A 144,179-nucleotide genomic window follows, 5' to 3' on the forward strand; every position below is an offset into this window, starting at 1 on the left:
TTAGGAAAAGGAGAAATTTTTAAATACGATAGTAATTACCACTTAACTGCATAGCAAACACTGATCATCTTCAGGTCAGATTATATTTTTAACCCCAAAACTAATCAATGTTTGGATGAACTGGGAGTCGTCCTGCTGGGTGATACAAAGTCTGAGGGGGTGTACAGGAGAGACTCTTCAATCCCATCTTGTAAATGGGGGAGCATCACTTTCTTAAATTCCTTCCTCATAAACTCTGAATGAACGACCCTGTTTAAGGGGCGTACCTCTCCTCAGAGCATCCCCAACCAGCTATTCCCCTTCTCTGGAAGTAGTGGAGGCAAAATATAAGAAGTTGTAGCTTTGGTCTGAGGATCATGCTGCGGTGAGTCCAGTCCAGTTCTGATGAGGAAGAGAAGATTTCCTAATGACATCTTACAGAAGTTTAGAAAAGACCTGCGTAGATTGTGGACCTACAATTCCTTCGGAGAGCCCGATCAGCTGAACGTTGCAGCTTCTGCTTTTCTCTTCCAGGTCAGTTAGCTTAGCCTTTAGCTTCCTGTTATCAGTTTGAAGCTGAGTGCATAAAGTTTAGCCGCTGGTGAACAGGGTAAGCATTTTCTTCTAGTGACGACTGTTGTGGTGGCTAACAACAGTTGCTTTGACTCCGTCCAAGTTGTCTTAGGTTCTTGGAAAGACGTCTTGAGCTCAGCTAGCAGGGCTGATCTGTGGTCAGCTAGGAGTGCTATGATGAGGTGTTTGATAACATGGGTGTCAGCCTCGGACTTTTTACCTGGTTTAGCAGTTTTTAGTGGTCTATGTGTTAATGCATTTTTAAAAGTTTGGCAGCACTTGTTTTTTTTTCACACTGGTATCGGTTTTGTAGTATCGGCACACTTTTATGAATACGGGTATGTGTACACGCATGGTATCGGACCGATACCTGATACTGGTATCGATATAGGTGCATCCCTACTTGAAACTATATAATGAAAATATTGTCTAAAGCACTATCAGACTTTTAAATACATTTAAACCTGTTTGTTCTACTGAAATTTTGAAGAATATAAGTTCTTACAACTGGAGTAACGCTCTAAAGGACGTTTGAGTGCAAACAGTTGGTGTATATGCAGCCATTTAATATGTTACTGCCCTGTTTAGTTTATCAAAACTCCTTTTTGTTTAAACTGGTGCATAAATGTGAATAACTGGCAATATTATTGCAATGGGAACTACAAAATGTCCCAGCTTGTCAAATAAAGATAACAACAACAATAACAAAGGTGTGGTTAACACATTAGTTAAATAATTTGTATTATTTATAGCTGCTCTGCTTCAGTTATTAAAATGTTAAGTTTATTTTAACTTATTTTTATTAAAATTGTAAAAGTTTAAAATTTATATTTCTGTAAGAATCTTACACAGTTGTGTCAAGCTGTTTTTTTTTAGTGGTTTAAAATTTTTCTGATGCACTGGGGCAGGGATCACCAACTGTGGACCTCTTGAACCACAGTCCTGCGGGTGTTTACACGTTTACCTGCTGCAATACACTTGAGGGAAATTATTAAAGGGTCATTAAGAGTCCTGTTCAAATTTGTCAACAAGCTGTCATTTGGATCAGGTGTGTTGCAGCAGGGAAACGTCTAAAACCTGCAGGACAGTCGGTGATCCCTGCAGTGTGGCTTATTGTTCCTCCTCTCTAAATTCTGGAAAAAAAATGCCATGAACTACAATATTATTTTAAAAATGTATCTGTGGGTCTAGATGACTTTTTGTACACATTAAAAACGCTTTGAATGAATTTCCATGTTCATCTACAGGTTTTTACAGTAGGCAAGAATGGCCAGGCTCGACCATTTTTAGATTTTTAATCGTTATCTCGAGATAACAAGTAAATTTTCTTGTTATCTCGAGATAAGGGGGGCCATTTTCTTGTGAAAACGGGATAATGTATCTATTCGCTCGAGATAACAAGATGATTAAGGCACACTCAAAAGTAAGTGTTGATGTATTACACCTGATTTAATTCTTTAAAATAGACCCCATGACAGCTGGAGAGGGAAGCCATGGTGTATACAGTATGTGTAATTCTGTGAGTGATTGGTGGTAAAACTTCATCATCAGACACGTCGCAATTTCAGCCTTTGTCAGACTTGATAGAAGTAAAATCGAATGCATTAATCAGTGATGGATGTTCCTCGATCTGATGTCAGCTTGCATCTGTTGCTGGCTCAACTGTGAGGCATTACAGCACAGAGCACCCTGCAGTGGGATGCCCCTGGACCGACCAGCTGTGATGTTAGAAGAGAGGAAGATGGCTAAGCTGTCATACATGTTGAAGGACAGTGCCCCTCCTCATCGCCCTACATCCCTCCCAAACACCGTCAGCCCTGCAGAGCTCCTTTAGTGACAGACTGCTGCACCCAAAGCATGGAAACCAGCACTGCTCCCAGTAGACCTCAAACACACTCAATAAAAACCAATATAATTTATTAATGTCCAAAGACATGCATGTTGGGCTGATTTGAGTCTCTAAATTCTTGTTAAAGTGAGTGCAAGTCTGACTGAATGTTTGTCTCTCTGTGTTGGTTCTGTGATGGACTGGGAACAGCTCCAGCTCTCTTGCAACCCTGCGTTTGAATAATCTGTTATCTCGAGATAACAAAATTTGTATTCTCAAGATAACAAGATAAATGATCCCTTTATCACAAGAAAACTGTGTTAAAAAAGAAATGTTCTAAACTCAGTAAAAAAAAGAAATTGTCCAGAAGGAACAAAGTAATTGTCAGTTTAACCTAAAGATCAGTGCTGTTGCAAAATGCTAGTAGACAAAGTACAGATTTTTAATTCCTTGCATTTATTATGCAGTCTAAGCAGACCAGATGGCAGGCACTGCATGAGAAATAACTCGGTACAACTTAAAGTGACTTGTGACATGACTTGGACTTGCCATTCAATGACTTGAGACTTGACTTGGACTTGCTAAAAATTGCTTTTAACCATCTCTGGCAGCTTGACAATGTTTGAAACAGGTGGACATATTTATGTACATAAAGTGAGCACAAATGGACCCTTAGGAAAACATTATGGTTTGCATTAAAACAGACCCTGTAATAAGGTATCATATCAAAATATACTTGTCTGGTAACTAGCTGTTGAGTTCCACCCCCTCTGCTAAACACACCAAGAGTGTTGGACACAGGAACAACATCACCTGCTGAAATATATTACTTCTAAGTTAAACTGGGGAGCACATGGAAAATACAAATTAAAAATGTTGGCCAGAGGGGAGCAGTTGGCATAATAAAACAGTACATGTAATGAGGATTATGGACAGAGCTATAATTAGCTTCCTAGTATTCGTGTTGAAGTTTATGTAACGCCCACTTTATGTTCCTTCTTACACATGTACATGGTATGAAAGCTCACTTTATCACAGTCCCAAAGTGTCTTAGTTGGCCTCGAGATAAACTAAAATAGGCACATAAAGAAAATAATAAAATTTTAAAAACCCATTTTTTCTTTTTTATAAACCAATATTTTACCCATGATATTAAATAGAAATCATATATAATGTTGAAAGTGAGACATTTTACTATTTCATGGTAAATATTAGCTCATCTTGAATTTGATGGAAGCAACACATCTAAAAAAAAGAGAAAAAAAAAAAAGAAAAGTGAGGGTGGAGGCAACAAAAGTTTGCCATTCCATCCACAAATGCTGCTTAAAGTTTTATAATGCAAAGAATCCATATGTGACCATGACCCATAAACGGCATAGGGGCAAAAGTTAGTTTTAAATGGAGTAAAGACGAACGAAACCATCCGGCTTCTTATCAGAGATCAGCTCAAAAGCCCACATTTCTGATGGTGTGGGAGTGCATTAGTAATTATGGAATCTGAAACTTGTACATCTGGACAACATTCCTCTCCAAAAGGTCCAGCAACTGCTCTCCTCAGTTCCCAGATGTTTATGGGAACTAAGGAAAAGAAGAGGAATGCTACACAGTGGTAAGCATGACCTGACCAAAGTTTCTTGAGATGTGTTTCAACATTTGATAAGTTCTTTGTATTTGATTTTCAATAAAATGTTGGTTTATAAGATGTGTGAATTATAGCATTCTTCTTTCATTTACAACTTTTATGGAACTAGGGTTGTAGAGGACACAAATTATGCTTTTTTTTTTCTCTTGCTACGTCATGTATTTATATGGAGGTCTCTTTCTTCCTAACGTCCTTTTTTGATTTGTTTGCAGATTGAGTGAATTTGTCATCCTGGTCAGCTTGAAAATTTAGCTTTGTAATGTAGGATAAATACTAGGTAAATACTTGTAATGTAGGATAGTATATGATAAATTGCTGATATTTTCCTTTTATTGAGCCTTAACCAAGTAGTTTAGAAGCCCAAGAGAAACCAGGTATTTTTTAAAGCCTAAAGTCGTCCATAAAACTAAACTAAAGTTTAAGTGAATGCAATATTTGATCATTTCAGTGACACTTTGTTGGCTGTTGAAGACTTAACATCAACATCATCAAATGTCTGTGACAAACACAATTCAAGCCTTCCTCTTTCTCTCTAACTTCAGTAATTCACACATGGGTCCAGATCTAAATAACAGCAGCTATGTCCATGCCAACACAGCTTCCCAGCAAAATATGATGGTATTTCTGCTGATGGACACAATAAGCACGTATATTTATTATTTTTCTCCATTGCACCAATCATGACTGTCAAACTATTGTATTTCAGTGGGAAGTTTCATTTGTATGTCCAGCACATTTTGCATCTTTTACAGACAGGAAGTAATTTATCTGGTAAGGAAGAAAAGAGAAATTATAGGGTATGAGAGCCTCTGTTTTAATGCAAAGTCATGCATTTCTAACCAAATCCACATGATTTTCTTGTGTAACACTAGCTAATTACTTTGTAATACTTCCATGTCTATTTGATCTGCAAACCTTAGCAAATTGCAACTTAAATCAGAGGGAAAGACACTGTGACACTGTGGCACTCATTTCCAGCTTGGCACTTACATTAAAATGGCTGGAGATTGTATTCCATGATGCAGCTATTTTCATCTTCACAGGCATGGAATATATATATATATATATATATATATATATATATATATATATGTATATATATATAGTCATACATACCTATATGTTCTTGGATACAAATCAGTAGATAAAGATGTTTCACATGCACATGAAATTAAGTTTGAGAACACGCAACAGTGTGCCGAGTGTCCATTTAGTATGTGGATCCAAAACACAAGCAGTTTATATTTATCATAAAATGAGCAATATGCACCGGATCACTTGGATTTGACATTGGATCATTGTTGTGTTTTTGTCACACAAAAATGTTTTGAAAAGAAGAAATGCAAAGGAGGAATGTTGCCCCATGGATTGATAAAATTTGATTTACATTAAATAAACATGGACATAACTCTGGTGTAAGCAAGTTTTCAGTTATAATATAAACTTCATGACACGATCACAACATGCTAACACCACAGAATCACAGAATACTGCAAAGTGAGTAAAGAGCATGAGAGCATTTTACAAGTTGTTTGAAAGGCACAGGTGGAAAAAGCTGCCGGGAATCACAGATCATTTGAATGTGAACATATTCCCCAACCATCCACTAAGAGGAGGAGCCACCCATCCATTCTGCACATTCTCTCCTGAATTACTGGAAGTTGTGGTAATGAGCATGCACTGTATAATAGCAGCATGTTTGGGACTTATCACTGTCTCCATGGCAATTGTTGCAATGATGAAAAATTAGCTGTTTTAATAAACAAAATGACAAAGAATCTGGAGCCTTAACAGATGTCATAGTGTTGTGTATTAAAGTAATACAGTCATTACATCCGTAACGCAGTGGGGACATATTAAAGCAGGAGATTATTTTACATTGTGCACCTCACAGACAGAATAGAACAGAAGCGGTTTCTGAGTTAGCATTTGCAGTCTGTGGGATTAGACTTTAAGTCAGCAAAGTACTTCAGTAAACTCTGCAAATCATGAAATGTTTGTTTGCAAGGCTACCTGCCTGCACCATACAGCTCTTTCTCCCGAGGATGAGTCATCCACAGGATACATACGGTACGTTTGAGGTGGGCTTTGAATAAGCTCCTGGAGGAGTTGTAGAGGGGCAAAGAACACTGCTGAGCCATCACAGATGTACTGATTTTCTGTCACATTGTTTCACAACAGGAGACATTACCTGGTAAAGGAAACTGTAAATCTCACCCATCCCCCATGATTACCACTGCACAAGGTCCTGTCAACGGTTAGCTGTGCATTGATGAAGGGAGCCAGGTATTTGCTGCCACATCTGTTTCTTCACTTATATCTGCTTGCCCAGTCAAATGTTGGCAGTGATTTTATTACAAAGAATTGCTCACATGGTTAAAGACAAGAATGGCAAAAAAATAAAAGAAAAAATATATAAGTAAAAATGCAAAATGCAGATTTTAGTAGTAACATTTAACAAAGAATATATGGCATCTCTATTAGCTCTGAATGACATTGCCTGTTTTATAAAGTCCACAAACATCCAGCTTCAGTATTGGACACAGATCTTAAAAAAACACCAAACAAAGCAGTGCCATATGAACTACTGCGTAGACCATAAAACAGCATACAATAGTAAACAATGCCAACAGAAAACCCAAGACCATCACCTTTGCTCAAAGACCTGTTAAAAAACAAACTAGGAAATACACCAAGCCAGAATATGACTTAAACAAACATCCTGAACAATTTACAAATCACAGCATTCATACAAATGTCTAATCAATTCACGGTTTCACTAGTTGTTCATGAGGGCTTACCTTCTTTTCAAAATCACCAATCCAGTCGACAGTACAGCTATATTATTTTATATTTATATATCTAATCCTTTATGTCCCACAGTATGATCTACTGGACACAAGGGTTTGCACCATAAACAACAATCTTCATGGCCCTGTTTTACATGCCAAAGCAGGGTGGATCCCTCGTATTTCCATAAACTTCATTTAAATATTTGCATTAAGCACAGGACGACAGGCAGAAGCAACTCATTGGCACTTTTTCTCGTGAAGCTATTTCTTTGACATAAAAATCAAACTTGTCTTTTTGTCTCCCTTTTTTCAAACTGACTGTATCAGAGGAGAGTAAAAAAATAAATAAGTAAATACCAATGCTGCTCATTTTAGTAGAATTCCAAGCAGAAATGATAATATCCATTCTTCAGCATATTCACATTCTCATGAGACATGATAAGCCCAGTGCACACACATGTCAAGCACACCTTTAAGGTGTCATATATATATATATATATATACATATATAATTCCAGGCTAACAGAGGTAAAACAGAAGCCAACAAGCAACACTGTTAGTGGTAAAAGGACACAGAGTGCTAGTGATCAGCTCTCCACCAGTTGTTCCACTCTGACATATTGCTTTAAGATATCAGGTCATCTAATTAGACAGGGGATGAAAAGTTCACAGCTGTGACGTGCGACATTGTGCGAGTCAGGAACATTGTGAAAGACATCATATAGTATGTTTTTATTCGTAGAAGTCTGTGTCTGCACAAATATAGAGGCTTTTTGCTGTTACTGGATTTATCAAAACAAGAGCAATTTCATTTAAGTCAGCACTCAAGATTTTCTAAGAGCAGTTAGAATGAGGGACTACAATGAAGTGTATCAGTGTTTTAGGTGTAATGGTATCTGAGAGGTTAAATGTTGCACATGTTTCATTTACATGCACCCTCTTTGTTTTGAGCTGCCTTGTCTGCTGTCTGTCTTTTTATTTTCTCATCCTTGACTCTGTATGCTCAGTGAAGGTTAGTAACCTGTAATGAGGAGCAAAAATCTAAAGGAATACATTTTAAATTATCTTGCAATTGCACCAGTGATGTGGAAATGAAATAAGACAGTTACGTCGAGAAGTATAATGGCAATCAATCAACAAAGTGCTCTGTGTTGAGGAGGGGGGATGCCTATAAAGTCTCTGTGATCATTATAAAAATAGACTTAACAACTTTGTGACGCATTTGCACAAGAGTGTTTTTTTAACTAACAAATGACAACAGATAGCATGTAATGTCTCTCAGGGAGGCAAGATAAAACAATGGGTCCGACATGATCTGAGATTCTACCTGCAGTTGCTAAGCAACACCCACCTCCAACCTCTCAATCTGTCCCATTGGTCAGCAGGAAAAACGCACAAAGCGCCCCATTGGCTAAGAGAAAGTTAATAAACTTTAGCCAAGACCTGCCTCCCTGTGTGCGCACACACTCCCTCCCTCTCTCACACACACACAATGAAGAGATTCTTGTGAATGAGAGCATGAGAGGGTGTCAGTGCTTGCGCAGTACAGTGCTGATATATGCATTGAGCTCCTGAGCTAAAAATAAAGATCACACTGAACACTGTGCCACTGAAAGTTGCAAGACTGAATTCAAAGTGACAAGTCTAGTTCTCTCCAGACAGAGCAATGAGGTCCCACCCTCATAAAGGATCCAGGAGTTTGTTTTGTTACTTTTGTTTGTAGTATAGCATTCTAATAAAAGCTTGTTCCCAGCAATTCTCCTCATTTGATCAGGCTAAAAATGCAACCAGGAAAGGCCCGAAATATCTTTAAAATGCAAGTCAAAGGAAGTATTTAGAAACTGCTTGTCTTCTTTTTTAGTTTAAAGCACATCTACAGCTCATTTAGATGACCTCAAGTACCTTAAATGCTGGGATGTTCTTGTGCATGGTATTATGAAAAGTAACCAGGAGTGGACAATAATGACTTTTTCTTACGTATGAATATGTGGTTGATTGTTTCTGCATTCATTAAATCAATGTAAGAAAAAGCAGCAAAATTTCATTAAACTTAGAATATACTTTCAACTCATTTTTTTCAGGAGATGACTTTTATTTAAACCATTATAAACTATTAAATTAATTAAATCATTAAGGTTTAGCTAGTTCTGCCGTAAGTCTAGCTAGCTAATATTAATTTATAATGTAGTAGTCATAATATTTTGTGAGAATGGAACTTGTAAGGGTGTAAGATTAGTAAAGAATTAAATGAACAGTCCGTTTTTGAGATTGATTTGTTGTAAACCCGAGGATCTAGGCCACAAGCGGACAAAATATGGCCTGAAAGCGTCCCATGTACCATCTTTATTAGACCTGATGTCTTCAAATGAAAATACAAAACTAAATATATATTACATTATTTTTCTTTTATTCCATTGAATCTTGAGACAAATTGAGGATTTATTCATTTATTTTATCTTACAGTAACGAGTGATGTTTATGTTTTGGACTAAAATGGGCTTTGTTTATCCTCTATCAAACTGGTAAAATTGATGTAGTGGCAGAAACAAACTAAGGACAAATATCTATTTAAAAAAAAAAAAAAAAAAAAAAAAAAAAAAACTAAAAAGAAACTGACCTTCAGTGTTCGTTTCCCTTTTCTTTTTTATTCAAGAGCAGAGATCAAAACATTTTGTCACAAGTGGTGGCTCACAGGCAGTATATTTAATATGCCAAGAGTATTGCTGTGTTCACGGGGTGCAACATCAAATGGTGTTTTTCAACCATGCGCGCAATCTATGCTACAAAGTTGTCATCATTGGAAAAAAGAAGAAAAAGCCCTGTAACCTTTTTCCAACATAATTACCAGGCAAGATATTTTTTATCAAACCAGCAAAGAATCTTTAGCTACACACTGTCATACATGAACAACAGAGAATTTTCTGACTAGTTACCTTTTAAAGACTATAAGATAGAATAGCAGATTGTGCCGTATTTCAGGTTAATTCAGTGTATGATCTTTCAATTGTTTTGGCTAAATTAACTGGAAAATAAATAAATAAATAAAAATTTGGTCACCCCTTATCAAAGCTGACATAAAAGTAGTCCGAGTTAGGGCAATAAATAAATATGTGACAATCTCTGGTAGGGCTACTTAGTTCGGTCCTACGAGGGCTGCAGCCCTGCAGGGTTTTAAAGTTTCACTACTCCAACACAAATATATTAGGCAGGTGTCTTTATAGTGTTGCTGATGAATGTACAGTATAATAAATTAGCCATATTGCACCTTTGTTAGCTGTACCCATTCATTTTAGCTACTTACATCAGTAATTCAAAGCTTTGAGCAACATCTGTCATCTAGTTTAAAAGCTGAAGACAAAGCTAACGAAGCACAAAGCTAACCAAAGAAAAAGACACACGACAGAATCGTCAAACAGAAAATTATGCATGTAATAGTCACATGGTGTTAAGAAAGTGAATTAAAAAGAGGGTGACCTTGTAACAAATTGCATACATCCTTTTTTTCGTTCAGCCATGTGATTATGGCTGAAGGAAAAAAACACCCTGTCTCCATGACTTTTTTTGAAAGATAATTAAAACTTTAAATGATTTAACAGCCCTCTTTACAACTTTTAAAAACATTTGGTTGAAGGAAAGTTAGAAATAACCTTTCTGCACCGACTCTAATCCATTAACAGTGATGACATTTACTACTTTTTTCCTAAACAAGAAAATGAGAAAGTAACGTGCAAGTCACTCTGAGCTCGATTCGATGTTCTTCTGATTGTAGCTTTCACCTTCCCCAAGCTTGTCTGACGTTGTTCATTTCATGTTGGAACACCTTGTAACTCAAACTTTATTGAAAAACACATTCATACCAGCAGCACTGGCACACAAAGAAGACATGTTTTTAAAAAATGTATTTTAACAGCCAATGATTCTGTTACAAGCAACTTTATTATGGAAGATTTAATCTTGTAAACTGTACAAGAAATTAAAATAACAAACACAACACAAAAAACAATATTAAAATGAGCTCAGATTATAAAAGTTTAATTTCTATTAGCTGCCTTGAGAAACATGGTCACCTAAAATAGAAATGATATTCTAAAACCTGTTAAAAGTACATGTGTGTAAAAGATCAGATGTTTTGTGATATTAGTTTGTCCATTAATGTTACAAAATCCATCTTAAAAGCTAAACGAAAGGACTAAAATACAAAGTAAGACTGTAAACCAGAGGAATTATTTACACAGATAACCTATATCTATGCAGTGTTTACATAAAATCAAGTCCAACTTCCCTGCAGTGTGATTCTTAATTACAGAGCACAAGAAAATAAAAAAAAACTCAACACTGAGTGTCACTGAGGTTCTGCTGGAGAAATCTACACAACAGATTGCTTTATTTTCTAGTTCTTCAGAGAAAAAATGTTCTAAAAAGACAAATATGGACTGAAAAGAGTGCTGAGTAAATATGTTTATTAAAGCAAACCAGTCTTATGTGAATGCAGTGTTCCTTCACATCCGCTTGGCCACCTTTTTGAACTGCTGGGACGTTTTAAAGAAAATAGACTTGGATTTCTGAGGTTCGAGGAAGTTGAGGTTCCCTTCAGAAATGCTCCTCACAACTCTGCGGGGCTTGTTCTCAGACCCTGAGAAAAGACGACAAAGAATGTCAAGAACAGACAGAAACTCCTGTAATACTGAAAGCTCGAAATAATAATCCAAGCTAATCAGTGTAGTTATAGTGTAGATATAAAAGTGGTTTGCAGCTATTAAATGACAAGACAACAGTCATGATGGTTTTTTCCTAATAAATCTACCATCTGCACACATCATGACAGCCTGGCATGTCCCAGAGCAAGACTCTGTTTTGTCTTTAGTGTGTGGATGTCTTCTCTAGTGTTTCCCTGTTTTGATGCTTACCCCCAAAACAATGCACTCTGACTGGCTTTTGGGCCACTGAGGAGTCTTTCTTTATGCGCTTCGGTGCAGAGAAACCGTGCAGAGAAGAGAAACCCTCTTCTTTGATGCTTCTACAAGGAAGAATCGACATTAAAAACAAAGACAGTAACAACAAAGTATTAACACAATTTACAGGAACGCAAGAAAACAAGAAACGGGTGCATTACCTGTTAAATTTACGCTTTCCTTGTGCAGCAGACGTCATGTCCATGTAAGTTGGGTTGGCTCTTCGCACTTCTTGCAAAAGCGTTGTCTGTTGTCTAAAGAGCAAAGTTTAGTTTAGCAAAGTTTAGTGCTACTGCGACAGCTCGATTGTCTGGAGGTTACATGAAATTAGACGTATTTAGAAGTATAAATGATAAAAACTGATGTTGAAAATGTTTCTTTCATGAAGATATAAAAGTGGACCTACCTGAATTCAATTAAAAGCATCTTTTCATGTAGGTCTATATCATTTGTTTTAGATTTGACCTGTTTTGGCAAATACTGGTGTTATGCATATTTTACTGTTGCTCTAGTACTGAAAGTGACATGTGGCCGGAAAAGAAATGTATCAAGTGGATACCAACTCAAAAACTCTGAAGGTAAAAATACAACCTGGTGCTTTTCTCAAAATAAAAAAGCATCCAAAGTTTGAAAATATTCAAAAACGGTACTTACTACCTTACTACCTCGCTGAGAAATAGTTTCAGTGCTTTTTCTTGCGACTGTATCCCTGAGAGACTTCAGTACGACTCAGATCCACAACTAAAATGTGGCATTGCTTGGACCTTCAATTTTTGAAGAAAGGCAGCTTCTTAGAATATTTACAAATTCATTCTGAGGCAATTTGGTTCCGACACGTCATTGCTTGCGTGAATGCGTAACAATTTTGTTGTTGGTGAGGAAGTTCGGAACAAAATACACTGGTTCTAGCTGAAGACGTGAAGTTGCTTGTCAGCTCAGTGGACTCAAGCGTTTCATCCACTCTTCCAGACAGTAAACCTGCTGGTGAGAATACTTTCCTTTTATTCTAGCCTTAGAATAGTTTTGAATAAGGTTTGGAGGATTTTCCAATTTTGAGTACTTCAGTTGCAGAACAGACCAAGTACCTTCAAACATTCAGCAGGCTGCCAGAGGTATTAAGTTAAGGAAACATTTCATACAAGGAACAGGGTTATATATATATATATATATATATATATATATATATATATATATATATATATATATATATATATATATATATATATATATATAAATACAGATTTTTTCTAATGTTCAAAATGAATGAATAAATGTCTGCATTCACTAAGTAAATTTACATGAACTCAAACTGTTCTCTTTAATGTAGATGGCAAGTTTATATGATCAGCTGTTTATTCCTCTGGAGGGCCCTGATCATATCCAACATTAGCATGTATTGTGAACAGATCCAAGTACTTCAGTTCTCCCCTTTCATTAGAATGCACCTCCACTTACATCTCAAGAGACAACTTGTGACTAAATCTCCCATTCCTGCTTTATATGAAATTAACCGCATACATTATTTCCATTTGCAAAGACCAGATGTCAGTTTTGTTTAGCACTGGTCCAACTTTGAAAACCCATTTCCACCTGCACAAAAATGTAATGGCTACCTGACTAGACTGCAATGACTTGTTGCTGTTTGTTCAGAGGCTCGACAATTGATAAGTTCTTTTGATGTGGTGCAGAACACGCATTTTTCATGCAGCAACCAGATTCAGCCAACATGCAGCCTTGACAACCTCACTGTGGTCTGAGCAACTTTATCTCAGTACTTTCCTGGTGTATTCACATCTTTACTACGAGTTGTCATTTTGGGATCAAATCACCTAAAATTGACCAATCACTGACAGGTAGAAACAGGGCTGTTTAACTAGAAAAAGTAGAAGTTATAGGGCAATGTGTCACATGAGCTTTGGCATAGCACCTGAAGAAAAAACAGGCTATGTGTTACTGAATCAATGTTCGTTAATGACAGCTAATATAATCTTTTATGTTACCGACAAGAAGACGCGACTATAATCTCACCTTTTGGAAAGAATCTGTTTTCCCTCAGTGGTTGTGGGAAGATGCCGATGTTGACTGGGCACTGACACGTCTGTGGACTTTGATGCTTGACATGGACTGCCACAGCTTATTATGATGGTTGCATTATTTGCAGTTTGATCATCAGTGTCTATCACTTCAAAAGTCATGTTTGGATCCATGTTGCTGGAGGAACTTAGTGGCTGAGGCTTCACTGTTTTCTGATCAGGTTCTGGAGTACACTGGAGTGGAAGCATGCCCTCCTCAAACCCTTTCGACTTGGCAATGGTCTGCGGACTCTGTGGTGGAAGCGACGCAGACAAATTCCTCCTGATGGGCATTCGCGGAGGTTTATCTTGCGTCACATTTGGTTGCTTTCCTCTCTCTAGAAAAACTAAGCAAACAATAAAAAGTTAATGAAAATAAAACAAAGCAGCAACAAAGTCAATTACACTGAAACGGCACAATGATAAGCAACATTATTATTATCATATTTACTACATGCATTATCATTGTGGCTATTGAATACATAAGTATAGTATTGTTCCTATTACTGATGATGACATTATTATTGTAATTATTACTATTATTATTAATCCAGAGATCTCTTGATATTACATAAATATATTATAAAATAAATTAGGTAGTTAATGTTGTGTGACAAGGGGGTGGGATTGATAAAGCACCGGTTTCATCTCACTCCCTTTAGACTAAGAGTTTCTTTTTTATTTATTAGTATATTACTTTGGTTTTGTTTTCCTGTTTTTAATTTATCTTTATGTTCAAATAAAAACTTTCATTTCAATTCAATATGAGGATGTCTAGCCACAAAGGGAGCTGTGCATTTGACATGTCTAATTTTAATGATAAGGTCTGCATGAAAAAAAAAAGAAAAGTTTTCTGGTAACTGAACTTAAGATTTCTGTATTTGCGTCAGTCATTTTTTCACTGCTATGAAAATTGTGGGACTTGAGGTTAAACAATATTTTGGTTTGTTGGCTATGCCAGTACTCAAATACTCTTTAAAAATCCATTCACACCCATTTACAGATTATTGATTTTTTGACTGCTAAACGCCTGATGAATCTTGGCTTTGTATTTATTTATTTATTGCCCAAACCATTACATATGTCATTTTACCGAGCAATCTTTATGATTCAAAAGTGTAGCTGACTTCAAAATGATGGTGTTAACGGTGTTAATTGTTTCCTATTGAGATATGACAGAATCACAATGTTCCTTATCTCAAACCAAATATTGGAACAGTACAGATGAGAATGAAATCAGCCAGTAAACTGGAAGGGCAATTCCCCTGGACGTCATGCGCTGTGTCCTGAATTTACTTTCTATCTCACGGTGTATTTAGTGTTTGTTGGTTGAGATAGTGGGTCACATGATGTATTACTATGGTATTTGCTAACAGAATGTACATCAGTGACTCATTATTTCAAGTCACAGGCTCTTGTTATTGGACATTCAACACGGCCTTCAGCTGTTACGTGGTCTATAATGCACCAGAGACCTCTGTTTCTCCAGCAAGCTATTGGCCCACTTGAAGATGGCCCCATAAAGATTCTTCGTCGTAGAGTCAAGTGTCTCATAGGAAACTAATCCATCAGTAGGTTGAATCCACTGATATAACTAAAGCCTTCAGGTAAGAGAACTCAGTGGCAGACTGAATGCTGTTGAACTGTCACAATGGCCTCCAACACGGCATTATGCAATCCCTAAAGGATTAAACTTCTGGATTAGCAGACTGGGGTGTTGTTTTTTTATACAAACTTCTGATTCAAGAGCAATAATGCCCCATTATATGCACAGGCCTTGCATACTTAGCTATTGTATGCCACCCTATCTTCTGGGTTTTCTATTGGGGGTTATTTGGAATTACTAGATACTGGCCCCACTGCTACAGGGCTTTCAGGCCCTTTACAACCAGACTGAGAGCCGGGTTTCCACTAGCATCAGCCAGTAAGACTTGTTATCAGAGAATAATGGAGTCTGTCATGGGTATGTTTTGACACAGCTGTTGTTTATGACTTTTATGGACAAAATTTCTTGTACAAGCCAAGAATTTGAGTTCAGTGAGCTTTCTGTTGTATCTTTGCAGTGATACAGATGCGACACTGGGTTTGTTGAGCTGCAGAGTGAGCTAAGCCAGAAGATGCAGCTGTTGATTTACCGGTCAATCAATGTTTTATGTTCCCACCTACAGTCAAGACCTGTGGGTGGTGACTGACTGACTAGGACTGTAGACACTAACAAAGGAAATTAGCTTTTTTTAAAGCATGTCTGGGTCGTAAAACTGAGGAAAAAGAGGTCTGGTCAGTCCTGTGACATATACTCAAACATTCAATAGAAAATTGACAGATGGAAGACATACAAGTCCTCTTCATTTTAGAACATAATAATCTGCATTATTTACTGTATGAACCAGAACCGAATGGTCCCATATAGAAAGACACAGTAAGGTTGGGTCATCTCCACTAAATTGATTAATACTTTGTAACTGAATGTAGTGTTAAGAATTACTAAACCTACCAGCAGACCTGAGTATAGGTTGTCAGACATTACATCGGAAATGTGATGATGAAGAATAAGTCACTTAAATTTTTATTAAAGTCAGGCCACTGCAGCAAGTTGTTTTCCCCGCCCAACTATAGATCTTAAAACGTGACTAAATATGCAAGGAAACAGTAATCAAAATATTATACAAATCATACAGATGATGATCAACATTTATCTGTAACAAGTGCTCGGCCTGGCTTTAAAAGCACCATTTAAAAAAAGACGGTCATAGTGTAGAAATGAAAATAGACTTTTCCTTTAAACACTATTGTGAGATCCCTGGTGTTGGAGTTGCACAATTAAACATTATAGTTTCCTCCTTGCATGTATAAACATAAACTTTTAAGTATCAGAACAGAGCTGAAACATGCATTATTCACTTAACAAGTACTGCATTTTATAAATAGACCAGAAAGCAAGGCATTTTCAGCTAAGGGCCTTAAAACTAAGACAAACATGAGACTCAAACATGTAAGTTTGAAACCATATGCATTTCAAATCCACTTTGAAGAGGAATGTGTTTTAACTATATTAGCTAGTGGTAACTTTTGCAAGAAAGCACATTCATAACAGGACTGCAAATTAAAAAAACAATTAATGTGTGCATTTAGATTAATACTGAATATTAAATTTGATCTTAAGTACAATGAAAATCTCTGCCTTATTTTAAATTCAAACAAACTGGGTTTTCTTTTTGTCCATGGTTATTAAAAAAAAGCTACTGAAACTTGCACAGGTTGCAGAGCAGAGAGGTTAAATCAGAGTCTGCATCACATTAGGAGCATTATTACACTCATGGCATTTCCTGCAGAGGTGTGGTGGGGGTTAGGGAGGAGGCTAAAAAAGGAAAAAATGCCAGCACATAAAGGAAGTGAGAACATAAAATGCAAAGGTGAATGACTGATTTATACATTTCCCCAAATATCAAATGCAATATTTAGCAAATGTGAGTCAGGCTTAAGACATTGGTCTATATGGGGAAACAGTGATAAATAGCCCTTTCTGTAGCAGAGGAGTAGTCCTCGACAATAAATGATAGCAGAGTTCCTTCAATCTCATATTTTTGGCTAGTAGGGGGATTAATACATGCATGAGTTGCTATTTCTGGTGGCAGCTTCACTGAATTAGGGTCGCCTGGTTGCTGCTGCCTGTTTTTTATAGTGCGCCTTTTCTGGTTGGTGGAGCAGAGGAGTTTACGTCTGTTGACGTTTTTTCCTGCCCTGCTGTGGATCTGCATTTTCATGAATGAAGCTCAAGAGGGATTGGGAGGGTTAGATGCTAGACAGACAGAGAAAAAAACATGTGAGGGTAGGAGGGAAAGAAAGGTAGAATGGAGGAGAACGCACTGTTGGGGGGAAAAAAAGAGAGAGATCTAGGGAAGGAAAAGTATATAGGAGCATTTAGAAGTGGACCGTGCACTAGAAATATAAAATTAACACCTACCTTCCCCTGACTCTATCTGAGGTCATGGGCGAATGAAATGGATCATAGAACTATTAATCAAAGCATGTGAGGACATGTGATAATGAACACTAAAATGAAATGTTGTGATAATTCCTCCACTGTGATCACATCTGATTTAAAATACAGGCCACAAAGAGTTAATGTTCTTTCAAAACCACAACCCTGACTAAAACTGATGGAATTTCATTGGCTTTGCAGACTGCAGGGTGGAGCTATCTCTCATAACATGCTGCAGTGACTACCATTAAGAGCTGAGGAAGCAGAGAGGGACAGCCAAATATCACGAGGATAAGATCAGGGGACTTTTTCTGAATGCTAAATAAAAACAGCTAAAAACAGCAGTTAATGAAACAGCTGTTGTTTAATTTTCAGTTTGGAAAATCATTTTGCACAGCTGACAAAGCTGCAGATAAAACTGCATCTCCTGGGGTATGTGTGTGTGTGTGTGTGTGCATTTATGAAATGCATATAAGATTGGCAGCTCTACACTGAAGTTAAGATGTACATGGTGATTTTCAAGGATACAAGAGTGAGTCAGTGAGTGTATAACTGAGCAGTTTGCAGCTAGACAGTGATTATGTGACATGTCGACAAAAATAATTTAAAATTTTGAAGCCACTATTGAAATGCTTGTGTGTATGTTGAGCATGGTGTGTAAGTGAAATACTCCATAAGCTGCTCCTATCAGTATCAGGTACACTTGGACAAGAGAGATGAATGGATTTATTCATATAAATGGCATCAGAGCTGCCTTTTGATCCAAGTTTTTTTTTCTTCATGCTGCATGAAAGATTGCAGCTAACAGCTCTGCCAGGCCCAACAGAACCTTCGTCCAGTAGAGAGAAGAGTTTGGTGCTTTAGCCCAATTTCTGTCACAGCACCAGTTTCCCTGTTGTAAGAAATCCTGAGTTTGCACGTCTCTGTCGCCTCCCACTTTCTTAATATACGAGTACTAAAAAAGAGCAACAGTTTTACAGTGAATCTTGATTTTCCATCATTGTAGAATGCACTGCTTTCCCACTGCTAACAGAGCAGGGCTAGAACAGAAAATGGTACAGTATCACTTCCAAGGAATGAACTGCAAATATGTTGCAACAGTTAAAAGTACATTATCAAGCAGTTTAACTTTCTTTCAAGGATTTTAGACATGCTAAGGTGGATTTAATTCTATATTTGGTACTTACATGGTCTTTAATGCACATATTACCTATTTAGCACAAAGAGACTTTGCAAGCTGCACACACAATATTAAAAACCAAAGAAAAGAAAAAAAGAGTCCCTTATGTAGATTTTTTTAAGCAGATGGGCCTTTTTGACATCTAAAAACTCACAAAAACTTTAAATCCAAAATACTGCTTTGATTTACAGGTCTGATTCATAAAAATTAATGGAGGATTATTGTGACACTGCACAATGGATTTTAATTCAGGCCAACAACAGTAAACTCTACAACATTTCCAAAATTTTCAACAATTCTACTTATTTTCATGACTTTTCTTGACCTAGAAACGGATGTTCTTCTAAGCTCCTGACTTTCAGGTTTTTCCTGTTTGTAGGAATGTGTTTCCGGAAAACATTCTTTACTTCATTTCAATATCATGCACCCCTAGTTGTAATAGCTGCTTTAAGTATTTAAAAATCTGAGTTTAGGTAAGGTGCATATAACTATCATTCTTATTAGCTTGAAAAGTTTTGTTGTCAGAATTCCATAAGTGGAATAAAAAGTGTACAAATTTATGGTTTTCAAATACCACTTTTAATATAAATTACACTGAGTATCTGTCAGATGCTAGATGACAGTAAATAAAGACCATCATTTAGTTGTTTTTTCTTGTGCGTGTGTGCTAACCATAGTAAAACAATTAGGAGTATTTGCGTGTCTTGACACTTGTGATGCACAAGGATTATAAAGAAAGAAAAGATATAATAGAGGATAGAAAAAGGCAATATGACAACTGCTTTGAGTTGTCAAGTATAAAGATTGGTTAGGATAGACAACCCATACATAGGTTGGAGCTTTTAATGTCACAAAAACTTTGAAAACCTAATGATCCATGAGAGTTTTCTTATAACAAAAAGATGCAGTAAATAGTGTAGTAGTGGTGGCAGTGACAAACTTCCCTGTGTGTTTAAATTTATTTCTACTCAAGAAACTCTGGTCATCTGGCAGAAGTATTTTCTTCTCAACTTACATTTCCCACAATATGCTTCAATGAAATGTTAGACCATCTGCAGTAAATATCATTACAGCCAATTTGAATGGCCATATTTCACAAGTGCATTTGTGTTACATTTTCCCAAAGGTTCGCCTTGTACAGAGTTCACTCTATAAAACGCTTGTGAGTATTCACATCATTTCATTATTCAAGTTCTGGCCAGGAGAAAAAGAACTGCAGCAAAATTATAAATCAAATAGTATCACATGTCTGACTTTTATTCTGTATTTCACTACTCTGAATAACTTCTTTACAGCAAAGAAAAAAAAACCTCCACTCAGGCTTGCACACAATTTCAAATTTATATTATATAATCGATTTATAATTTGAAAGCTCTGTTTCAATAAAACATGGAACTGTCTATTAACATGTATTTGCTCAAGTGTGATGGAGTGAGGGAAAGGTGACAAGAGGAGCGTAAATAAGAGAAAGATTGAGAGGAAGGTGGAATTTAATAGGTGTGCATGGGATTCAGATTAATGACTACAGTATGTTAGCAAGACGCAGAGAGGAGTCTTTTTACCTTTAGGTGATGGAGCAGCATTGCACAGTGATGTTCTTTTAGTGTGTCTCTCTGCACCTGAGAATTGGAGAGTAAAGAGATTTGAAGAAGAACATATCACACTTATGACAGAAAACTTATGCAACTCTTAAGTGGTTTAATCTCATTAAAAATGTGGAGTTACTACTAAATGTTTGATAACTCTTTGTTATGTCTGACATAAACAGCTTTAAGTTTTCATTGTGGAGACTGTCCAGATGTTCATGTAAACAAACTTTAGTTATTTTTTTCCCTTAAAATAAAAGTGGGTGACTACAGTACAATGTCTAAACAAATAAATGCAAAAGTAACTGAGCAGAGATTTCAAACTGAAGGATGGAATTAATTTTCGAAACAGCTCAGTGTGTTTTGGTTTATACACAAACATCTTATCTCTTAAATGTTAAACTATGACCCACAACTGGTTTACATTAATATCCGTACTGATGTGTCATCAGATTCTTTGTTTTTACTGACAATTCATTTAATTAAAAGTCAACAAAAAACACTTTTAAATTAAATAAGCAAACAGCAGAGCAGAGGGACAGGTGCAGACTCTACATCCTGACAAACAACAGACACTATCATAGGAAGTGAGTACTGTTGGCCAGCTTCAGTTTATGCTCCACTGTGTGTCATGGCTTATATGTCACGAGGGTCTGGTGCTGCTTGGCCATGCAGAGATGACAGTTAAAAATGAAACATGCAGTCTCATGGCACCCACAAAACACACCAGACCTGGACTAATGTCAAATACACTGACTTTATTGAACTACCTCAGAGAACAAGTGACTTTAAGATTTAAAGCCGCCGTAAAACTTACATCCCATGTGTCACACATGAATATTTCATGTTTACCGGAATCATGATTTGAACAGTAGAGGTGGTCTTTGGAAGAACATTTGGTAACTCCTTTTTAAAATAAACTAAAATGAGTAAGAATTAGTGTTGAATTACAATGAAATAGATTCAAATTCATTAAGCTTTCAAGCAATATAATGAAAGATGACATGTTAACTCCACATACACACAAATTATATCACACACACATATATGTGTGATATAAGCTGTAATTTAAATAGATTTTTAGAAAGATTTCATGTTAAAAAGTTGTGGAGAGGTAGAAATCAGGGTTGGATTATATAAAAAAAAACATATAAGAAACTGAAAATCCACAGACCACCAATGAATGAAACCACAATAAAGCAATGGATAGAATATGGCATGGCAGCAAACCTAGAGAGCGGGGCTTATCTACCAAAACTTAAGACTGAGCAAGGACATTATTACAGTAACTACACTCTTACTTTTTGCGTAAATCCACCCACTGCCGAATTTGAAAAATGCCCGAAATTGCAAGGGTTGGGGTGAGAGGTTTGGAGTGATCAGGGAGTGGTCCAAAACCTACACCTTAACCACCCCAACACCACCATCCCCACAATGAAACACGGTGAAAGGAGCATCATGCTGTGAGGGGTGCTGTACATTGAAAGGCACTGGAAAATGGTCAGAACTGAGGGAATGATATTGCTAAATACAGGAAAACTCTTCCAAAAAACAGTATCTGTATGTTCACCTTCTATCAGGATAATGCTCCTAAACAGACCACTAAAGGCACACTTGAGTGATCTTTAGTAAACTTTTAAATGTGTTGGGATGGCCTAGTCCAGGAGTAGGCAGGTTTGGTACTAAATAGCTGCAGTCTTTTTATTTGTTCTAGTGATGAAATCCCCCCAAAATTAACTTGAATTAATGCGACGAATTTTTAAGCCACTGTACATGTTATTTTACATCAAAAGAAAAATACTGTGGGCCACAACATTTATTCTGTCTGAAAAAAAATCGAAAAATCAGAACAGATAACCTGATAAGTGACTGGAAACAACAGAAATTTCATCATGGACACTTTTTGAAATAAACCACCAAACTAAACATTAATGTAGAAAAAGGCGCAGCCCTTGAAGTAATTCCCCTGCCAACAGCGGTTTCCCTCAGCAGGAGAATGAGCCCTACCCACTGCAGTAACTGCTTAAAACAAGCACGAGGAAGATGACAAAGCCAAACAACATCACAGCACAACCACGAGGACCTGAAGGATCAGCTGTAAACATCTCAGAACCAGACACCACAGGACGTTTATGTGGGTTGAACATTTTGTGGCCATGTTTTCTTGTATTTCCTTTGTTCTCTAGCTAACTAAGATCTTTTCAGTGATGTTTTAGGAACTAAATTTTAATCAGTTGTCAGAAAACTCGACAAAATGTGTTAAAAATCAACTGTAAAACTTGCCCATCACATGGTAAACAGGCAGGAGAGTAAACAGAATGATAAGAGTATGATGACTTACTGCAGGGGCTACTCTGGTGGTATTGCAGATGTGAGAAAGACAGGATAGGTGCCAGCTCACTGCGGAGCCCAATGCTTCCCATCTCATTTGTCTCCTGAAAGCTCACACCAATCTTTTCACCTTTCATCTGCTGCCCTGCCCCTTCCTGGTCTGCCCAAACCACACCTCTCTCCCTTAACACAAGGTGCTCCAGCTCATGGTTTTCCAGCTCGTCTGCTGGAATGGTTAACCCAGCCCCTTGCAATGCAGAATAGTGTCGACTATGAGCTGGCAGCAAGATGTTCACCATTCTGAAATGAAATAAAAAACAATTATTGAGACATCATATTTCTCAGGAAAAACTGAGAAAAAGAGAAAAAGTGCTGTTTCTTTAGATGTTTAGTAATAGCTCAGTCAACTCACTTCTGCATGCGCTTGTTCTCCTGATCTTGCAGCGTAGTGAGCTCAACCATCTGTTTGATATGTTGTTTGAGGTCATTGACCTGCAGCTCCAGTCTGTGACAATATAGGTCCTTCTCTAACACCTAGGGAGGAAAAACAAAACAAAACCAAAGAAAAGAAAACAAAAGAGGGGTGTTATCAGAGAGCAGACACATCACAGCTTACTGAATGAACAATCTAAGGTCAAAACTTTGCGTACGGGGTCAGTATACGAGGGAGAGGATGCAAAGTTCAGTGTTCATCCATGTTTTATCAGAAAATAATGTCTGCAGGGTGAGGGAGGGGAGAGGGGAAAAAGGAACTCTGACGTAAAGAAACTACGAAACAACAGCACTGAGAACATTTGACTGCTGGGTGCGTCATAGTTCTGGGTCAGTTCCTGGAAGAAAGGATAAAGAAGAAAAAAAAACATGGACATGGTTTTAGGTAACTGGCTGCTGTGTGAGGGATGAGTAAAGGGTATTGATTTATTCTCTTCAGTGATCCACGAGTGAGCTGGAGAAATAAAATGAGCACGGTTCTAATTACTGAGAAAACAGATGGGAAGAAAACAAAGACTGTCACGACACCAATGCCTATCTTCCTAAAACAATAAGCAATGAGTTTTGGCTAAAGTGACCCACATTGTTAATTTCTTCTTGGAATCTTGTCATTTGTTCTCTTACACATTATCTTGACCGCATGGCAGGTATTTTATTTATTTATTTATTTTTTAAACTCAACAGCTGCCTCTACTGATCCAAATAATGACTTTGTTAATCTATTACCGCTGTCATAATAAAATGTTGGTGGATCTTTATATAAACCCGATTAGAATGTCCATTTATACTATTTCGTTGTTATCAAAATATATAAAAACAATATCATTTGACATAACCTCAAGACAGGGGTAATACTCAACCATGAAGCAATTCTGCATTTAGAAAAGCATAAGGACACAAAATCATGTGAAAAGTCTATAACAGAGCTCCTCAGCCTCAATAAATATGTCTGTTTCCCAGCACTAGTTATTATGAATGGGTTAATGAGTTCTACTTGCCGTTGAGGCCGGATCATTCGACTTTAGCAACTTAATCTCATTCTCGACACGATGAAGCAAACCATCATTTTCTAGGAACCGTGTCTCTGCCTCCTTCAAACGCTTGCTTATGTGTTGCTGCTGAGTGCGTAAGCTGGCAATCTTCCGCTCATGCTTACAAGTGGCCTGTAGAAAAAAACAACAAACAAAAGGTAACCTGAATGACATTATGACCAATCTGCTAAGTTTTAGCATTACAAAGCATTCTCTGTACACACAGACTAAATAATATATTTTTTTGAAAATAACAAAAAAAACAAAGAACCACCAAAAAACAGTTACCAGATTAATTAGTTTTAAATTAAAATGAAACTCAGAATTTATTTGTATACTTGAAATATATTTTACAATTAGGACTCGAAGCTAGAAACTGATCAGCTGTGACCCTCTTCTGAAGTGGTGTAAGAGGTGAAAAAACACTTCAGAGAAGAGAGGAGTAAAATGATGACTCAGCAGCTGTTTCTCTGTAGGAATGAGGGAATCTGAAAAGACCATGCAGTGTTAGCATCAAGTACCTTCTCTGTCTTCTGTTTGGCAGAGAGAAATTGGACCTGCAGGTTGTCCTCCTCACTGTAGCGCTGGCGCAGCTCATTCTCCTTCAGTTGCCTCTCAAGACCCAGCTGTTCTTGCCTGATTTGGGCACGGCTTGAAAAAATGTGCTGCAGAGCTTCTGACACCCTAGAGGGAAAAGAGAACTTGTTAATCACAAGCACTGCTTTGTGGTGAACTTTAGAAATATGAATTCCTTTACACCCTTGGCCCTGCACTGGAGTAAGCGGGGACAGAAAATGGATGGTTGGATGGAATAAATTCCTTTGCAAATAAATTATTTTAAAATTTTGCAAAGTAAGATCAAAGTATTTTAGTCTCAACTTTTCTTAAAGTTCATTTATTCTACTCTACCAATTTTTGACTATATAATATATTTAAGGGTGTTTTGGTCCACTATTATTACATGAATGGAGACAGATTATTAAAAAGACCTCTTAGTATAATGCAATGAAATAAAACATCATCATCACCACAGGGATTCAAGCCAAATGTGATTAGAGACTGCTGTGCCACATATAAGGGACAAATTTAATATTGCTATGCCACACGCACTTTACAAACTGCTTGAAAGAGTACTTAACACATCGTTAAACCATCATAAGATTTGTAATATTTTTCACCCCATCTGTATCAGCTGAAATATATTCATGCATCTAATACTACTAAGATGCAACTATACTATTCAAAAGCAAAAAAAAAGGCAGTATTAGGGTTAATGGTGCCAAAGTATTTAAGCTTTTACTGAAGCTGTTTTTAAGATACCTCTTCTTCTATTTATACTGAACACGAAAAGACATTCTCAGCTATATGCTATATATATGTATTCCTGGAATAGAATGGAGGTGACGCTCCGACTGGATGCAAGTGGCTGTCTAGTTGAGTAAAAGCAGCAGAAGAGTCAGGAGAGGTATGCAGGTAAATAAGGCTGGAGAGCTGTCGCTGAAATGTGACTGCACTCTTCAATGTAACTCCAGTGACGTAGAAGAAGTCGTGGCCTTGCTAGACTGTTCAATTTTTAATAGCGTGAGAAGCGTGCAAGCTCTATTCAGAGCCTCTCTCTGTGCGAGTTGTGAATTCCGATGCCAGTGAATGAAGTGTGTGGGAGTGAGGCTCATTCAGCTTTTCCTCGTCTCTCGCCCCCCAACTCAATACCAAGACAGATGCCACTGAAAGCCTTAAGTATAATTAAATGAGATTTATCTTATGATTTAAGGTAAATAAATGAATGTGTATTATTAAATATATATATAAAAAAAAACTAAAAAGGACGATGCTCCTGATTCAATTTTACTCTTGTTCCAAACACAAAACTATTAAATTTTATAACCTTGGTCCTTTCAAATTATTTTTTTAAAGAAAAAACTCCTTTAAAGTTCTTATAAAAATAACAATGATTTGTAAAACTGAAGCTATTTCTCATGCACACGCACAATATTACACTTTTCATTTCTAAGCAAAAATGTACTCATACAAACACATGAAATGCGTGTAAAATATGGAAAACTCTCCTTTAACTGATTTCCTTCACAAAAAAGAGAAAGAAACAAGAACATTTAGTGTAAACAAATAGTCTGTTAGTTAAGTAGAGAGAGACGTTGACAAATGCTTTTTGTAAGTTTTGTGTTAAATCAATGGGACTTGTTATACCCACTAGAGCAGCATGAGGTCATCAGCAAAGATGGACCATTTTCCCAGAAATAACAGCTTTCCTGGTAGTGTGAGTGCCAATTTTTAGCATTACACAACAGTAACACAAACAAGCTATAGAAATAAATGAATAAATAGAGAGGCTTGATAGACTGATGCAAGTTTTAAGACTGGCAAGGCTTTGGATCAACGCTGACAGTCTTCAGTGCTTTCTGGATAGGTCATAAGTGAGTATTTGTAGATGCACAAGCAAATTAACAACAGTTGAGAATTTTAACTAATGATGCCCACATTGATATTTTATTATTCAAATCATATAAACATTAGCATCATTTTCAATGTGAAAACACCTAAAAATGCATGCTAGGGCACACCTCATGTGGTGGTAAAATAAAATTCAACTTAAGCATTAAAGTTTATGGAAAGATTGAAGTTAAGTTATACAAAAACTTTTACACTTTGCATAGAAAACATTTAAAAAAAAACAAAGGCAATTAAAATATTTGGCTCTAGCAGGTGAAGGCGAATAATGGGTAATGCACTAACAACTGTATTGGTAAATGGTAAGATTTAACTTGAATGTTGCATCAGACAATCATGAACTCGTGGTACTAACAAAATGAATAAGGATATAAAAACGAAGGATCAGAAAGCCTTCACACTGTGCTTGGAGGCCTTAAAGGGACAAGGAGAGGGGCTTGAGACCTTGAGGGAAAAATTAAACTAATGCACTAGTGAACACTGAGGTCTTTTTCCCCTCCTTAGTCCATCATTTCCTTCTAGCTCAGTTTACAGTTATAAATACTAAAATAAAAATATTTGTCTCAATAATAAAATATGATTATCATCATCATCATGATCATCACCACCATCCAACACACTCACTATTATAAATCTGTAGATATGATTGTGGATCTTCTGTAAACCAGCTCGACTTATGCAGAATGCATCTTTACTATACAACAATTCCAGGCCACAGACTCCCTTCAGAATCAGTATCTTTTTGCCAATAGTAGGCTTTACAGGGAAGGTTTTATCACATATAAAGAAACGACTGACATGTTGCAAGTTACACTGGGAATCACACCACATGCTTACCTTTTGAACTCTGCTTGATTCTGGGAAGAGATTGGGTTGAAAGCCCCAGGCACCAAGTTCTTCACCTCAAATTCTTTAAGTTTCTGCTTTAACTGTAGAATCTTTAGAGAAAGTGCAAAGAAACATTACAATCAAAGTCAGAAATGAACCACAGATCTTGGTGAGTGTCCTAATACTCACACAAGAAAAAGAGAGAGAGAAAAAACGACATTTTCAAGATGGTTTCATTGAGTGTGGCTGTTTCATGTTACCTCTTGGCGTTGCCTCTCACATATCACAGCATACTGACCAATGTGACTATCCAGGCTTACAACATTACTCTTAAGCTGTTAGGCAAGAACAAAGAAAAATGTAATGGTTAAAGAGCAGTTTGTATATAAAACATTCAGAAGCCGATGCTGTTATTTTAAAATGAACAACTATAAAAATTACTTATAAGCTTTAGTACTAACCGAGGATTTTATCTCCTTTGCTCTGTTGGCATATTTAAGTGTGTTGTGGGTGTCATCATAGGACTTGGATGAGGGGCTAACATTGGCAATCATAACCGTCCTGCAGTTGCCCCCCAAGGAGTCTTTCAGGAGCCTCGTCAGCTTGCTGTCTCTGTATGGTATATGAGCCTTCTTACTCTGTAACAAATGAGAGTGCTTAGGATTAGCCTCAAAAATTTATGTTTGGGTTCTGTTATACACAGAAGAACAACTCAGGAAGCATGAGAAACTCTTGGGCTTTCATTGTGCTCACTTTGAAAATATATCAAATAAAAGTTTGAAAGGAACAAAAACACAAAATCCACTACTGCTGTCAAACAAGACATAAATAAAAAAAAAAGTTGTTGTGTTACTGCTATGGTATGCAAAGGAGTAATCACAAACGTGAGGTGTGCCCTAACATGCATTTTCCATCTGGTCCACAAAAGAAGCCTAGTCACATTACACTGTTTGGTAGGGACCTATAAGCCTAACAGAGAACAAAATTTAGTACAAGGGTGTGCATGTAAGAGTTGAAGTCTTTCTACAGCTGGTCTTTGAATGTAGCTCAGCCACTAATAATGCCAGCAGATAAACTACAGCTGCTTGGGTGAGTCACACTGTTACAGACACTGGGACTGCAGAAATTCACAATTAAAGGTAAGTTGGCAAACGAGTGAAAAAATGATCTCTTTTGGGGATCACAGCTGTGACTGCACTAAGGAAAACACCATGAGCATACAGATGGATTCAAAGATGAGCTCGTATCAGGTCAAGAGTTTTAGAATAACTGTGGCATAGGGCTGGGCGATATGGCCTAAAAATAAAATCTCCGATTTTTTTTATAACCAAATCCGATTTTAATAGTTTTTTCTTTTCTTTTACAAAACATAAATAAACTTATTAAAAACATTTGTTTATATAGACGAATGCCAGCAAAAATAAAGCATATAATGTCATAGCTTTTCCACCATATAAACGACTTCATATCTTACATAGAAGTATGCGACACAACTGCATCCGTGATCTCTTTCCATCTGGATCCTTATCATACAGGATCCACTGCAGAAATAATTCCCCTGATGAAGGTTGTCTCTTAACTAGAGTTTGCAGCATTTCTCACTACAGTTATACGCACAGCTAAATCCCAGGCATGAGTGAAGGGTCACTTCACTGAAATATATCAGACAAACACTGTTCTGGTGTGGAGGGAGGGCTAAGTCTGCTGCTAACTAACAATGGAAAACAATCCCGATTTTCATAAAAATAAATCTCCAGAAATGGAAAATTCGATTTCAGCCCTACTGTGGCATTTGGGAAAATTCTCTATTTTAACAAGAACAGGCTTTCAATATTATTCTAAATTAAATATCTATAAGAAATCAACCATATTTCTGTCATGGTTAAAGCTTAACTGGAAAATAAAAAAGTATAATTTCTAATGAGCTGGGTAAATGACACCTTGTAAGACCTCAGTAAGACAGTTATGTAAATCCCAGAGGACATTTATTTCCTTTTTTTCTGTTGCCGTAACACCACATGACTGAAACAAATGCCAACAGTGAACTAAAAAATTTTCTTTAATTAAATACAAATAAGAGCAATCAATGAGGTGAGTCAACATTACTACAAGAAACCTGACAATGTCTGAAATGTTAATGATGAAACAGCATTCTAAAGAAGAAAGAAAAACCCTTTGGTTTTTTTTTTATTAACCATGAAGTAACACAGTAACTCTGTTATTATCAAATCTCTCCAGATTTTGTTCAAGAGCCTGTTTTTTTTTTTTTTTAATTTTGAAGGCGTGAAACAAAAGCTTTCAGTGGAGGTAAGACAAGCTGGAGAGAAGGGGTGTGTAGTGTGTAGAGGAGCAGTTGCAGGTGGAAGAGCATCTGCAGCCACTTACTAAACACCATGTTTTATCTGAAGTAATGTGCAGAGGCCCTGAGAGACGGACATGGAATGTGTAACCATGCAATAATACAGTCCACCGACTGAAAAAATAAAAAAACAAAATAAATGAATAAATGAAACTGAAAATTACATGGAAGGTAAATCAATAGGGAGTATTAAAAAACAGTTAAAGTGGTATAAACATAAATGTCACATTTCACATGTTTCTTAATAGAAAAACAATCTTTCTACATTCTTTCTAAGTTTTCTTTTTTTTTTTTTTACCAATGTCAATGATGAACTCTCTGGCATCCAGAGAAAGCAGGAAGGCATTCTATCATTTGCCTACTAAAGTGAATTAAAAAAAAAGATTTATATATCACAGATTCCCATCATGGAGACCTCCAGTGAGTTTTCTATTCATCTAAGGAGCACAGAGCAGAGTAGTGATTAGGCCGTGGCCTCTGTGCAACGATATAGATCCGTCATATAATCTGTTACTATTATTGGTCTTTCAAATACAGACATTAGAGCTTGTGTCTTTATCATATTTTTAATGAAATGTAGCCATGCTTTAGATCGCCTCTTCCAGCAACAGACAGATGCACGTGTCTAACACTGTTTATTTGTATTTAGTGAGTTGACCAGGACCTGTCAACACCTATACTATAGCCCAGTGACGCACATTTCCGATACTTTGGGAAATTTGGAACCGACTCCTGAGTAGAAGCAGTTTTCGATTCCCATCCCTACTTTTCTGTGTGTGTTTGCAGCTGACAGCAAGGCGAACCCAGTAAGACGTAGCAGAGAGGCTACATGATGCTTCATCAAATGTTATATGCATAAGCTTGACCATCGCCCAAGACAAAAATCTTACAACAAAAATACTCTGTGTAGCCAAATATGAAAATGACACACTGAATAGCCCCAACAGAAGAAGACATTCTTCACACTCCCATGAATGGCATGTCAGCCTAGACACAAGAGGGGACATTCTTTCCTGAAAACAATGGTCACAAGTGGTCTGACATCAGTGGCGTGGAGGAAATTAATATCACCCCAACAATGCTGATGAAAGAAAACAATTTCAGCCCAAAAACATGAAGTAACCAATGGAAGATGGACTGCATTTTAACATGGCTGTGGTAGGTTTGCATAGGCCTGTCGCGATAAGCAATAAGTCAATTAATTGAACGATAAGAAAATAAGAGCACGATAAGTTTGCCGGCCGCGATAATTTTTATTAGTCCCCCCTTTACCATAAACTGTGTATGACAATAGGTTTCACTATGGCGTATTTCGACTCAACGCTCTGGTTTGTTGCGGAGTGATCTCTCTGGTGTCATACTTGACTGCAGCATGTTGCAGCACGAGCCGGTAAGCCGCATTTGTTTTGCAGGGCTGCCAACACGCAATGGCCGTGAGACTTGCGCATTTAAGTGGCTTCTCACGCTCTCGCGCTAAACCTCCGATTCTCATGCTGAAATATGTAAATAAGTCGAATGGAGAAATAATAGATGCAAGCACCTCCTCTTTTATCATTTCGCTGCTCCCCACATGTAAGCAGAACACACACATCTAGCTTACGACGTCAGTACAAAGCCCCCACTTCCTGGTCTACCGTAATAACCCCTGTAATCCGCAGGCACATTACGCAAATAGAGTCAGCCTATATACTAGTGTTGTGCGATGTGTCTAACTTTGTGTGTGCGATCCAGCAGCTCAGTGCGTGTGAGAGTGAGCGTGAGCGCAGAGGGAGGAGAAGAAGAGCTTATGAGGAACGAGAGTAGCAGAAGAAGAAAAGGTGTGAAGAGAAGAGACGGAGCGGTTAGGCAGAACAGTCAGGAAAAACAATAACGGTGCGTTATAATAAAGCCGTTTCTCAGCACAACCGCTGTTTCCTTTTTTTTATGGTGCTCCACGCCGTGAGCGGCGAGAGAAGAGAGTAATTGGGAGTTAACCCCGAAGCCAACTCCACTTCGGCCCTGGAGAGGACGGATCTCCCCCGTGTCCTCCGACTACTATCGGCGGATAAGAAGCGGGAATGGTTAACACTAGCGTATTTGACAAAATACACATTAAGAGCAATGCCGGCTAATCGAGAGGTTTGGGAGGATTCCCAGTGGGCTGCATTACTTTTGGGCCGGCGTCCCGGCTTATGTGAAAAAGGCGCTTTTATTTATTTAGTTTATTGATCTTTGAAAATGTGTACTTGCATTATTATTATTATATTAGTTGAGAATGGTCTCAAAATGACACATTAGCGCTTTGCGCAATATTATCGTTTATCGCGATAATTTCTGAGAAAATTTATCGTACAGCTAAATTTGTTATCGTGACAGGCCTAGGTTTGCACAGCATTTCCTAAATACATGCGGCCTGCTTGTGCCTTGTCTCTTGAGACTTGTGTGTAAAGTGAGAAGACTACTTGACAGGTTAATGTATGCAACTGGAATGAAATAATACCCAAATACTCAGCTGACTCACCCCTTCCCAGGTTCCAAGTTTAATACCAAGGCTTGAGTGGTTAACTTCATTTAACTACAACCTTAATAATCTTCAGAATTTCCTTAATTAAAAACAATTAGTGTTAGGCTTGAAACTTGGTAAAAGCATTTGTGTTTTTTTGTTGTAAATTTTTTTGGGGAAAAAAAAAGTAATAATAATAATAATAAAATAAAAATAAAAATATATTAAAATTAAAATTAATAAAAGACAATAAATAATTAAATAAAATCTAATACAATAATAAAGTGCTGCTGCAGCTTATTAAATTGCTTTCTCTTTACAAAAAGTAATCACCAAAACCAGCTGTTAGTGAGATATCCAATATGTTCAAATTAAACACTTTATAAAACTTAAAGTAAAAGAATACTTTCCTCTCATTTCTTTATTACCGAAAAAAACAAAACAACAGCAAAAGAAAAAATAACAACAACAAAAAAAGTTTTCTTGGAATGAAAGAGCAGACAGGCTGTGAAAGATTCTGGAAAATGGGAACAGTACTTGAAACACAGACTGACGCTATAATGTCAAAATGACATGGATACAGACAAGATTCACAACAGCATGAATTGATATTCATGCTGATAATCCAGGGCCTTAATTCCCTCATTTTGCATGACGGAGACATGGCTGGAAAACAATAACAGTGCAGTTTGTATGAGCAGTGCACCATGCCTCTTGCATTTTTATGAAGGTGTGGTCAAAGCTGTCAGGCTATAAGTGTCAATTACCTCAGTACATTTCAGTGCAGTTATTTCAATTAAAAGTATAGTCCTCTTTTTTACACCCTTTCTTTTAGAAAAAAACAGTCCTCTTTGGTGTGGTTTATTTAGTTATTTTTGTCACAATATTTATTATTTATAGTGTAGTGTGTTTGTAAAGTAAAAAAAAAAAAAAAAACAAAACAAAAAAACTCACCTTTGGGTCAGCAAGAGCATTGATCACATTTCCCAGGGCAAGGAGGGAGCGATTGATGTTAGCGCCTTCTCGCAGGCGTGCTCCTTTGGCGTTGGTGGCGCTAGCTCTCTCTGAGCCAGCAAGATCAATTAGGCTCATTTTCGCAACGCAGACATTAGGATTGAGGCTGGCAGTTCTGTCCTGCTGTCTCAAGTATATCTGAGGAACAAAATACAACATGCTCAGTTTAAGGAACAAAGTATGACAGATGACTGAAGAACACAAGATCCTTTAAATATTTATTGACATACAAGTAAGTGCCCACTTGGTACAGTCTATGCATAAACAATTTAGAAATCATGCTTCATCTTTTGTAAATTATTTGTTATACTAAAGGCTTATTATTCATTGAAGTTTCTGAAAAACTGGATTGTAATACCTGAAATACAGCATGTGATCTGGAAGAGGTGGCATTAACATCAGTAGGATGTTGAGTCCTGTTTCGATTTCCAGAATCCAAAGCCTCAAGAATGTGCTCTGCAGATTTGGGCTGCAAAATATATTTTTTTTAAATAAATAAATACATATTGAGTGTATATATATATATATATATATATATATATATATATATATATATATATATATATATATATATATACACATATATATATATAAATAAATAACACATATATAGAAACACTCTGCTTAGTATTTATCTTTAATATGTTTCGCAAGCAAGTTGCTACAAACCTGATGCAGTGTGAGGCCTTGAACAACCACTCCTTTAGAGCTGTCCTCTCTGACAGCAAGAGGACCAGCATTAGCCAACAAGTCTCTGATCTGTTCATTGTAAACCTGCAAACATTTAACAGATATAACCGTAAATGGCAGTAAAATAATCAAACATAAGTATAGATCAGTATTTCTCAAACCTGGTCCTAAGGAGCCACTGCCCTGCATGTTTTAGAGGTAACCCTACTTTAACATACCTGAAGGAAATAAATCGCTTAACAGGCTTGCTAAGAACTTAATGAAGAAGTTCATTAATCTGAGTCAGGTGTGCTGGAGTATCAACACATATATAAAACATGCAGGGTAGTGGGTCCTGAGGACCTGGGTTGAGAAACACTGGTATAGATTAAAGTCATGTAAGACATACAAGCAGTAAAATATTTTAGGCTGTTGAACCGAGCAGACAAAGTGCTCTTAGACATACGGTGAAAAAGATTGGGCAATAAATAAATGTTCTAAACCTATGGTCAAAGTATGAAAATCACTTTCACACAAAAATGAACATGCTCTGCATTCATACAGATATAGCTACACTAAAAAGCACCAAATGAAACGCATATATTCAGACATTCACCTCAAGATATGAGAACGCAACAGCAAACTCTTTCTCCTCCTTGACATCATCCATGCGTTTGAACAGCTCTTTCATGGTGCGATACATGACCCCTGGGTCATCCTGTGAGCCTAACATGGTGTGTGTCTTTCCTGCTCCAGTAGCACCATAAGCAAACACTGAAAAAAAAGGAGATAACTCTTTACAAATGAAAGGCTGTATAAATTACAACAATGCTTATCCTACTAAAACCTCTAAAAGACCACAAACAGAAGGTGAATAAAAACAAGGGATATGAGCAAATTATAGCTCATGAGCCCAAGAAAACAGCACTTATTAAGACGAGACAAGATCATCAGTGTCAAACGTTGCTTTTAGAAAAGAGTCCAAAGGTGGTCATAGCCTCCAGGTCTGAAAAATTATGCTCATGAAAAAGCGACTTAAAACAACATTCTTTCTAATTACTAGCAGGGTGTGAGCTCTAAAAGCTACCTAGAACAGAGCCAACAGTTGAGAACATTAACCTAGTAGGTTAATGTAAACCTACAGAATTTCCCAGCAGTCTGAGTGAACACTATATATTGGATTTCGACAGTGCCTCATATCTACATCGCACAGTTACACATATTGGGTGCAACTGACACAGTTCATGTTGTCACATGGTAAGTTCGAGAGCTGGGCATCACCACTAAATTGCTAAATCAATTTGATTAGATTTACAACAGCTTGATTTGATTCAAATAAATCTGATTCTGTATTGATTAATTTACATATATTTATGTAACACCAATTTTTCTTTAATATTGAAACAATCTCAGATACTATTTTTAAATAAAACATTGAGCTCGTTTACATGAGAATCAAAATATAATAATGTGATCTGAAAGGTCAGTGTTACTGGTCAGTGTTTCCCCCACTGGGACTTGTTGCTCATTGAGAAGAGTAAACAATATTTCCTTTTGCATCAGTCTCCAATAACACACACACACAAAGGCTAGATTTATATATATATATATATATATATGTACACACACACACACACACGTAGTGTAATTGGTGCACCAGGAAATCGTGCACTGAAAAACGCCCCACGTTGTTTACAATTTAAACTGCGATTAATTGCATTATTTGTTTTTAACTCATTACATTTTTTTGCAGTCAATCAGAATTAACATGTTAATGTCCCACTCCTACTTTTTTTTAATGTCCTTATGAAGACTGTTTTATTTAGTGGAGTCGCTCTTCATATTTTTATTGCTCAGATACCATGTTGACGTAACATAACTTAAAAAGGATATTGGATCTATTTTAAGCACGGCTTAGAAATGATTACAGTGATGATAGAATCAGCTTGTTCCAAATTGTTGAGCATATTTAAGATTTTAAAACCTTCACATAACAAAAGAAAAAAGTAAATTAGTATTCTGTATACATTAAAGCAGGATATCATGTAAACCTCACTTCTATTTAAAGCCTTAAACAAAATACTTTTAGAACTTAGTTACAACAACCAAGGTAATACAGTCTGACTCTGTATCATTGTTACTTACCACACCTCTGGATTTCAACAAATAAATTAAAATAAGAAATTTTGGTTATTACAAAAATGCAAATGTAAACTCGATGTTCTTTCTTAAGTTCATCTTTCAAATAATTACCGTATCAATGCTTGGTGAATGTTTACAATTTGATTGATGATACTGGATCGCTGATCGTTAAATTGATGTAGATTAATATATTGTTACACCCCTAGAGTTAACTGAACTGCAGACTGTGTTGCTAGATTAATGTTCTGTAGAGGAAAGTTGTGCTACAGTAACTCATAATATAATTGTATAATTTAGCTTTGGTTGTTGTTGACCAGCTGCAGCCAAGACTTGTTATAATCATGGTTGTGAGACATTAAAATAGAGAGCTGTAAAACTGACAGAAATATTTGTAGGTACTACACAGGATGTTTTCTGTGTTGTCTAGGCACTGTAGTGGAGCCACTCCCCACTGCCATTCCTCTCTGTGGTGTCTGCAGGCCATTTCCCTGAACTGGCAGAATAAGTTGACTGGACCTACACATTAGGAGTTCCAATAAATCATAAAGAATGCAAAGGTTTTTGCCAGGTAACTTAGAAGAAGTTCGAAGAAAACCCTGTCATGACCCTTTGGTGGCTCAGAATCTTATAAAATATTAAGAAAAACCAGGAAAAGTATGATGTGAGTCAGGCGTCCTGTTAACACAGTTATTCTGCTGATAATGTGAATTTATTCAAACCAATTTACTAATTCTATACGACTGGTAAATTGGTTTGAACAGATTCACATTATCATGTTAGATGGTGCCATCTTAGAGAAATAATAACTGTGTGTGTGTATCTATCTATCTATCTATGTATATATACACACACACATATATATATATATATATATAGTGATATATGTATCTATCTATCTATATGTACATATATATCTATACAGAGATATATGTTTATCTATCTATCTATCTATCTATCTATATATATATATATATATATATATATATATATATATATATATATATATATATATATATATATATATATATATATATATATATATATATATATATATCTCTATCTATCTATCTATCTATCTATATATATATATATATATATATATATATATAATCATGGCTGTAAAACAAATTGTTGGCGCAATGCTGATATATCATCCCCCCTTTTGATGATCTTGTAAATCTGTTAACAAACAGATGTTGCCAAACACGTATCATGCAGTACTTCCATCATGCCTGGTAGCTGAACTGTAATTTGTTACCTGTGCAGTTAAATCCATTCATCACACCATCCAACACTCCTTTAGTGGTGCTTTCAAAAATGTCAACTTGAGTCGAGTTCTCATTGAAGACATGGTCAAAAACAAATTTTAGGTCTTTGTTAGCCCTCTTGTTGATGTTTCTGTTTCTTGCTCTTTGTGAACCAAAACATGACATGTCCTCTTCCTTGGGGTCAAATATGAGCATGTGGCTATCGACGACCTGGACAACATTTCGACAGTTTTCCTGCTTCTCTCTGTCATTGGTTGGTCTCACCCGAATAACCACCTTTACATGGCTGCACACGTCATTTGCCATTGCGGTTCCTTTGCAGTGACCAAGGTGTTGCTGTTAAAAGAGGAAAAACAAAGGTTTAGAAAATTTTATATTTGTAAAATTCAAAGACCATTGTAACCACGATAATTAAAACCATACAATTAAATCTAAGGGGAAATTGGTACAGATAACTGTGACATTGAACCCCTTATTCCTCTGCTATGCTTTCACAGCACCATGTCTCCATTTATATGAGCTTAACTTATATTATTTGCCTTAACACATTATGATAAGTTGCAATAACTTCATGGATACAGTTGCAAAACCAAACAGCACTATTACTGTTTTGACAACATTTTCACATCAAGCCAAATGAAGAGGCAGTCCGATTGTCATCCCATTACTGCTTCAAGTTTTGACCATTTGACTATTATTACTATATTAACTGTTATCTCGGCCACCTCTTTGTCAAGCCACTAATATTCAAAGTCAAAACACCGTGTTAAAACCTTTTCTTCAAGCTAAATAAAAAGTCTGTATGAGTTAAGAATCATTCTTATTTGTATGTACAATGGGAAGTTGTCTTGTGGTCCACTAGTCATCTTCAATCAAGTATGAATGACTGATACCACTTACTAATTATTTGTTTGCCATGTCTGATCCCTAAAGAATTGCAATATTAAAATAGTTAAAGAGAAACAGTTTCTCTCCATTTAAAATTTACTGGTTGACAATGCAATCTAATAACATGGCTCAAACGCTGCCTTACAGACAACAGTAACAAAAAAAAAAGTTTACTGCTACTGAGCTACGTGCCGTGTAGCACGAATATTACACATAAACACACATTGCTTTTATGATAATTAAAAAAATGGAAGAAAAAAAAGCAACAGACGTTAACTTTGCTGGCTTGGCAAAGGCCTGCTAGCTAGCCAGCTAACTCCTGATTATTTTCAAACACTAAGTTAGCTTCGTTCTTCGTTGATGTCTTACCTTTTATCGCTAACGGTTATCTCTCATTTCTTTACAACGGTAACGCTATGTAGTACCACACAGGTTTTTTAATAGTATAAAAGAGTAAGTTGCTAGGGATGCACAACTAGCTGTAGCTAACACGACAAGCGCCAATATTTTTAAACACAAGCCTTCTTCCTGTGTGGCAGCAGATTGGATGTGAGACACAGGACGCTGGGCGGACCACAGTGACGCAGAAGGCACGTGAACGTTACAGAAGGTGGAGCTACTCTGTGATCTACTACGGTAAGCTCATACAGTGGACTTATTCGAAAGGGAAGACACGTTTGTTATACAGGATACGCACTTATTTTGGGTTAAACATTTTTAAATGACACACAAGAACTTTGCGTCTATTTTGTGTATCGGTTGCTCATGTGTGCAGCTAATATCTAGTGGCATCTAACATGGTAGCATAGCAACAATATCTACTTAATCGTTCCAATGTTCCAGGTGCACAATGACAAGCCACACTGATCTCTTCCGAGCACAGTGTGTACACGCACACGTAAGAAAGGGCACGATATGTTGCTAAACAAAAGTCAGCAAACAGTCTTTTTCATTATATATGCACGTCACGTTTGACACTTGTTAGCATTACCAAAACCCACGCATCCATCGATGAGTAAAAAACTAACCTGATTAAAAACAAAATCAGTTTCACTGTTATGTTGCTCTAAAATGCCAACATACACAGGGACTTGCGTTTAGGTGAAAATATCGTTTCTGTAGCCAAGTCCTTCCTACGTGCTGTTGAGAAATATGCTAATGTGACCTCCTTCCAACCTCTAGCTCGTGGTTAGCAGCCATCATTTAGTAGCTATGCTAACAGTTAGGGTGAGACAGGGAGTCACTAAATTTTTGTTGCCAATCATTAGTCTACCAACACTGTAATTGTCTCTTAATTTTTCATTCATCAGTTGTACCATAAACCTCCTAAGTTTTAGACCTCAAAGAGCAACAACAATTTATTGAAGATGAATAGAGAAACATGAAAAGAAAGTGGCTTCTATCTGTCCTAATCAAAACAATTGCTCAAGGCAGGCATACCATGTCCACATCAGAGGACAAGGCAGCAAAAAGACATTTAAGGTGAACTATGAAAAACAATGTAGGAGTATAACTTTTCAGTTAGTGTCATGCAGGTGATATCTAACAGGTGAATGGAGACAGTTGGGATGATTATTCTAGCATGGTTACTATTATATACTTGTACTTGCATGATTAATTGTGACAGTTTTGTTTCATGCATAACATTTATGCATATCAAACAACATTAAATAGATCAAAAATCACGTTCTGTTGCACTAAATGGGTTTGTGCAATAAATCGAACAATAATCATACATCACTCATTCCGGTATGTCTTTTACAATATTGGCCTTATTCTTTCGTTTTACATTGGAATTAAATGTTCCAATGTAAAAGATGCTGAACTCTTTTCTCCTGAAAATACAAAAATCTAAGATGCAAGCTGGTGCATTCTGTCCATCTGCGAATCTGTGTTGGCCTAAGAATACATGTTTCCAATAATCTTGTATTTAATAGCAAAGTTGCATTAAAAATAACACATTAGCCCTTTTATTGATGGAGCTTAACTTTCTAATTTTGTTCAATCTTTTGCCGCCTCTTACTCCTCTTGATTGCTATGAAAAAATTCTTTCTCTTAGTAAAATTACATAATTTTGGCCGTATTTTCTCCACAGATCATTACAAGGATCATGATTTTTCACTCTAACTCAGTGATAAGGAAAACAAACTTGGCTGTGTGGAGAGCATGGAGGACATTTACATTGAGCCTGCATTCCTCAGTTGGTGCATCGTCCAGTACAAGCTTCCCAGACAAATCTGAAGAACAGTCTGCTGTTTCAGCTGAAAAGTCCCCTCACATGCCTGTCATGGTTAAAGAGGTGCTCCATTATTTAGACATCCAGCCAGCTCAGGTATGTTTTCACCTTAGTTATCTGCAAGCCTTTGGTGTCCTTGAAGGTGTAAATGTGTGTCTAATGTAGATTTTCATGTTTCATTCTAAACAGAAAACAAGTTGACTGAAGACAGATTTATTTAATGAAAATATATATTTTTTGCATTGTATATATATATGAATATTTATCTAGTCTTTATCATGTAGAAATTTAAATAAATATTTGACATCCATTATGAACATAGAAATAGTTGTATATTTATGAATATAAATTGATTTTAAAAAAATCATGGCATAAATTTAGTGGTGTTTCATGACAGAAAGAAAGCATTTTATAATTCCTGTTTTGAGTACAACTTTGGCACACATCTACTTAGTATCTTGTACTTTGGCTTTATTATATGTATCATGTTACAAAAGCCATGACACTCAACAACACTGTAATCCAATTCTTAAAACAAAACAATAGGTGGGCAATAGGTGCTGTAATTACTTTTACCCTTGTGACTAAGAATTGGATTTACATACCTTTCTTTGAATGTTATGCTTTGTTATGGTAGCTGTATTACAGTCCACTGGTTCTGCATAAGTTGCACTATGTCATCTCAGCAGAGGCCTTCACTAAGAGGACAGTTCAACTCTGGTTATCATTAGGCAAACTGACTGAACTAACCTTAATAATGAAGATTTTGCTAAGCAATACTCCAAGCAGGGGGGTGTAATGTGTAGGAGTGACTGATGTAGCACATCACAAGATCCAAAACGTCTAATGATTAAAAATTTTGCAGAAAAAAAACCAAAACAAAACACAAAAAGCACAAATTTACTCTACCACTTTTTCCAATTTAGGGAAGCTGGAGCCTATCCCAGTGATTATCAGGTGAGAGGCAGGTACACCCTGGGCAGGTCGCCAGTCTATTGCAGGGCAGACAAGAGAGACAAACAACCATTCATGCTCGCCCTCACTGCTAGGAAGAATTTAGGGTGTCCAACTAACCTAAAGCTGGGTACACAGATAAAGATTATCGGGCTATTTTTCTCCCGATTTTGCCCCGTCCTGACCAAGGACAGCAAATGTCCGATTATCCCAAGCGTTTCCTATAAAATTATCATTTGGTCTGAGGTGTGTTAAGAGTGAATTCGTCCCAACAACTCTGGAACAGGTCATGGCTGACGGTCAGAAGTACTGAACATGTTCAATATTTACAACCAAATATCTTCACGTGTGTGTGGAAAGCCGACGACTCCTGAGTTGTGACTGTGTGGATTGTGACATGGAATGGAATCAGGGAGCGAACTGACTGGGAAACAAGGAAGGATATAAAGTTTGCGTTCACGCCGTCTCCAATCTGTTATTTTTTTCAGTTCTGAATTTTTCTGTTAACTGTAGTTTCAAGACCACTTTCATTACTTCATCATGTATGTCCTCAGCCATGCTGGGTGTTGTGTTTTCTGGATGTTGCCATGGTTCTTCTTCTTTGTTTTTCCAGTTGTTGATATGATTATTGGAGCACCACACACACAGTATGATCAAAACTGTTAAATGCCAGATTTTCTCTTCATGTGGGCGGACTCTTAACAGATAAAAAAATCTCATAAGATTTAAAAAATCCTTATGTGTGTACCAGACCTTATGTGCACTTTTTGAACTTTGGGAGGAAGCTGGAGAACCCGTAGAGAACGTGCAAACTCTGCACAGAAAGGCTGCTGTTTGAACCCCTCCCAGTTGATAATATGTTGATAAGATATTTTACTTAATTCCTCTTTTATAAGTTTGAGGCAAGCATCTCCTTCCAGAGGTGCAGACAGGTAGTCAAGACGTCTTGTCACGTGAACATTCACATAAGTTTCATGAAAGTGATAAAAAATTTAGAGGAGACAACCTATTCTTTTATTTCAGAACTTAGTAGTGTGTTAACTAACTAAAGCTAAAACACTTTTAGAGTTTCCAGAAGTAAAACAAACAAAGACTCGCAACAGTTGTTGTTGTTGGTGGCATTAAATGGGTTATTCTGCTATGGAGCAGGGTGTGTTTTAGCATGATTTACCATGGTAATACACCTCTGTGAGACATGAACCATCTTTATTACACTAAAAATCCAGAGCTGTACCTGAAATTACCTCAATAAGTCACTAATATGTCATGGTAGAGGCCTCAGATGAGCATTCAGATTTGTTGTTTTAAGCTATACTTACATTGTTCTTTGCAGACTTTATGTTTATTTCTTCTTATTCTTTCTTATTAGATTCAAATCTTTTGTAGACTTTAGATTTGAAATTTGATGGGGTTTTGTAAACTTTGGAAAACTGTCGGACATATTGATTTTGTTTTCACTTTGCAAGCAAAAATGATAGGCATATCTGGTGCTTTTGCTGATAGATCTACTCCATGCATCTAGTGTATATGGCAACTAATGAACCATTAAAATGGTGTGCAGACTCTGCTTACTCTGTGTAGTACTATTGGAGACCCACTCATGTTTTACTTAAGCATTGATGAAAATCTCTCATTAACTTTGTGTGGGAGCAGAGAGCGACAGGATATGCAGCATAACCTTAGTCAACCAATGTTGAACTGCAGAACTGGGCAATTTACTGGTTCATGGCACATTTAAATTAATTTAAGTGTCAAATGTGATCTCAAATACTCACTTAAGTAAAATAAATCTGTGTGTGGTTGTACTCACCTAATTCATTTAGTGCTTTTAAAAGAAGTAACTAACAGTTTCTGAAGGTTGTATATTGCTATATTTTTCAGTATGCCAAATATTCTTTCAGAAAAAGTGTTAATGTGAAATAATTCAAACAATGCAATGGTGTCATTTTATTGCTTTATTTAGCTATTACAACAATTCCCCTCAGCATGTTTCACCCACTGATGTATTGCCATACTAAAAAAAAACATGGATTTTGCTCTGTCTGAAGGCAAATCTGATGTATGACTAAACTCTGTCTCTAGATTTACTGTCCATGCTGATATTTGCAAGAGATTAAGTCATATTTTTGTTTTCAGGCATTGTTATCAAGTCTGCCTTGGTTGCTGTGGTAATGGCAAAGGCATGTAAACTCACACTGAGAGGTGTTTCTCATGTCCCTTGATTCTGTCTCTTTAATGTGTATCAGAACATTTTATAGCCAGCTATTGAAAACGATCCTATTAGTTCTGTTAATTTGTTTTTGATTCTGTATAAATGATGGTAGACGTTTTCAGAAATATTTAGCCAAATGTGCATTTCTTAAAACCTTACCCATCTTTTTTTGCAGGCTCAAGATAACTTTTAAGAATGACCTCTAAACAGATCACTTTTTACTTCACTGAAATGACTTTTGAAATAATGTTAACACATCACATAACAAGGCACTCATGAATTGGACAGGTTGCTTGGATCTTGGCTTTGACTTAATGTATGTACTACCAGGACAGATGGGCATGAGTCAAAAGCCTTCTGGTGTGGCAGGCAGCATAGGAGATAGGAGGAGAAGTGGTGCCCCCCCCACCCACCCACCCATATAATGCATGGTCAAGGCACGTGGGGGCCATGGGTCAACAACTTAGTCAGGAATTGTGCCACTGTAAGGCTGTTGGCAGGACACAGGGTGCTGCATCGCTCCTGCCTGAACTTTAGCACCTCTAAACTCCTCCGCTGCCCGCCCATTTGCCAACTGTCCCAAGACAGCTTGCCAATCAGATGCTATTAAAAACAATTTGATAGATTTTTTTTTTTTTTGTACAGTAAATGCTGCAGACCTCACTCAGTCTGACATTCTGTGTAAATGTATGGTCACACATTTAGATGTTCTATTTACTTATTTATTTATGTGAACACACAATGTTGCTGCTTCACTGGTTCTATAACTTCTGCAACATTGCAACCTCTTTAGGGCACTGACACCAAATATAGCTTTTACTTTAGTGCTCATTTCATAGTGACATTGACATTTTTTGTTACCCTCAGTGATGCAGTTAGAAATCTAGGTTCTGACATGAATCTGACAGAGCTGCCATTGAAGTTCTCACATTTGTGGTAGGTGGATAGCGACACCAAGAACAGATCTGTTGTTGTGTAGAGGATAACCTGGCCTTATTATTAGGCCAATGTCCAAACAGATTTTAATTTGATTTGAATATCATAAAGACAAGAAAACCAGTATTGTGTGGTTGTCTGTCAAGTAAGGAAGCCCAGGTGTGAATGCAATAGTTAAGCAGTTATGGGTGTCAGTGCAAATTCTGTGGTTAAACTAATGCGGGAAAATGAAGCCCTTTAGTGCCATGCTGCCTCCCACACAGGACGTCTGGCTGTATCTTTCTGTGCAGGTAACTATTTGTGTTTCTAGTCAGCATTAAATTTTCACAGTTGTACAAATTATCATTAATGTTGGTTTGATCTGAAATGATCATTTTTCAATTGTTCTCAAACCAGAAAAGATCTGTGAGTTGGTGAGGTGCTCAACACTTTGGTTCATGCTCAGATATCAGAACTGGATTTCATTGAAAATTAGTTGAAATGATTTGATTTTGCTGTTGTCTTTTCATCAGGTGTCACTGTTAGTTCAGAATATTTGCTTTTCTTCTGATAGATTGTATTTTAAACAACATTGATGCTAAATTTTGTATTAATGGGCGCTCAATAAATAAATAACTAAAAAGAAAGCACAAAAATATTATATGCAAAACTAATGGTATTCCCATCAGTCTATGCACTTACTTAGTAGACTCAACAGAGGGTACATACAGTATTAACATGTCATTGTGAGCTTTGCCAGCAATTACAGGTGATCATTTTTGATCACATTTGATCATGTGATCATTCTTTACCTTGTTCAGACATTTTACTTTCCTTGGTGCTCATTGTTTTGCTTAGTTTTTTTTTTCATGTTTCTTTTTTTTCTGTTGTTTTGTGCCTTTTTCTCATTTTAGCCTTTCTTGTGACAGCTACCTCACTCCATTGTTGTGGTTTAATAAGGTGATCTGGCAGATTTAGTTTGGCCCATATGAGAAAAAATAAATGAAAAGAAACATTATCTGGTCATCTGTTAAAGTTTTTTTTTTCTTTTTTTCTTTTTTGTTAAATGTTCCCTATTCTTAGAAAATAATTACAGGGTACAAAAAATATATGTAGATAAAAGATAAGTTTACTTCTTCTTCCTGTGATAAATACTTACTATACAAAATGGCAGAATAATAAAAACAAAGAAAAAAAAACTACACCCAACAGTGTAAAAGATACACACTTTGATTCTTTGGATCCTTTTAGAAAATGTGACTTTTGTCTTAATGGGCTCCCACAGGGTCTCCGCCCCCCCCCCCCCCCCCCCTCCCCTTTTTTTTTTGTCATGGTTTCTACTACCTGTGAAACACTGTTAAACATTAAGATGTGTGGATTTGTAAAGAGTTCTCCTACAGTTGCCTGGCTGCAGAAAATTGGTGATTGCACCCCTGTATTGTTTACCAAGTCATATAATAACAAAATTGTAGCTTAATTTGATTGAGCACGAGGCTAGCTTAGCATGTCTTGGAGTCATTAATTATAGTGGGAATGCAATGAGTTGTTAAATTGTGTCATAATCTTTTTTCGTTCTTGTTTCCCCCCCCCCCCATGCATGGTCTTCTCCGTCTGTTTTTTTTTCTTTTCCTATACATTTGTCTTTACAAAGCAAATGTCTAAGGCAAGTTATCTGTACAACCACAGGCCAGACATCCATGCAATTAAATATTTATTTCTGTTGTCTCCAGGGGATTTATTTATATGTACTACAGATCAATTAAATATTGAACAATGACGTTCTTTCTGCTGTGCTTCTTTTATGGTACCAAAATTAGAGTTGGTGTCCTGTTAGACCTATTATTGGCCATGTTGGCACATCCAGAGAGCTTAACAGTTACTTTGGTGAGCAGTGATGCAGTGTTATCACTTATCTAAAAGAATGAAAACTATTTTGTGATAGACGCTTGGCCAGTGACTCCTTATATTTATTAGGGGAAGCCAGTGACAGCTGGTGGGACTCACCTTGACATTATGCAAACAGGACCAGAGCTTAAATGTGAGACTCAGTTAATGAAAAAACAAAAAACAAAAAAACAAAACAAAACAAAAAAAACTTTGAACTTAATAAACAGAAAAAGTAGGATTTCTTTGTTCCCTTGCTTTCTTCCACTCATTCTAGTAAATGTCCTTATAAAAAAGGACACAGTGAGAAGTCCTTTGCTGGTGCAGGCTTGTAGTGAAGGAGACCTCTACAACAGATTAATGAGCCATCAGCTATGAGTCCAGGGAAAGAACCCTGTGCTGCTTCAGAAGGAGAAACATGCTGGCTTCTCTTACATTTCAGTCCCAACACACTCCCCCTTGTGGAATTAATGATACTGTAATGTATATTTACTATTTTAGATCAATATTTGAGCAGTTCAACATGAAACTTATTGTTTGCAAGTTACACATTATATCTAGTTATTGACCTTGCATAAAGACATATGTAGGTCTACTACATGTAGCTACGGTTGAGCACAAGGACAAAGCCTATAGCTGCTGTCTTGTTGCAAGGATTACAGCATGTGTGTGTATCCATGGTATAAAACTGGTTGTCACTGGTTGTTGTAGGGTTGTGATAAACTTGATAAACATACATTTTCAATATTAGTGGATTCTTATTGGCTTTATTAAGACATTTCTCAATCAAAAATCACTACTTCATAGTTAAGAGTTTTGATATACTTCTAGAAAATGCAATCTGACAATATTTCTGAATAATCTTATCTGTTTTTGTAATGTTGGTTGTGACAGTCATCCAGCTCACCATTCAACTTTGTAGTAATGGTTATATGACAGTTCAAAATGTGCTACACTGTTCAAAAATGACACCTGCTGTCCAAGACACCTGAAACCATTCATTGTCACCAGTAGTGTTGGGATGTCAGCATGTATCAGTAAATTTTGTTCAAGATAGCCTTATTGTCACTGTAAAAAGTATAGCGATATTTCGAGCAGTCCACAATGACAGATTTAATGAAAATGTGGTCCAAGCTAATAGTGTAGTCGGGTTTAGCCACTGTCCCAGACTGAATGATGCCACATTTCTAACAGGCTAATTTTATGACCTGATATGCTATATTTATATTATATGAGTAGTTTTAAGAGATAAACAGAAACAGAACCTTAATTCTGAAAATATAAATTAAGGCAACATCAGTAAATAGGAAAAAAAATTAAAGGAACTAAGTTATTTCTCTCATCTTTGGTAATTGTCAAAGCATTAGAAATATTAGAGCACCTTCATGTAGAAAATAGCTGATTTCTTCACTGAGCTTTTCTCAGCCAAGACTTAACAACTGATGACAGTAGAAATTTAGCTGAAAGGATGTAGCAAAACAGACTAGCTTTTTGAGAGCTGCATTTTAGATTTCTTCTACTATTTAGGTTATTTGTCTCTTTGTAATTTGCACTATAAAAATGCAAGTTTTAAAATTTTTGATGGAAAAGCAGCACAGGCTGCAAGTATAAGTGTAAGATATGAACGAGTGGGTGAGTGGTTATGTGTTTTAATATCAGTATAATTTTTGTGGAATTTGTAGCTTATGGAAGTTAGTTGTTAAGATGAAGGAATACATATGTGCATGGGAACATGGACATTTTGATAACTGTTGAAAGAATCACTTAGTTTGTCGGATTTGTTTCAAAAATCCAAATGATCCCAAACTGCTTAAATAATGTTGAGGTTCATGCTCTGGGGAAGATTTATAATTCTATGTGACCTGTTATTACTGATTTTTTTAGTCCAGTTTTTGGGTCATTTTGGTATAGCCTCAGCCTTTTCTCCCTGTTTCCCTCCCATGGAGAAATTTTCTTATGAAGATTTGGCCAACAATTGATCTTCTAGATCATGTGTCTTTTTCTGGATTTTGTTCCCAATCTCTTAAAGGGGTAGTGAAAAAATATGTTTTTTTTGAGCTGTAAACAAATTTGTTGCACGGTGGTGTGGTGTTTAGCACTGCAGCCTCACAGCAAGAAGGTCGCTGGTTCAAATCTCGGCTGGAGGGAGGTTCGAACCTTGAGGGCAGTGGCCTTTCTGTGTGGAGTTTGCATGTTCTCCCCGTGTATGCGTGGGTTCTCTCCGAGTACTCCGGCTTCCTCCCACTGTCCAAAGACATGTATGTTAGGTTAATTGATTACTCTAAATTCTCCCTAGGAGTGTGTGCGAGTGTGAATGGTTGTTTGTCCCCTATGTGTTGGCCCTGCGATAGACTGGTGACCTATCCATGGTGTACCCTGCCTCTCACCTGTTAATGCTGGGATAGGCTCCAGCTTACCCGTGACCCGTAATGGACCAAGCGGTACAGAGGATGAATGAAACAAAAAAAGAAAAACAAATTTGTATTTTTTTTAGTTTATTTTAAAAACTGGATTTTGTGTGTAAAAAATGGCTACCTCTACAGGGTAAAACCAGGTTATGTTTTTCGTGACATAAAGAGGTTATCTGCGTCACGAGAAAATTTTAAGCTCCTAAGATACAGATAGATGGGTTCTTGCCTTGAAGGCATAGAAAACTACGCCCACCAAAGCATATGAAAGGATGTGAGCTTATATGGTGTAGATTTGCTAGTTTCAGACTTCTTTTCTTTCACAGAATTTTTGATGAAATATTACTGCAATGGGACAGATTGGTGCTTTTGAGGGGTGTAAAAGTAACACCGGACTTTATTCTTCACCTGCTGATCCTCATCTAAGGAGAGACAGCAGCTCAAATCGTAGCAGCAGCAACTTACAGCGGCACTTCCTGCAGCTGCCACAACCTGCTGCGAGTCTCCACAGCTTCCCAGAGCTGCTGGAGCTGCTGACAGGGCAGTGCAACAGCGCCAATGGTTCAGACTGATACGGTTCAGGACCATCTTGTTCTTCTGTAGCTGAGGAGATTCAGAAGGGGAAAAGTCTTCCACCTCAAAGACTGCTCTGTGGCATAGGTGCTTTGTAAATCTCACTTTGCATCTTGCCAGTGAGTTGAGCTGCTGTCTGTCATTCAATCATTGCCCCCCCAATCCTCGCAGTTTCAGGCATTTTTCAAATTCAGCAGTGGGTGGAGTTACGAATAAAGTAGGGGTGTAGTTACACTTTAAGGACATCAGATTTGCCTGCTACTTTTTTTTTATTTTTTGGTCCAAACAAGTTTCCTCAAGTTTTTTTAAGCACACGCTGTTCACCATTATGATTTATACTAAATTTTCAGCTAGTAACTGTTTAGGACAAACCATTTTGGTGCAAAAATATTATGTCTGTCAAGGCATACAGCTACTGTATTCTAATTGAAAATGTTAATCTTGAATAGCAACATTTGACGCAACTGTTGGCCTAGCTTTATAATTTTGCAGCTTTACACAGCTGCTTGAACTTTTGACCTCACAACCAAGACTAGTTTAGTTGACACGTTAATGCTAATAAACACAAAGACACGTAATTCAGTGACTCGTGAATATCTGCATACTGCTGTATCGCATAACTTGCATCAAGTGCTGCCAAGAGCACCAATAGAGCACCGTGAGGGAGCCTTTTAACTAACCACACAGACTCTGGACTGTGGAGAAATTCTCCACAGTAGTTCTCAGAGCTTAAATAATAAGTGTAAAGATACATATTTTGATTAGCGATATTGTGTTTTGAACCACCAGGATACCATATACAGTATCAGTTATTTTCCGACAATATGAAGCATAAACCTATTACAATATACCTCGATTTTAAACTCTTCTTGTGGTTGCCTACCAGTTTCCCTCAACAGATGGCACAGTTGTGCCATTTAGTGGCATTTAACGGTTAAAACACATATTGACTTTTATATTAATAAACACAGTTAAATGGTTACCATCAGTTACACTGATCCGTTTGTTTAAACTGCAGTATGGATACACACTACTTAAACTTGGTGGGACTCCAACACAGTAGTTTGAAGAGTATATACTTTTATTCAACACTGTAAAATAATTAAAGTGAAACACAATCAGAAAATTTAAAACATTTATTATATCTGTATTGATATTTGTCGGGTTTTAACACTGGACATAAACACTTTTTAAGATTAAATTTCCTTTGTGTGACATCATGTGTTTACTGACATACTTCCCAACATCAGTAAGGTGAAGCGCTTTTGTGAATACAAGCAGAGGAGTAATATGATCTTGTCTCTTCAAATTAGTTAAAAGCCTGAAGTTGCTGTTTCAGCTGTGCAGTCTGTGGGTTAAGAGTAAATATCGAGTGCATGAAGCTGGTCAAAGCCTTTATTTGCTGTTTTTTGGATAATTTTCTGTGTCAAATTAAATTAGATTTGTTTTTCCAACTTTTGAATCTTGTGAATATACCTTAAGACTGTTGTAAAGTGTTATTTGGTACATTCAGTTTCTGGATGGTCAGGGTTGTACCAAAGAGTCTTTTAATTATAGAAAGTTCATGGTCTAAAAAGTGGGCTTCTATTTAAAAATTCAGTGACCTTTTTTTGCATATGATGATAATGACAATGATAATTATTATTATTATTATGATTAATTGGTTATTTCTTTTGCAAATTTGTCTGTTGTGCATAATGCACAGAAGAAAGTTGCTGTATAATCTGGAACAAGGAACTTTTCTCTGGAAAATTTTCCGCTACAACTTCTGGATCTTATCAGTGTTATTCTTTTCTATTTCTATTTCTATTTCTTTTTTTTCTTTTTTTTTTTTTTTCTTCTTTACACTCCTTTTTTGGGAGCACTGAGTAGTGAAAGAGGAGGCTGGTAAATAATTAATCCTTGTAATTAAACACTCCAGCCAGGGATGCTGGGGCTGATTGACGGCCAGATATTAGGCCCTTGTCTCATAAGGTTGCAAGTTTAGTCTGAGGTTATCAGTGGCCAGAAGAGTCTTTCTCCCTCCCTGCCTCATTACTTTCATGAGTAGAACATTTCATAGTGGAGCAGTGGGTGGGGGTGTGGTGTGAAGACAGTCTGGGACTTCATTAGCCAAATGGGGTGCCTCAGTCTACAGAGCACCAAATTGTTCTGCCTTGCTGGGCAGACAGCCCTTTTGTGGACGCTTTACCACACTGTCCTGTTAGAGTTGTATTGGGTCTTTGGTCTTACTCATTCCTCAACCCCCCCCTATAGATTAGCTCACCATTCCAGTTTTGCAACATTGTTCACAAGGCTGGGTTTGGTGTTTATAAAGTACATTGCTTAATAGAATCTAAATCTTCCCCTAAAAGTAAGCATATTCCCAAAGGTTGCACCTAATTAATGTTTAATTGAATTGCTCATAACAACATTGACTCTGTGTTAGTTGGTTGGTGGAAGAAAGAGAGAGAGAGCGCTGTGGGTGTTTGACAAAGGAAAATCTCTACAGCTGATGCTTACACGTAACACTTAAAAAACAGTGTATGGCACAGCGGTAAATTGGTGAAGAGAGTGCTGGTATAAAATCAATTCCAGAGAGTTATATTTACATATAGCTATGATCACAGTGATTTAGATTGTAAGACTGTATACTTACACACATCCAATGTTGCTTAAATTAGTTGAAAATAAACTCAAACCCATCCTTGATGTTGAATTGATACAATTACATCAGGCTTTATTGCAATATTTACATTTGTTCCCAGTGTGCGAGTGTGGGTATGCTAATCACATGCATGCCCTGTGGACAGCTGGATTGAGATGACTCATTCTTGCAACACATCTTCATTCGGTGAGTGTGTGTGAGGTCCAACAACATAATCAGTCATTTTAGTTGAAATATGGTCGGAATAATTATAACTATTACAAAGTCTAGCTATGATTACTGATTGATTTTTGCTTTTATTAAAGTCACAACTATTTTAATTTTATAAGACTGAAATTGTGCAAAAATAAATTATCAAGACACTTTGACTGTGCAATGCTGTAAAGTAAATGGGGTAATTCTACACTTTACTAGACACTCGATAGTTGGGGCAGAGGGGAAAACTATTGGCGTCAACTTACCAGGTGTTAAATCCCTTTAAATAGCTTTTTTGCCTAAAGTCTCGTGGCAGAATCAAATTGAAGGTAATTTACAACAGGTGCACTGCATGCTTTCTTAGTTATCTTGCTCAGCATGTGTTCCCTCATGTAAATGAACTCTTTTGAAATCTTGTTGCACCTTTTCTGATAAGTCAGTTGCAGTAAATTATGTGTAACCAACATTATCTGTATTTCCATGACATTCGTATGAGGTGCTGTTGTTCTCAGCTTGAGCACTCCCACTCCTTGCCTACTCCTTTTTCTGACTAATTTGGCAGGGAAGATCATGTCCGCTCAACGTTACACGACTCTGCTGACCTTAGCCAGCACCAGACGTTTCCTCACTCATTTCTCATTGTTCTTACACCATGTCATCCCCCACAGTTTAACCAGAGTGTTCTTGCTTTAAATTAATCTTGTATATCTATTCAGTACATCATGAGCACAATGGGTGGCAACATTTTCTCTCATCTCATGTATTCGAGGGAAGGCTGAGGACCACAAGTCCAAAAATTAGCCATATCCTCTTGTTAAGCATAATTCGTGAAAGGCCATTTGTGCTCAGGATCAATACATATCTACCTTTTGCTGACAGGTCCCTGAAGGAAATACTATTCACTGCAGCAGTATGTGATCCAGCAATATTATGCAGAGTGGGAAGCTTTACAAGCAAACCTTCATACCCCCCAGACATCCAAGAACTCCACAGGCTCACCATTGCTGTCAAAGAGCTAAAAGATTAATGTCTGAAATTAATGGCCTGGATTGAGCTAAAAGTCAAACATTAGATAATTTCTTCCCTCAAGCTTGGACAATGTTACTATATGGATTTTTAAATGGTATAAGTAAACATACTAAACAATAAAACCAAGACAGATCAGTTAAATCAGCAAATGAAAATGTTCACTTCCTAACTAATAATAGCCACAAAATAGCAAGAAGTGTTTTTAATCACCATGTTTATTAAACCCCCATGCCTACAAGTATGGATGTCACTTTTTACTTAGAGATTAAGGCATATTATTTCTCCTTTCCAAAGGAAAAAAAATGCTCATATACGGAAAATAGAAGAAATAGAAAATGTTTCTGGTTTACCTACAGTTTGTTTGGTAACTTTTTAGCTCAGTTACACAAAAATGTAAAGATTTTTGAGACATTTATAGAGTCAGTAATTCTGTTTAACAGCCATTATAGACACAAAACATTGGTTTACTGATGGTAGTAAAGTCAAAGAAAGGCCCAGGGCAGCTTTTATCGAAAACTGCTTATAGTTCTGCAACATGAAGCGCCCCTCCAAAGATTTTCTTCAAGACCACCCCTTCCCTCTAGCCAACTCCACTGCCCCCACTCCATTGCCTAGTTCCTTTCATTACATTGTCAGTCCAGTCTCAAACTACTGGAAGCATCATCCTAAATGCCTCTAGATGTCTTTTTCTTATTACCAAGCCTTCTACCACGTAGTCCTCATTTAGCTTGATTCTTCTTTGCACTCTCTAATGGACTTGGCCCTGTTCTTCTTTTGTCTTCTTTTAGTGCCATGAAATTCACCTTCAGGAGAGAAAGCCATCTGTCCCGATGCTTCTTTACATTTTGTGAATATAGTTAGACGATTCCGCCCCCTCTTTTCAGTTTGGCTCATGTTTTCTCTTAGGCTTTATACGGTTTCCATTGTTTCCTTGGCACACTGTATTGACAGTAGTGTCACACTTAATCTTTCAGAGCATGCACCAATGAACCAAGTAATCATTTTTTAATAAATCCAGGGCATCATTTTGACCTTATTTCTTGTTTCCTGTTAAAACAAACAAAAAAAAAAGTAGTCATTCCCGTCATAGTTTGTGGCTAACCAGTGGAAGTTAGTAGTCTCTATCCCATATTTTAATTATTGCAAATTTACAACATAGCAGAATAATGTCTTATCAAGGTTAAACAACCAGAATGAAAATAATTTGTTTCCATTTACATTTAGGATAGCCTTCTGTCAAACACAGCATTGGTAGTTCCTACACTGGGCTTACACTTACGTGCCACAGCCATAGGTAGTGTGAATTTACAGGTTAGCAAACTGTGAAAAATAGGATTGGCCACTTGCTGCAATAGTTCAGATGATTGGTTGTGTTTTTTTCCCCCCCACACTCAATCTTTATGTCTGGTTGAGTGATAGATCTTCACCTTTTTCACAGCAGTGTTAGTGATGCTAGTAGTAAATCTCTACTTACAATCAGTATGGTTTTCTTTAAAGGTACAATGTGTCAGAATTATTGACATCTAGTGGTAGAGATGGGCAAAGCAATGACTTCAAATGCCAAGCACATTTGTGAAGTGGCCAAAATTCTTCCAGACATAAAACTGTTTTGCGAGTAGATCGAGTGGCCACAGGTACAGTGATGACTGCACTACAGGTAGCTACTTCAGCATTTTGTACATGTGTCTTCTATTTACGTTTTTAAAGTGTTACTTGTCCCAAACAATACTGTAGCACCTATCAAACAAAGCCGATATTGCAGTTTTAAAGCTCAGAGGGTCCTTACTTAATACACAGAGTTGTTTGTATTTTTAGAGACATCATAGTAAAAATAGTGGCTTCAAAATGGCAGCTATCATGGCAAATAGATATAAATGGGTTATTATAAGATAATAAAAACATACAAATTATTTTAGTAAAGTAAACCAATAAAAACAAAGTTTTTATTGATATATTACATATTTCTGTCATTGACCTTTGAGTTTATTACATACTACAATTCTTTTACCCTCAAGGCATAAGATTAGATAGAAATAAATAAAGAAATAATGACCTTCATTCATTTGAAATGTTCTGAACACAGGTTTGGATATAATGTTTGTTTGTACACTAACCTACACAGATTTACATCAGACTCTAGAGCTTCTTCAATAAGTGGCTTCTTGTCAAAGTGCCACATATTATCTTATGTTGTTTCTGTTGAATCTTACACTGATTGTGTGACATATATAGTATAAAGTTATAGTAACTTTTGCCCCATTCATGCAGCAATAATCAATGATTCTCTGAATATTAGACATTCACTGGCGTGTAGTGTTACTTGGAAAATAACCGTTAATATGTATCATATAATATTTGTATTGCCCTTGACACATCAAAGCTAAGAATCCGGTTTTGCTATGTGGAAATATGATTTCTTCCTAAAGATTCTGTGTTGTAAATAATACATTTCTGTCTGTCATGACTGTTCCACAAAAGAAACTTATAATTACCAGAGTGTAATTATATACTACTTCAGCATCCTTACAAGAACTAGAACTTACACCCCCATTGTTTGTGGTTTATCTCAAGTTTATTTTTCTTATGTTGTGACCGCCAAGCTTGCTGCATATGTGCATCTTAATTTATTAGTAATTGCTTGTTGTAATTATACTACAAGCTTTCCCTTAGAAGTTTCTGCCATTCTTCTTGTCAGTGGAAAACTGCTACTTTGTTGTGTGAGTATCTTAAGTAGTTTTCCAAAACACAGGAGTAACTGTGTCTTGGGTCTTTTTGTCTCATTGTAATGTGAGATTATGTCTCAGGGTGATATGCACTCTGGAAAAGGTTTTCAATAAGGATTGCTTTATGTTTTTCTGCATCCATTTTTTCCCTTTTCTTCACTAGGCTCTCATCCCTTGCTGCTGGATAAAGGCCCACATAATGATGTCGCCACCACCATATTTGACTGATATTTCATTCACAATGAGAATTGTGGTTAAATTGCTAATTCTTTGTTTTGAATTGTGGCTGCTATATAGAAGAAAAAAACTCAGCAGATTGTCTTTTTGGGATGAATGGCTTCTGTCTAGCCATTCCTGATTGGGGTGCTGTATTGATGATTGTTCTTTTGTGATGTTCTCCCATCTCCACAAAGGAACTTTGGACTATTGGTGGTTTACAACTCGTTCTGTTCAAGAATGATGGATGATCTTGTTCTTTTGGACATTTGTAATGATGCAGAAATTTCCTTGTGTCCTTCCCTAGATTTGTACCTTGATACAATGCTGTCTCTTAGGCCTACAGACAATTACCTTAATCTCATGGCTGGGTTTTCTTCCTGACACATACCATTAACTGTGAAACCTTTTATAAACAAGTGTACACTTTACTATTTTTGTCCACTAAACACAGTTGAGTAAAAATGGACCCCAGTAAAGATGCCAAAGGAACTCGGTAGATGAGTTGTAATTGCCATTACAGAGGTTCTAAATATTGTTCATGAAGAAGATCTATTATTTTTTCTCTTATATCCAGATTAACCAAGCAGTCAGAAACTCATTTTTTGCCTTATTATTGTTGCATCATTGCAGAGAGAGAAGTGTGTGTAACTGTCTACATAGAAAAGAAAAGGAAGTCACTGTAAAAATATCTTTCTGCACTGTACCTTTTTATTTGATGCAACAAACTGACTTTCCTCTATCAGCAAAAAACAAAACAAACAAAAACAAAAATGAAGATAGTTCTTTAGTATCAAACTCTGTGTTCATTATTTTGCAATTAGTAAATTAGCAAGAAAAGCAACGTGTTCTCTAGAAGACTTAAGTGTTGCAACAGTAACTTATAACCCCTATTAGACTTAGAATCAGTAAAATATGCTGCCTGGCCAAAAAAGATGTCTCCACCTGGATTTAACTCCAGGCTCTTCGAACACTAGGCACCATGGTCTCTGGCTGGGGCCTTCCTCTGCTGTCTTCTGGGTGGGTCCAGGCTGGTCTTCATAGTGGGGTGGCTAGGGTTCGTGCTGTGGGATTTCTCCTGATTGCGCGGGTCTCTGGGCTGCCCTAGTATGCTTCTAGCCTCCGTAGAGATGTGGTCACATTTGCACAATCACGCTCATTCCTGATCACTCCTCATTCCTCATACTCTGCATGCTGACACAGTGACAGTTGTCCAGTGGATCTATACATTAAGAGCTACTTTTAGCTTGATTTAGGTTTTCTTTGTGTTTCTGGTACTTTGGTGTTTGTTGTGATACATATTTGTGTTTTTTTTTCTTTTTTTTCTTCTTCTTTTTCCCCACAGCTTTTCATCTTTTAGGTGCTCCTGATAAGTGTCAGCTTTGTTTACCTGTAAAAGCTATAGGAAATTCTCTGTTGTGTTTCCATACAGGTGCAGCAGGTTGTCAGGTGTTAGGTTAGATTGAAGGGTCGTTGCCTTCTGTCTGTTGTATCTTTGTCTCCTCTTTCTTTTCTCTACTCTTCCTTTTACTTCCGTTCACTATTCTCCTTTTTTTTCTGTCTCCACCTGGTCAGGTCCAGCTAGATTATGTAAATTCCATAATTCAGAATAAATAAGAATAAAAAATAAAAAGAATAAAAACAAAAAATAAGATTTCTTTTTAAAGAGGAGACTTACACCCATAAAGTTCCCCTTGACTAAACCAATTTGTCCAGCACAACACAGCAGCTAGACCATCAATCTGCTTTCTACGATGCTGGACAGGACAAATTAGAAAACAAAACAAACAAACAAAAAAGAAAAAAAACAAACAAAAAAAAACTGTCCAATGCATTATTAAAAACTGGAAGGATAGTGGGGAACCACTGTCTTTGAGGAAGAAATGTGGTCGGGGAAAACAAAAAATCCTGAGTGATGTTAATCGTTGATTACGTAAACGTTTGGTGAAATCAAATAGACGAAAAACAACAGTAGAGCTCAGAGCTATGTTTAATGGTAACAGTAAGACCATTTCCACCAGCACAATGCGAAGGGAAATCAAAGGATTGGGACTGAACAGCTGTGTAGCCATAAGAAAACCATTAATCAGAGAGGCTAACTGGAGAGAAATTCAACTTGTTAGGAAATATTAAGATTGGACTCTGGCGCAATGTAAGAAGGTCATGTGGTCTGATGAGTCCAGATTTTCAGCGTTCCAGAGTGATAGGAACATCAGGGTAGGAAGACAGATAGGTGAAGTGATGCAGCCATCATGCCTAGGGCCTACTGTGTAAGTCTATGGAGGCCGTGCTATGATCTGGGGTGCCTGCAGTGGGTCAGGTCTAGGTTCAGCAACAGTATGTGCCCAAATAATCAAGTCAGCTGACTACCTGAATATACTGAATGAGCAGGTTATTCCATCAGTGGATTTTTTTCTTCCCTGATGGTACGGGCATATTCCAAGATGACAATATCAGTATTCACTGTGTTCAAACTGTGAAAGAGTAGTTTAGATAGCATTAGACAAAATTTTCACACGTGGATTGGGCACCACAGAATCCAGACCTGAACCCCATCGAGAATCTTTGGGATGTGCAGGAGAAGGCTTCGCGCAGTGTTCGGCTTCTGACATCATCAATACAAGCTCTTTGTAAAAAAATAAAATGCAATACTGATTGAAATAAATCTTGTGATGTTGCAGAAGCTTATTGAAACAGTTCCATGGCGATTGTGTGCTGTAATCGAAGCTAAAGTCCCAAAAATAATTAGAGTATGACCTTTTTTTGTGGTTGTTTTTAGCCAGACAGTGTGAATAGAAATACTTTATTAATCCCTTCAGAGAGCCCTCAGGGAAATTTGAATAATTATATCCACGTGTGCAAAAAGTATAATCTTTTGCAAAAACATAGTACTCATATTTATGCACCAGATTACATGTGACAAGTGTGATTTCACTAGAGTAATCAAAGTAACGAGAAGGTGTTCAAGCAGCACAACTAACCTGTTTGACTCTGGGAAACATTAATTTAATTATCACAAACAATTATTTCTCACTGGTACAGAGGAAGGACTACAGTCTTTATACAGTCTTTAATGTTATACATATACTGAAGCTTGACAGCTGAGTGGAAGAATTTGTTTTGTGAATTAAATAGCTGTACTTCTTTGCATTTGTAGGTATTAAATTGACAGGCATGGGAAAAGAAACATGTTGAAAATAAATCCTAGTCTAGCTTGTACAAAAACACATAGACTAATATTTAAGACAATTAGAATACTTTGTCTATAAAGTAATATGCAAATCACTATCTTTATTGTTGTGTATCTACACATTAACTACTTGTTGCCATTTTCCATCAGTTTTATGCAAACAGCATTATTTTCATTGGAGAATACACAGCTCAGTAAATCTCCAACCTGCAAGAAAAAGAAAAAAACAGGCTGTTTGGCTGGAGGTGGGGTGGAGAGTGATGACTCATGCACGCAGTAGAGGTTCCTCCCTTTTTCACTTCTTTCATTGTCCAATCAGGTTTTGCACAGCTGTCACTCACTGTCTCCAAATCATATCTTTGCAATGCTTTACTTTAAGTTATAGGAAATGGTAAAGAGATTAATATTATATGGTGTCACAGATCGTTCCTCGTGACTTCCCCAGAATGCAGATCTTAATCCTCTGCCTTCAGGATGTTCATGCTGTGGATATAAACTTGATTAAAACACTTATAAAACATTTCCTAATACTCTGAAATACATTTGAGAGTTACTTCATTCCCTCTAAGCTGTGTTTGAAATTTAATTGAGAAACATCTAATACTTTATTGAAACAGTTTGTAGATTAACTCTTATTTATTTTTTTCTACTTAATTGTTTTCAGAGTATGTCTTAAAACAAAAACTGCCTATAAGACAGTAAAAAGGCTGATTGTTGCTTTGCATTGCCCACGTACAGTAAATATTGAGTTATTGACTCATATTTTCTGAGATGATACAAGTGTCTGCCATCCTCGTTTCTTGAGGGACCTCCTCAGCACTGTTGTGGTGTAAGAGGCAGTCTTAGGACTCTTTGAAGTAGGCGGATACTTGACATGGCCTTTATGATCCTTGTCCATGTAGAGGAGGACAGCGACTGGGGTTTTTTTCTCTTTACAGACAGATTTTTATTGAAAAACACAACGAATGTAATGACAGAACAAAGAGTGCTTTTCATAAATTATCTGAAAGTGCTTGAAAGACCTTTTCGATTTGTCTATAACTGTAAACGAAGCTTTGGAATTATTATTTGTGTTTTAGACTCGCAGCCTAAATACAAATTTATCTAAATGTTTTCTGAAGAAGAATTAGCAGATGTTTAGGTGTTCAGTTGCAGTGGTCATAGGCGCATGATAAATTCATGATTATAAATTCACGCCTTTAGGTAAATATCCCTTGTAGCCAGTTCACCTAACCTGTGGGACAGTGTTGAGTTTTTTCTAGCTGCTTCCACATCCTTGATGGTGCTAAGATCAGCACCTTGGACAGCGGTCAGGAAATATTTATACATAAAATATTAGAAATCATCCACCACACCTGAAAGCATAAGTGTCTGTTGATAACTCTGTTTTAAACTTTGTCAGTTTGTGCTTTAGTAAGAAAATGTTTTGACAGTTATTTTCAAAGCTCTTGAAATGACATTTAATTTGTTCTGAAGGTGCTATATACATGAAATTTGATTGATTGATCAGTAATCAAAGGGCCTCCTCAGGGCCTTAATGAAAAGGCATTTAAACAAAAAAAGGGATAATTTTCATAAAATATATCCATAAACTGTTTCAAATCAGCTCTGTCACCATAAGTTGTCTCTTAGTGATATAACCAGAGGTTTAATCTCCTAACTATTGATGTAATGTGTCACAATATTTTCACATACCTGACTTTTTCACCTTAACACACACACACACACACACACATACACACACACATTTGTTAAAGAATTACTTGCTGTCCATTAGATTTTTATCTACATCTTTTTTTTTGTTCCAGCAAGCTTCCATTTCTAATAGTTTTCATTCAATTGCCAAATCAGCTCGATAATCATAACATGCTTTTATGCACATGTGAAACATTAATGATTCTACAAAGTAAAGGAATGTGTTTGGTGAAGTAACAAAATGGCAATGTCCATGAATTTACTTAACCGTGTTGTACTCCCCATGTAGTAGGCAGAAATTATTAAGTTACGTATTTCACTTTGGGTTTTTATGTGTTTTTATTTGTTTATTGAATTATTTTAGAAGGCTCACATTAAAATGTTTTTGTTCATTGCCCACTAAAGATTAGCAATAGTTTGCTTCCACTTTTCTTAAGAACTGCTGCTTTACCTGATTTTCTAAACTGTGAAAGTAAAAGGTCTTGTTAACCCAGAGGCTGCCACTGTCCTGTGGGATGGTGATTCCTCTTGTAGATTTGCTGCTCAGTGTTGTTTTCCTCTTCCTCATCAGGCCCCCAGGTTCAGTCTTTCTTCACTCGTTTAATCTTGTGGTAATACTATTAGAGGTGTTCTAATGTTAAAAGTAAACTCAGTCTAGAACATCTCTCCAGTCCTTACCTTTGCATCTCTATCTTTATGTTGTAGTGCATTTTATTGTTTGTAATAATTGTTACTGTGTATTGCCTGATTTATGTCTAATGTGGAGGTCCTCACTTTTGTGAGTGGCAAGAAATCATTTTACTGTTGGATAGAAAGCTCTTTGCTGATGTTTATGTTGGTTAAAATATCTAGCTTTTGAATAGGTCAACGATTTGACTGATTTACTTGCTGCTCTGCAAACACAGTCAATACGCTTCTTTAAGTCGATGGCAATGTGAACTTTAAAAATTTTTCCTGGCTCGTAAAGTAAAGTGACATAAGAGAGAAACTAAAAACACTTAACTATGTTTATGTGTTTCATAACAACCCAGAATGGGTCTGAAATTTGCTTTATAAGGTGTGTGGACACACCATCACAAACTGACTAGCGAGCTTCCTGAAATTGTTTAAATAGTTTTCTAGTGTGTCGTCAGCCTTGTAGACTAGTAGGCTATATCGTGTCGCAGCCAATCCAAACAAGGAATGTCTACCAAAAACAAGATAAAACAAGAATGTTGAAGAAGGATTTGTGACTTTTTGAAGAAAGTTAGTGGAAAACGAACATTTAGAAAGCTGATAATATCCTTCTTAGGTTTTTCTTACAAAACCTTTATTTGGGGGATTACTTACTTCTTTGACTGACACTGAAAGCTGTAAAGCCACATTTCTGTAGCATGTACATGTGTGGATATGGCAGTGCAGCAAATGATATGCATCTAGTTTATATGTAGTGTTTAACAGTTTCTTATCTGCTCTCTTTATTCAGTCACATTTTCCTCAAGGAATGACACTCATTTAACAATTACTTTATTACAAATAACTGAAGTTAATTAAAAAATGTTGGAAACAAATTTGTATGATCATGCCTTTAAATATGGTGATGCAGTTTATTGCTTTTATTGAAAATACAAGACTCACAGGTAGACTGAGAAGCTGTTTGACACATTACAATAAAAATGGCCATCTTGACATCATACCTCAGATGTTTTTGTCTAAAGTTTTTATTCACTAAATGCATAAAGAATGCATTTTAAACTGTGACATATATGTTCCCTTCTAGTTTTTTTTTCCATTTGTACTAACAGAATGAAAAAGACCGGCCCATTTTCATGATTTGTTAGTGCCACAGATATGATTAGTACATTCCCAGTTTTAAAAATGACCCATAAACTTCAGTTGGGTGTTGTTGTTGCCAAATGAAGTAATGTTGTTTTTACACATGGAGACATGCCTTGTCTTGAACAGCTGAAAAACCTCTTTAGGTGCACTTATTTGAACTCGAGCCAAAAGAGTGCAAACAGTTCTAAATGGATGGGGAATGAAAGTATTTTGTTGTAACTCTGCAGCATTCCTTTGACAAAAGAGAGATTACTTTAGCATACAAAGAAGCATTAGGAAGGAGCCCCCCTGGCAAAATGATTTGTCAACATTTCTGCGCCCCTGTAACACTCATTCACCCACTAGCTCTTACTTACAGTATGTGTGGTACACTTTAATTTAGGTAAATGAGGCAGAAGGCTGCATGCGTCTGAGACGTGACTGATCACCATCAACACAATCTCTTGACAGGATAATTGTGGGAAGCTTTCATGCCTTTTGAGTTTGTCTGCTCTCACTGGCCATCTGTTTTGTGCACGTCCGCCTCCTACCTGCTATATTAGTGTACATAGCTATGACATTCATTTAAATAAATAAGAAAAGCGTTACTCCACCCATTTTTCAAGTAAAACTGAAATCAAAATGTTTGTGTGTGTACGTTGCAGAGAAAAAACTTTAATATGGTTGTTAAGGTATAATAAAAGAAAGTCATTTTACTGTAAACATAATCTTATATAGTTTGAGCATTGCAGCAGTTTCAAGTGTAAGATTTCTGTCCAGAGTCAAGAGCAACACTCTGAAGTCAGTAAAACCTCAACCATCCACATAATCCTGACATCCACATGTGTGTCATGCCATACTGTCATGCTGCAAACATGCTAAATTCTTTTCACACTTGTATCTCACCATGAACTTTGTGTGACAGAGAAAGAAATGCAAACCGGTTACCTCCACTCTTGCCATGGCAACGGACGCGGCAAGAAAAGCGATCCTTTACCTGTGTATCTGTCTCCCTAATGGTCTGTGCGTTAGTGTAACAAGATCTGTAAAAACTCCCCTCAATGACATTTTAGATCCCCCACTGTAACTGACCTGGGCTGGGGAGTCACAAGTAGGATTTAGGTGAGTACTCAGGCTTCTCTCAGGTTCCTGTTTCCCTTTTCCTAATGAATTCAACCATAAGAAAGCTTGAGATGAAGCTCTTGCTTTCCACATGGCCAGGGTATAATATACCACATCATGAGCTGTGTTGTATTTGCAAAATCTTCTTTGATGTAAAACTGATACTTTTTTCCACATCACATGTTTGTAAAATCACTCTAGAGATTTTTTTTTAAATTTAACAGATCAAATAAGAGTAGATAATCTATTTATCATTTCCCCTTGGGAGGAAAAGCTCTCATTAAGAATGCTGTGTGATGACTGCTTAAGTGTCCTGCATTGTAGCACCTTGCTGCCTCACTGTTGGACTGCACCACTCGGACCACTCCTAACTCTCCTGTTCCCTCTGCTGGGAAAGGCAGATATTGCACATGGAGATGGTCAAAAACACAAATTACTTTTATTTTTGGTGTCATCTCTGCATTTGACCACCCAGATCACTCACATTGTTTTCTGGCTTAATCAAATCCTGAAGCTTCCTCTACAGAGACGCGGCCAAGGTGAGGGCCTTGCAGACACCGCTATGTATGAAATATCAATGTAAATGACTCATTTCCATGTTTAGTGTCAGTCATCATTGCAAATGCCAAACCCCATTATCACCAAATCTTTTGAGGAGGTTGTTTTTGTCCATCTGGCTGCAGAAATAGCAGGAGAGTTTTCACAGCAGCATCCAGGGCTTTTGAAGAAGCTTGTTTTCCCTCAGGGTGAGGGAACAGGGCTTTCAATTTACCTTGTAAATAACCTTGTAAATATCTAGTTTTCAGTCTTGGTGGCATGTACTTAATTCTTACTTGAGGTTATTTGCGTTCAGTATGAGTAAAAGGTTGAACATAAGATTGAATCTCATAAAAATTAATCATGTTTGTGCTCAATGCAGCAGTGCTGAGAATAAACAGTCTTTATCTTTCCAGCTAACTACCCCTACACTTCAACACTGTGTCATTTGCAGCAGTGAAAGAGATAAGCCTAAACATGTTCTTTAGCCCATAGCTTCCTCAATATGTGACAAAAGATTGTTGTGACAAGTGCCACACACTCCAGCAGAGAACCAGTTTGTCTCCTAGTTGCGTGTGTCGACTGTTTTGATAAAATCCAGCCTACTTTACTGTTTGTGTTTCTGTTTTCATTTTCCTTTTTTTGTATTGAATAGCACAACAGGCAAGTTCATTATGCGTGTGACTCATCCCACTAGCCCACACCCCCTCCCCATCTGCTGCTGTGCGCTGGAAAGGAGAGGGAACCGCCATTGATCACTTCTTCCCTCACACATGCACACACACACCCCACCTTCAACGTCACCATCGATCGACATGTTTAATGTTTTTGTGGGAAATAGCTGGCATTTCCTTTTATTTCATTTTACGTCTATTCCCTACCATTTTCTGATATTATAATAAATACCAAGACAGACATGAAAAAAAATAAAGTGAAACCTAATTATTATTATTCAAACCATCTCAGGATGTTCATTCAATGATTTTACAAGTAAAATTTTTTTTTTTGCATTACTTGAAACAATATCCGTGCATATGTTCTGCATGTTATTCTTGGATACAGCAGCAAAGGTGCAGCAGACTGGTTGGCAGGCACTGTTCATTTTACCACTCACTCATTCTTCTGACTTTATTAATACACTGTTTAACAATTATATATATATAACAGTGCAACACTTAGGAGAATATTCTCAAGTAGATGTTTACACATTTTCAACAACAGCGTTCTCTGTTCTCTTTTAACAACAGAGGCATTTCTGAAACAGGCTTTGTTTTTATGTAACTTCTAGTAGAGAGAATCAACTTTATTTTAGTTTAAAAAAACTGAAACCTTTAGCAGAATAAGCATGGCGGATTAGTAATATTTTTAAGTGCTACACATTTATTGCTTTGGAAAAATATACAAGTAAAACATGTCTTTTACATGTATGAGATAGATAAATAAATACGTAAATAAATAAATAGTTTTCCATTCATAACAGCTCAAGGTAGCCTTACATTTCACATATAGTTTTACTACTCATGCATTTAACGTGTGTTATTCTTATCATTACCATAATTACATCATTATTATTCAATCTTAATGATAAATTTTCTATGAATAAATTGCCCCTGGTATGTTTTTCAGTAGCATGATACAAATACTGAAAGACTGTCTAGTTGGCAGTGCCAAGTTGGTTTTGATGATGAGACACAAACTATGACAGACTATCTGTCTGATGGTCTCTTATAAGTCTATGCAGTCTGGACCCTTGTTTGTGCATGGCACAACTACATATCTAGGGTTTATATATAGGACACTCATTTAGTCAGGAAATCTCATGGATTGGATCAATAAGAAGGTTAGTAGAGATAGAAAAGATTCCCATGGAAACAACTTGTGACTGTTCTCTACATCGAGGCAGCTGTGTGATGAGTAGGAGCTGCTTGTGTGATGATTAAGGTAATATGCATTAAGATAACAGCAATTTGATTAGTTTTGTTTCGGTTACATCAAATGCCTGTTTTATGACTGTGTGAAGTTCATACTTGTTTGGAGGCGTGTGACAAGTCAGATACATAAATGGATATCAAGGCCTAGTTTCAAACTGTAATTAAAACTTTGAGGTTGAGACGAATGTTTCAAAGAAGTTTTCTTGACACGTGTGAAGATCTGATTTATGTGAACTTTTTTACTGATAAAATCTTTGTCCTGCTGCGTGAAACTTAACAGCAGAAGAAAGGAATCAAAGTTCAAAAAAGTTGACTTAACAGTTCACTGATTAACATTAAACATGCATTAAACCTGTATTATTCCAAGTGCAGATGACTGAAGTATTGATTTTGAAACATTAATTTGTTAAATTCTGACACGTTTGACATTCTGATTTGAGACCTTTTGTAATTCATGTGTGTCGTAGTGCCTTTGGTTATTGAAGATAAATAATGGTTAAGGCATGCAGAAACACTGCAGGACTTGGAAATAAAGCAATGTCATCACTGACATTTGCTAGAACTTGAGCGAGATTATAACCAATTTAAGGAATGATTAAACAAACACTGACCCGGTCATGCTATCCGTATGGAAATTATTTTTTTTATACTGGAAATAAATTTGTTTCTGTCAGAGCTTTTAAAATGTAAAGGACAGGACTAAATAATGAGATAAAAATAACTTAAGGATTTTAAACCTAACTGTTGGGCTTTATACAAGATGTGTGTCTACTAAGAAGAACATTTCCATTATAATATATGGAGGTTTGCAGTCTTTTGACTTGTATTCATGCTTAAATAGTTACTGGATGCTCTTTTATATGATGGTTTAATAAAATATAATCTAGTCCTTATTAGATCTTAATATTAGGTAAATACAATCTCAGAAAAGAGGGCATATTACACTATGCAATTATTTACTGAACAAATGAAACCAAAATCAGAAGCAGGCACGAAAGACTTAGTACCTTCCATTTTATAAATAAACAACAGGTATCACCACTAAGTGGAAGTAATTGTTTTCTGTATGTCATCTTCCCATCACATTGTTTTGGAGGAATTTATGCTTATTGTTCTTCACAAATGCCCACATTTCTAAAATGCACAGCTGTTTTAAGGACCACCACAGCAGGAGGTCTGAACTTTGACTGGGTCATTGATTTGGCATTGATTCTCTTTTTTTCAGCCAGTCTGTTGAAGTTTTGCCACTGTTTGAGATAAGTTTCTCGTTGCATGACCTAATTTCAGCCAAGCTTTAGATATCAGACAGATAGCCTCACATTTGGACTCGTAAGTCTTAAGTCTTAGAAGACTTAATAGTTGACACAATGGCTGCAACGTCCAGGTCATGTGGCTCCAAGAAAAGCCTAAATCACTCCTTGATGACCGTACTTAAGTGTATGTAACAATGTGTTCCTGCTTATATATTGTGTTTGGTTTTTGCTCAGCATATTGCTTTACATTATGGTCAAACATTATTATTTTGGCCTCATCTGTACAAAAACAAAACAAAACAAAAAAAAAAAAACTTTTTCTGCAAGTGTTATAGTTTGTTTAAAAAAAACAAAATAAACAAACTTCATAGTAAACCAGAAGCACTAATAGAGTAAAGACCTCTGCCAAGCCATTGGTTCACTCACCTGAGAAAAACCCCAGGCCCAACAGCCCACCCAGAACTCTGTTTCGTTACTTTAGCATTTTTCCACCTCAAATAATTGATTAAAAATATAAATACTATTTTTTTATGCTAGCTGATAAGTGGCATATGCTTGCACCTGTCCACGGGAAGATAAGGATAGTTTTGCCTTTAAAACTCCACCTTGGAGGTAATAAATCTTACTTATTACGCTTGTTTTATTTATTTTTGCCATTTCTCTGAGCATTGTATGGTCTGACCTTGGGGTTAACTTGCTGGGACATCCACTCCTGTAAAGATCTGCAGCTGTCTTAAAGGATTATTCACAAGTTAAAAACATTTTACAGCAATGGACTTTAGATCATTTGGAAATAAAGCTAAAAAAAACTTACAAGATTGATGGACAGACACAATTGCTTCTCTAAGATCATTGCTGATGTCTTTTCCTCTCTGCACTGTGTTAACACACACCAATTGCTCCAGACCAGCAAACTGAAAAAAACATTTGTCTTTATATAAAATAATTTTCATACTTGCTCTTTATTAATTGATAATTGCTATTTGATTATTAACACCTGGCTACTGCTCATCCTCTTAATCCCTATGGAAGCTGTAAGGGTGTACTTAATTTTTCACACACTGTAATTTTTGACGTAGCGCAATATGTCACATGAGGTTGAATTGACCTAATCTGTAAAGTGATTTTAATTATGTCCTGATAAATTAGAATGACTGTTACTTCTTTTCACATGACTTATATTGTCATATGGGTTTTATATATTGCAATCAAATTTTTCAAGACCACGGTCAACCTTCCACATCAGTTCAAGCGGTATATATTCAGGATACTTGCCTTAAACTTACCTATTACATTAGCTTAACCTGAAATGAGAAAGGAAAATCAGTTAATGTCATGACAATGCACCAGTGAGTAAGAAAAACACTTAAATGATTAACATCGTGATGATGATGATGAATCGTGTATATGGAGTCCTGTTGTGAGAAGAATGTGTTATTTTCTTTCTTTCTCGCATGTAGGTGGTCCTGGACATGACATTTGGAGGTGGTGGTCATACCAAAGCAATACTGGATACTGTTCCTGAAGTCACGGTTCTGGCCCTAGACCGAGATCCTACAGCAATTTCTCTGGCCCAGCAGTTAGCCAGGGAACACTCGTAAGTGATTTATTGAAAAACACCAAGTAGACCAGAACAGAAGCTTTAGCTTGAAGCAACGTACTGTCTAGACAAATGTTTATACACTAACAAGAATAATGTTTCAGTGCTCATTTTTATGATTTCACATAATGTAATTTTATAGTCACAGTTGACAGCTTGACAATTTTGAACATTATTAGGTTTGTGGTCATTACTCCTTAAAACATACTATGGGTTTTATATACAGCAGTGCTGTGGCTCTCCCTCTATTTCTCACGTCTTCCCTGAGCCCGATCCAATACAGCTTGCCAAGATACAGCCCCTGAGTTTTGCTATCCAATCAAATCCATTCTTCCTTCTTAACTTAAAGCTTTTCTCCCCCCACGCAAAGCTGGTGGGCCCAGCATGTCATTTGTCAGAGTAAGGGCCCACGCCTGCTGTGTGAGGGAGATGCTGCCTCCCACGGAGGATCTATAAGTTATGGGGAGGGGGGTGTTAAAAGTGAAGAGAGAGAAAAAACTGAAAGCAAGAGAGTGAGGGAACAGGGAGACACGAGGACACAGTGCCAGGGTGAGAGGGAGTGTGTGTGCATGAGCAACGCGCGGGTGGATGAAAATGAGATGTTCCGAAGACCACGGCGTGGGAAGGAATCCTTTTACGTAGATTCTGGGGAAACCTCTCTCAAGGGAATCTGCCAGAGAAATGTGCCTGTGAGCAGGGAATGACAATTAAGAGAGAGAGAGAATGAGAACACTGTATTCTGTCAGCAGCAATATACCCCCGCTGTAAACTTCCACGCCTACTCGTGATGCAAGTTTAGAGAGGCTAGAGAAATCTAGCAATTAACCAATATTATTGGGAGCCTGAGTAAAAGACCCTGTCTGCCTACGCAGTGCATCCACACAACAGGGTTGGAGGATTTACTCACTCCTCTGTACTCCCGTATCTTGTTGAAAGTATACCCTCTGCAAACTGTTGAATGCTGGTATCAGTGTGAGCCCAGTTTTTCTGCACAAAGAGAGTAATTTAACGTCCAAACACTTTAAAAGCTTTAGCTTATAGAGGTAACTCCCCGAGTAATATTCACCCATGTCTTTAATGGGATTTGTCTCCTGCGTGTTGAGCCTTGCTGTTCTCTGCACCATTCTTCTTGTTGCTATGACTTCCCTGTATTTGAGGCTCTGCAGTAGCTGTGCGGTGGTTGATTTATACATGTTATAAAGATGGGAAAACACCAAACATTAAACAGGCTAATACTGGGTTTATGTCTATACATGGGGTTTCACACACTGATAGGATGTTATTAACTATTTCCATGCATAATGCACTTTGAAGGAGACCAATTTGTTATAGGTTACCAGTTCACAGTGGTGGTCCTGCTTGTGTTGCACTGTGTATGAATGCCATGCCCTGGTGAACACTGCAGTGTAAGTGTAACCGTCTTATATTTACAAAAGTATATTCTTACGGAGGAAGGTTTAGAGCCCAGTTTTCATCAAAAAAAATGAAATAGGATTGTCTTTTAGTCATTACACATAGACATAAAGGTTATTTAAGTTATTGTGAACATAATGAGGAAAAGGGAAATGTTTGTATTTATTAGAGCCATGAATTCTAGTAGAGGACCCATCCATCCACCCAGGAGACATGGAGTGGTGGGTGAGGGAAGAGATTTATGGTTTTATATAAGATGTTAAGTATATTAATTGAAAGGGATCAGAATAGTCCTGTTTAATTTTTTTAAAACAACTTCACATGTCCTACAAAAATAGTAATAACATGCATGTGATGCTATAGGAAAATAATCAAAACTTTATGAGTCTAATACAGTTTATTTGTGGTTTAACTGACTTTAATTACATCAGTAAGATCCAAAATTTAATTTAACCTCCACCCTGCCTTCCTCCCCCTTTGTTCTTCCAACACCATGTCCATATATCAGACTTTCTTTTGTTTTGTTTTGTTTTGTTTTGTTTTTTCTTTTCTTTTCTTTTCTTTTCTTTTCTTTTCTTTTCTTTTCTTTTCTTTTCTTTTCTTTTCTTTTCTTTTCTTTTCTTTTCTTTTCTTTTCTAGTCTTTCTCCAAAGCGACTTACATCTGGGAGTAAGAACAACACAAGCAAGAAATCAAACAGGAGGGGACATCATAATTAAGTGGTAGTCAGACTGCTGTGAGTATAGTTGGACACAGTTGCTGTCATGTAGTGCTAGAGGCAGTGCCCCCCCCCCCCCCCCCAAATAGTCCATTGTTTAATTACAAGGTCACGATTTATCACGATTTAATCACACAATATCATGTTGGGTGGAAGTGCACGCACCTTATTCAGAGCTGAGTTGTGCCAAAAAGATGGACAGATTTTTTTAACTCATTCTGACGAGTAGAAGAGTTAAGCTAAGTGTGGAAATGCTCCTCAAACAGTTGAGTCTTTAGCTTGCTCTTAAAGTCTTAAAAGTAACTTTCTTGGCAGCACACTGATGTGGGTCAGTCCACTTCACTAAACTCACCCAGGAATGACTGGTAGTCTAGAAAACTGTTTGGGCCAGATTCTGGATTTTTTTATTTTTTTTTGTATTTATTTATTTATCTTTTGTTTGTTTACTTTCCCCCCTTTTGCTTGTGCGCCCTTACACAGATTGTGCCTTGGTCACTTGTCCAGTCTACCCAAAGCAAAATCTATGGGTAGAGGAACAAAACAGCAGCACAGCTGTAAAGCGGCGCACACCCATCCGGTGGAAATTGTGTGTAACATCCGATTGCTTGCAAATAAGACCTTGATGTTGAGCAATCTGATTTATACTCATCACCTGGATTTTCTCCTGTTGACTTAGATCTGGCAAAAACCAGGCGACAACAACGCTTTCTTTAAGCTCCTCCCACATACCTGAGTACATCGCAAGCATCAGGTCGTTGTCTTGTCGTACTTTTTAACTCTGTTGACCTCAGGTTTGCCGAAGGGATCCATTCTAGGGCCTGTGCTGTTCTCATTGTACATGTTGCCTTTAGGACCAATTATTGAATGTCATAATCTCGTTTCATCTGTATGCAGATGACCTGCAAATCTATCTGTCACTCCCAATTCTTCACTTAGTTTAAACTCCATCGATGGCTGCTTGAAGGACAATGAACACTCAAAACTTCCTTCACCTAAATAATAACAAAACAGAATGAATTTTGTTTGATACCTTCAATAAGCTAGATACCGCTGTTCCCAATCTATGTTTTTCAGTGCCCCACTTCAATCAGGTGGTTAAAAATCTGGGAGTAAAACTAAACTGTCACTTGAAATTGGACAATCAGGTTGATGCTGTTGTGAAAACAAGTTTCTTTCTGCTTTCCTATTGTCCAAAGTAAAGCCATTCCTCAGCCGCAGTGATCTGGAAGGCCATCTATGCCTTTGTGAGCTCCAGACTTGACTACTGCAATGCTTTATATGTTAGAATCAATCAATCTTGCATCTCCAGTTTAGAGCTTGAACAAAATTCTGCTGCTTGTCTTCTAACCAGCACTCGGAAGCACAAACATTTCACTCCTGTTTGCTCTGCACTGGCTCCAGGTTAAGTTCAGGATACAGTATAAGTTGTTGCTGTTTGTTTTTAATTCACTGAATGGTTTTGCACCTCCTTACTTATCAGAACTGTTGAAAATCTTCCAGCCCACCAGAGCTTTAAGTTCTGCTGGTTAAAATCTGCTAGAGGTTCCTAAGTCCAGGTGCAAGCTTCCCCACGAGCAATGCACCTCAAGTGATCTGCCTCCGTTCAAGGCCAAATGTAAGACCTATTTACTTTTAAAAAGGCCGTTGTAAGGTTCTATAGAAATAAACTTTGATTGATTGATGGATTCATCCATCCATCCATCCATTTTCTGCCACTTATCCGGACTCCAGTTGCGGGGGCAGCTGCCTAAGCAGGGAAACCCAGACTTCCCTCTCATTCACCAGCTCATCCAGAGGGATCTCGAGGCGTTCCCAGGCCAGCCGAGTGTCCTGGGTCTTCCCTGGGGCCTCTTTCCAATGGGAAGTGCCTGAAACACCTCACCAGGGCGGTGTCTAGGAGGCATCCTAACCAGATGCCCGAGCCACCTCATCTGGCTCCTCTCGATGCAGAAGAGCAGCGACTCTACTCTGAGCTCCTCCCGGATCACTGAGCTTCCACCCTATCTCTAAGGAAGAGCCCGGCCACCCTGCGGAGAAAACTCATTTCGGCCGCTTGTATTCGCGATCTTGTTCTTTCGGTCACTACCCACAGATCGTGACCATAACTGAGGGTAGGAACGTAGATCAACTGGTAAATCGAGAGCTTTGCTCATCTCCTTCTTCACCACGACAGATCTATGCAAAGTCTGCATCACTGCAGATGCTGCACCTATCCGCCTGTCGATCTCCCGCTCCATTCTTCCCTCACTCGTGAACAAGACTCCAAGATCCGTGAACTCCTCCACTTGGGGCAGGACCCTATTGCAGACCCAGAGAGAGCACTCCACCTGTTTCTGGCTGAGGACCATGGTCTCGGACTTGGAGGTGCTGATTCTCATCCCAGCCGCTTCACACTCGGTTGCGAATCGCTCCAGTGAGAGCTAAAGATCACGGCCCGATGAAGCCAACAGAACCACATCATCCGCAAAGAGCAGAGACCCAATCCTGAGGCCACCGTACTGAAATTTTGGTAAAATAATGTCTCTCTTGTCTTTAGGACCAATAATTAAAACTTCAGTTTTGTCCTGGTTGAGCTGTAAGAAGTTCTCTGCCATCCATTACTTTATATCTGAAATACAGTTTAAAAGAGTGTTTTTTGACTGATGTGACTTTTAGTCCGGAAAACATGGTACGTACATTACACATACACACATTTTTACTCTCAGATAGATATTTTTTTACTTTTACATTCATAAATTTTCAGTTTCTCATGCTTACACTTTTCATATTGTGAGACAGGCGATTCCCGTGTTTTGTTTTTTGTTTTTTTTCATCATCCCTCAAAGTCATTACACTGTTGCCAGTTCTTAAGGAGCAGCGGACAGGTTCATTTGTCCGTAACACAACTCACAGTGGAAAATGAGATGAGAAAACTCTTCAGACCTATGGCCTCAGCCAGGGCCGGACTGGGACAAAAAGTTAGACTGGGAGACATTCACTCACTCAGGCCACCCCTACTCATATGCTGCACACATATGCATATGGGTAGGATTCCTGTTGAGCTAAACAACATAACCTTTATTTTTCTGTAAATTTTTTCTAAGCCAGATTACTTTAATAGATTTAATATAAAATGAAAAAGTTGACTCAACTTAAAAAGATAAGACACTGTCCAACCTTATCAAGGGTTCCCAAACTTTTTCAGCCCACCTGTAGAGCCATGTTTAGTTCAGCAGAACCCACCAAATATTTGTGTTTTGTTCATGTTTAACTGTTTAGGTTTAGGTTACTGTAAATCTACACATTCATTACTCATTCTTATAACAATTACTGGTCCTGCTGTTGCTCTGTAGCTGCTACCAGTTCCTCTTTACTACTAGTGGAGTGTCCTCCCTCTGAACCACCTGCATTATATACAGATTTGCAGCACACACACACACACACACACACACACACACACACACACACACACACACACACACACACACACGTATTCCATATGGATTTGTGAACATAAATTCAGACATCAAACAGCAATGATAAAAAGTTGCAATCATATAATTTATAATAAAACCAGATAAACACACTGATAAACTGATTAAATCAAAAGTTCCCTCATCAGCATTTAACCTGGACTAATGAAAAGTTTCTCACTCTCACAGCTGTGCAGCTACTTGTGTGTTGGACAGGGACAGATGTGGACAGTATATGTGGACAGGGACAGATGTGGACAGACTGTTAAGCCGCCAAAGTATTAAAATATATCGACCTGTCAGCTTAATACAACACAAATAATTAAACAATTGTTGTATTTTATCCAGATTACACCAGGAAACCCCAAATATGAGCTAGTGTTGATAAACGGTTTGCATATCCATGTGAAGTTCTGTGTTTGGGCTGATGTAGTTTAATAATAAAACAACTAACCAGTGCAACATTTGTAATAGAATGAAGTTTAGACAGGAGGTAGTAGCCTACCAGCTCATTATTACAGCTACGTAAAAAGGGCTCAGGCAGAATCTCAAATAGTGATCATCATGTTATCTGCAGATAAAAGTTTGCCACCAAATAACACGCTGTTTCCCCCTTGCATCTGTCATTTCTTAAACTGTTAACTCAAGTGACGTCGCGGATGACTGGACACCACTGCTGGTGGAGGATTTGAAAATATCGGAAATTTTCTGGCATTTCCCGCCTCCTCCTCAAGCACCTTCTTTTTTTAAGTTCTCTTTCTGCTCCCCTTTCCTCTTTTTTTCCGAGTCCATTAGTAGGTGACCAGCACCATGTTCCTCTGTGTCGCTGATGTTCCGCCTCCACGCACTCTCGTGTTGATTAGTTCTGTTGAAAATAAAACTTGACTACTGATATTTTTAATCAATCGCCAATTGGTGAAGGTGAAAACTGATGAACACAAATCATTTTATTGGTGGGTGGGTGCCAGTTGCTGCAGACCAATCAGTTGCACCAAAGTAGTTCACCACTTAAGATCCCAGGCCACCGGGAAAAGTCCCGCTGCTCCCAATGGCCAGTCCAGGCCTGGCCTCAGCAGGCCAGGTAGGTACATGAGATCGGACTGAGGAAAAGGCAATAAAATTTTTTTGAAACCTTAACAGGTGCGTTTACATTACCCCCCGAGTTTCGCAAAACCTAAATATCGCAATAAAAAACCGCTAATGGAAACACCTACATTTCGAAAAACCTCAAATATCCCTAAAATGTTTTTACGCTCTCATGAGGTGGTTTTTCAGACATGTTGATATAAAAGTATATCGCAAAAGTGTAATGGAAACAATTTTTCTGCATTTACACATCCCCGAATGTGATGTAAGGGGTCACATGACCAGTTCATGTCAAATAAAGATGCCGTGGTATGAGTAGACGCAGGAGATGGAAATCTTTTTCAAAACAATTTAAAAAAAACACACATAACCTTCATCCTGGATAGCAAATAACAGCGAAATGCAAGAGTTTTACAAAGATTTAGAAATCTCCTTCCTCCTCAAAGCGGAGTCTTGCGGGACAAGAGAACAAGAGGCAATTTAATAACTTGAAGCGTTAATGTTGTCATATTGAGTTTATCTACCAATGGTAAGAAAAGAATGCTGCTTTGCTCTCAAACGCTTTACTAACCAATCAGTGGCCCTTTAAAGATTAGATCAAAAAGGCTGGCAACTTGTTCATAATACTCTGGCAGGGAAAGAGTTAAGTTGGAAATAGAAAACTCATCTTAAATTGAATCAATTTAGCGTTTTATAGCAATTTAGCGTTTAAACTGACTTTCTATAACAGACCACCGAGCATTTCTTTAATAACCTATGTTAGTTTGGGTTTCCTCTGTTCTGTTATTACTTTCAATTTCTTTTTTTCTCTTTTCTTTTTCTCTCGCTGAGTTTTGTTCCTTGTTTCATCATCCTTTGTTGATGTTTTTTGTTTCAATTTATTGTAGATCAAATGTGCTCTGTGTACCATACTACATTAAAACTTCACTAAAATGTGAGCAGAATAAAATAAAAAGTCGGCCAGCTGTTTTTAGAGAAAAATCTTAAGCTAAAACTAAATGTTGAGGTCTGCATTGTTCAGAACAATACACAAACTGTCATTTTTTTTACTTAAAGTTGCTTTGTAATAACTTAAATCAGCCAAGATAAATATATATTTCCATATTTGGAAACTTACATCCTAATCCAACAAAATATTTAGAAATTAGCTTTTTTCAGTTAGGAAATTTTTTACATTTAGCTGGAATAGAGGCAGGAATGAAATACTTGCAGAAGCAGATGAAAAAGCCAGAAATGGGTTAACAGCCATTTAGTTACAAAAGCACAGTTTCCCTCAAGCCTTGATAATAATTAGATAAGCCACACGAGGGTCTTTCATGACCATCTTTAGGTCAAACAAGGTTGACCCAGAAGAAACATGTATTTTGAAAGACAAGCCTCTCTGTTTTTGTATCTCTCCTTTTTTCTTCACTGACTGTAGACATTTTCATCACTGGTCCCCTGCTGAAAGCAATCAATCAGCATCTTGTCTTAGGCTTCAGTGACGCAGGTAAAGGAACTGAACAGGTCAACACGAGGGAATATTTCAGGCTTGATTTGTGAAGAGGCAGCATCATGTTGAATGAGCATGAGCACCTCAAGCAAAGGTTATTCTGAGGATTCCTTGTATGTTCTCTGTGTTTAACAGTCATAAAAAATAACCACTGCAAAGAAATATTTAGTGTTTTTTTTTATTTTGTTAAGATGCTATTTTACATTGGTTTATTAGAAGCAGATTGAAAAGTAGAGATATCAAAATAATATTTTGATAAATTGAGTTTTTTTTTTCACTTACCAGTGAAACCAAAGTGTGATATTATATTATTAATTTCATCATTATAACACCTAGTTTCAGCTCAGTGTTTTGTGTTTTTGGCATCCTTTGACTGTGCATAGTTTAACAAGACAGGACAGATTTTCCTTTTCCAGCCATCCCTGTGTTTGGAGGATTGACATGAAAATATCTCGCCCTTAATTTGAATAAAAGCTGCTGTAACTGGAAAAAAGGCTAAAGAAAAGATGGAAGTAGGCACCATGAAGATAACCGTTGCTTTGTGGACAGTGAAGCCTCAAATTAAGCGTTTTTCTTTCTACATCTTTAAAATTTAGTCCTGCTTTTGCATCCCCTCCCTTGACATTTTTGCAAGACTAATTATTTATAAAATATACACAAATGTAAAATTTTATAGCAGTAAGAGAAAAAGATGAGCAGTAAGGGGAAAAGGACAGAAAAGGTATAAAATATGTTACACTGTTATGTAGGATAATACAGTCAGCAAATTGGTTGGTGACTGGTGGGGGTGTCTGGATTAGATTTAAAACGAGCGTTTATCAAAGGTTTAGTTTTTCCAGGCAAGGATGGGTCATAGCTCACCAATTTATTTCAAACTCTGTCAGGAGATCATCAATAAGTTGCCTTTACCTTACAATTACCTTTCTAATACAAGAATGCAGAGAATTTTCATCTGTTGATTTCTAAAGAGTACAATATTAGGTGCGTTTCCATTACCCCTAGAATTGCGCAAAAGCTAAATATTTCAATAAAAAAACGGTAATGGAAACACCTATCTTTTGAAAAACTCTCAAATATCGCTAAAAAGTTTTTACGCTCTCGTGAGGTGGTTTTTCAGACGTGTCGATATAAAAGTGTATCGCAAAAGTGTAATTGAAACACTTTTCTTGCATTTACGCTTCACCGGACGTGACGTAGCGGGTCACGTGACCAGTTCATTTCAAATAGAGAAGGCACAGTCTGAGTAGACGCAGGAGGAGACGGAAATCTTTTTACAAATAATTAAAGTAAAAAATTTAAGCGTCATCCTTGATAGCAAACAACGGCGAAATGCAAGAGTTTTACAAAGATGTAGAAATCTCTATCCTCCTCAAAGTGGAGTCCCATTAATAAAAATGGGATTTGTTCAAAGAGTAATCTTTAAAAAATAAACAAATGAAACCACCAAGACCGCAACCCACAGACTTTTATTCAAACCAACTTTTTCTTATTGCATGCAAATATGTTGCATTCAACTGGCCATTAAAAGATTTAGGTTAAAGACACTTTTGCTATGGCATTATTTTAAGAGAGGAGGTCATATCTATCTTATATAAAGAGTCAAGAGAACATGAGGGGAATTTAAAGTTGGCTTGATGGCTTACAAAGTGGAATATAACAGGAACCCTTAGATGACAGTTCATGATTGTTGAAAGGATAAAAAAAAATCCTAAAAGCCTAATGACGTTAATTATAAAATGTACAGATGCGTTAGGAAAGTGCAGTCTTGATAAACAGTAAAAAAAAAAAAAAACACACACACACACAAACATATATATATATATATATATATATATATATATATATATATATATATATATATATATCTTATTTTGAGATCTGTGACTTTTCTCATACTAATGCTACTATTATCAGTTTTAGCTTATAATCTTTTTTAATCATTCTGTGATTTAAAAGTTGTTTGTGCTACAACTAAAAACAACTCTGATCTCTTAAGCAATTATGAGCCCACACTTGAACCTCAGCACATGCACCACTGAAACTTGTCCACTTTAATAATAAAAGACCTTACATAAGGCATTTATATCTCCAACTGTGTGCTTAAGCCACATAAAGAAGTTAATAATTTAGAAATGTTATGTAACTGTTTTGCATATTTTTAAATCCTTCAATGGCTCACAAAACCTGGAAGAAGTTGCAGTGTGTCATGGAAGGTACGTTTGTCATCGACACGTAGGCGGACACGTACACTTAAAAATTTTCATTTCAAATGTTCATATGTTACTTCTTATAAATAACAATCCAGTACACTAGAATGCAGGTAATACCTCTTAGTCTGATAAAATAAGTAAAATTACTCTCCATAGGTGTCGTGTGTGATGTGACTGAAAAATAAATCATAAAATTTTCCACCCTTACAAATAAAAAGTTGAATTTCATCAGTCTATTCACTTCTTTAGGGCTCCAGACATAAGTTTTTGCATCGGTTGCACTGGTGGGCCTAACTTTTTAATATGGTGCACCAGCAAAAAAGAAAAAAAAAAAAAAATTCAGTTAGCTGCCTGCCTGCTATGAAAATAAAAAAATAAAGATGTGAATTAGTGCCTGACAGCTCTGGTTGGGTAAATCAAGAACAGCCCGGTTCTGTAGTGGTTAGCACTGTTCAGACCTTTTCATGTCCTCCCCATGCCTGCAAAGGTTTTCTGGGTTGCCCCTTATTTCCTTCACAGTCCAAAGACAAAACTTTTTTATTTATTTGGTGATCCTTAGATTATTAAGTGTTATAATTAATGTACAATACTAGGTTCACAGGTTACAAAATACATGGTTTGACATCAAAAGAAATCAACATGTTTTGGTGTACACGTTTTACTTTTCATGCAATTCTATTTCAGTCATGTCACATAAACATTGACAAATATAATTGTATTTATTTCTATCTCACAGTGTATAAACCATCACACTTCAAGGTTTGTAAGCAGATACCTCAAACAGAAAGTTTTTTTTTTTTTTTTTTTTTTTGTAGCAAAGTGTGACGCAGCTAGGATGATAGTTTGCACCTTCAAGTCTAAGGTCATGATCCTTTGTCGAAAAAGAGTGGACTGCCCACTCTGAGTTGCAAGTGTGTTGTTTCTCTGAGGGTTGTTTTTTTTTTTCACTCTCTGAAGTGAGGGAACGTAGTTAGGGAGACCGACAGGCAGTCTGCAACTACTGCTGTGATGCAGATGTTCCACTGATGTTCTCATAGTGAAAAGAGGTGAGCCAAAAGGCAAAGCCATCAATTTACCAGTCAGGCTCTGTTCTAACTCTCACCTTTGCTCATAAGTTGCAGGTATTTACTGAAAAAATAAGACTGGACATACAAACAACAAAAATAAGTTTCCTCCTACGCATGGCTAGGCTCACCCTTAGGGACAGGGTGAGGATCTCGGACATTAGAGAGGGGCTCTGATTAATCATCACTCCTCTGCATTGAAAGGAGCCAGTTAAGTTGGTTTGGGCAAGATGCATTCTGGATGTCTCCTAGGCACGGCCATGGGATAGACCCAAGGCACAATTAAGAGATTATTTCCCTCAACTGCTTTGCACCTCACTATCTCTTTTTCAAGAACTACAGGAATTGTCTATGGAAAAAGAGGTTAGAGGATCACTGCTCAAACTGTTGCTCTTATGATGGATGGATGGATGGACGGACGGACGGACGGACGGACGGACGGACGGACGGACGGACGGACGGACGGACGGGCGGGGGAGAACAGTGACAAAAAGAAGTTGTTACAGAGACCATAGATCCACTGGTCTTTGGAAGTCAAATCAGATTGCTGGCAAAAAAGAGACAGTCTCTAGGTTATAGCACCAAATTGTTTCATATGTATGTACTTGCTCTACACCCTTAAATGTCAGATTTCAGCCATTTATATTCAATAATTAAACATTACTAATGATGAACACAATTACTTTTTGGTTAATTTCAAATCCTAGATTGTAAGAAGTGGGATTTTTTTAAGCATTTCTTTTACACAAACAGATTATTACTCAGATCTAATTTATGTGTTTTGTAGTCACTCAGAGAAAATGAGGGAAAAAACTAACAAACAGCAAAAAAAAAAAAAACACACCTAAAATTAGCATACCCATAAGCTACCTTTGCAACACCAAACATCAGCTAAATTTAGCAATTGGCTTTGAGGAAACAGCAGAGTCATCATAAGTGCAGCTTTGCTTGACCTCTGGCTCTCAGAGTAAATACTCTCCAAGTTAGATCGTGGATAACTAAAATGTTTTAAATCCAAGAAAATCAAAAGAATGTCTAAAGTATCACTGAAAATAGTTTACAGTGCAGCAACAAAAAAGTAGAAAATGGATATGGTGGGTAGTGTGCTACTGAGGAGGCAGTAACAGCAAGGGATTGCATAGGTGATAGGGGAAAACAGCAAAGCTTACTATAGATCTTTCAACAAATTAATCACTGTGCAGGATAGTGAACAGCAGCAAAGCAAAGGAAGCCCCTGCCAGCGTGGGTGAGATGCTCCCTTGCCATTTTGTCTTCAGTGGGTTTTTAAATAAAAGACCTGCCAGTTTGTGTTCTTTTCTTCAGTGGCCCTAGTTAATCTTGACAGAGGTGGAGTCATCATAATGCACATAAAGAGTTCAAACTGTGTAAAAATGCACCCAGCTTTATTGTCCCAAAGGGAGAATTTGGCTTACGGACAGCAGTGGATAGAAAAAAATAGTCTGTCCGTGCAGTATCTTCATGTATAATAACAGCTATTCAGGTTACACCGTCACCTCTGTTGTTGACAATATACAACCATCAGGTTACAGCAAGTGACAGCTCAGTGCTGCTGGTCATACCTTGTGTTTTTCTTTTTCAAATTTAAGAGTTTAGGAGTACTTTTACAACACATTTTCATAATCTCCTATTAAAACAAAATACTTTTAAAAAATGTCTGTTTGTAGCCTTATAGTTTCATGCACTGATATATGTGCTAAGAGAAATGTGGGGTTACATTTCAAAGATCAGTTATATTTGTTACAACAGAAGGTGAGAGCATTTACAATACTGAATGTTGTTTCTGTTGAGCAGTGAGTGCTTATCATGGTCTCACTTACACAAAGCAGGCATACACTAAAATCAACAAGCCTTCTCCTCCAGATGGAGGTTCTTGTGTTGAGAACAGTGACTCAGTATATGTGCACAGGTTGCTAGCTGCCTCAAAGATGCATGAGACAACAGATCAAACAAGGCACAAGAAAGTGCACTGCATACATTTAAAGGGACAGTTCAACCCTAAAAGTGAATTTACATATTCACTTTTTCTGCTCCCTGTAGTGGTAATTATACACTGCCTGACCAAAAAATCAAAAAAATGCCACAGCAAATGCTGCCGCAATCAAAGCTAAAGGCAGTCTAACAAAATATTGGACTATTGAAATTCAAGTCATTCAAGTCCAATGAATAGCCTGAAATGGTACAAAGGTAAGTGGTGAACTGTCAGATTGAAAAAAAATCTACTAATCTGCTACTAATTCCTACAGGTGTTCCAGTTTTGTCTTTTTACTTACAACCCCATCTGTCTGCATGAATGCAGTGTTTGAACACACTGTTGTACCATATCTTCGTGAGCATCAGTTGAACAGTATTGTACTGCAGAAAGCAGTCTGTTGCTACAGAAATGGCAAGAAATTGGCAATTAACAATGGAGGAGAGCCAGACCATCATAACACTTAAAATTGTAGGACTTTCCTGCAGAGAAATTGCAAAGAAAGCCAAGGTGTCAGTGAGCACAGTTTCTTTCACCATCAAAAGGCTGTCAGAAACTGGGGCAAATTCTGACAAGAGGAGGTCTAGCAGACCTAAATCCACAGCTGAATCAGAGGACAAGTTTCTGAGAGTTAACAACTTGCGTGATAGGTGGCACACAGGACAACAGCTTAATAGTGGACATAGTAAGCAAGTCTCAGTTTCAACTGTGAAGAGAAGACTTCGAGCTGCAGGTTTGACAGGACGAGTTGCAGCGAGAAAGCCATTGCTAAGACGTCAGGATAAAACAAAAAGGCTTGCTTGGGCCTGGAAACAGTGCCATTGGACTACTGAAGACTAAAAGAAGGTATTATGGACTGATGAATCAAAATTTGAAATCTTCAGTTTATCACGCAGGATCTTTGTACGGCGTTGAGTAGGTGAAAGGATGGTTCCGCAGTGTGTGACATCAACTGTCAAACATGGAGGAGGAAGTGTTTTGCTGGATCCAGGGTCGGTGACTTGTACAGAGTGAGAGGCACCCTGAACCAAACAGCTACCACGGCAATCTGCAGCACCATGCAATACAGTCTGGTATGTGCCTATTTGGCCAGGGGTTCATCCTACAGCAAGATAATGACTCAAAACACAAGTTCAAGCTAAGCAGAACTACCTCAAGAAAAAAGAACAAGATGGTAAGCTTGAGAACAAGGAGTGGTCAGCACAGTCTCCAGACTCCAGACCCCATAGAGCTGGTTTGGGGTGAACTGGACAGAAGAGTGAAAGTAAAGCAATCTATAAGTGCCACACATTTGTGGGAACTTCTGCAACAGATATGGGAAAAACTTTCTGAAAAATATTTGATTTCTATCATAGAAAGACTGCCATGAGTGTGTTCAGCTGTTATATCTCCCAAAGGTGACTACTTTGATGAGTCAAAAATTTAAAATACATTTAGGTCTACAAATTGATTCCATGCTTCCATTCCAGCTAGAGAAATGATCATTTTTCTATAATATAAATTAATAAATAAATAAAACAAAGATCAAAACATGAAGAGATACACAAAGTTTTGAGACGTTGTATATTGCATGACTCGTTACTGTCAGAGATTTCAGGTTGACATTGTAATTTTCAGTTAGTTACATATAACGAAGCTTGATAGTCAGTCTGATTATGCTTTATGTCATTTTCAGTATAATTAAAATTGGACAGAAAATCTGTTAATTTAACTTAAATACCTAAGTTGCACAATTATGCATCCTTTCTTGCAGCAACAATCAGAGCTACGTGTGAGCAGAATTGACTAATAATTAGCAATGAATTAATAAACCATTCTGAATGAGTCATTTAAATGAGGGATTTTACACCCTAAAAGGGAAACTCCCATAAATGCATATGCAACATGCCCAGGTACAAATATTACTGTCAAATTAGCCCTACACCTCTTTAATGGATATTAACTTTAATCAAACACTGGAGCGGAGTTTCCGTATGTTGCAAAGCAATGTTAAATGTGGCCTTGCACTTTTGTAATAATAACAATAGCACAATAAATGACAAGAAAAAGCATAAACTTATAATGGTTGGTGATGACTAACTACTTCTCTACTGGTTGCTGGTTAACAGGTTGCTGCTATGTGTTAGTCAAAATGAGTAAAGTTAGTAATGCTAGACAACGCAGAAATATTTTATTGTTTTCAGTCTGCATATTGTTCACAGTTTTATGATTCATCTATGTAAAAAAGATAAAGAACATGGGCTATGGGGCTTTATTAAAGTACAATATATCAAACTATATGTTGGCAATTTAGAAAAGTAGATCAAGCTCTTAATAATAATTACCTTTGAGTAACTGTTATCAGAGTAGGGTTTCACACACATGAAGCCTTTAAACAGAATGGTAAACTTTAGCTTGAGATCTATGAAACATAAAAGCAACACAAATATATCCCCTTTATTTAATTTTAATTTATTTTATTTTATTTAGAATTATAATACTTCACCAGTAAATTATTTCATATCTGGAAATTTGCTGGGTGAAGACGTTTAGCTACTAATGCATTAATGCTGAGCCTTGTTTCTTTCTTCTGCCATCATATTTGTTTAAACAATGTTAAAAGGTCACATAAAAAATGCATGAACGTGGTGAGGATCTCACCACTTGTTAGAGAGGAAGTGAGTATATAGGGTCTTTCTCTGTTGAAGATGAGTGAGGATTTCAGTAGTGTATCTAAGACAGATGACTTCCAAAGCACAGAACAGAATACTTTATGGGTTCAATTTGAGGATGCTCACCGTTATGGATTGTGTTGGCCTCCCATCAAAACTGTCTTGATTTAAAATTAAAATGAAAATTGAAATAGATGTTTACAAAAACACTTCTATTTTTCTTTTCAAACCCAAAATCTTTTTTTTCTGCCATGCAAATCCTTTTCTACACATTCACAAACTAGAATTTCTTAGGCAGTTTCTTCTTTTACAGGAAGACAAAACTTGATTTACAAGTAAAATCTTTTAAATTATTTGCAAATATTCATTTACAGCTGCAGTCTTCATGGCTTTATATTCAGCCCATACTGAGAGTGGCGATCACTCAGAAGGAGCTGCAGCCATGGTGGCCTTGGCATTTTTACTCCTTTCTATTGTCATAGTGACACCTAAATGGACTAATTGGTTTATATAATAGATAAGATTAGTTAAACGAGAAAATGAGAAAATAAATCAATCTAACATGTGCTCACACACAATTATAGCATTCATGTAATTTTCTCTTTTTATACACTGCTCAAAAAATAAAGGGGACACCAAAATAACACATCCTAGATCTGAATGAATGAAATATTCTTATTAAACACTTTGGCCCTGATCTATTAACGCTTTGCGTGTACTAAAACAGGTGCAGACGGCTTTGCTCCGCTAAAATCGGCCCAAGCTTATCTATCAAAGCCGCAAACATGGAACTGCGTCAGTTATCCTGGCAAAACTGCGCCGCTCTCCACTTTGCGTTTCTGAAGCTACTGCATATGCATTATGGGCGTTCTGGCCAGAAAGTGCACATTAGTGGGAGGAGACTATGCAAATAAATCTGGTTTGCGCAGCAGTGGGATTCATGTAGCCCGCAAATAGTTTGCGGTGTTTATGTTTGCTCTAAAAATAGCGTTTCTGAAAAGCAGGTGCTAATTGGCACAACAGTATACGCGCAATGGCTGCAGTAATAATTTTAAGGAGGAGGCACAGACACCATGAAAGGCGACTAAGATAATGCATTTTTTTCTATTATATTAATATATTTAGAATGCCAGAGAAGAGGATTGTGGAGACGATCCAGCGTTGCAATATTAGAATTGCTGGATAAGTTTAAAGACTTTATCATGCCTGTCTTTTATTATTATTATTATTATTATTATTATTTCTTTATAGCTTTTAAACCTTTATTATTTCTTATTTGTTCCTTGCATGTTTTTATATGTACAATACCTTGGTTCCTAAAGGTTGTTGTTAGTGTGCCTTATAAATAAATTGAACTTGAATATGAAACTATATTGCAGCATTTCTGGTGACATTTAGATTTTTTTCCTCGACTTCCGCAATATTTTTATTTGTCTCCTTTATTTGTCTCAACTTCTATCGGATAAAAGTTCATTTTGCGTTTGCGGTTTCCTTGCTCTCCAGAACCTTACATGACAGAGCAAACAGCGCCGCTAAATCCTCATTTAAATACTGCTGTTTGCTCCGCAAATGATAACAGGAGCAGTCTTAATAGATCAGGCGCTAATCGTAGAAACATAACCAGAGCAAAACTGCGCAGCAAATGTTAAATAGCGCAGCAGTTTTGCCCTCGTCATAACTCAGCCCCCTTTGTTCTTTACATAGTTGAATGTGCTGACAACAAAATCACACAAAAATTATCAATAGAAATCAAATGTATTAACCATTGGAGGTCTTGATTTGGAGTCACACTCAAAATTAAAGTGGAAAAACACACTACAGGCTGATCCAACTTTGATGTAATGTCCTTAAAACAAGTCAAAATGAGGCTCAGTAGTGTGTGTGGCCTCCACGTGCCTGTATGACCTCCCTACAACGCCTGGGCATGCTCCTGAAGAGGTGGCAGATGGTCTTCTGAGGGATCTTTTCCCAGACCGGGACTAAAACATCCACCAACTCCTGGACAGTCTGTGGTTGGTGGATGGAGCGAGACATGATCTCTCAGATGTGCTCAATTGGATTCAGGTCTGGGGAACGGGCGGGGCAGTCCATAGCATCAATGCCTTCGTCTTGCAGGAACTGCTGACACACTCCAACCACATGAAGTTTAGCATTGTTTTGCATTAGGAGGAACCCAGGGTCAACTGCACCAGCATGGTCTTACAAGGGGTCTGAGGATCTCATCTTGGTACCTAATGGCAGTCAGGCTACTTCTGGCGAGCACATGGAGGGCTGTCCACGCCCCCCAAATAAATGCCACCCCACACCATTACTGACCCACTGCCAAACCGGTCATGCTGGAGGATGTTGCAGGCAGCAGAACGTTTTCCATGGCGTCTCCAGACTCTGTCATGTCTGTCACATGTGCTCAGTGTGAACCTGCTTTAATCTGTGAAGAGCACAGGGCGCCAGTGACGAAGTTGCCAATCTTGGTGTTCTCTGGCAAATGCCAAATGTCCTGCATGGTGTTAGGCTGTAAGCACAACCCCCACCTGAGGATGTCAGGCCCTCATACCACCCTCATGGAGTCTGTTTCTAAACGTTTGAGCAGACACGTGCACATTTGTGGCATGCTGGAGGTAATTTTGCAGTGCTCTGGCAGTGCTACACCTGTTCCTCCTTGCACAAAGGCGGAGGCAGCGGTCCTGCTGCTGGGTTGTTGCCCTCCTACGGCCTCCTCCACGTCTCCTGATATACTGGCCTGTCTCCTGGTAGTGCCTCCATGCTCTGGACACTACACTGACAGACACAGCAAACCTTCTTGCCACAGCTCACATTGATGTGCCATCCTGGATGAGCTGCACTACCTGAGCCACTTGTGTGGGCTGTAGACTCCGTCTCATGCTACCACTAGAGTGAAAGCACCACCAGCATTCAAAAGAGACCAAAACATCAGCCAGAAAGCATAGAAACTGAGAAGTGGTCTGTGGTCACCACCTGCATAACCACTCCTTAATTGGGGGTGTCTTGCTAATTGCCTATAATTTCCACCTGTTGTCTATTCCATTTGCACAACAGCATGTGAAATTGATTCACAGAAGTGTGATTGACTTGTAGTTACATTGTGTTGTTCAAGTGTCCCTATTATTTTTTTGAGCAGTGTAATTATTTTTATACAATGTTTCTCTCACCTCTTGAAGGGAATGTTGGTCGTGAGCTAATGACTGTATCATTGAAAACACTGACACCTAAATAATAAAGATTTTCCTGTCTATGTTTGATAGCAAAGAAACCAAATGCATTGGCAAACAAATGACTAAATCATTTTCTGTTTTTTTCTCCAAATCTTTTCTCCAGTGGTCGTGTGAAGCCATTGCTCGGCCGGTTCAGCGAGCTTGAAACCCTGCTGTCTAACATGAACAGTAAGCCAGGCAGCATTGATGCTGTCCTGTTGGATGCTGGCTGTTCCTCCATGCAGATGGATCAGGCAGAGAGAGGCTTCTCCCTCAGCAAGGATGGACCTTTGGATATGCGAATGGATGGAGAAAGGTATGAGATTTGCAGCTGTTCTCATGTTGGGAGCTACTGGATTATCAAAGCCACTGGCACCTTGAAATTATTTCAGTGCTCGCTGGTGCAGTAATATTAAGGTGAATCTAATAAAACAGGGTGTTGTCAAACACCGACATGGTTTGAGATTAGTCCCATAGAATATGCTTTTTTATTTAAAATTTGATTTTGAAATGATTAAGTGAAAAGAGGAAAATATGTTATAACATTATACTTTGCCTTGCACCATATGTTACCTGCATGACACTGTCTGAACCACCAATGATAAAAAAACATTTTGTAGTCAATGTTAAAAAAATTTCAATACAGTAGCTCCAATCATACAGCCACATATGGTTATCTACCAATATGCAGTATGATCTAACATGTTATTATCTTATGTGATCATAAAGGAGGGGTGTTGCCACTATGATGTCATCCACGGGTTATAAACCTTTTCCATAAGGATCACTTTTTTTCACTTGCTGTTTCATGGAAATTATGCATGATTGCAAAGACTTTTTAGGAGATTATAGTTGTTTTCACACATGCATTTCAGCTTTGAAAACATGTTATGGAGTGACTGTATGTGAAAATGCAAGTGTCCACAATGTTTTTAGCTGACTTTTTGCGAAGGTTGCCTAAATATTCTACTTTTTCACAACTGAAAACTTACAGAGCAAGACCATGTGAGAATTCTGCAGGTAAACCTCTGGAGTATTTACAGCAAGCTAGTATGGGTAGTGTGATGCTTTGCTTACCTGTATATGGCTTTCTATTTGCTCATTGATATAATAGCTATGTCATAATATATGTTGTGTTAATACATAGAAATAGTAACATGATTGTGGTAAGGTAAGGTGGGTCATACCCCACTGTCAACTTACATAACACTGTGATCCCTGCAGCATACTTGTTGCATCATATTCTGCTTCCTCTGGGCATTAGCCAGGCTCCATCTCAAAGTATTTCCAGCAGCAAAAATGTATTTCATGCCTTTAATTCCTTTCTGCATAACTAATGGGCAGACAGAGAATTGGAGACAAAATTCAGTTGCTTGATTCTGTTGCTTGTGTGCAAATGGCAAACTTAGATAAAAAGTTATGAGTTGAACATCAATCACAGCAGCTGGAGTCTTAACTCTGACTACTATTGTAAGACTTAATCATAATTATATTTTCTAAATGTATATAAACAATAAGGTTAACAAACCCAATAAGTCATTTATGTTACTTTAGAGGATTTTTTTTAATGTTTCTATTGTTAAAAAAGTTGATAAAAATAAATAATATATATGTGCATTGTTGCTGAAATGTAATTGTAATGCAAGCATGTTAAAGTTATAATTAATCAAACCTATATATATATATATAATATAATGCATTTTGATTATTTTCAAAAACATATCTGGCTTACTTTCCAGTGTCAGCATTCTCTGCAGAACAACCAGATAACACAACCTCATTATAAGCTGTTGCACAAGCTGCATTTTCTCCTTTCCTTGCCTCACAATCATTCTATTCAGAACTGTCAGCCATAAAGGTTTTCAGCTGTATCTCAGAGTTGTCAGGATTCGCCACTGTCAGCAAGGACATGACGTCAAGCGGCTTAATTGGGCTTCTCTTTGTGCGTAGGTACCCCGACATGCCCTGCGCTGCTGACGTTGTGAATACCTTAGATCAACAAGCTCTAACATCTATCCTCACAGCATATGGGGAAGAAAGACACGCCAGGAAAATAGCTTCAGCCATTGTGGAGGCACGCCGTGTCAGCCCCATCACCCGGACACAGCAGCTGGCCAGTGTGGTTGCAGGTAGCTACACACTTACACTGATTAATTCCCCACAGCATTCTGAAGGCTGTAAGAGAAACTAAAACACGAGTGGAGTTATTAAGGCTGTCTCCCGGTGAGACACAAGAGTCCTGGAAAATTACGCTGACTGTGATCTCAGTCATCATCCTCTCCTCTTCCTCAGCTTTAGGTGCTTTATTCCACACCTTCCTTTGAGAGATAAGATGAGGGAAAGACAGAGTTGAAGGTGGCTGGAACAGAATGTGGTTAATGCCTAGAAAACAGTATCTCACATGCAGTAGTCCATGTCTCCCTCCTTCTTTCTTTTCCTTTTTTTTTTGCTAGCAAATAAAGATGTACACCTGACACAAATGCAAACACCCACACATGCTCACACAAATGACATGTTCGTGCAGCAGGGGTTGGTTATTTGTCTTTACTGATTGTTTTTTTTTCTTTCTTTCATGTTTTTCCTTTTTTTTCCTAGCTGTATGACTCCAGATTTCAAATGCAAGATGTCGTTGCAACAGTTATTGAACAGAGCACTGTGTGCGTCAGTGTCACCCTGGGAGAACAGGTGTGAGTAAGAGCAGCTGTTTGATCTCCTTTGAAGAGCAATCTGAGTTAACACCAGTGTTTATTCAAAAGTCTTGATCTTGATTTAAGAAGGTTCCAGGGGGAGCTCTATGACCAACTGTCACAGTGACGCTTTCAGGAAATCATCACAGTCACAGGACAGATAATGAAGACTTACGTGTTGCATGCGTTATAGACCATGAAAGAAAGTTTTCATGGTCACACCTTTTCCTTAATTTATTTTTATTACAGTTTATATTTGTTAGGCATTGCTCATATGTCATACACCATATCTTTTTAAACTGCTTCATATTTCCAGAAAAAAAATTAAAAAGCAGCAGAAAAATAGTTGCATATTTCTTTCATTCATATCAACATTTCCTTTGAGTTTAATTAAATCATAAGTATAGTAAGGCAGTATAGTAAAGCATAAGTAAAGCAGTATACATAATTATTTATAAGCATGACCATGTGGATAAGCAGGGCTGGAAAATATATGTATTCGTGAGCCTGGTTTACATTGATGTTTTTCATTTGCTCTAGTTAAGGTCTTCAATGGCATCTGCTTGAGCAGAGAAAGTGGAATTATTTCAGTCCTGGTATTGATGGATCTTAGTGCTGGATTTGACACAGTCAACCATAACTTCTTACTAGACCGGCTGAAAAACTTGATAGACCTTTCTGGCACCGCGATTAATTGGTTTAAGTCCTGTCTAAAAGACAGGGACTACTTTGTGGATAGGTAACTAGAAATCTGAAATAACCTGTGGAGTTCCTCAAGGCTCCAGCCTGGGGCCACTGCTGTTCAACATCTACATGCTCTCGTTTGATCAAATTATGAAAAAAAAAAAATAAAATAAATATGTTACCACAGTTATGCTGATGTCATACAAATCTACATAACACTCTCACCAGGAGACTACAGTCCGATACAAACTCTGATCAACTGCATCGATCAAATTAAAGATTGGATGTGCCAGAACTTCCTTCAATTCAATGAAGATAAAACTGAAATAATAGTTTTTGGAGCCAAGGAAGAAAGATTAAAAGTCAGTACTCAGCTTCAAACAGCTACGTTCAAAACTAACAACCAAGCCAGAAATCTGGGAGTAGTCCTGGACTCAGACCTGAATTTTAGCAGTTATATTAAGACAGTTGTGAAGTCAGCCTATTATCACTTAAAGAACATGTCAAGGATTAAAGGACTAATGACTCAGCAGGATTTAGAAAAACTTGTCTATGCATTTATCTTTAGTAAACTGGACTAGAGTAATGCTGTCCTCACAGGTCTCCCTAAAAAAGTCCATCAGACTGCTGCAGTTAGTCCAGAACGCTGCTTCTCGAGTTCTCACTAAGACCAAGAAAGTGGATCATATTAATCCAGTCTACAGATCTTTACACTGGCTTCCGGTCTGTCAAAAAACTTGAAAATCCTGCTGTTAGTTTACAAAGCACTGAATGGTTTAGGGTCATCAGGATCAAGTCAATTTCTGTTCCCAGAGACAGAACTAAACATGGAGAGGTAGCGTTCTGTGATTATGCTCCTCACATGTGGAACAAAAGCCTAGAAAACTGCATGTCTGCTGAAACATTTTGTCTTCTTTCTTTTGACCTTTTTCTGTCTTTATTTTCCTTTACTTTTTTAAAAGTTTGTTTTTAATTTACTTTTTAATGCTTCTATAGCACACTGCAGCAATATATAGCACATTGAATTGTCTTGTATATGAAATGTGCTTTACAAATAAACTTGCCTAGCCCAAAGAGATGGGTGTAAAACAAGATGAATGGAAATTATACTAACTGACAAAACTTCCACTAATGCACAAATAAATTCATGCCTATATTAAAGAATATCTGATACAAATCGCTGGAAATTAAAAGAGCTTTCTCTATTGCTTCTTAAGTAACAGAGACATAACAATGTGACTAACCAGTTATTTCTGATCTCGGTTGGCAAACAATAAAATTTTGACCCTGACATTCTCAGAGATGAAAGTAAGTCCTGGAGAAGAGCTGTAGTTGGGTCTGGTTGGGTCAACATCTTCCTCTACTGAATTGGAATGAAAAAAAGCAGCATAGTCTATACCACCTCCCTCTTGTGACATTACATTTATATTTCTACCACAGGGATGACCTACTTCAGACCTTGAGAGTCACAGTCCTCCAGGTTTAAGATGTTTCTCTGCAGTTTCCCTGCTTCTCTAAAAGCGTGTTGTCAAGTTCTGCACAAGCCTCTAAATGACCTATTAATTTGAGTCAGGTGTATTGCAGGAGGGAAACCTCTAAAACCAGCCCTTGAGGTCTGGAGTTGGTGATCCCTGCTCTAGCATATAGAAACCCAGCTCTATACTTAGACCTGGTACGAGACCGGATGGAAATATAAATGTGAAAATGCAGTTAATATTAGGATGGACTATTAAAAAAAAAAAAAAAAAGTCAAAGATCTACAGGGCTCTGTATTTGATATAAACATACATCAATAAATCATGTAATATTGGATTCAAAGTGTGAAACACAGGAAAAATGACATAACAAGAAAACTAATCTTGTACCATTAATATACCAAATAATATACTGTACATACTTTAAAAACTAAAAGAGAAAATAGTGAGTTGTGCTGTTTTGATGTCTACTTTGTCAAATACAACACAGTTGCAAAGTCTTTGTTTTATTTAGCTTTTAAAATAACGGTTTAGATTTAAACAGTTTAGAAACTGTAAATCTAGATTTGATTTTACTTACAGAGCATAACCAGACATTTGTAGACTGAGAAGACAACCATTGTTAAGAGTAGTTGTTAAGATTACTGTAATGTTGATGACAGAATTTACACCAATGTGATGCATGATTGGCTTATGGTTTCATAGAGGTATGTAAAATGGTTTCTCATAGTTGATAGTACAGGGGGAAGCTTTGTTGTTCTCATAAACTGTCTTTGACTTTTTCAAAGCCTTTTTCCCAAATGGCCCACAGAGACACAAACCCAACAACTGAGAAGTTTTGATCTGGCTGTTTGTAGAATAATGTATTTGGTCATTTTAACCACCAACAGGGACAGTCTTTACATACTGTAGTGTATAGATAAAGGGCTTAAAATACAGAGATCTGAGTCTTTGCCAGTTTCACCGATTTAGTCAATTATGTAAATGCTTTCACTTAAATATTACCCTTTTACATTCACGCCACTTGGTCTTAGGACAGCTGAACGGTGCCAGCTGCTGGCACAAGGGCAGCCTCAGGCTAGGAGATACAGAATAATTTTTCACTGATATATATTGGACCAGTCAAAACACATTTCCCCTTCATATTGAAATATTATCTTAGTCCAAACTTAGAACTGGCACTGGAACTGTGTTGTAAAATGTATTTTTCTTTGAGAAGCATCAGTTTGATTTATGAACTCTTATATATTATGTACAATCAAATAGGGCTGGGCAATATATCGAGATTTTCAAATATATCAAGACTTTATCAGACGCAATATAGAAGGAAGGAATATTGTTTATATTGAGATAGCTTGTTTTGAGTTAAAAACATCTTTTCTTTTGCATTTTGCACAGCTGTATTTTTTGTTATGGTCATTGAAAATTATTTTTAATTTATTTTGTTTTAGGAGCATTTAATTTAATATAAAGGTACTTTAATTTAATTCAGCTGTTTTAATGCACATGTGTTGCTGATCCTTAATATAAGTATATTTAACACTGAAGGCTGTAAATTAGAACTGTCTTTTTGGTTACTTGACAAAAAAATATATATATCGAGATATATATCGTATATCGTAATTCAGGTAAAAAATATCGAGATATAAGATTTTGTTCATATCGCCCAGCCCTACAATCAAAACCTTTCTGTATCTTGTCATGAACTTCTCACATAAGAGAATGAAATAAATAAAGTTGCTGTACAGCATGTGTTGTAAGTGCTGACCAGTGTCCAGTAAAGGTTTATTATTATCACAGGACACATTTTGTTAGCTCACTAAGAATGGGTGCCACATATCGCCTTTATGTACACATCCTAATCTCCTCTTTTCTCTGTGGATCTGCCTGTAGGACCTTTGAAAGATGAATTAGAAAGAGGGAGCACATGGCTTGGTGAGACCAGAGCAGGGCTGGTCCTTGCTGTGCAGGCATTGTATTGATTGCAGTGTGAGTCACACCTTAGGCTATTTAGTGCAGGAGGAGAGAAATGCCACATCGCTCACTTCTCTATTTATTGCAGTTTCTCTTTGGTTCTCTGTAATTGTTCATTATTTGTTTGTGTTTGATGGTTATGAGTCAGTCAAGTTAAACTCTTCACAAACAATAAAAAACCTCCCAACTTGACACATACTGATTAGCTTTTATTTAAAGCCCTTAAATCCACATTCATCAGCATTTTTGTACTTGTTTTGGAAGGTTGTGCTGATGTCATAAGTATTCTCTGCATGTCTGTAAAGTCTAGTAATACTTTTCTATGTATCGTACACACATTTTGTAGTTAGGAGACAAACATTTTTACTCAGTTACTTATTTATTTATTTTTCTTCATTAACTAACTAACTAACTAACTAACTAACCTGTCCAGCATCGTAGTAATCAGAATGACTAGCAGCTGTGTTGTGCCGAACAAATTTGCTTTGCCATGGGGAACTTTATGGGTATAAGGCTTAAGTCTGATCTTTATTATTTCTGTATTTATTTTATTCTAATTTATTTATTTTGAATTATGGAATTTATGGAATTTTGCTGGATCTGACCGGAGGGAACAGAAAAAAAAGAAGAATAGTGAACAGAAGTAAAAAAGGAAAGTAGAAAAAAGAAAGAGGAGACCAAGATACAAAAGAATAAAGGCAGCGACCATTCAATTCAAACTAACACAGACAACCAACTGCTACACCCGAACAGAACACAAAAGGGAATTTCCTTTCACATGAAAACAAAGCTGAAAATCACCAGGAGCTCCTAAAATAAATATATAACCAGATCAACAACAAAAAATAAATAAAAAACAAACAAAAAAAAAAAAACATATATCACAACAACCAAAGTACCAGAAACACACAACAAACCTAAACAAAAGTAGCTCTTAGTGTATAAACCCACAGGAATGAGGAGTGATCAGAGATGAGTGTGATCATGCAAACGCGACCATGCCTCTATGGAGGCTAGAGGCAGACTAGGGCAGCCCAAAGACCCGGGCAATCAGCAATTCTGGACCAAGAACCCCAACCACCCCCCACTAAGAAGACCAGCCCCAGATGTACCTAGAGGGCGGTGGAGGAAGGCCCCAACCAGAGCCCCCCGCGGCCACTGGGCACAGGCCCGGCAGGCCAAGACCGGCAGCCGCTGACCCCGCCAGGCACTGGCCATCCAGGGCAGCTACAGTAAAGGGCCTAAGGCCCCAAGAACCCAGAAGTGCCCCCAAGGCAGAGGGTCTGTGCAATGCTGAGGAGAACCAGCCCTCCCAGACAACCACCCAGTCCAGCCGCACATCCTGGTAACCAGGACATCATCAATAACTTCTCCCTTCCTCCGAACACCCTACATGTATGTTTGAGAAGGCGGGAAAGGAGAGGGGTCCAGGAATGTAAGTCCACAGACAAGCTAACTTCCCACCAAAAGGTGAGCTGCTGGCGGCAGTAGGCACCCCTGTTCCCTGGGGAGGCCCTCAGGGCAGGACAGGCCAGGAGCAGCTGTTCCCCACGACCAGGACACACAGCAACCGCAGCTAATGACCCACCAGCAACCCCAGAAAGCACTCACCCACAACACAGACAACTATGGGCCATTCTCATTGACGTTACACTGTTTGTTTACACCCCCACGTTGGGTGGCAAAAAGCTAGCTGGGACCCCTCTTCCGCTATAGTGACTATTAACTGTTTCTCATCAGGGATGCTAGCGGGCTTAACACTTCCGAACCAGTTCAGCACTTATGTGGTCTGGTCAGGCAGGGATATTTCGAAAAAGACGTGTACTTGTTGGTGCTCAAAATCTGTATAATTTTCCAAATTCCTGGTTAAAACAAACAAACAAACAAACAAAAAAAACAAACTCCTAAACATCCAACTGACTGAGATATTGCTACCCGTTTTACCTTATCTTGACATTTACAACTACCTAGTCAATCGACAGTCACACTTCACAGGGGCATACAAGTCAGATTAGAGGCTTATAAATATTTCATGGCAGGATGGATATCAGACCTTCTACTTTGGAAAGTGCCCCAAACAAAGCATTTCCTCTTCATGTCAAAGCTGAGTAAGAAAACTGCAGATGCAGAAAACGTTAATGCGATTTAAAAATCAGGGATGTCCCAGTGATATATTTAATGTGAGTTAATAGGAGTTAATAATTACTAACAATTACAGTGAGAAAACATTGCAATTTAAAGATTGTTTTGTTTATTGAGACGACAAAGGAAAATACATTTCCAACTTTTTATTAACACCAAAAAAAGGTTGAATTTGTTGAATATCCAACCAATTTCACTGTGGTTGCATTTGCACTGTGAGAAACTTCAGAATGTTTGTTCATTTGTTGCTTCACATAAAACATGACTTTCATATTTGACTGACCTCACAATTATACATGAATAAAGTTTTTGTTTCCATTTCTTGTTGCATGAACATTAATGTTTGTTTTTACAGTTAAATAAATAAACAAGACCATTTTAAAAAAAAACTTTAATGTAGTTTGTACTCTTCTCTTTTTTGCTTGCTGCCGTCTTTCAAACTTTTCCAGATCATCCTCTTGCCGTCCTTTTTCAGGAGTGCAGACAAACACGAAGATTGACAGGACATAGGCTGGGGACACAATTTTGCACTTTTACTTTAGGAAGACAAAAGTAGCCTCAATTACATGTCGGTTAGCAACAGACTAGTGTGAAATGTCTGGTCCTGGGACACAATACTGCCAACCACTGCACTTTGCTGTGTTTTAGTAACGTATTATCTTTACTTTTTCATAAATAAACATATTCAAAATTAGAACAGCCCACCATAATTACACTTGGAAAGCGTACAAAATAAAATTTTGGATAAACATACATTGACAAAGTGCTCGCTACACAGCTGAGCTCTCTCTTGACAGTTTCCAGTTATCTTGTTTGACGGCAGCAAACAATTTAGCGCGTCGTTCAGGGTCAGCAGGCAGTCTGTAAAATGAAACCCCATCCTTGGGATGTTGATTGGACCATCCAAAGGCCCAGCACAGATGTACCACTATTATCGCCAACTTGCAAGTCATGTGATCAGTCACAAAAGCTGAGAATGGTGTATATCCTCACCCACTCCCACTCATCCTGACACACACACACACACACACACACACACACACACAAGCTATCATTTAATTTTTTTATGATAATGTGAGCATGGCGACTAATGATTTAAGATTAAGATTTAACTTTAATTCGACAGTGACACATGATTAGTGAAACATAAACCATAACAACACCAACTCCACCCTCCATCTGCTCCGTAAAGTCACTGATGGACATGACTCTCAGTGCAACTCTGAGATCACTCTGAGATCTCAGAAGCCCAAGTGCTCATTTGGCTGAGACGGTCCGAGACGAAGAACTACAGAAGCTCAGACAGTTTGACCTAGACTGGAGATTTGGGCCCTGCACAGAATCCATTTTTAATGCTGCTGCTCAGCTGAAAGGGTTTTAAAACTTATTAAAAGACTTGTTATCGAGGGAATCCTCGTCGGGAAGGGAGCGTGGGAAACCTGCTGTCAGCCAGCCCCAACTACTGTTAGCTAGCTCATAACAGCTAACATCAACCAAGACAATAATGGCATCACTAACCTCTCCACCCTCGTCTGGCTGCGTGGACTGTGTGCACATGGCTGGGAAAATATCCGAGCTGGAGAGGAGGATTTCCAATCTACACCAGATCTGGGAAGCCGAGGTCCTGTTGGACACCATTATCCTCGGAGCAGCGCAGCCGGACTCCCAGGAGACTGACGTCGCGGCTCCCTTCCAAACACCGAGCGTCGTCGGAGCCGCATCCCGTGGTGAGCCTGGGGACGTTGACCACCATCCGACAGCTGAGGTCCCTCCACCAGCAGCCACCGCGCATGGGTCCTGGCCACAACTTGGAGCCAGGCCCAGGATCCCAATGAGCTCCACACCGTCCCAGGAGGAACCCTGGTCTGTCGTCGGTCCTCGACGGGGGAGAGGGGGGCGTCGCTCCGGCGCACCTCCGCCCGACCACATACATCTTCAGAACAGGTTTGACCTCTTCAGCCTCGAGGAATTTCCTCCCTTGGGCGACGGAACCCGGCCCATTCGGTCCCCGCGCCGGGCGCTGCGGGCCTCCCCTCCCGCTGCACACGAGCGCCCCGCCGGTCGCAAGATTCGCCGCTCCATGCCTATCTTCACACCAGCTCCGCAGAAAACTTTCACCCGCCGTCCACTTCGCCAGTCTCCAGCACCTCCAACACCCCAGCTACTACATCCCTCCCAGGGACATCACCCAGACGCACTCATTGTAGGAACCTCCATCATCAGACATGTCCGTGTAAACAGGTGTAACACATTCTGCTACCCAGGTGCTCTCGTCAATGACATCTCACACTCCGCCCACGAACTTTCACAACAGAATCCATCAGTTTCCACCATCATCATCCATGCAGGCATCAACGATCTCAAACTACAGCAGTCAGAGACTCTAAAAATGGACTTCATCTCACTCATCCAAACCATCATACACTTAAAGAAACACTGCATCATCTCTGGTCCACTTCCATCACCCCGGTTTGGAGACGTCAAATTTAGCCGTGTACAACAACTCCACATCTGGCTTAAAGGTTACTGCACCACACACAATATTCCATTTGTAGACAATTTCACAACTTTTCACAATAGACCATATCTTTTCAAACGTGACGGCATTCATCCAAACCACACAGGTTCCAGACTCCTATCCACAAACATAAATCTGACTGTACATTCCCATAAACCATTCACAGATTGACAATATACCAACCCCACATCCCCACGCAAACCCTCACCTCCAGTAAAATCCATTCCAGCACTCATCACTAGCAGAAATCACCAGCACCCCCATCCACACACCAGGTCCACAATCAGACATCTCCGCCCCATCCATCCGGTTTCTACAAATAATCCAAACACTACACAAAAAAACCTACCTACAGTATTTAACATGGCACTTTTAAATGTCAGATCTCTTTTAAATAAGACTTTTATCATCAATGACTTGATTTTAGACAACAAGATAGACTGTCTCTTTTTAACTGAAACGTGGCTTGGCACCGACGCCCCGGCTATTCTCACTGAGGTATCTCCCCCAAATTTTAACTTTTTATTTTCTACCAGGGGAGGCAAAAGAGGCGGGGGCACAGCATCGATCGCTCACAACTCAATTTTAACAAAGACAATCCTTTTATATAGTTACTCTTCTTTTGAGCATCATGCATTTGTTTTTAGCAACCCGTCCATTTTATGTGTTACAGTTTATCGACCACCAAAGCCTCCATCCTGTTTTATTCAAGAATTCTCTGACTTTTTAACATTTATACACTCAAGTCATGACAAAATTTTAATAACTGGTGATTTTAATCTACATATTTTTAACAGCTCTGATCCTTATGGAAGAGAGTTTTTAAACCTTTTAGACAGCATGGATTTCAAACAACTCGTCACACAGCCGACTCATAACAGAGGACGCACCCTGGACTTGGTCATTACGTATGGCCTGTCCACGGGTGTGTCCTCTGTTGTTGACCTGGCTGTGTCTGACCACTACTGTGTGTTTTTTAACATCACCAGTTTTAGGCAGCGGGAGGCCCCAGTGAGAACTGTGAGGAAGCGATATATTACTTCTGAAGTGGCTGCAAATTTTATTAACATTTTACATCATACCTCTGCTCAGTTTTTACCTGCATCCAGTGATTTTATTGTTGATCATTTTAACTGCAAACTTAAATCCGCTATTGATGCTGCTGCTCCACTAAAAACAAAATCTATAAAAGGTAAACCCAAATCACCATGGATAAATGAGAGCATCAAAGAAATAAAAAGGAAATGCAGGAGAGCCGAACGAAAATGGAGAAAAACTAAATTAAACATCCACTTTGAGATTTTTCATGAACAACAGTACATCTATAATAATGCAGTAAAACAAGCAAGAACCCTCCATTTTTCAGACCTTATTGCACAAAATAAAAATAACCCCAGATTCCTTTTTAGAACAATAGATAATTTAATAAACACAGATTTTAATAAGTCCTCCATGCCAGCATCAGAGGCTGCATGTGAGGACTTTTCAGACCACTTCAGAGGTAAAATCAGTGCTATCAGATTGAATCTTTTATCTCAACAATATGTTGATTTTAACATATCTGAAGCATTTTTACCAGAGGAAACACTGGAGAGTTTTGTCCTGGTTGATGCAAAGATGCTTGGTCGGGTTTTCTCCCAGCTAAAGCCAACTACCTGCCTTTTAGACCCAATTCCCACATCTCTTTTAAAAAGGTTTTATGGTTTCTTTGAGCCTGAGCTTTTAAACATAGTAAATTACTCTCTTCAGACGGGTGTCTTCCCATCTGCCTATAAAACAGCGGTGGTGAGGCCCCTTCTGAAGAAGAGTAATTTAGACCCCAACATTCTTGATAACTACAGACCTGTATCCAACTTACCGTTTTTAAGTAAAATGATTGAAAAAGTTGTTTTTAGCCAATTAAATGAGTTTTTAAATGAACAAAGTATTTCAGAAAGATATCAATCTGGTTTTAGGATGAACCACAGTACTGAGACGGCCCTCTTAAAGATTGTTAATGACCTTAGGTGTAACTTAGATGCACAGAAACTTTCTGTTCTGGTGCTGCTGGATCTTAGTGCCGCCTTCGACACAGTGGATCACCAGATTTTAATACACAGACTCAGAAGTATGGTGGGCCTCTCAGGCACTGTTCTTAAATGGTTTTACTCCTATCTCACGGATCGTAAATTTTTCGTAAGTATGGATACATGCTCCTCAAGAATCCATGAAATGCAGTGTGGGGTTCCCCAAGGATCAATTTTAGGCCCAATACTTTTTAACCTGTACATGTTGCCACTTGGGGACGTGATCAGGAGACATGGCGTTGCTTTTCACAGCTATGCTGATGATACGCAGCTTTACATCGCTGTGTCTCCTGATGACCTAGAACCAGTTAACACCCTTTTAAACTGTATTTTAGATATCAAGTCATGGATGGCAGAGAACTTCTTACAGCTCAACCAGGACAAGACTGAGGTTTTAATTATCGGTCCTGAAGACAAGAGAGGGAGCATCTCATGCAAACTACAAGACTTTAAACTTTCTCAGTGTGTGAGAAATCTGGGTGTTCTTTTTGACTCTGAGCTGAACTTTACTCCACACATTAGAAATGTCACAAAGACAGGCTTTTATCATCTTAAAAACATCGCCAGAGTCCGCCCGTTTCTCTCTCTTGCCAGCACGGAGGTGCTGATGCATGCTTTTATTTTTAGTAAATTAGATTACTGTAATGCCCTGCTCTCTGGTCTTCCCAAAAAGAGTACTTCTAGCTTGCAGTTACTCCAGAACTCAGCGGCACGAGTTCTGACGAGGACCAGGGGGCGGGAACACATTACACCAGTTTTAAAATCGCTGCATTGGCTCCCCGTGCGTTTCAGGATTGATTTTAAGGTTCTCTTACTTGTTTATAAATGTCTTAATGGTCTTGGGCCTTCTTATTTATCTGACCTGCTTTTAGACTATAAACCCTCGCGGACCCTGAGGTCCTCTGGTACCGGCCTTTTGGTCATTCCTAAGGCGAGGACCAAAACACATGGCGAGGCCACGTTCCAATATTGTGGTCCTCGCCTGTGGAACGGCCTGCCAGAGGGCCTCAGGTCTGCAGAGACTGTAGATGCTTTTAAAAAGAGGCTCAAGACACATCTTTTTAGTTTAGCTTTTACTTGAACTTCTTAATCATTTAGTTATTTGACTAACAATATTATTAGTTTATTTATTCAGTTATTTTAATTAATCTATTTATCCATTTTGTCTATTTTTATCACTTATCATTTGTATCTTGGTCTTAAATTGACTTTTTAATATATATTAATTTTCTTTTATTGTTCTTATTACGTTGATTTATTTATGCTCTTTTAAGTATCTTATACTGTGTTTTATTTTCAGCTTTTATCTTTTTTATCTTTTATCCTCTAGCTCTGGTGTTCCCTCATGGGGATCCTCCACATCGTGGGCTGTCTCTCCGGCCTGCAGGGTTGTCGCTGCGGGGGTCGACCTGGACGGGATGGCTGACGGGCCCTGCATTGCAGTCCTGTGGCTGTGGTGGGGGCCCCCGCCTGCCCCGATCCTGGCGGCTCCTGTGGCGATGGCCTCTGTGGTTGCTGGTGGGGCGCTCATGGTGTGGATGGGTCCCCAAGGTATTGCTTCCTCACAGTGGTGTCAAGCCAATCGTCTTTTATCTTGTCTTTTAGATCTCTCTCTCAAACTTTGTTCTTAAACCGTTTCAGTTAAAGAGACAGGAACTAGAAGGAATAGTTTTAATTCTATGAAAGAAGAGTGGCATCATCTGTTTGTGTTGTGTGTTTGCGCGCTTGGGTGTGTGTGTGTGTGTGTGTGTGTGTGTGTGTGTGTGTGTGTGTGCGTGTGTGAATGTGTGTGATTCAAAATGTAAAGTAGATAGCATTTGTGTTATTCTACTCTTACATTTTTAATATATGTTTTTACATTGTAAAGCACTTTGTATTGCATGATAATGTATGAAAAGGGCTATACAAATAAAGTTTGAATTGAATTGAATTGAACTGCAGGTCTCTACACGCCTGATATTGGCTTGTATGATTTTCAATGAGTTAGTTTTATATCATGCTATTGTATATTATGCCTCATGATTTTTGGTCATTCAGAAAATAGTGTGTTGTATATGAGGCAGATGTCTTTATTTCACTCATAAAATATATTTTATGCAGGGAATGTTTAACACTTGATTTCTGGATCAAAAAATCACAAAATTCTTTATCAGATTTCGATATTGGGAGTTTAAAGGCAGGATCAAATGCTTGGACTATTTGTTTTCTTCCTAAATGACTTGTTGTTTTAGGGAGAAGGGATGGGGGTGTTCTTGATCTGCAGCAGTGTTTTAAAGGTGGTGTCTGTCAAAGTAATCATTCACACGAACGCCAGGACCCAAAATACCCCAGCAGAGTATTTCATTTATCTATGGATTTAATTAAATGCTCAAAGAAGAGTGCATTAATCAGAAATTATTATTTGTATTTATTTATTTATTCTTTTTCTTTTTTTTTTTGTGACACAATGTAATTTCAGTTATAAGGATAACACTATAATCACTTGCCTAATATTAAGTAATCAAATCAAATTTATTTCTAAAGCACTTTTCCTACCAAAGGCAACACAAAGTGCTTTACATGGTTAAAAACAATTTATGCATAAAAATCAACAAAAAAACCCACACATTCACTATTTTCTCTAATCACAGGCAGTCACAAGGACATCCACACACATGCACAAACAGAGCAGTTAACCCCCCATTCTACACAAACATGAACTCCCTAACTTCTGTCTCTTAGAATAAAATTATTAAAAGTAATAAATATAAGCAGGGCCACTTCATGCCACCAAGACATCTCTGACCAATCAGGCCATAAACAAAAATAAATTTAAAAAAAAAGGAAAACAGCTGCAGACCTGCCAACGCACTGGCAGTGCATTCTGGGACTTGTAGTATTATGGTGGTGCGTGCATTCTATCTGCGAGGCAGCTGAAATAGTGATTAGATATGATCATTCATGGGCCAGATGTGGCCCGCAACTTGAGTTTCACACATGTGGTTTAGAGGCTGGGTGAACTCTTCAGGCTTATCATTATGTTCTTTGAGTCCTCCTTTAAAAGTATGGGTAAGACCCACTTTTGTCCTACTGGTAAAGAGTGTTACTGTGGGGTAAAGCTGTTTCTGTATATGGTTAGGTGTATAGTCAATAGGATTGGTAGTGGCAAATCTCAAAGTAGCATGTGAATGCCATTTTCCCCCTTCCTTAAAATAAAAATAAAAAAATACAAACAGCAATGATTATTCTTTTTCAAAAAGGCTTTTACTGTAATCAACCCTTCTGGGAGTTGATGTGAATTTAAGGAAAAAAAGCTGTGAAACAAACTTGTAAAATGAGATGGCAGGTGCTGCCACTGTAAACAATAAACATATAAGACACAACAACTAACTTGAAACATACATCCATCCATCCATCCATCCATCCATCCATCCATCCATCCATCCATCCATTCAACATTCATTAGTACATTCTTGCTGTCTTTTCTTTTGTTCAAACTACACATTTTTGGCAAGGAACACAAGCCTTTCTACTGCATTTGGCTTCAGGCATGCCCTGTGGCATGTTACAATGCCCCCTCCCACTAAAAAACACTCTGTGATGGGGCACTAGTTGCAGAGACAGAGAGATATTTCTTGGCCAGTTTACTAGGTCTTGAAAGGTTTGGTTCGTGGTACTTCCACCACTGAAGTGGATCAGTATCTGGTTCTGCCTCAGGTGTCAACGGGTTGGTTGCCAGCTCTGTCTCGATTTTCACAGCGTCTGATTGTTGAGGAGATGGCACTGGCAAACTTTTTTTTAAAGAAAGCAGCCAAAGTCATGTTTCTTAGTCTGAGACACCTAATGCTTATTTATGCAAGATGTACTTGCATGACTTATAGTGGTACGTGTGCCATGTTAGTGAGCATGTGTATGTCTGTGAGTGTGCGTGGCTACATCAGTAAAATGTTGTATTCTGAAGAAATAATGTTATGACATATTCACCAATATGTTTAACATAGGTCATTATAACAATAAAACTGATGCATTTATGTTTTCATTATTATACAGAGAATGTTGTGAAGGACCCATGGATTGAACATGCCATTGGGGTTTGTCAAAAGGCTGTTGCTGCATTTTTTTAAAGTTGGAAAAAAAGAAGAGACATGAGGGAAGTAAAGGCTGAGCTTGGTCTACCCCCTCATCAACTAATCACCGAGTGGACATGGCGGAACACATCGCAAAAACAGCTCTCACTGAACTGATGTCTCTGCCTGCTGAAACAAGTGCACCCCGACAGCTTCCTGGTCCAGCTGTGCATGTGTACAGAGAAGAACAGGTGCCACCCAATAAGAAGTGTTCATGTGAATGTTCTCTGTTGGAAAATTGGTATGAACGCATATCAAATGAGAAATAAAATGAAGTTACATATGAAAACGTATATCAACAAAATAAGTATACTACACAGAGATTAGACTCTTATGTAAGGCGTTGTGTAGTTTATGTCCAAAGCACTGGAGATTTGGCCACCCGATGTCTTTCAGAGCATTGACAATGTTGGTGCTGCTGTCTGTTGTCATACAGACAAGTTGCTCTCATGTAAGGTTCAGGAGCTCAAAGCATCTTTTAACCCTTCGGCAATTGCCCCACTTTTGTGATCATGGGGAAAGTAGGCTGTATGCAGGCAGATGCTTCTTAGAGCCCAGTCATCGACAAAATGCGCTGTTAAACTCATATATGGCTCCATTGTTCGGATTAACCACAGATCTGTTGTGGCAGAATAAAAACGCACACCATCCAGCTCTCTTGCGATCCTTTTACATTTGCAGTTGTACAGGTGAGGCAAGGCAACTTCTGAAAAATACTTCCAGCTAGGTAGCACATACCTGGGGTCTGATGTTTTTAGCAGGTTAATAAAGCTGCGCTTTACCACTGTGTAGGCACCATGTCACTTTCCATTGGGCCCCTGTCTTTAATAGTGGACACAGTGTGAAAATGATTCCCCTACCGTTGATTGTCTCTTGGTGGGGTTTTGTAGGCTGTTGCTGTTTTGAGCAAGTCATAGACTACACGATTTCTCCCACTCTGCGGAGTGCCTTTGTTTCAGGTGTTGAAATAAATTTGTTGTGCTCTCGCCTTTGGTAACAACAGCCCTTAAAAAGATTTTGCAACATGCTGTTTTTTGCTCCATATCTGAAGTCACAAAACCAAACCTGTTCCAAATAACTGAGGAAATGGTGCCTTTTTTTGGGAAAAAGCTCTTCTTTGCTAGCTGCCATGTTTTTATACTATTATACTACACTAGATTGTTTCTGTGGGAAACTGATGGGAGTGCTCTGACAGCACTCTGAACGACGGAAGCCCAAGAGATGCGTTGGTGGAGGCAAAAAAACAAAACAAAACAAAAAAAAAAAACAAAACAAAAAAAAAACAGATTTTCAATAAAATAAATCGTCATAAACAGCAAATTTGAATTAATTGATTAAATCGATTAATCACCCAGCCCTATGTCATTGGTTGTAATGTTATGGCTGATCAAGACAAAAAGATATTATTTATTAATAGTTAAGGCAAAGCTACATGACAAAAGCCAACATTACTTGTTAGCCTAGCCCAGTAATGTGTTGCATTTTTAGTTTAATTTGCAGGATACTGAACCTGAATGTATGGATTTTTAAAGAGGATAAATTTCTGTCTGACCAGGTTGCTGATGTTAATGAATTTTAATTGTTAGCAGTTGGTACAAAAAGTAGCACCAGAAAAGTTGTAGCTATCATGGCTAGCTAGCTAACAACAGTGGTTCACAAAGTTGTTGATTGTATAGCAACATTTTGCTGTCATCACACAAATTTAACGTTCATTGCATCAATATTGAAGGTATTTTGCATTCCTTTCTGTTGCTAGGATTATTTCACCTATCAGTATCTGTATACAAAAAAAAAGGTGTAAACTAAACAATATTTCATAATAAAGGTTGCATATAAGGGTTGCAGTAGCATAATGTTAAGACAATGGCTACAGAAAAAGCAGCAGTAAAATGTTGGGTTGCAGGATTTGTTGCAAGATCTAATTTGTTTCAAAGGCAGAGTGAGCTGAGAAAGAGGGAGTAGTCTTTCTAGATAAAATGTTTACTTAAATACTCAGGTCAGAGATAAGAAAACACAGCCTAATTTTACTTGTTACAACAAATGCAATCCTTTTGATATTTAGCTTTTACAAGATTTACTCATGCCTATCATTTCTTGTTTCTAGGAGCGTTTCCTGCTGCTGTTGTCTATGCACGTAAAGACCGACTCCACAGACCTGCACATGTTGCCACTAAAACCTTCCAAGCTCTGCGCATCTTTGTGAATGATGAGCTGAACGAACTACACTCAGGCCTTCGTGCTGCTCAGACAGCACTGAAACCTGGAGGACGTCTCTGCGTGATCACATTTCACTCGTTAGAGGACCGACTTGTCAAGCGGTTCCTGCAGGGAGATAACATGTCCAATCTGGATCAGTACCACTTCAGCCCGAGGAAGCAAGGCAGCAGAAAGGAGAAGACGGTGGATGATAAAAGAGATGGCAAAAGTGTCCACTGGGTTCCTCTACGAAGAAAAGTGATCACTCCTGAAAAAAACAATGTAAGAGAGAATCCTAGAGGACGGTCTGCCAAACTCAGGGTGGCACTACGACAACAGGACAATATTAATTATGAGAGATGAGATATTTAGTCATTATCAAAACATTTTTACAATAAACCCAAAGCTGTGAGAACAATATTTCAGTGAAAACTGCCTCAGTAGAGACTCTGGATATGTTGTTGATGCAGTTGTTTGTTGCTACGAAACCAGAGAGGGTTGTTGCCCTTGGTGCTGAAAGTAGTGACCCCTAGTGGTTAATTAAAAGAAAGCCGCCTTTGTTACCTTGGAAACTCTGACGTTCAGTTCAATATAGCCTGCTAACTCATTAACTGTGCCGGTGGCATAAAATCAATGATCCAAAATTACTTTTGCTGCATAAAAGTTGTATTAACATGGTCATACATGCCATACCATTATACTGCCTCCACCATGTTTGACAGAAGAAGAGTAATATCAATCTTCTTTCCTTTTCTCATAACTGTTCTCATTCTATTGATTGGGTAAAAATTAATATTGGTTTCATGTGTCTGAAATAAAGTCTGCATCTTCCTGAATTTTTAAATGTACTCAACTCACACATTGAAAGTACCTTTTCTTCACCAAGGGATGATGGCACTAATCCACTTCCAGGCCTTTTGGTGTTGATGAAGTCACAAGTGCATTGATTTCTTTTTAATATGAAAAAAGTTATTCATGTTTTTTCCACTATGTCTTATTTCTACTTTTGGCCAAACAGTGACTTTTTTTTTCTTTCATCAGTGCCCATTTGGGCACATTAAGGTCCATTATTAACTGTCACATAATGGAGAAAAAAGGAGTTTGAGACCTGAGGTGTTGATAATGAGGAAACGGGCTGCTCTTCAGTCAGTCATCCCATTACTTTTGAGGACAATTTTAAAAATCCTAAAAGGTTAAAGCAATATTTTTAATTTCTACTTCAATCACACCTTAATCCGTTTATTTCAAAATATAGTATGGTGGAAACTGTAATAATATTTAAGACTTTATACATGTAATTATTGTATTTTAAAGCTTTGCCGCACAGCACAGTAAGTGGTTGCTGCTCAGTAGCTCAACATATAAAATTGGAAAAAAGAAAAAAAAATCCTTTTCTCATTGACGTCTGTATTTTCCCTGAACCTCCCTTGATGAGTAGCTCGAGTGCAACCTCTACTGCACCATATGAATCAGTAATGCCACTAAATACTGAATGACGCAAGTGTCAGAAGTGGTGCTGAATGAGCTGGGTGGTTGTTCTTGAGCATTCTCTCACCTTCAACTGTAAGCAGACGAGGTGTTTTGATCTTTACTATTTGACTTTGACTAATTGTAATTGCTCCATCAAGATTATTAACACTTTTTTTTTTGTTCTGTCTCAGTTTAGTGCTCTCTAAATATACCCTCTTCGTTACCTTGGAAACTAAGTGGAGCAAGTAACACTCAAGTGTATCTAAAATTATATGGTGTTTTAATCTAATCTGAAATGATGCCATATTGTGAGTTTGTGCGATTCTTCCTTTTGACATCAGTGGATGTCGAACTTCTGTTTGCTCCTAGAATTTGCCAGGATATTTGTTTTGTTTTTGTTTTTTTTTTTTTTTTTTGCTTGTCTTTTTTTTTGCTTGTCTTTTAGTGCCACAGACTCTTCACTGAATCACACTGTTTGCTGTGCACCAGGAGTTGAACATAGGCAGGAAAATGTTTCTCACGACTTCATCTCACACTGATGCCTGACACTGTCCACAACAAAACAGAATACAAAATAAAAATGAGAGGCAAAATGTGCACTTTTTAACGGTTTGCAAATGATTGGTATTTTCTTTGTCCTTTCAAAATAGTGTAGATTTATGGCTATATGTATGTGTTATAAGTTTTAGAATTTTCTGATCATTAACTGCATATTCATCGTTTGAGGGAACATCATACCACCTGTTCCCTTCGAGCAGCATTTGTGAGATCAGTCTGATGTCTTAAGCACAGATGTATTAGAAATATTTTGGACTAAAATGATCAAAACATACAAAAATTTCTGGTGTTGTGGAGTTTGACAGGAGTGAGTCTGAAGGACATCTGTGGCCAAACCCTTAAGCTCCACTTGAGGCTGGCAGCTCATGGCTGTACACAACTGAGGAATAGAAAAGAAATACTTACAATTCTGCTTTATTACTTTTTTTTCCCTTCTTTTTTTAAAAATGAGCATAAGAAGTACAAGGCCAAATCAGTGTAGTACTCTTTTACTCTTAATTATGGTCATTACTAAAACATTCAGAACCTTTCAGAACCTTTCAGTACTTTTGTTTTTACTCAGATGTGAATGGGCTTGTATTTTCCCTCAATATTTACAACCATGACTGATTAAAGGTCAGGGGCAACAACAATAGACTGGGAAATATTGTAATTCAATGACAATAACACACTTGTTGGCACATGTCAGAAGTCACGTGGTTGGTTTGTAACAAGGCAGAAAAATAAAATGAGTTGAAACAAAGTCTTTCATATGTGAAAATCAGCACTGGTTCACCATTATTCAGTTTAATATGTTTATTGTATATAACACTAATTCTGTTCTAAAGTCATTACAGAGCACCAAAATTTCAAGCTATATATATATATATATATATATATACATATTAATCACGATTAATTGCATTGCTACCCACAAAATGTCCTTTTCCTTTAAAAGAAGGCGTACTTCTATATGAAAAAAAAAATGCAGTAAAATTTGGTCTACAAACACTAAAACAGGGTCTGCAGCATCTGGAGCTGCAAGTGGTTCTCTGGACTTTAAAAAATGGCTCTTAATACATGGCTAAAACAGCTAAAGAACTAACTAATATTTTTAAATATAGATATAATAATAAATGCAGGTTTAAAGCAATTTTTCATTTTTTTTCATGGAATAATTTCGTTGAATTTCCACAACATGATGACACTAAAATTCCCAGTAGTATTACAACAAATTCTAAAGTGGATATTTATCAAAAATTAAAAGTTGTCTTTTTTTCAAAAGGTCTTGTGACGTTTTATTTAGCTGACTGAGGGAAAAATTACTCTTTGGATTGTAAAGGCTGCAGACTCCTGCATTAAACAAATAAACAGATTTAGCAGCAGTTTTCTCTTTTAACAGCATCAGTTACATATTTCTCAATATATATAAAATCAAATATTTCTGACAAAGAAAAAAAATTCACTAACTAAAAGGTATCTATCTCTGGGGCTGAGGTCGCTGAGGTGGTTAAAAAGCTCCTCGGTGGCAAGGCCCTGGGGGTGGATGAGGTCCGCCCAGAGTTCCTTAAGGCTCTGGATGCTGTAGGGCTGTCTTGGCTGGCACGCCTCTGCATCATCACGTGGACATCAGGGACAGTTCACCTGGACTGGCAGACTGGGGTGGTGGTCCCCCTCTTCAAAAAGGGGGGCCGGAGGGTGTGCTCCAACTACAGGGGGATCACACTCCTCAGCCTCCCCGGTAAGGTCTATTCAGGGTGCTGGAGAGGAGAGTCCATCGGATAGTCGAACCTTGGATTGAGGAGGAGCAGTGTGGTTTTCGTCCCGGTCGTGGAACAGTGGACCAGCTCTACACCCTCTTCAGGGTCTTAACGGGGGCATGGGAGTTTGCCCAATCAATCTACATGTGTTTTGTGGACTTGGAGAAGGCATTCGACCATGTCCCCAGGGGACTCCTATGGGGGGTACACCGGGAGTATGGCGTGCCGGACTTGCTTGATCGAGCTGTCCGGTCCCTGTGCAGCCGGTGATAGAGCTTGGTCTGCTTTGCCGGCAGTAAATCAGAATTGTTTCCAGTGTGGGTTGGACTCCGCCAAGGCTGCCCCTTGTCACTGATTCTGTTCATAACCTTTATGGACAGAATTTCTAGGCGCAGCCGAGGTGTTGAAGGGATCCGGTTCGGTGGCCTCAGGATTGGGTCTCTGCTCTTTGCAGATGATGCGGTTCTGTTGGCTTCATCGGGCCATGATCTTCAGCTCTCACTAGAGCGATTCGCAGCCGAGTGTGAAGCGGCTGGGATGAGAATCAGCACCTCCAAGTCTGAGACCATGGTCCTTAGCCTGAAAAGGGTGGAGTGCTCTCTCCGGGTCTGCAATAGGGTCCTGCCCCAAGAGGAGGAGTTCACATATCTCGAGGTCTTGTTCACGAGTGAGGGAAGGATGGAGCTAGAGATCAACAGGCTGATCGGTGCAGCGTCTGCAGTGATGCAGACTCTGCATCGGTCTGTCGTGGTGAAGAGGGAGCTGAGCAAAAAGGCAAAGTCCTCGATTTACCAGTCAATCTACGTTCCTACCCTCACCTATGGTCATGAGCTGTGGGTAGTGACCAAAAGAACACGATTGTGAATACAAGCAGACGAAATGAGTTTTCTCCGCAGGGTGGCCGGGCTCTCCCTTAGAGATTGGGTGAGAAGCTTGGTGATCCGGGAGGGGCTCAGAGTAGAGCCGCTGCTCCTCCCCATTGAGAGGAGCCAGATGAGGTGGCTCGGGCATCTGGTTAGGATGCCTCCTGGACCCCTCCCTGGTGAAGTGTTCTGGGCACGTCCCACCGGAAAGAGGTCAAAAAAAAAAAAAAAAAAAAAGTCAGCAGGATGAATTTAAAGCTGTGAAGCTGCTTCCTTCTAAGCACAGAAGGAACAATATCTGATAAATATCAGCCATCAGGTGACCAGACACAAAGCAGGATTAGAATCTCACAGTTTATAGATTGTGAGGAGAGTGGTTTGTTATCCAGATTTTTTGCCTATAAATTATCTAACTTTACAATCTTAGATTGACTCTATAGCTTAACCTCTTGCATCTGCACCCTCCTCTACTGAGAGTTAAGGGGTTAACATCCTGTTTTACAAGTGTAACATCAGGTCCATAATGAACATGTGTGGTATCCACAGAAAGTTCAGGATCTCATTAACAGCTCAGTAAAACCATTTCTGTGTCCACCAAACACAGTTAAGACAAGAAACAATTAAAAGACCATGTGTCCCACAACACACTTGCCAGTGACCACAGCTGAGCCAGAAGTGCCAAAAGTAGCCTGGATTTGGCCCAAATGTGTCTGCTATATGGGTGGGCTCAGGAACACTGTTGAAAAACATCGTCAAGGTATATAAAAAGATCCTAGCAGCAAGTGTGCAACTTCTTTTCATACCTTAATGGGATTCATGTACCTGTAACTTGTAAGACACATGAACAATTACTTTTTTTAACCTCTAGTCAACGTTACAGAAGCATGAAGGGATTCATGCACGAGCTCCCTCAAATTTTACAATACTTTTTACAAGACTACCTCAGGTTTTTGTTGATTAAGATAAAGTGGAAAACATTCTTGTGGTCTGTTTAATAAAAAAAATTTAAACCCAGCATCACACTGCTGTTAGAGCTTTTTTTTTAAAAAACATCTTACTGGAATTGGATTCAGAATTAACTTAAAAAAAATCTGCATTCTAATATTATCTACAAACTTTATGTACTTTAAAGAATAGAGTCAAAAATAACTGGGCTGGTTCCTTCTTGTTTAAAATATAAAGTAATAAAAGTTCTTATACTGCATTTAAGCTAAACTGTTTCTTTACACTTTGTTGTTAATTTTGTTACATAATCATTTAAATTGAATATTGAACAATCAATATGATACCTACAAAAATATACATTTAAAAACAGCCCATGTTTCAGATTATGAACAATACCTCAAAGATGGTATTGTGATATTATGTGTATTTTCTGACTCAATGTGTGTTTGATTTTTAACCATTATTTTTTATTGTTTGATGCAGAAGACAATAACTGTAGATAGAAACTTCACTGATTACCAGTTTCTGTTATCTATGACAGCAAATTCCTAATCACCATGGAAACAGTTAGGCTCAGATAACAGTATCTCTTGTAAGATGATGCTATTATTGTAGACTTGGATCAATCTATAAATTCACAACCTTGTACATAACTATTAGCAACTGTTGTTTAATCATAGCTGAACCAGACATGGAGAAGCAGCATTCAGCTTCTATGCTCCACATGTTTGGAACAAATTCCCAGAAAGCCTCAAAACAGATAAAACACTCAGTTTACCCACCTGTTCTCTGCTTAATTTGAAGAGTTTTTAATTAAAAAGTACAAATCTGCACTGTTTCTGTTAAGCTCACATTTTTAAACTTGATCATGTTTTAATACTTTTTCATTTAATGCTCTTTCTTTTTTCTTTCTCTTTTAAATTTTGCTTCTTATTTTCTGATGTTTCAATGTTTCTGTAAAGCACATTGAATCACCCAGTTGTTGAATTGAATCATCCATTTTTTTCATCAGCTTGTGCAGCATTTCTTGCTGGACAGTTAGATCCAGTTTCTCAGTCCTGGTCCTCAGGACCCAACACTGCCCTGCATGTTTTAGAGGTAACCCTACTTTAATACACATGAATTAAATTAATGGCTTGTTAACAGGCTTGCAAAGAACTTGATGAGGAAGTTCATTAATCTGAATCAGGTGTGTTAGAGTAGGGAAATGTCTAAAGCCAGTAACATCCTCTTGTTCTCGAGGCCACGAGAACTTGTGGCTTGTCCTTGATGCATCAGCTGAGCGGAATAAATTATTTCAGAGCTCTGAGAAGTATTGAGGGGAGGGGCACAGTGAGGATCCTCTTCTTGGATTTTTCAAGTGCCTTCAACACAATCCAGTCCCTGATGCTTCTGGACAAACTGAGGGAGATGCAGGTGGACCCCTGCTTGGTGTCCTGGATTGGTCACAGAGAGACCGCAGTACGTTAGGCTAAAGGACACCACATCTGACATTGTTATTAGCAGCACAGGAGCACCCCAGGGGACGGTGCTGGCCCCCCTCCTCTTCACACTCTCCCCTCAGACTTCTGTTACAACTCAGAGCTGTGTCACATCCAGAAGTTTGCAGGTGACACAGCCATCGTGGGGTGTATCAGGGATGATGGAGAGGACAAGTACAGGAATCTGGTCAGTGACTTTGTCACCTGGAGTCAGATGAACCATCTCCAGCTTAACACCTCAAAGACTAGGGAGCTGGTTATTGACTTTAGGAAGTCCAGCCCACAACCACGTCCAGTGACCATCAGGGATGACAAGGTGGAGATTGTAGACAACTACAGGTACCTTGGGTTGTGGCTGGATAACAAGCTGGACTGGACATACTGTACAGATCACCTGTACAAGGAGCCGCCTGTACTTCCTGCGAAGACTGGGATCTTTTAACATCTGCAGGAAACTCCTGTGGATGTTCTATCAGTCTGTGGTGGCTAGTACGCTTTTTTATGCTGTTGTCTGCTGGGGGGGTAACATGACAAAAAGGTGTGCTAACAGGCTGGAAAAACTCATCAGGCGGGCGGGCTCTGTGGAAGCTGGACTCCCTGGTGACAGTGGCAGAGAGGAGAACACTAAAAAAACTACTGGCTATTGTGAATGATGCCAGTCACCCTCTGCACACTGTCATCAGTGCACAGAGAAGCCTGACCAGTAACAGGCTGCTCCTCCCCAAGAGTAGGACCAACCGGCTCAGAAACTCCTTTGTCCCCAGAGCCATCAAACTGTACAACTCTGCATTAGGCAGGAGGGGGAGAAGGAGGGGGGAGAGGGAGGTGTGCAGTCCGCCTGATACAACACATGCACAATAACCCATACAAACAGTTGCAATAACTTATACGTGCAATAGTGAATTGGGAATCTGTACCACCTCTACTGTGTGCAATGCTTGTTTATATTGTTTTATTTAACTTATCTTATTGTTATTTATTGCATTCTGTTTGTGCTTTTCTTGCACCTTGTTGCCTCTATTTTGCTTTGTACCTGTATATATTGTGTCTTGTGCTTGTCCTGCTTTACTGTTGGGGTTGTATTGCTGCTGGTACCCAAATTTCCCTGAGGACTCTCCAAAGGGATTAATAAAGTATTTCTGTTCTATTCTATTCTATTCTATTCTATTCTATTCTATTCTATTGTGTTATTGGCCAGACAATAGAAGTGGACACGGTTAATGCAGGAAAGCATGAAGGGAAAACTGTCACTTTCACTGATGTGAGGTTGACTTCTTATGGAGTTTGTAACGTACTTAAGACATGCAGAACAGTGGGTTCTGAGAATCTGGATTGAGAAACACTGGCTCCAACAGCTCCAGAGTTACGCCCAGCACAGAACAAGCTTTCTTAATCAGTTTGTTCAGCTTTTCTTAATCTGAGCAGATGGCTGGTGGAAAGAAGCTTTACCGAAACAAAAAGAGGCATTGATCGTTCGGGGCAAATTGATAAAAAATAAATAAATAAATACAAATAAAAGTTAATAATAAACTTAATAAGAAAGCCATAATTTAGTATGCATTTCTTTTAGGTTGTAGTCTGCAAAGTCTAACAGTGTCTATTGGAGGTCAGTTAACATAGCTGGACCCCTGACGCTACTGCTGCCTAATCACCTTCAGATGTAAGTCGCTTTTGAGAAAGTGTCTACTAAATGACTGTAGAATAGAATAGAACATATAAGGACAATTAGTAGGATTGGAACATAACATTTTCTAAGTTTATCGACACCCCAACTATTTGTTTGTTTCACCCATGTGTTTAGAAGGGGTGTTCTTGCCGAACAAGCCATCGGATCTGAGCGAGTAATCCGGTTAATGCCCGGGCTGGTTTAAATGGAGTGAAAACTCCGCCCACGTGGCTCTCCCAGGTGACAAATGGTGCAGACCTACTCCAACAGGCAATAACTCCTTATTTACACATTACTGTTAACTATATTTATAATAGCACAATTAATAAACATAATTTATGTAATGCAACTTCTGTTGCAGCTTTTGTGTTGTGTTGTTGCTAATTGTGGAGTGTTGTGGCTTTTGTATTCATCCATCCATCCATTTTCTATACTGTTTAGTCCAATTCAGAGTTGTGGGGATGCTGGAGCATATCCCAGCAATTAGCAGGCAAGAGGCAGGATACACCTTGAACAGGTCGCCAGTCCACTGCAGGACCAACACAGAGAGACAAACAACCAATCATGCTCACACACACTCCCAGGGAGAATTTACAATGACCAATTAACCTAACACGCCTCCCACTTTCTTTGGACAGTGGGAGGAAGCCGGAGTACTGAGTAGTAACAGGGAGAACATGCAAATTCCACACAAAAAGGTCACTGTTTGCGACACAAGACAGTAATGCCGCTGTGGCATGGCATTACAACCAATCAGCGAGGGTGTCATTGACTGACCAATGAGCTGACAGCAGGCTAGACAGTGCAGTCTGCCTCCCCTTTCAATATGGAAGAACAGATAACTTTAGCTTTGTTGGATTTTCCCATACTTTACGATGCTTCACACATTGATCATCGAGATGTAGATAGCTACATAAAAACCTGTTAGCGCCAGGGTGAATTAGTCAGAAAGTAGGCCTTGGATTTATCTGGATCAGCCTTGAGGTCGTCCATCAAATGATGATATTCACCACGCTGTTTCCTTGTTTGTAAAATAGGATGAACCCAGGATTGTCTTTCTCTTTTGTACAAGAGAGTCAACTGCAAGATATATGTCAATTCGAGCAAAATCTTCTGACTCTTCATCCTTGATGCCTCGTCTGTCACGGACTGCACTGAAATATTGATTGATCGTTACAGACTCCAACTTGCCTTTTGGAATTTTGTAAGAGACGATTTTCACTAATTTATGACATTTTAAAACATTTATTTATGTTTTAATACATCAGACACAAAAGGACAACTGCAGCCAAAGACAGACAACAGTCTTTCTCTTTCTTTTTTTCTTTCTTTCTTTCTTTCTTTCTTTCTTTCTTTCTTTCTTTCTTTCTTTCTTTCTTTCTTTCTTTGACTTTCAAGTAAAATGAGTTTGCAGTGCTGCTGAAAATAATAAAATCTGATAGTGAATAAGAAGTCAGGAATAAAGAGCACCTGCTGGCTGCTTCTGTGGTATATTAAGTGATTTCATTACATTAAATCTAATGTTTTGATTGGGTGATTTGATATTGTTATTTCAACTGAGGAACCAATTTACAGACCAGATTCATAAATAAAACTTTAAATAGGGTTCTTATTAGGACCATTCCCAGAGATTTGATGCCCCCAAATCCTCATGAAGGGTTTCTCCTATGAGAAATAAAATATGAATACTTGTCTGTTTTTAGATGCATTTGAACAGCATAGATTGTAAAGTAAATTGTAAAGGCCTAGGTGCAAAGATAAGAAAGAAATATATGAATATTATAAAGACTATGTGATAAACAAATGTTTTAATAAAACATATAGTTAAAAAATAACTATTCTAGCTCATGCTGATGTATTAATCCAGTTTTTTTCCCCCTATATATTTCCCTATATATTTAGAATGGAAATGATAGATTTATAGAAAAAAATATGACCTTTGTTATAGTCAATAAGTGTAGGGGTCCACAGGCTTAAATAAGATAATGTACTGTATACATTGAATTAACTTCCCATATAAGGTGAGCTGGCTTTTTTCTAAAAATTATAAATCTCTATCTTTTCTTCAATTACCTGAAAAAATAAATGAAAATGAAAAATGGTTGTTAGTTCAGGATGTCATTCTGTTGATGCAAGCAAACACAAGTCAGCCCAGGCTAAGGGAGATTAAAGTTGATATGCCTTTCTACTTTATGATCTGTCTTTTTAATTAATAAGAATTATTGTATGTAATGCTTTGCCATTTAATGTGATTCTTTATGGAGTTTTGTTTAAAAAAAATTAAAACCATGATGATCTAATTCTGAATGTGAAAGCTGAGCAACAAAAAATAATTATTGAAACTTGTACAACTCATGCTTTATTAAAACAGGAGCATTGTACGAATCATTACGTGAAGAAAAAGGGCTTGACTGGGACTTATATGTGACTCCAGATGTACTTGTACCAAGTCTCTCAAAATCTCTCAAAAGCAAAATGCAGACTAATCTACAGTGCAGACTCATTATTGATGTGTCTTAGTAGGTGGGGACATTTAAAATATGAGAAAAGTGAAAAAGAAAACTAAAAAAGATAGAAAATGACATGAGACAAAGAAAATATGTAGAAAAATGACAATCACAAGGAGAAAAATGTCTTGTATGCTAAAGGATGAGGCTGTATGTATACACTAACTCTGGATATTTATTCTCCCCTGACTATAATTTTTTTTTTTTTTTTTGGTTCACCATTTCTGGCAGAGATAAGTGAGCCAGGCACTGTGACCATTATCTCTCAGTGTAATGGGAGAGACATGCGTCAGCTGGTGGCTCCCCCTCTGACAGACTGAAGAATGTAAGTTTCACAGCATTACAGAACAGAAAGCTCATTCTGTCCACATCTTAACTCCCTCCCTCCCACTCCCACTACCTGCCCATCTCTGCTTCTCCGTCTGCTATAAAAAGATGTCTCACTGCAAAACACAGAGATCAGAGCTATTTGAATCATTTTTGTGATTGACGCTAGCTCTGTGGGTCTCATGAGAAACAGATTCCACTGTAAAGAAGACAGTCACGTTGGATAATAGTGCTATATTGCAGCCAATGACAATACTGACTTTCAATTTGAAATTTAGTTTAAGAGATAAAAGTATGATATTGACAACATTAAAGATTTGTCTTTAAGGTTAACCCAAATTTATCATTTTGAAGCTGACAAAGATATGGAAGCTTCTTACTGCCTTTAGAGTTGATCACATCCTCTTCATTATGTTCCACCCATCAAAAGGACATCACTTGCCATGTCATGAAAAAGAAAGAAAAAACAAAAAAGGTGAAAACATATGCAGGATTTTCTGCTACCAAGTTGTAGTATAATGAACATTACTTCTCTGGTCCAAGATGCTAAAATGAATAACTTTGCCAAAAATTAAAAACTTAAGGGAATTTCCTACTAGACCACATCAGTATTGAGACAATGGCTGCCTCCTCAAAGAATCAGTTAGATGAATTTCACTCCCTCTGGTCCCCGGTGATTAGCTCTATCACTTAGTGTAGGTGGAGGATTGTGACCTTGTTGCTTTGAGGGTTGGATATTAGCATGGGGTGCCTGATGGCTGCGGGGCCTTGGTGGTTTCCCACGGTGGTGATGTGGGCTGCTCCACTGTGGGGGAGACTCTGTGTCCGGCCCTGTTGAAGGCTGTAGGGGGTCTGTGGTTGGGGTCGCCTAGTGGCAGTGGGGTGTGGCTGCTGGTGGGGCCTGGGTCAGTGGGTGCTGCAATGACAGTGAGACCGGGGTGTGATTGGAAAGAACGATCCCCTGATCCGAATCTGAGTGGCGTTTTGTTATTGGACTGCTGTGCTCGTCACTGGAGTGATTCGCACCGGAGCGAGTGTGAAGCGACCAGGATGAGAATCAGCCCTGAGACCATGGTCCTCAGCCTGAAAACGGTGAAGTATTTTCTCTGGCTAGGAAATGAGGTCCTGCAGCAAGTAGAGGAGTTCAAGAATCTCTGGGTCTTGTTCACAAGTGAGGAAAGGATGGAGCAGAAGATCGACAGGAGGATCGGTGTGATGTCTGCAGTGATGTGGACTCTGCACCTGTCTGTCATGGTGAAGAAAGAGCTGAGCCAAAAGGCAAACCTCTCTATTTACCAGTTGATCTACCTTCCTACCCTCACCTATGGTCACGAGCTGTGGCAGTGACCAAAAGAACAAGATTGTGAATCCAAGTGGCCGATATGAGTTTTCTCCGCAGGGTGGCTGGGCTTTCCCTTACAGATAGGATGAGAAGCTCTGTGATTTGGGAGGGTCTCGGAGTAGAGACGCTGCTCTACTGCATCGAGAGGAGCCAGATGAGGTGGCTCGGGCATCTGGTCAGAATACCTCCTGGACACCTCTGTGGTGAAGTGTTTCAGGCATGTCCCACCGAGAGGAAGACCAGGACATGCTGGAGGGACTACATCTCTTGGCTGGTCTGGGTACGTCTCGGGACCCCCCGAGGCATTCCCAGATCATTAATGATGTTGAAATCACAAACATCATTTAACATGTTGGTCAATGTCCAGCTTTGAAATAAGTCACCAACCTTTTCATATTTCACATGTTACATTCCGGTGGCTCGTAAGTCACCCTGAGAATTCAGCAGAATTATCAGAGAAGTGTAAAGACACCAATCATATTATGTGAATATCCCCAGAATGGGAAGAGGTTGAATCTTTATCTGCAAATAGAGCTGTTATGGCTGCCTACTCATTGTCACCACCTGTGCCCCTTTCTGCATGTAAATGCTTGCTCACTGTCACCTGGCGGGGATTGGCTGGAGCTGTCTTACCTTCACCCTCCTCGTTGGATAATTGGTGGACCAATCCCTGCTTCACCACCAGGTAATAAGAACCTTCTGCAACTGTTCAGTCAATGGGCAACTGATGGCTCAGTAGCAGTCTGCCCCAAAGCTTGCTTGGATTTATGATTGTTTAGTGATATTTGATAGATTAAGATAGAGTGATAGCTTAGTTCTTTTGTTTATATCAGAGATTTCTGTTTGATTTTCCAGTAGTGTTAAATCTACTTGGTTTTGTGGTTATTTCTGACTGTTAGAATTCTTGATTTGTATAGTTTTTGTAAAGCCCTGTTTCCGTTTTCTGTGTATACAGATTTAGCTTTGAAGGCCAGCTCTTTGTGTTTAGTCCTTTTTACTGGCTGATTTTTGAGTTGTTTATGTGATTGCTTTATGGTTTTATTCTGTTAAGCAGCATCATTAACCCCAACTCCCCTAGCTCAGTTTTTCACCATTGTTTGTACCACATCCCCTGTCATAACAATAAAATCAATATTGTTTCACCTTTAAATCTTGCCACAGTTCTCCTTTTCGTTGCTGCTCATTTACCCTAGCAGAGTCGGGTCATAACAGGATGGCTAAAATTCAAAGGGACAGAAAAAAAAAGTTTTTAATTGTAAACCACTTATTCATTATATTAGAATTATTTTTTTATTAGAAATGTTCAATTAAAAACTTAAATTAAAGTGTAAACTGGAATCTATAATGTTATCATAATGTGATTCATGCTGACTTCTTCATTACCTCTGCTTAAAATGGAAACTGAGCATTTGTCATAATTTAGTCATCACTTAAATATGTTTAATTTCATAGATATGAGAAGATGTTACCACGAAAAAAACAGGTTAAATAACGATATTAAAAAAAAAGAAATACCAAGGGGACAAAAACAAACTTTCAAATAAGGTTGTAGGAGGTGAAGCCTAGAAATAAAGAGCAGTCTGTAATCAACACCAATGAGGCGATACATTGGATGGTGGCAGCAGAGTAAAATCGCTACACTCCAAGTAGGTGTACAGTATATGACTAAATCTTTCCACCCCCTACTTGCTGCCATTATCCCACCATAGGGAAAATTGCCTGTCTGAGTACAAGCCTGCAATATTCCCAGCAGTTGTCCATTTGACTCTTAGAGAGGCTCCACTCTCCACAACAACAGTGAAACGGAGGTCACATGTTGAACAGTCACCCTGGGGTTGAAATGATAGAGTTTGTGCAAGTGTAAATTACTCAATAACACAGGACATCCTCACTCAAGCCTTCAGTGGATACCTTCTCTTTTTACGGTCATCAGTGCAAGCCTTTTTGGCTAGGGGAAATTGCTGTGACAGTGTAAACACAGCTTGTTATTTACTACACATCAAAGACTCATCTGTTCTGGCGTTTTGGTACTTTTCTGTCACAATGGCAATAACCAGTGAGCACCAACGGGGATTTTATTGTCAATTTCTTGTTGAAAAATAGATGGGATACTTTAAAGGTTTAGGATTTCTTTTTGCCCTATTTCCAACCATTCACAATCCTGCCACAACATTATGTTACAAAAGAAAAATTAGCTTTACTGCAGGTAAGGAAAAAAAAGGGATCACCATGAAGTTACTGCTCCAAAGTCACATTGCACACATAATTTTAAAACATTTAATGTTTTATGGAATATCATAAATATTAATTTAAAGACTGTGTTTTGATGGTCACATGGTATCTGCTGTGCTTTTAAGGACATGAAATGCTGACATCATTAAGATTTCTTTTTCTTTTTATTTATTTATTTATTTACAGCTGAGCATCTGCACCATGGTTAAAACCTAGGTTCATATTTTTGTTTTACTGTATACACTTGATCCAGTTAGATTTCACACTATATTTTACATGTGCACACCAAACAACTCAGGAGAAATAGCAAAGGTAAGATGATGAATAAACCTGGTCACCTTTACCTCCTCTACATCTTAAAAATGCTCCTTGTAGGAAAAAAAAGTGGGAGTACCTAATGCCTCATATGTGCTTTATAAAAACATATATACAACAGTGTTTCTTTTGGGACAGACTGTATTTTACTATAACAACATTTTGCACTACTAGGTTGGATGTGAGTCACCATGGTGTCTAGAAGGAAGCAGAGAAGAAGACAGGTCTGGCAGTAGCAAACAAATAAACTGATGGCAAACAGAATAGAGAGCAGAAGAAGTTGATAAAAAAAAGCCCAGTAGTTACAACAATGATAGAAGATTCTGGCTAGCAAACAGCAAACAAACCAAAAGACATAAGAAAAGCAAACACAAACATAAAACAAGACAAAACACAAGATTAAACATTGGAGCTGCTTTTCTTCACTGTTGACAACTTTGGGGCAGTAAAGGAATGAAATCTAATGCAGAACTTGCAAGTTTCTTATGAAGTGGTAAGTATATGCTTGTATTGTTTATGTGTTGCATCTTGTGATGTAGCTATATATATATATATATATATATATATATATATGTATATAATTTTTTGTATTTTTCCAATGTCGATTTATTGTTTTAATGCACATTAATTCATAACTGAGCTGCCTCTGTTTGGTTTGTATTAATTCCTGAAAAGGAGCAGCTGCAAATGTTCTTATTTATTTGTTTTTTATTTGTTTTTTTTCTGTTGTTGTTCTTCTTATTTTAAATTGGTGGAATCCATATATAAAAAATGGCAACAATGTGAACATTACAACTTTGTGCTAAAATTGGAACTAATTGGATATTAGGATATTTTTTCTTTGTTCTACTATAAAGAAATAGACTTTTTGATTAGATTAGCAAATAACTAATGTCTACATGGCTTAAAACCCTGTTATTTCATAACTGGGATTGCAACAAAAGACCAAACTTGTCAAGGGCTTGGTGTATGGATCCAAGGAGAGGAGAGCACGGAGAATGATCAAAGAACACTTTATTGGAATTGTGCAGTGGAATATGTAGGGTTCGCTGGAAGGAAGGGCTGGAGCGGGCAGACAGGATTCTCCGTGACGCGGACGAGGTCCAGGTAAGGTTCTTGGAAGAGCGATGGTTACAAATTAGTAAGGTTTAAACACGATTGAGACAAGATAGTGTGCGCGACTGGTTACCACGATGAGTAGTATAATCCAGCAATGACTGGAGGTCCGTGTGGAGTTTATATGGGGATGGGATGATGGCTTGATGTCCTCCAGATGCGCCGTCCTAATAGCGGTGACAATCAGTGGTCCAAATATGTTCATCAGGAAGCATGGAATGAGGATGAGCATGGGCCATGACAAAACTATCAAAAGAATTTTTAAGTTTTCACAGCCAATAGGAAAACTAACGAAAACAAAGCATTCAAGAGCTGTACCAGGTCTAATTGTATTGCACTGTATTAAGTAAATGGGAAAACACCATAGATTAAAAACAGAAGAATTAGAATTCTCCATCATTAGAAGCACAAAATAATAATGTTTTACAACAAGGTATGCTATCTTGGCTGTTGTGGCTCAAAAAGTTTGAAAACCACTGTATTAAACTATCTTCAATTTTCAGTGATTTCTCAGTGTTTTCATGTTTCCAACCCAAGTCATGAAACTAAAAAACATTCACATTATAATCAATGTTTTAGAAAATTAGTCCACAAGGGTATTTGCATTGTTAAAATGCCCTTTCCAGTTTCACATATGACCAATGTGTCTAACTGAATCAGTGAAAAATATCACAGGGATTTTTGTAGGTGGTTGTATTTTAATCTGCCTCATGTTAACTGTGGGCACAGCTTCCATTAGATGTTGAGAAGAAAACAAGTGATGGGAAAAAAAAGCTGATGGTTTTCTAAGGTCATCTGGTGACAGAAATTTGTAAAATACATCAACACTGTAAAAAATAAAGCTAAAAGCATCAGTGGCATTGATCATGTACATAGTGTTCTTTTGTTCAACACAGATGGATGGATGGATGGATGGATGGATGGATGGATGGATGGATGGATAGATAGATAGATAGATAGATAGATAGATAGATAGATAGATAGATAGATAGATAGATAGATAGATAGATAGATAGATAGATAGATAGATAGATAGATATGCATTTTCTGAGTCTCTCAGATGTGAGAAAGGCTGAAGTGTGTGGCTGCTGCACACAAAGAAGTTGAAGCAGAGAAATGCCACAGCGCACACTGAGTGACGTCAACCAGGAGGCCCCGTGGGGATGAGGTGAGTCAGAGCCAGGGCCGCGGCCTCGCCAGCTCTCCGCAGCCATGAGCGCGTCATCACCAGTCTCACTGACACCCTCTCACATTTCTCTGCATCTGCTTCAATGTGCCTCTGCCTCCCTCCATCCCTCCACCTCCTCAAGAGAATCTCTTCACATCCATGGCATACACCAGTCATAGCTATGCCTGTCTGTCTTTGTCTCTCTCCACACTTTGTTGTGGGTGCATGCCAAGCATGAAATGTTTTATTTCTAATTATGGAGAAAGCTTGCTTTCTTTTTATAAACAGGGAAAGAGGGAGGATACTAAATAAAACGAGTAACATACAAGAAAAGCTCCAGTTTGTGAGTGAAGCAAGGTTTTCTTAGATGCACAGAAAATATGAAAATGATAGCTTTGTTCAGACTACAGCATAGTTTAGTGGTGCAAGCACAGTGAGTCACACCTTTGGTCCACACTCTTAGTTAGGCAAAGAGCCGCACTACAGACCAGCAGCCTCTAATATCATTCAAACTTAACCATTTTCAGGTTAAGAGAGCATCGGCAGTAAGGTTTATGCGGATGAGGAGCTCATTAATGCAGGATATACTGTTAGTGATGGATAAGAGTTGAGATGATTCACCCTTCATGAGGAGAACTTAGAATATTTTTGTTTAACTGCTCACACATAAGCACACCCTAAACGTTCAACACTTAAGCCACCTCGGGGCTTTTACTAGCAGTCTTTGCCCAGACAACACAGAGTGATAATTCATTATAACTTCATTATTTTTTTGACATAGCTCCGAAAATTTAGGGGTAAACTGTACTAGTTATTCTTGCTGGCATATGAGGCAAATACACCCCACTTGACACACAAAACCCATTCATTCATTTATGCAAAAAGCATGCCATACACATTACATTGTCTTATTTTTTATTTTAATCTAATTTGGATGTGTTTAATTGCACTTTATGATTCAAAGTCCCATGCAGGGTGTCAGTGCTTGCGACTACATTTAATGTCATGTTTGCTAAATTAGCCTTAATCAAAGTCTTAATGATGTGTTTAATGTTACAAAAAAACAAAATCATCTGAGAGTACAAAGCAATGTTCAGGTGCAGCAGAAAATGAAGGGATATGCTAAAACAAGACAGAAAGTCAGTTCATGCAAATACCAGGTATTGGTGGTCAAGCTGAAGAAAATAGACTCAGTCCTCTCATTTGAAATATATTATTACTCTGAGTTTCAGTGATCGCCATCTGAGGCGCATCATGAAGAAAATATAAATCCTTGGCCTCATTTTAAGGACTGTTTCACCCTCAAGTGCCGTACAAGACGGCCTTGTTATGCAGCGTTTGCTTTGTTGTTGAGATAGCGTCATACAGAGACTCTGCATCCAGCCTCCCCAAACATGTTCAGGTAAGTTAATTAACTGTATCTGCTGCATTTTGAATTTATGGCTGGCAATATCCTGTAGCTTTGCTGTTGTTGGTGCAAAGGGTATAAATAACAAATTTATCCTCAATTAAAACGAGTTCTGTTATGTTTATTTCATATTTGAATGTAATTTGTTGGTGAACTAATTCATGGGTGTTATATAAGATTTAAATAAATTAATAACATGCATTATCATTTTTGTCAACACTAAAAAATTACAAGTGGAACAAGTGGTTAGTTCCAGTACAACTAATTTAAATTTTACTTAAACTTTCTCCACATTAATAAAATTTTAGTTATTAACTTGTATAATATTTTGACCTGATATTTCATAAACATTTAACTGATTAATTAATGCAGAATCTGTATATTGCATTACCGATCCATGCATCCATCCTTTATCTGTGATCGCTTTACAGGCCAACCAGATGGGATTAGTGAGTGAGGGTGCTGTCATAGGACAAAGGGCAGGTTTCCAGCTCATAAAAGGGCTAAAACACAAATAACCAACCATGTGATGCCCACACAATAAATTTAGAGTCACAACCTTCCTGACATGTATGAATTTAGACTGACAGGAAGCTGGATTAACCTTAGAAAACCAATGCAGGCACACTGGAAGTAGGTACAAACAAGCAATTTCACAAAATAGGCATAACAGTTGTACAGTAGTAGTAAATTTTCTTTAGACATTTTTTGTCTTTTGCAATACATCTGCTGTAATGCTACTGATGAATTCTCTTTTGTTGATTCCTGTGTAAAAATTTTGACAATAGCCAATCCTGAGCAGAACAGCATTGCTGTATTAGCGAATTCACTTTCCTGCTTCCATTATTACTTTGTATCTGAGTGAGGGTTAAGGCAGGGATCTTCAACTCTGGTCCTACTGACTTCAGGATTTAGATGTGTCCCTGCTTCAACACACTTGATTCCAATTAAATGGATCTAACAGCTTGTCATCACGTTCTGGACAGTGACACGTTCATTTGAGTCAGGTGTGCTGAAGCATGGGAAAATCCAAAACCTGCAGGACAGTGGCCATTGAGGACTGGAGTTGGAGTTCCCTGGGTAAAGAACTGGAGTTAAAGAATATGATTAGTTTTAGATTAAAAGTGTACAAGGTTAGATTTTAGAACTTTAAATAAAGATGAGAAACTTTACATTGTCACAGACAGCAATTTATTATTGGTTGAAGTTACACACAATACAAAACAATCTGACACAAACTAACTTTCTTTTAAGCTATTTGGACATAGCTTAATAGAAGGCAAATGTCCCTTTTTTTTTTACAATTTTTGGTTGAGGTAGCAATGCTGACCATCACACCACCATGACCTTCCAAACCCAGTTTATATATAGATATTTTTTTTTATGTAAATGCTTAGTCAACTAAATTTATTTATTTATTTATTTATTTATTTGAGCGGGACAGTGCATGTTAATGAACAGACAGGCTTATACAGCATGAATGTAAACATACCGGATTATAGCAAATGCTAATTTCCATCCGTTGTCCCGGGGATTTTATGCAGATAAAACATTACAGAAAAAGAACACATTAAAAATAATTCCATTTGATTTTTTTCATCAAAATTTAAGAGGGAATTAAAATATATATCTATGGTTACTGCAAGTCATTTTTCTCTTTGCATTATATTAAGATTATTTTTATGAAGCCATCACCATAAATATTTATTTCACAAAAATATTTGCTCCAGCTTCTTTTAATTCAGCTCTCCACATCCATACGTGTCAAGTTCAGTGCATTTGCAGTTTAATAGCAATACCAGTTGCTCTGCAGAGAAGCTGTGCTCAAACAGCATTGCACTCACAAGCTTTTTGTTGGTATGATTGCAGTAGATCCAAGGGAGGGGTGAGAGATACAGACATGCTAAATTAATTTATGTAGTGGTTGATGTCTGTCTGCAAACTGCCTGCTATGTCTTCAAGTGCCATTAATGCCAGGAAAAGGCATCAGCTAGGAGGCGCATGAAGGCGTCCGCTGGATGGTGGAGGGATGGTAGCAGAATGGTGGGGGTGCTGTTGAGAGTGGGGTGGGGGAAGTAGCTTGCCCGGAGAAAGAGGTCTGCACCACATACAACATTCAAGTGAACATCTGACGTCAGTACATCAATAATTAAAGCATTTTATTCATAGCCTGGGAGCAAAAGAATCAATTGACAAATCACATATTCACTTTGAGTTACTTCAAACGTTGATACAATTAAAATTCACAACATGTCTGTGTGTGATGCCATTTACACATTTTCTATATATAGCTTCTCTGATAGGATGCATTTCCCAATATATGGCAAGAGAGTCATAAAAATCATGGCCCACATTTTTCACACTCGTCTCTACTTGCTTTCTGATTAGGTGTGAGCTGTATTCAGTCCCTATAGTTATGCCATTTGCCTTATTTAAACATGATAACCTCCTTATTTGTTTTTATTTATAGCAGTCTCATATTTTATTTCATGGAGCTCCTCTCAACAAAAGTAATTCTGCATACTCAGTTGATCTTCCTTTTATCTAAACACGCTCTGTTAAAACAAATAATGTTTTGTCCCTACAACACAGGGATTGGGAGCCCTAAATAAATCCAAATTAACCCTCATTTCCAGTTTTCATGTTGGTAATTTTAAATAATAATGATTATAAACAGACTTCCCGATATATATTTTAGAACTGAAAAATCCAAAAATCAAGTGTCCTTCAATATATGGTTGGGAAGTCCAGCTTTTTTCAATGATTGGTCTTTTGGCTCAGCTCCCTTAAAGGAGCCAGCTCTTTTGGCTTCTAGATGGCACTTCTTTTACTATCAGTCAGAACTTTGGAAATTTTAGCTTAATTTAATAAAAATAAAAAATAATGGATTAGATTTATATAGCATTTTTCAAGGCACCCAAAAGGCTATACATTGTGTATCCATTATTCATTCACTCCTCATTCATATTTGGTGATGATTGGATGTATTGGAACACCTAAAACCTGCAAGTCATTAAGCCTTTGAGGTTTGACACCCATGCTTTAAATGAACAGCTAAACACAGAGCCACAACAAGTAGTTCCAACAAATAAAGAGTAAACTTCACATTGTGACACTTTTTTTCCAATGCCTTGTATTTTAAATCCTACTCCCCATCTCTCTCTGTTACTCTGTGTACCTGGCCTGTACCACACTATCTTGTGAAAGTCTGACCCCCATTCTGACCCATTCTGACCCCCAGTCTGACCATTTAAAGTCTGACCCCCATAATGGTATGATGCCAGTCTTTCCTTGCATGTGATTGGCTGGATGGTGGGCCAATCAAAAATAAGTCACACCCCTTTAAAATGATGGCAATCCCTGATGGGAGTTGGCTCTTCTCGTTCATGACAAAGAATCATCTCTCAGAGCAGGACACTGATCAATCACAGGGGCATTACTCATAGCCCTACAGTCCAGTTAGAAATAAATATTCTGGAGTGTAGGATGATGCCTGAGAACCAGTCCTGCCATGAGGAGAACATGCAAACCCAACACCGAAAGATCTCAGCTGCGATATGAACCAGGAACCATCCCTCTGTGCAACAATGTAAGATCTATGTTATTGTGCAGCTTGTGATGACTCTCAATGATATGAATACAGTCAACAATTGTTTTGAACTGATTTTAGTGACTCTGGACACTTAAAAAACGTCCCTGCACACTATGGCACAAAAGAGCCATCAATATGTTCTCAACAATAAAATAACACATAAAGCTAATATGCCAGACACACTTTATACAGTTTATGGATGCCAGTGAGAATTGTTCCTTAGTTTCGGATCAGTTTATCTCTTTATTATAAATGTAAACAAGTGGCTGTACCTTTCTCAAAGCCCTCATTAAAGAGGTGTAAATTATCATTCATAGTTTCATGGCCCATCCCCAACAGTCATACTGTAGTTAAAGCTGAAGCAGGAGGACTTTTTTTCTTTTTTTGAGAGAGAAAGCTAAGATAAACCCAAACATGAAACCTTCCCAGCAGCAAAAAGCAAACTGGTGACATTAGCACGTAGCCTGTGCACACACAGGTCCAAAAGTATAAACACTACTGTGGAAAAGTCTTGAGCCAACCCCTCAAACATGATAAAAGAACTTTGTAGTGCAGCAATTATTGATGCATTTACTCTTCTTGCTGCTATACAGTCATATATTTGTCTTTTGCCAGAGTTTAAATGATTTAGGTATGCATGTCATTCTGTTTTTACTATTTATAGTTTCACATAGTGTTCCAACTTTTTCTCTTTACACTCTTGTTGTCAGACTCATAATTATGAGTAAATGCTTAGGATTCGATTATCCTCTGTGTCCCCAAGTATATAGTTGACAAGTTTAATATTTTAATGAGATTACAAGTTTAGATAACTGGTACAACTCTTCTTCCCTGAGCAATCACAGGAATGATTGAATTAAATAAAATACTTCAAATATTACAAAACAAAAGCAACTTTTAGCCGTCACTACTTGGAATGATTACCTGCTTATAAAATTAAAAGAGACGTTAACTTTTGGTGTTTTATCAGGCTTCTCTAACATGAAAAGCTTAAACTGTCAAATCAGTATGAATGCTAACTTCATTAAATTGCCAACCATGTCCTCTGTTTTCGCTCTCTGACCGTCTTTCCCTGCATGCTGACCCACAACTGACCCAACCTGACCTCAGCTCTGTTTTTGCCAGTTGCCGGATCCTGGCCTTTACCCTCTGAACCTCCCATGACACCTCTGAATGGTCTTTTTGTGAGTTAGGAGCATGTTATTATCATGGGTAGTAAGCTTTATATAAAGAAGAACAATATTCCTGTCTCCTGCAAACTGAATCAAAACAAGACTCAAACAGATGGCTGCAGGGCAAAAGGCAAAAGACAGAAATGTACAGATGAATTGTGATTTTTTCTGAATCTGCAGCAGTTTGAGCTGAGTGAAGCATGTGATGAGCCACCAAATTAGTGGAAAAATTTGTGGTAAACTAGGACGTTGGTTTCTAATGAGCCTAATTTTTGTTTTACTGTTTGTCTTTTCAATGTGTAGCACTAGTCTTGTCTAATAACATTGGGGAACACACATATGCCTCTTTTCTACTAGAACCTACTCTGCTCTACTCTACCCGATCGGCTCGACTCTATTCGGTTTTAGGTGGTTTTTCCATTACAATTGGGGGCCCTATAATTTGGGAGGGGTCTCTGGAGTAAGGGGTCTCAAATATCCTGTGATGTCAACAAACCTTAAAAAGAAATAAAAGGAATTAAATACAAACAGGAAAAGCTCAAATAAAATAGATAAAATGCAAGAAATAAAAGTTAGAGCATGAAAGAATAGAAATGTTTTTAATATTAATTAAAATTCTAGGAGTTTCAGCAGACCTGCAGTTTTCTGGGAGCTTGTTCCACATGTGAGGAGCATAAAAGCTGAATGCTGCCCCTCCATGTTTATTTCTGACTCTGGGAACAGAAAGTAGACCTGACCCTGATGACCTGAAGGATCTGGTTGGTTCATAACAATCCAGGAGATCCAGAATGTATTTTGATCCTAACCTATTCAGTGCTTTGTAAACTAACAGCACAATTTTGACGTCAATTCTTTGACAGACAGGAAGCCAGTGTAAAGATCTGAGGACTGGAGTTATGTGATCCACTTTCCTGGCCTTGAGTGGCAGTGTTTTGGACTAGATGCAGTTGTCTATTGGACTTTTTAGGAAGACCTGTAAGGACAGCATTACAGTAGTCTAGTCTTCTGAAAATAAATGCATGGACAAGTTTTTCTAAATCCTGCTGAGTCATCAGTCATTTAATCCTCAATACCTCCATCAACTGTCTTAATATAACTGCTAAAATTCAGGTTTGAATCAATGACTACTTCGAGAATTCTGGCTTGGTTGGTAGTTTTGAACTTAGCTGTTTGAAGCTGAGTGCTGACTTTTAATCTTTCTTCCTTGTTTCCAAAACTATTATTTCAGTTTTGTCTTCATTTAACTGAAGCCAGTTCTGGCACATCCAGTCTTTAATTTAACGCAGTTGATCAGAGTTTGGATCAGACTGTAGTCTCCTGGTGAGATGGTTATGTAGATTTGTGTGTCATCAGCATAACTGTGGTAACATATTTAGTTGTTTTTCATAATTTGAGTGAGTGACAGCTTGTAGATGAACAGCAGTGGCCCCAGGGTGGAGCCTTGGGAAACTCCACAGGTTATTTTGGTTTGCTCAGATTTCTAGTTACCTATAGAAACAAAATAGTCCCCTTGTTTAAAATAGGACTCAAACTAATTAATTGCTGTGCCGGAAAATCCTACCCAGTTTTTCAGCTAGTCTAGTAAGATGTTATGGTCGACCGTGTAAAATGCAGCACTGAGATCCAGTAGTACCAGGACTGAAATGTTTCCACTTTCTCTGCTCAAGCAGATGCCATTGAAGACCTTAACTAGAGCAAATGAAAAACATCAATGTAAACCAGGCTCACGAATACATATATTTTCCACATGGTCATGCTTATAAATAATTATGTATACTGCTTTACTTATGCTTTACTATACTGCCTTACTATACTTATGATTTAATTAAACTCAAAGGAAATGTTGATATGAATGAAAGAAATATGCAACTATTTTTCTGCTGCTTTTTCATTTTTTTTCTGACAAGCAGTTGTCATTAAAGACCTTAACTAGAGCAGTCTTAGTGCTGTGGTGTGGCCGAAAACCCACCTGGTGGTCATAAAAACAGTTATTCAGTATCAGGAAGTTGTGTAGATGCTGAAAAACAGCTTTTTCTACAGTTTTACTAAGAAAGGGAAGGTTTGATATTGTCCTGTAGCTGCTCCTGAGTGACAAGTGTAAGTTTTTCTTTACATTTGTGTTTTGATGATGGCTGTTTTTAGGGTCTGAGAGAAGACACCTGAAAGCAGAGACATGTTTACAAGCTGTAAAATATCCGCGGCCATGCATTCTAAAATATTCTTGAAAAATCCAGTTGGCAGGACATCAAGGCAACAGGTGGTGGTTTTCAGATAGCAAATGGTTTCCGCCACCTGCGTTCAGATTTTCGACATTCTCGTTTTGCAGCTCTTCCCAGCGTGGCATTTTTTCATGGAGCTCTCTTTTTAGCAGTGATCACTTTCACCTTGATGGGAGCAATGACATCAATATCATTGAAATGATCCAAAAGCTCATCAACTGAAAGCCAGGGAAGGGGGATGAGAGAGAGAAAGCTTGTATTAACATTTCAGTGATATTTTCACCAATGCACTGTTTTTTGATAACCCCTGTTTGGGCTTTTTTTTTGTTGACATTAACGGCACTATTGAAGAAAACACAGGAATGATCAGACAGAGCAACATCCATCCCCACAAACTTGGAAATATTCAGACCATTAGAGATGACTAGATCCAGAAAGTGTCCTCTGTTGTGGTTTTTTCATTCACATGCTGAGTTAGACCAAAGTTATCAAGGACAAAACACAATTCTTTGGTCCTTCTGTTCTGGGATTTACAGTAGTAGCGGTTTAAAAGTTCCCATCCAAGCTGAAAGCCAGCCGAATACCTGCCGGCTTCCAGCCCAGTTCCATTCCAGTTCCAGCCAGCTGCCTTCCAACTTCCAGCCGCCAGAGAGGCCCCCTCCTTCTCCTGGGAGTGTCGATGTTTTAATCAAACTCCACCCATTCCTTGTAATATAGGGTAGACCCAGAAGATGGCGCTTCTCTCACAGACTTCTCATCGCCCGTAGTCTGTCAGATTTTATCTGAATTTACACTGACCGGCAGAGGCGCCACTCAAAGCACCTCTGATGGCCAGTCACAATTCATAAAAATGCATAAAACTTAATACATAATCATCGTTTGACGTGGAATGTGAAATTGTAACATGCTTGTGCGCTGCCAATTGTTTTATTCAGAAATGAATGCTAGTAGGTTAATAAAACCTTTCAAATACTGGATCACAGCCCCTAGCTCTATTCTCAATAGGATGTATTTATCATACTGATTAATCTTTTAATATTAGCATTATTAACATAGACAAATCAGATTTGGATCAAGCAACACAGAATCTGTTTGAGGTAGCTAGGAAGGGTTATTTTATTCTCATATTATTTATTTCACCTCCATAAGAAGACAGGGCGACAGATAAAAGCCCCACGCAGGATCGGAGATAATTTCTTCCACTTCAATGTGTCTAATCGCGGGGGGACATCCAACACTCGCTGTGCTGCGACTTCCTGCTCGCCGGGAATCCCGATTACGTCACCCCTCCAGGTGGGCTATTCCCCGACACGCTCTGATTACCATTCCAAAAGGTACTGTATGCAGCCCCCAACTTGAACATGCGCCTTCTTCAACATTCGCACTTGCTCCAGAAAATTACCATCTCTTAGGCTCCTCCACCACCACTTTGACTGTGGATTGATACGTAAATGAGCCGCAATGAGGCAGCTGAACAAGTGACCCAGTTTTGTGATCGTTGCACATTGGGTAAGAGTGGTCAAACGAGTCCAGTTTGTGTTGTCATGCTACCAGAAATTCAGTAGGCTAGTCGGTCCTAATGCAGTGAATTTCCATGTTAATGTTGCCAAATTCAATAGCATAGCAAGAGATGAAAAAAGAAACAACGATATTTCTTCAACATGTTAACCAAAATATTTACCTCTTAAAGCATAAACCAAGTATTTACAACAAGCAGTGTGCTTTTTAACGTTAACGTGTGCCATAGCCTACTGCACCGCTGTTCCTCCTTCCAAGTCTTCTTTTTTATTATATTGTTGTTTTATCATCTGAATATACTACAACAACACAGAGAAAATATATGAAAGTTTATTTTACGCTGGTATTTGCGCAGCAGAGTTTTCTGCCGCCGGATTTGTAGTCCAGGAACGGAGAACACAGCTGCTGCCAGGAAAGGTGGATTACATTTTGTTAAAGCACAGCAATCTCCGAGTAGCCTATTATAACCTCTCAGTGGCAAAATAAAACACACTGGTCTGGTTTAGTCTTCACTCTGAAATGGTTCAGTCAGAGGAATATAAAGCTGTTTTAAAAATGTTGAGCAAGCTTAAAATAAACATTCATAGGCTATCTATGTGTTTTAGATTAACACAATGATAAAACAACAATAGGCTATAATAATGGAAAAGAAGACTTGAAAGCAGGAGCAGCGGTGCAGCATGGCAATGATGCGTTAATGGCTCAGGTTGCGGGTTAAACATCAGTCTGGTACGGATTTAAATGGAATAAATACATTGGTGACGAGTCGGGTTCGGGAGTCATTCTAACGGGTTAGAGCAGGTATGCGTAGCAAAACGGAACCGTGCAGGACTCTGCTCTAAGCAGTTCGGACTTGGTTGACCTGGAACCATTTGACAATAAAATCTGGAGCCATCCTGGAACGCGCTCGCTTAGGCGTCCAGTTAAACCGTGTTTATTCAACCAGTCCCTACTTCATTGCATTCATTCTTTCCTCATAGCCTACGTGCACATTTTTTTCAAGATTGTTTATGTCAGTTTTGTTTTGGAAAATGAAAAAGGAGTCTTTGCGCAGAACTTATAACATTATTCTAATCTTACCACTTGCCTATTTTATTATTGTGTATTTTTGTAATAACATGTAAATTCACTGCATAGGAACCAACTAGTCTACTGAATTTTGTGTGACAACACTAACAGAACTGTTTTGACAATGCAACAATTACAAAACTGCGGCTCATTTACTTATCAATCCATAGTCAAAGTGGTGGTGGAGGAGCCTTGGAGATGGTAATTTTATGGAGCAAGTGCGAATGTTGAGGAATTTAGCCTTTGTTCAAGTTGTGGGCTGCATATATGCAGCCCACAACTTGGTATACCTTTCAGAATGATAATAAACAGAACAAGACACACCAAACCAGGAGCTAAGACCACGAAGTTCAGCATCATGCTTATCTATCTTTGGCGTTTTTACACCAACATTTTTATACACTGGATAATGATAATAATTATCGATTAAAGTCACGGATAAAACTGCTGTTGTTAAAACACACCCATCTCTTACAAAATCTAAAATGTAAAACAAAAAAAACAACAAACAAAAAATCTGGATCACTGTAGAAATATCTTTATTCATTGCTGATCATCTGGCCATTGAAGCGTTTTTATTTGGAATTGGGAACAAATATTTTCCACCCTGTTATATTCTGTTCCACTCTGTTATGTTCCATTCCACCCTGTTAGTAAGGTGTTTTTTAATTTTTTTTTTTTTTTACTAAAAACATTGAGGACTGTGAACCTTGTTGCACCATATTAGGAAGTGAGGAACATTAAATTGATTTTGCTTTTCTGTTCCCAGGTCAAAAGGAATGTAATTATCTCTCATTTGAAATACTTGATTATGCTTTCCTTCTTGCCTTTGTGGAAACAGAAACGTGATAATCTCTCACTTGAAAGCAAGCTGGGCGTACAATAGTGTGATGACGATGAAAACTCACATGACCAATGCTCAATAAAGGGTACATGAAAATGTGAGAAATGGTCAAAAGCACAAATACCGTTTGTGGTGAGTGAAACTATACAGCACAGTCCACAAGGCTCTTTTCAAGCACACTCCTCCCCCCAAGGAGTATGCTTGAACAGCTAACGGCAGGTAATGGCTGTGTTTACAAATGTAAAGGTGCTAATTGTTGGCCATTGAATTGTTAATTTCAAACCGGGCAGCCTTTTGGTTGTACTCTGGGCATGGTAGAGGGATAAGAAATCTCTGGGTTTTCTAGTGTTAAACACTGGAAGCGTCGCCAGCGGTCTTTTGATGACCGCCAGTCACGCTACCATGCTTATAGTGTATTAAAAACTAAACGGCTGAACCTGGTATTTTAGGACTTTTATTATATAGTTGTTGTCTATAGTTTTACCTGCTTACTTGTTTGGAAAAGTAAACACATCAATATTTACGAGCAGTTTAGCACGTCTAAACTTCCACAGAGCCGCTCAGGGAGACTCTTTCTCAGCCAAACTGTCGTATATCACGGCTATGGAGTTGTAATAAATGGCCGCCCTACTCTGCTTCTGATTGGCTGTAAGATCACAAACCCTGTGTGATGATAGGCTGCTGGTTCCTGTCATTCCTACCAGCCTTTGCGCATGTGCCTGCTTCAGACAGCGGGCAGGCAGCTGTCCCACCGCTGAGACACAGTTGTATGACGTTTTATCACGTTTTATCACTAGATCGCTATGAATAAAATCCAGGGACACTTCATTTCACAGTATAAACCATTTATTTACTTATCTACTTAGGATAATAGCACTTTGAGGCCTAATTCAGAATATAGGTTGGGCTGGGTCCGGACTTTTGTGATCCCTGCTTTACACATTATCAGTATTATGTTATTTTTACCTGCCGATATTACGTTATGATTTTGTCAATATTCAGTTATGCAGCAGCTGTATCAACCCCCACTGTGAATAACTTACGTTGCAGTCAAATGACCGCTGGCAGCGCTCCTCGGGATGTTTAGAAAGCTCGCTGCTAGTGACATTCACCACTTAGCCGACTTGAGGAGGTTGTGCTTTGCCTCATAACACCATTAGCTACACATGTCGGCTTTTTTGATACATTTATTTGACGCCATTTTCAAATCAAATCATTTTTTAAATGTTGTCAAAAATGCAACAAATGAGCGACACAGCTCATTATAAACTGTTTAGAGAGCAGCAAGATCAAATCACTGCTCCTCCCCGTGGACAAAAGAGGGATTGCAGCTGTTTTTTTACTTGGGCTGCTTAGGGGCAGAGCCTCGCTGACGACGTCATTGCGGGGGATTACATTACCCCCACAGACCTGTGAAGGATCGGCCAAGGATCAGTCAAGGACCAGTCAAGGACCAGTCAAGAACCAGTCAAGGACCCATCATGGAAACAGGGGAACTTTTAAACCGCTACTACTGTATCAGCATAAATGTTGAAATCACCAACAATGAGTACACAGTCAAAGTCAACACAGATTATTGACAGCAGTTCAAAAATGCAATATTATAAAACAATGGAGGACATGGTAACTGTGTACCTGCTGCTCAGTCTGCAGCTTTTTGTCAGATTCAGTTAAAAAGACAAAAATTAAGAGAGGGCTGGAGGCAGCAAGACGAAACACTGTGGAAAAGTCAAAGAGAGTTTGGGAACTACTGAAGGTGAGAGGATGCGTAAAAGACCACGTATGAGGGTAAGCTAATAGTAGCAAATGCTAGTTTGCTTGATTATAATAAGCGCAGTATCCAACGCTGTAATCACTACAAGTTGTCACTACCTGGTATAAAAATATATTCAGCGTGTATTTCAGATGTTTCTCTTAAAATTACTGCTTACTGAATTACTGAAATGAATACTTTCTGACTTGAAGTTGTCCAGAATGCAGTCAATTTGACGAGGTGGCTCTTTCCCCCTGCGCCTTAACACATAATATAAAAACATGATGCAATCACACAACATTTACTGGATCATTTATTATAATTAGGAGCAAATTCCAAAACAATGTACATCAAGCGAAAATACATATAATCCAAACTGGTGAATGGGTCAGCTGGTGTCAGCGTCAAAGCTGCCACTGGTGTAGGTAGTGGTGTTGATTTGGACCACCTCCCACCTTGGTTGAAGCTTCAGATGGTACACATGTCGGTTCTAAAGCTACAGTAGGTGCAGAGACAGTGGCAAGGGAACATGTAGGAATCATCAAGGAGGCAGACAAAGGTGTCTTGTGTGTAGAATGAAAAAACACACAACTCAAGTCCACGCACAGCACGGTATGTGATAAACAACTTTTCAATCTGCAACTAAACTAGCTAAATAATGTTGTCAACTTGCTGACTTTACCTTTATTTCTCAGAAGGAAATAGTAATGACAGCAAGTGCAGAATACAAGCGGAACACAAAGTTAGCATTGGTGGCTAACTAGCTAGCCTGTTGTCTGCATAAAGGAAACAACATCGCTACTTTAAAATGTCCTTATTGCTTCCAGTAACATTGTCAATAACGAGATAAGTAACAAAAGATGCTTAAAGTCACTAAACACACCATCAGGTATCATCACGTCCAGTGGCCAAATCGTCTCAAGATGGTGTCCATTTGACGGACTTCCTTTCTTTCCAGTCCTTCAAATTGGACCCATTTTGGCCACTTTGGTCTTTGATGGTTTGGTAGTTTTTTAAAAAGTTTCTCTCTACATTGTTTTTAAGTCTGTTGAACACGTGAGCAGCCATCAGCTCTGGGACCTCCTGGTAAACATTTCATTTCAGCTTGCTCCATGCATGGGTATAGGCATCAACCACCAAGCAGAGAAAAGTCTGCACTTCTCGTGGGGCTACAGCAATGGTTTCTGTGCAGCCATATACCAGTTAAAGACTACAGACATAATAAGATTGGACGGTCTTCTTCTTCTTCTAGTGGTGATAAGTAAACAAAGATATAATTAGGTTACTGTTGCTGGGTTTTTAAATATGACAGGCTGGTTCTAGAGTTGCTTTGATGACTTATCTAGTGAAGCCACTCCTTCACCAATCAGTAACCTGCATTCTGTAGACATCATGTTTTCAGCCTGACTCTCCCTGCTTGGAAACTCAATGGAATACGCACCACCAAAGTATCTGCTCGGCCCTGCAAACCACTTGTGGAAGACACCAGAAACCTTGTAGAGTCAAGTAAGGTAGGGCAGAATAGACACTAGTGGAAAAGGAACTAATGTAAATTTCTTATATTTACTATTAACAGTTTCGCTAATAAATTCTGCTGAGAGGATTATGTCACCTGGTATAATGTTCTCATGTGGAGGAATTGGAATATTTTTTACACTGGACTTAAATATTTTGAGGTGGTCAGAGAGAAAAAGGGCCTGCAAATCAAATCAAATCAAATCAAATTTTATTTATAGAATACTTTTCATGCACAAAGCAGCAAAAAGTGCTTTATATAATAAAAACAAATTATGCATATTAAAAATAAAAATAAAAAGCCTCCACAGAGCATAAACAGGAAACTTAAACACACCTAATTTTTGTCTCTTTCACACACAATCTCACACACATGCACTCACACACATACAAAGTGGATGTACACCCCCCCATATATATATATATATATATATATATATATATATATATATATATATATATATATATATATATATATATATGTGTGTGTGTGTGTGTGTGTGTGTGTGTGTGTGTGTGTGTGTGTGTGTGTATATAGTGTTGTAAAGGAAGTACATTGTCATGTTCTATTCCTAGTCTTAACCAGGAAGGTTTAATATCTAACTCTAACCAAGTATTTTAACTACTAAGCACTAATCAGGAAACTTTGTAGTCTTGCCTTTACCAAGCAGTTAACTAAGCATAAGGATCTAGTAAAACTGAAAGGTATGAGTACATAAATGAAAATCATGAAACAGTTCTTGTATTGTGTTAAGGTCCAGATGGCTGAAAGTAGTGGTGCTATCCAGCCCCTTAGTAACTTGTTTGAGGAAACATGCAAACACTTCATAATGATGATGTTTTTTCATTAAAAAAATATTTTCCCAATTGGGAATCCTGTTGTGATTACTAGGGTATTTTTCATTTAATTCAATTACAATTCATTCAATTCCACTAAATAAATGAGTAACAACAGCATTCTAGTACAAAGGTGAGCTATCTACTGGCCCATATGAATAGGAAGAATGTATACAGTTTTATAGTAGCACAAGAATAAGATTAGGTAAATCAAATCACACAGGTCTGTCTGAGATCCCATAAACATAAAAGAGGTGGTGGAAATTTGACCCTTTCGGTTGTTCATAGGTTCAGCTGACTTAAACCACTTTTCTTATATTCTTTAACCTGCATGTTTTTAGAGATGCTCTGGCCTCATAATTAACCATATTTTGGTCCTGTTGAAGTCACTCAGATATTCACACACTGCCCATATTTTTGCTTCCAACAAATAGGCTTGAAGAGCTGCTTATTAATTTGCTGTCTGATAGAGCTTACACATCATTTGCCATTGCAAATATAAAAACATCAGCATTGGCAGTTAAAATGATGTGGCTGATCGCTGTAAGTTTGGAAAATGGGATTAACAGCACAGATTTTACAAAGCACTGCATATCAATTTAAATGGAAGGTTTCAAGTACCAGAAGCATTTGGAGTTGAGGTTTAGAAAGATCTTTTCTGTCAAATGTTAGAGTTTCTCAAAGCAAAACTGAAACTACTTATGTTTATTTCCTTCCAGTCCTGTTTATTTCCAAGTGCTATGAATACAATAGAAACATTTTTCAAGTATTTAGTTTAGGCGGTGGTTTACGCAGTGGTTGGCACAGTTGCCTCATAAAAAGAGGGTTTTGTACAAAGTTTTCATGTTCTCTTAGTGCCTAGGTCAGTTTTCTCTGGGTGCTGATTGCCACCCACAGTCCAAAAACATGTATGCTCACTGATGATTGTGAGTGAAGAAGTTGTAGGTCTGAGTATGTCTCCTTTAAAGGATATAACAGACATAGCTAATAGAAAGATGCATAACTTTGAGTTTTAAAGAGCAAATATTTTAACTTTAATGTCCTGTAAATGAACATTTTTTTTCAAATACTTCCAATATCAATATTTTCTAGTTTGGCAGACATTTCATTAACATGTTTGCTAACTATGAAGGAAAACACAGTTCAGCCGTCATTAAGCTTTATTGTTAGCTGTTTCTGGAGCTCAGCTTTGCTTTTGATTAAACTGGTTGTGTTGCTGCATACACATGACACACATGCCATGATTTCCCTGTGACACCACCAGTCTTAATCAGTGATCTCTGTAACAACTTCTCAGTTCTTGTAACAGAGAAATGGAAGACTCGAATAATAACGTGTGAGCTCAGCAGGGGGGTGGTTTTATTGGAAGAATCATAACATCACTTACCTGTCCTTGAAATCTTTAAGCAGTCACACAAGGCTTTGATTGAAGACTGCTGCATCTTCCAGCTTGTGTTAGCAAACAACAAATCTGTTTTTGAGCTATCTCAGACTCTGGAAGTTTGATGAAACAATAACTTGAGGCTTCTCAGAAATAACATTTACGAATTTTGCACGGTGTAATAAAATCCAGGCTGAATCTTTGACTCTGTGAGGCTGGCCATGCCACTCATGTTAATATGCCACATTTTCTGACTCATGGTGTTGCCTACTGTGGGGGAGGGATACTCGGGAGGCAGAAAGAGAGAAAATCAAGAGCTCAGACACTAAGAGTCA

At 38.0% G+C, this 144,179-nt stretch overlaps 2 protein-coding genes across 4 annotated transcripts; one reads left to right on the forward strand and one right to left on the reverse strand.

Annotated features, from left to right (window-relative positions):
* Window positions 1-10,731: 10,731 nt before the first annotated feature.
* On the reverse strand, window positions 10,732-39,071 carry kif18a (kinesin family member 18A). Its single transcript, XM_041983316.1, has 18 exons — window positions 38,926-39,071; window positions 37,659-38,004; window positions 34,875-35,032; window positions 34,259-34,363; window positions 33,948-34,058; window positions 33,530-33,727; window positions 28,196-28,372; window positions 27,995-28,069; window positions 27,744-27,844; window positions 24,962-25,124; window positions 24,408-24,572; window positions 23,330-23,451; window positions 22,928-23,217; window positions 20,563-20,619; window positions 13,795-14,185; window positions 11,928-12,020; window positions 11,722-11,831; window positions 10,732-11,447 (listed from the first exon to the last, which is right to left on the reverse strand). Exons 2-18 carry the CDS (start codon window positions 37,972-37,974, stop codon window positions 11,314-11,316), a joined length of 2,766 nt encoding a protein of 921 aa, XP_041839250.1. The 5' UTR covers window positions 37,975-38,004; window positions 38,926-39,071; the 3' UTR covers window positions 10,732-11,313.
* Window positions 39,072-39,111: 40 nt separating this feature from the next.
* On the forward strand, window positions 39,112-111,509 carry mettl15 (methyltransferase like 15). 3 transcript variants are annotated; one of them, XM_041983358.1, is made up of 6 exons: window positions 39,112-39,192; window positions 40,652-40,888; window positions 69,534-69,670; window positions 89,085-89,276; window positions 90,911-91,089; window positions 108,717-111,509. In XM_041983358.1, the coding sequence occupies exons 2-6, from the start codon at window positions 40,667-40,669 to the stop codon at window positions 109,169-109,171; spliced, it is 1,185 nt and encodes a 394-aa protein (XP_041839292.1). In that variant the 5' UTR covers window positions 39,112-39,192; window positions 40,652-40,666; the 3' UTR covers window positions 109,172-111,509. The 3 variants fall into 3 exon arrangements, with proteins under 3 accessions (XP_041839292.1, XP_041839297.1, XP_041839285.1); XM_041983363.1 differs by lacking the exon at window positions 39,112-39,192 and adding an exon at window positions 39,204-40,038; XM_041983351.1 differs by lacking the exon at window positions 39,112-39,192 and adding an exon at window positions 39,204-39,454.
* The last annotated feature ends 32,670 nt before the right edge of the window (window positions 111,510-144,179 follow it).

The sequence above is a fragment of the Melanotaenia boesemani genome, chromosome 1, assembly GCF_017639745.1.
Source record: "Melanotaenia boesemani isolate fMelBoe1 chromosome 1, fMelBoe1.pri, whole genome shotgun sequence".
Lineage (NCBI taxonomy): Eukaryota > Metazoa > Chordata > Actinopteri > Atheriniformes > Melanotaeniidae > Melanotaenia > Melanotaenia boesemani.

Excerpts from the sequence above, each read along its gene's own strand:
- mettl15 (XM_041983351.1), top strand. The coding sequence starts at position 39,407 with ATGACAAGCCACACTGATCTCTTCCGAGCACAGTGTGTACACGCACAC. Across the intron at positions 40,889-69,533 it reads TAGACATCCAGCCAGCTCAG|GTGGTCCTGGACATGACATT; the intron begins GTATGTTTTCAC and ends TCTCGCATGTAG. Across the intron at positions 89,277-90,910 it reads ATGCGAATGGATGGAGAAAG|GTACCCCGACATGCCCTGCG; the intron begins GTATGAGATTTG and ends CTTTGTGCGTAG.
- kif18a (XM_041983316.1), bottom strand. The coding sequence starts at position 37,974 with ATGGCAAATGACGTGTGCAGCCATGTAAAGGTGGTTATTCGGGTGAGA. Across the intron at positions 33,728-33,947 it reads GATCACATGCTGTATTTCAG|ATATACTTGAGACAGCAGGA; the intron begins GTATTACAATCC and ends TTTGTTCCTCAG. Across the intron at positions 20,620-22,927 it reads CCACCAGAGTAGCCCCTGCA|GTGCAGAGAGACACACTAAA; the intron begins GTAAGTCATCAT and ends TCCAATTCTCAG.